General features: G+C 43.4%; 1 protein-coding gene across 1 annotated transcript; it reads right to left on the bottom strand.

Annotated features, from left to right (window-relative positions):
- Positions 1 to 36,072: 36,072 nt before the first annotated feature.
- On the bottom strand, positions 36,073 to 86,371 carry TXLNB (taxilin beta). Its single transcript, XM_083174932.1, has 9 exons — positions 85,957 to 86,371; positions 62,676 to 62,767; positions 61,378 to 61,548; positions 58,158 to 58,352; positions 57,232 to 57,351; positions 46,334 to 46,408; positions 44,028 to 44,120; positions 39,676 to 39,771; positions 36,073 to 36,532 (listed from the first exon to the last, which is right to left on the bottom strand). The coding sequence occupies exons 1-9, from the start codon at positions 86,369 to 86,371 to the stop codon at positions 36,080 to 36,082; spliced, it is 1,710 nt and encodes a 569-aa protein (XP_083031058.1). The 3' UTR covers positions 36,073 to 36,079.
- Positions 86,372 to 120,766: the final 34,395 nt, after the last annotated feature.

Raw genomic sequence — 120,766 nt, 5'->3', positions numbered from 1 at the left:
TCACAGTGCTGAGGTCATGGGTTCGATTCCCACCATGGCTCTAAATGTGCGGAGTTTGTATATTCTCCCTGTGTTTGCGTGGGTTTACTCCGGGTGCTCCGGTTTCCTCCCACATTCCAAAAATATACTGGTAGGTCAATTGGCTCCCAACAAAATTAACCCTAGAATGTCTGTGTGTGTGATAGGGAATATAGATTGTAAGCTCCACTGGCGCAGGGACTGATTTGAATGTTCAACTATACTCTGTAAAGTAATGCGGAATATGTATGCGCTATATAAAAAACTGTTAATAAATAAATAATCCACAGGTGGAGACCTGGAAAACGTTAACTGTTGATAGCTCTCGAAGACTGGAGTTGGCTATCCCTGCCTTAAATCATCATAAGGTTTTGGAATAGAATGGTTTTCTTTTTCTTTTAAAACCATGCATAAATATGTACACCTATTGAACAAAACTACAGTATTTACAGTGCATTGAAAATATCAAAATATCCCTTACAATTGTACTATGTATACATAAATCTGCTAATAAATAAGGTTTACTACTCTGTTTACAGAAAATTAATGCTGAAATATTTATTGATTTATACAAATCTGAAATTAAAATATTGTGGTTTAAAGCTCCAAAAAGGGGAGGGGTTTACACCAACAGTGCCAGTCTATATTACTATAGGAAAGTATGGAGTAGTATCAAGTCCTGCAGAATAATCAAATCTATGACTAGTCTGTTTTTGATTGATAATGTCTTAAAGTCCCCATATACCAGTCCGACTTGTCTGAGGCACAACTAGGACCTGATTTCCCTTCCACTTCACCGGCAGCACCCTGGGAGTGTCGCATGTGATTTGGCGGTAAATAACATGCGATTTATGACATGTAAAGTTCTCCCGCAGAGTTGCTGGTGGGGAGATTTGAAAATTGCCATTCAAAAGAATGTGGACAGCTGACTAGCTGAATTGGCAGCAGCCCACATTCTTTTGAATGTGAGTTTTCAAATCTCCTGCCTGCCCACCGCAGTGTCGCTACCTGCTACCACAGTGGCGAGTGGAGGAAAACTGGGGGTCTCAGAGGGGCAGAGCGATTCCCCGCTCTGCAGTCTATAGGCAGCTGGAACACAACTACTGATCAGAATCGGTACATCGCTGGTGCTAAAAAGCATCAGATCAGACAGGATGTTAAACACATATGATTTGGCCTGTTTTTATCCTATATATTGGTCCAATCTGGTGAAATTGGGTGAGAACAGGTCAAATCAAACCTATGTATGAGGGCCACAGCAACATGGTAGTTTATACTGCTTTGATATCCCCAGTAGCCTGGTGCTGCCTGCCCTTATCTTATAAAGTAAAAGTGGCATAGTGGGCAGCATTTTCCACATCACTTGATCAAAATTAACTGAAATCTATAGAATCAATAGAGCCATAACTGTAAAATGCAGTTTGGTACTCTGTATGAAAACCATTATCTATACATTTTTATGTGGTCATTAAAATATTAGCAAATAATCTCCTCAAACCCAGATGTTTTTTGAAAGCTGCAATCATTTACAAGGCAAAACCATGCCTTGTCCATGCTTACCGCTTACCATCCTAGTTTGGCCCGGAACCTGCATCTCAGGCCAATTCGGGCATCATCTGGTCCATTGTATGCATCATTGCATTCCATAAGACTATTTCTGTCTCAGTAACCATTTTTATGAAAACCATATATATTAAAATGACTCTCTTTAAAGATACTCCTTCAGCTATTTAATATTAGAAGGAAAATAAAAACAACAAAGTGAGTAATGAAGAAACCTTAAGGCTTCTAGATGCATTAACTAGATGTTTTGGATGGGTTTGACCACATAAAAAAAAAATTGCATGTAGCCTGATTGACAAAAAAAACCCACGGTGAACAATAATTAGATGATGTGTTGTTAAAATTGGGATAATTTGGCTTAAATATTTGTCAGTTGCATTTACCTCATGTTCTCATGGTACAGAGGTCATTTGAGTAGGTTTCTCAAGTTATGTAAAACAGATTTCTGTCTATATACTTTAGCCTATAAAGAGTCCACAAATCTGCGCTATAGCGTATAGTTTTGCAAACTGAGGGGGTCCCCAGGGACACGTTCTTCTGCAGCAATTGTGATATCTGGAGATGTATGGCACTGCTTTCTCCTTTCCTGAAACCGGGCATCTCAAAAAGGAGAGGAAGGACGAGGAGGTAGCAGTGCCTGACTGGGTAGAGGAGCAGCAGAGGTGCCCAGCTGGGGATATGGAGGAGCCGTGGCATCTGGACAGCTAGAGCAGAGGGATAGCAGCAGTGGCGCCCAGCAGTGTAAAGAAGCAATAGCGCTCAGTGTGTAGAGGGGGAAGAGCAGCGGCACCCGGCATCTAGAGGGGGGAGATGGAGGCTGATGCAGGTAAAAGGAGATCTCTTGCCCCCAACTTGCCTTGTCACCTACCCCACCCTCTCTCCCCCCCATTACACCTTCACCTCTTGTGCCCCATCACCTTGCCCCCTCTTGTGCCCCATCTCATCATGGTAATTCACCCCTGCTCTATGTCACCATCTCCCCTGCTGTTCCTCCTTTCTCTCCCTTTGTCCCCATCTCCCCACCCCCTCTCTTTATATCTGTCCCTAAACTCTATTTCTTCTGTCTCTCTGCACCTGGTCTCTCTAGCTCTCTTCCTTTCTCCATGCTTCCCCTCTCTCTCTTTCCTCTTTTACCCTCTCTGAGTCTGTCTCCCCCCCCCCCCCCTCTCTTCCTGGAGCTGTGTCTCTCCGACACCCTCTCTCTTTCCATCTCCAACCACTTTCTCTCCCTCACCCACTCTCGTTTCTCATTTTCTCTTTCTCTCTGAGAGTCATTCTCTCTCCCTGACAGTCTTACTCCTGCTCTGACACCCTCTCTCTCTCTCTCTCAACTCCCTCTTCCGAGGAGCAAGAAAGAGAAGTCTTCATGGAAAAAAGAGAGGGAATCTATTTCCATGGAGCCCTTGCTTTCTCACTCCCTTTCCCTGACACCCTCTTTGTGTCTCACTCTTTCTTTTGCCCCCCCCCAACAGGCATTGCAGTGATAGTAGTCGGGATGGGACCCCGCAACAGTAGAGTAGGATACCCATTTTTTTTTTCCACTTTTGGCGATCACTGCTATATAAGGAATCCTTGCTTATTTAAATGCAATAACAAATGTTCCATTGCAATTTTATAAAATTATAGCATATAAAACGTTCTCGGTTTTTATTTTTGAGCCAGGACTTTTACTTCTGTGACCTATTCTTGCTTCCTTGGCTATATATTCTTTGAGTTGCTATGGGGGGTATTTGATCCCTGCCGATGGTCGGAAATATCCTGTTTTTGCCTATAATATATCCAATTAACATTCAAACTGTTAAATGTTGTTCCAGGTTTTCTGACTTTTTAGACAATTTAGCAGCTTTTTCTGACCATGCAGAAAAAAAAGTGAAACTTCATGGGGAAAATATACTAATAAAAAAGCAAAAAAACGCCTGTGATTAAATACTGATCGGCGTATCATTGCCATTTTTTTCCCTGGAGAAGAAAGCAGCAATGATTCAATACAATCCCCCGCCCCCCATAACCTTATACCAATCTTTTTAATGAATGGTTTCTGCCTAGATTATTCAACTTCAGCTTTTCAGTTACCTCTACCTATTATTCTCCTCAAAATGAAATTCTTGCATGAGTTACAACCTATTTCTTATGCAGTCCTTTCGAAGTAATGTTTTCACTTGTTATCTAATCAGTATTCCTTAATATGGAACCTCTGATATTGCATGATTCTAGGGAATGGTGTAATATAAATGCTTACTTTTTACAGTTGGAACTTTTTAGTTGTATTGTTGATTTAACGTGACAATGCCTGCGCCGTTCCCGCACAGAAATGCCTTTGTTTTCTAAAACATCAACTGAACATGTCCGAGTATATGATATAACCAACACTGCTTCCCATTGCTACAGTAACTAGGACCATCATTCTTTAGAAGTCTGCCAGCCCATGTATACCCCTCAGATAATATGACGTGCATTAGGTAAAAAACTCAGTAAAGTGGAAAAGTAAGCATTTGTGGAAGACCTCAGAAAGCATAACATGATCGTTGTCAGTTTTAAAGCAAAGAATGATGACCAAGTTAAGGTAGCCAGGCAAATAGGATATACTGTGTGTATGTATACTAGATAAATCATGTATGTATTTGCACAAATGTTTTCAGATATGTTTATAAGTTGCTACAAGCCTGTACCTACAGTATAACGAAGAACCTTTTTCATTGTAAAAATGAAATGTTATCTTGCACTTTCCACTTACGAAATCAGAGCATGTTGTGCTTTCAGTTTCATTTTAAGCACGTGGGCAGGATTTATTCACTTGTAATAGTATATAAACATTCTAGCCTTCTAGCCATCTATTCTGCTATAATGATTGAGCACGAGGCATTTGACACACAAGCAGTGCTTATGCCTGTATGGTTTATACACTCCAGATGTTCTATTGTTGTTTGTCCTACTAAGCATATTAAATTGGTTAAAGGAGACAAACATTTTTAAAAGAATCATGAATAAAACCACTTAAGGTGCCCATACACAGTGCGATAGCCCGGTGCGATGCGCGCGCCCCCGGGCATTTTGCACAGTACAAAACTTATATGCTGCAAATACTTTTGTTAGTGCTCTCGGATTGCATCGCATCACACATAAAATGCATGAAAAACGCATGCGTTGAATTTGCGATGCAATGTGATCCAGCCCATAATGGATGCGATCATCGCACTGTGTATGGGCACCTTTAGCAATGTTATGACTGAATCTCAAAGTGTTACCATAACTACAGTAAAAGGTATCTGTTTTACTGATATCATGACAAACCTTTTCCCCTTAGTCAAAGACTGTTAATAACTAGTGTCGCTAGGTTATACATTGTTCATGACTTGTAGATTTCAGATGTTGTTATATCTACAACCATGAATACTTTATCATGGATCATCTGCATTTGTCAGTGATAAATAAAATTACATTTTGCACACCTTCATGGAATTTTTTTTCTTATTTTTGAATGTTATACATAAGCATGCATTTAAATTTTCATCTATATTTCTCTTTTGGTTCTGCTATCCGAAACAACTTGAATGTGGCAGTAAGTAACCTTGAACACACAAGTTTTCTGGAGTTGGACAAACGCATAATGTTTTTGCACAAACATCAATGTAGAGTGGTGTGACTACATATATAAACTGACATGGGTGATGTAAAATAATAGCAAATAGTAATATGGTCCACTAATAAATAAATACACTACTCAAAAAAAAAAAAGGGAACACTAATGTAACACATCCTTGATTTGAATTAATGAAATATTTTTATTAAATACTTTGTTCTTTACATAGTTGAATGTGCTGACAACAAAATCACACAAAAATTATCAATGGAAATCAAATTTATTAACCCATGCAGGTCTGGATTTGGAGTCACACTCAAAATTAAAGTGGAAAAACACACTACAGGCTGATTCAACATTAAACAAGTCAAAATGAGACTCAATAGTGTGTGTGGCCTCCAAGTGGCTCTATGACCTCCCTACAATGCCTGGGCATGCTCCTGAGGAGGTGGCAGATGGTCTCCTGAGGGATCTTCTCCGAGACCTGGACTAAAGCATCCGCCAACTCCTGGACAGTCTGTGGTGCAACGTGGCATGGTGGATGGAGTGAGACATGATGTCCCAGATGTGCTCAATTGGATTCAGGTCTGGGGAACGGGCGGGCCAGTCCATAGCATCAATGCCTTTGTCTTGCAGGAACTGCAGACACACTCCAGCCACATGAGGTCTAGCATTGTCTTGCATAAGGAGGAACCCAGGGCCAACGCACCAGCATATGGTCTCACAAGGGGTCTGAGGATCTCATCTCGGTACCTAATGGCAGTCAGGCTACTTCTGGCGAGCACATGGAGGGCTGTGTGGCCCCCCCAAAAAGCCACTATATACCATTACTGCCCCTCTGCCAAACCGGCCATGCTGGAGGATGTTGCAGGCAGCAGAACGTTCTCCTTGTGTCTCCAGACTCTGTCACGTGCTCAGTGTGAACCTGCTTTCAGGGCGCCAGTGGCGAATTTGCCAATCTTGGTGGCAAATGCCAAACGTCCTGCACGCTGTTGGGCTGTAAGCACAACCCCCACCTGTAGAGGTCGGACCCTTATACCACCCTCATGGAGTCTGTTTCTGACCGTTTGAGTAGACACATGCACATTTGTGGCCTGCTGGAAGTAATTTTACAGGGCTCTGGCAGTGCTCCTCCTGTTCCTCCTTGCACAAAGGTGGAGGTAGCGGTCCTGCTGGGTTGTTGCCCTCCTACAGCCTCCTCCACATCTCCTGATGTACTGGCCTGTCTCCTGGTATTGCCACCATGCTCTGGAATCTACACTAACAGATACAGCAAACCTTTTTCCCACAGCTCGCATTGATGTGCCATCCTGGATGAGCTGCACTACCTGTGCCACTTGTGTGGGTTGTAGACTCCGTCTCATGCTACCACTATAGTGAAAGCACCACCAGCTTTCAAAAGTGACCAAAACATCAGCCAGAAAGCATAGGAGCTGAGAAGTGGTCTGTGGTCACCACCTGCAGAACAACTCCTTTATTGGAGTGTCTTGCTAAGTGCCTATAAATTTCCACCTGTTGTCTATTCCATTTGCACAACAGCATGCAAAATTGATTGTCAATCAGTGTTGCTTCCTAAGTGGACAGTTTGATTTCACAGAAGTGTGGTTGACTTGGATTTACATTGTGTTGTTTAAGTGTTCCCTTTATTTTTTTTGAGCAGTGCATTAAAGTATACATCAGCAGATATCAAATATATTTATGTTTACATGTGTGTTTGGAATCTCATGCATTTATACTTAGTGTAATAGTAATGGCATTTCTATTATATGACGACTTGTGTTTTAGATCTAGCGCTCCTTTACTTCTGATGTTTAGGCAATATGTTTGTCCCTTCGTATTACATCTTAATTACTGCAGCTACAGATTACATCTTCTAAATATACTCAGTAGTGGTTTAACTGGTCTAATCGTAGCCTCTCACCTGAACTCACTCCAGCCCCCTCCCTCTGTCTGAGCTGTCAAAGTGAAACCCAAACCTCTTAGACAGTTACTACTACTTTCCTACCTCTTAAAGCATAACATTTCAACCTATTAATGATCTCAAAGCTCCCTATAGCTAGTAATATCTTCCTTAAGCCCTGTACACACTAAATTCATTTTTAAAAAGGTGGGCCATTTGAGCGATATCTTTTTAAAAAGGGCTAGTGTGTATGCTCAGTTTTGGTAACGATGCGTGCTCTCCGTATAGTTAGCGACCCCCATTGTCTCTGCAGCTTAATAGGACCATATGGTCAGCGACTGCATGCATACCTCCCAACATGACCCTCTCCAGGAGGGACGCAATGCTCTGTTTTTGGACTTCCCTCATTATGTATGATTGCCATCACCTGTTTCACACAGGTTACTTGATAAGAAAGGTGCTTCAGCACAGGTAATGGCAATCATTAATTAAGGGAGAAGTCCAGAAAAGAGCAATATGTCCCTCCTGGGGAGGGTCATGTTGGGAGGTATGTGCAGGGCCAGCGCCACCACTAGGCAGCTCTAGGCATTTGCCTAGGGTGCCGGCCATTGGAGGACGGCACTTGGGACGGAGCAGGTCACAGAGTGTACCCCCCTTCCCACCCTGCTGGACCAAGGTGAGGTGAGCTGCAGCAGCACCCGCACCACTACCGCACCCCTACCATACAGCAGGTGAGCGGTGGTGCTGACCAGAAATCCCCGGCGGCTTTGTGCAGGAACTCTCCCGGGTGGTGATTGACAGTGGGGGATCAGTTAGCGCTGCTTTGCTATGATGGTGCCATCGGACACACAGCGCGTGGGGACACTGAACTTGCGCTGTCGCACCATCATAGCAGAGCAGCGCTTCCTGAGCCCCCGCTGTCAATTGCCGCCCAGGAGAATCTCCCCCCTGGAGTGACCCGGCAGCAGCGGTGGACGCATCACCCCCCCGGTGGGTGAGCGGCGGGTGGGGGGCGGGTTAGCGTTGGGGCGTTGTGGTAGCTAGCACCGGCCCTGGGTATGTGCATGTACAGCTGCGGCCCCTGTGATGTCACTGAACGAATTAGGTAACCGATATTGTTCAGTGTGTATGCACACTGTATGATCAGTGGCCCTGCCGATAGTTAACTATCGTGGCGCTGCTGCTATTCGGTGTACGGGGTTATAGGTACACTATTAATGGAACTATGTAACTCTTACTACAAACTGCACAGTTTTGAAGTGGTTGTAGAACTTATGCATGAAAATTTTGCACTTTTGTTGAAATAGTCATTGTAAATTATGGTAATGGTATATTAGAGCTACAATGTCTAGGTCTACACTCATATGGTCGACCACTAATGTTAGACAGTCACAAGGTCGACAGAGTCCAATGGTCGACATTGAAAAGGTTGACTGGGTCCAAAGGTCGACAGTGAAAAGATCCACATGCGTTTTTCATGTTTTTTTTGGTGTCTGCATCAACATGGACACTAAGTGTAACGTGTCCCCTGGCACAGCTTGCTGCACTCGCCATGCTTCACGCTTGGTGCCTTGCTGCGCTCGGCACACTATTATATTCTCCCTCCACACCGTAGTGGATGGTAGGGCATGAAATTCCCCCTGTCGGCACATAATTTGTAAAAAAAATGCATGGCCACCTATTGACCCTGCCGACCCATTTAAACCCTGATGACATTTTCACTGTCAACCTTTGGACCCTGTTGAGCAATAGTGGTCAACCTTATGACTATGTCTACCTAGAGTCAATCTATGATCAGTCCTGATACTGTCAATTATATATCACCCACATATACTATAGGCCTACACACTTACAACAAGAAACCTGCACTAAGTATTATTTAAGTGATCAACCTATTCTCTTCTCAGTGTACTAAAGTATCTACTGGCAAGGAGAAAGGTACCATCCCTGGAGATATTGTAGATGCGTTATGGAGCCTATTACACAGAGAGCTATTAACGGCTATGGTATTTCAGCTGAGGTGTACGGTTATCGATTGCAGGGAGTGATTCTCACATAGACAGGATTATGTTGTTAAATAATAGATGTAGCCCCTTTCCAGCATTCACCGATCTATTTGGGCAGCAGGACCTAACAGAAACTGAGCAACTTCATAGCAGGCTACACAAAGTTGGCCAGTACTGATCAGAGAGCCAGGTTGCCTTTCTCTGGAAACAGGTGCTGGATGGCCTCCCAATAGTGGGGATTCTGACTGTCAGTAGACTAATGTCTGAATCCCAATTGTTAAAAGCCCTACAGTCGGCATCACTACTTACAGGGGCTATTCTCCATCGTGGGGGTCCATGAACAGAATATGTGGTAAGTCACTGACATGGCAGTCAGGATGCAGACCTCTGTCTAATGATGGTTGGAATCCTAATTGTCATCAGCTCATACCACATCTCTGATACACATACAGTATATATATATATATATATGTATTCAGAGAATCCAAAAATATGAGCAAAAGTCCAATTTCAAGCAATATCTGACCATGGAAAGATGAATCCACATGTGGTGCTGATAATCTTCCGGATAAGGGCTCACCAATGCCTCAGACCAAGATACATGCAGAAAAAGACCAGAAAAGAGCACACATGAGCGTAAAATAGACAACACTTTGGTAAGGTAATAATGCTCACATACATGTGGGTTTAAAACAGCAAGTGTACTGGACGTAACAATCACCAGGGTGGCAGCGAATGTAGAGCCAAGCGGCAAAGTGTCAACAGCGGGCAGGCGGCTGGACCAGGAACCGGACAGATCAAAGGACGACTACAGCGTCACAGTCAGCGTCAGCAGGGAAACACCTCAACGTGTTTCGTCATCCAATGACTTCGTCAGGAGGTGTGTTAGATATAAAATATCTTTGTCTTGTCTATTAATCTTGATGAACCCTCTCTGTTTAAACAATAAAAACAGCCTTTACTATGTTTACTATATAAAATACTGACCTCAAGCTGGGTACATACTAGACCAGGGGCCACACGTGGAGCTGTTCTCCATGGTAAACCAACTAGGGCACAAGTTAAGGGGGAAAGGTGGTGGGGACTTAGGTGCTGATGGGGTTTGGGGGAGATATTAATGGCAGGGAAGCTGGAGCTCTCCCAGGTGTGCCCCCCTGCTGCACTGACATGCCTCTGAGCTGTGTCTGCTAATAGCAACTTTCAGCTCTTCCTGCCAGCTATGCCGGCCTCCCTATCTGCATGCAGGCAATTGGGCCATTGCAGATCTGCTGAGACAGGAGGGCTGAGTTTTCTTTTCCCACCTTGGCAAACCCAGCCTACTTGCTTGTCTGAAATTATAATTGGAGACAGTAGGGAGGACCCTTTTAGTGGCCATCTTTACCTCAGCTCTGCAGTGGCGTGTGTATGTTGCTCTCTCCATGCAGCAACGGTACCTCACCTGCTGGACCAGCTTCTTCTTTTCTAGGCTTGTAAGTCATTTTGGTCACTAGTGGTGGGGAATGAGTCTGCCGTAGGCTTAGGCTGCAACTGAGTGCTTCCAGGATAATAATAATAATAATGGTAATATCTCACAGGGCATTTTGTATTGCTTAAATGGGCTGCTAGATTAAGCTTAATGTCTCATACGGTGTTATATATACATTAAATGGGCTGCTAGTTTAAAATAAATATGATAAAAAGCATAAATGTTCTGCTACTAGCAGGTGTTATTAGAATCCTCTAAAATTTAGTCAAATTTAGTACAGATTAGTGGACTTCGGACTTTCAGGGAATTTTTGGGCCCACGTTGTCTTAAAGGTTGAAGACCACTGCATTAGATAATATTTTCAACTACTTTGCAGATTCTGACTGATCGGGACAACAAAATATTAATGTTGGCTAGTGTGTATGGCACCCACTAGGTCGCTGCCACCATCAGCAAAAATGTACGCACTTGCTGTTGCTGTTGCCGTGTCCAGTCCTGGTCCCTCCTGCGATGGTACCCAGCATAACATTATTATAAAATCATTTGTGAAAACAAAGGACAGAGAGAGAGAGCGAGAGAGAGAGAGATGGGTGACTGTTTCAAGTAGATATACATTTACATATCTTCATTGGCAGGGGTACCAATTTGTGTTTTTGCTAGGGGGTGCTCGGAGAGGTGTGGCCTTGTGAGGGGGGCGTGTAATTTGGGGAGGGGCCTGCAGTGTGCTGGCCTGGGCGGTCCTGGGTCACCGTGTGCACGCGGTGAGCGGTGGCTAGTGCTGCACACTGTATACACGGTACATGGCGGTGTGCTTGCCTCTCACTGTGGGCACACATGCTGCACGTGGAGGGCAGTGTGTGTATGAGGAGAGCACACTGCAGTCTGCCCGGCAGTTGTTGCTCGCCGAAGCGGTGGCTTTGTGGTAGTGCATCATCTTGTGTGTGCAGCGTGCTGGTGCACATGCGCCAGTCGTGTGTCCCAGGCAGCAGGTTCATGGTGTGGGTGCAGCAGACGCAGATTGGCAGGTGGATGTGGCCTGGCAGTGGGACTTGGGAGGTAGCGGGCCAGTGGGTGCTCATAGTTTTTGTGGGTGCTCGGGCTCTTGAGCACCCACAGAATCGGCGCCTATGTTCACTGGTGTGTTTAATACGTCTAGAAATGTTTTATATATTTTTTTTCAGCCCAGATATTTTAGTAGGATTTACAATAAATAATCTCTTCTATTCTGTTTAATACTGTATCTGAAACATACAGGGTGAGATTTAATAGGATGAGAGTTTCAGAAAGTGAGAGATTTGGTGAGAAATCTCCAGTTTTTTTAAAGCTGCAATCATTTACACTTCAAAATCAAACTGGTTTTGCAGTGTAAATGATTGCCACTTTAAAAAAACCTGGAGATTTCTTACTAAATCTCTCACTTTCTGAATCTCTCATCCTATTAAATCTCACCCACAATGTAGTATTGTAATACTTACAATCATTTCCAGCAATGTCTAACAAAGGAATAATGGTTACGGTTTTACTACAGTACTTTATTCTCTCCTAGGCCCTTATTCTGATTGACGCGTACTTTACCGCATACTTTCGGATCGCGTCTTTACGGCGTCTGCGCATGCGTGGAGAACGCAACGCGCATGTGCCACGCCTTGACTCCGTACCTGTTCGGCCAAATCCCGTACAAAACTGTTCCCCGCAATCAGTCGGGAAATATGGGCGTATTATGGGCGTCATGCGGAATGACACATGGGCGTAGTTTCAAAGTGGGCAAAACGGGGCGGAAACATGGGCGGACACGGGGGAGTACACTTATGTTGGGGGGCGTACATTCGGATAGCACTCCGAATGCACGCGATCAAAAAGGGAAGAAATGTGCGGTGTCCACAAGTGTACTATTGCTTTGCGGACACCACTCGTTCATGCGGTAGGCGAACGTACGCCTAATGACTACAAGCATTAACACCTGAACCCAATAGAATCGACTCGTTTACTCATTACTCACTAATAGGACGCTTGTCAGTGCTTTAATTGAAACCATTGCACTTCAATTGCTGTAAGGGTTAATGTGTGCAATGCATGTGTTAGGCATGCTTGTAAGGATATATTGGCATCTAATTGATTACAATTCCAAATAAGCAGTTTTTTATGAGGATAGGTAATTGAATAAGTGGGTCATGTGATGTATTGCAGAAGATACATAATAGTGGGTTGTTTGGCGTAAATACTCCGCTTACGTGCGGTAGCACCGCTTGGCTCCCGTTCGGATGCGGTATTCCCGAGCATACTCTGTAATACTCTGTAATACCGTGCAGAATCTGAGTGTTTCTCCCGCACACGCATGGTTTGTATGTCGTCCGTAAACACGCCCTGTTCTTAAAGAGTGAGTCCGTCCGAATGCGGAGGACCCGTGGGCGTTTCTACGGACGATGGCCGCACGCGGCAGAACACCGTGGCGTGCGGACCGCACCGTAAGAATGCGGGAATATCCGCACCGATCAGAATAAGGGCCCTAGCCTGTAGAAGTGATGGTGTAATTAAGCTGTAATGCTGGAAGTCTGTGTGTGTTAGTGTGCTCATACTCCCTCTTGTGACACTTGGTGGGAGTGCAAACATGATCATCTAATTTTTTATTTATTTGTGCCCATGATTCACAAATGTTATAATTTTTGTCTGCATACATTTTAATAACTATCTTAGTTTCACACACTCGATACACAAATAAATATTTATACTATATAATTTATATATTATATTTATTATTTATAGTCAGTATTTAAGAAAAAAACACTATTGCGCTACAATTAAAAAAAAACTTAATGATTGCAAATTTGAAGATTTTAAAATGTAGCATTTCCTAAATATCTGTAAACAAAACACTATCATTGGGCACTTTACAGCTGTACAGTTGACTTAGAATGTAACTCAACACTTGAAATTTATATTAGTTTTAGTTTTCAGTGAAACATTCAGTTGCAATGAATATAAGTGACATACAGTACAAATGCTGTCTAAATTTATCAGCTGACAATAATCTCAAAGACGTTACCTGTTGTAGACCTGAGAGTCACCATGATTACTGAGTTAGACAAATCCGCTCTATGCTGAAATCCTGGATTATGTAGACTATAAAAGAGTTTACCAATCCATCTGACCTTAGAATCTATATCATTCTTACATTCAGAAACTACAAAAACATAAGACCTGTATATTTAGTCAAATATATGAACAGTGGATTGAAAATAATTCTACAGTCAAGAGATTTGTCTGAAAAAGTCACCAGATTTGCCTAGATTCCAAATGGTACTTTACACATCGGGGGAAATATAATAGGATGAGAAATTCAGAAAGTGAGAGATTTGGGAAGAAATCTCCAGGTTTTTTTACAGCAGCAATCATTTACACTGCAAAATCAAACTGGTTTTGCAGTGTAAATGATTGCTGCTTTAAAAAAAAAAAAAAAAAAAAATAGATTTTTTACCAATTCTCTCACTTTCTAAATCTCTCATCCTATTAAATTTCACCCAGAATGTTCCAGATTGCAATTTAATTGTATATATCTGGCTTTTAAAATTATAATTTAAAACTCATAACTAATAATTTGTCTGCAGATTTGGTTATAAATAAAAACTGAAAAATGTTCCTGGCATAAGTATTCAACCAATGTGCTGTGGAAGCTCCAAGTTTACATAGAAAACTTATTGTTACAGCAATATTTTCCATCTATTAGCCTCTGCCTGTGAATAATTGAAAAAATTTAGGCTGTATGCAGTGGCATAGCTAAGTTTTGGGCGCCCCCCGCCGTTAGGGCGCCGCCCATGCAACCCCCCCCCCCCCAATCCCCCGCAGCCTTACCTATCGCGCTGGTCCCGGCGGCTCTGTTCTTCTGCTGAGGACCACCACAAAATGGCTGCCCCCATACAGCAGACAGGTTCAGAGAACTGTGTGCTATATGGAGGAGGCCATTTTGTGGTGGTCCTCAGCAGAAGAATGGAGCCGCCGGGACCAGCGAGATAGGTAAATCTGCGGGGGATTGGGGGGGGGGGGTGTGTAACTATAGCACCCACATGCCCCCACATGCACAGCGCACCCCCCCTGTGGTGGCGGGGGCTGCGGTGCTATAGTTACGCCGCTGGCTGTATGAAAAAACAAAAACCTTAATAACATTGTTCATACTGAAGGGAGCTGTGGGAAAAAAGACCATAGAGCATTTAAAAAATAAATAAAGATACAGTTATATACATGGTCAAATTGTGAAAATGCTACAAAATAAATTAAGTGAAATTACCCGAACATTAGGGAACAATAACAAACATAAATACAAAAAAATGAATGTATTAGTAATATTCTGATCTCAGCAGTTGGAGATGGTTGCAGCAATCAATCACAGGAAAAGCATCCAAATTGCAGGTGACTGACAGCGGGTTCGATGTATCACATACATCAGCGGCAGCCAACCCCCCGCCCTCCTCGCATTACATATGCCACTGCCTACCCCCCAATTACATATGCCTCCGCCAGCACCCCCGCATTACACACCCCACACCTGCCTACCACCCCCAATTACATACGCCACCTACCCATAACAGTAATGGCAGCTGTGCACGCAGGAATGTAGCAGAACTTGAAATGCTTTGTTTGGAGCCATCTAGTGGCTGGCAGTGTGCAAAACACTTTATTTCTCCCCATAGAGCTGAGAAGCAGCGTTAATCTTTATCACATGGGATTGAAAGTCACAGTTAACTTTTTTTAATATGACTTGTATAAAATTGCAAATAAGATCGTATACACTAGACATTTGTTCACACACCCATGAGAAATCAGAATTAACCTCATAAAGTATCAATTATGTAAAAGAGTGTAAGCAGCTTTATAATAGGTGATAGGGATTTTTTATGAATTTAAATAAAGTGCTTGAAAATTGATTATATTTATATATTAAATAAAATAACACGTGTACCATCAGTTTCAGAATGATCAGTTCCCCATCATTCCCCCAAAGAGAACTGTATACATTACCACACATATGGAGGGTTTTTATTTTAACTCTATATAATTTATTTTCTAGAATTGTATTATTATTATTATTATTATTTTTATGGCATGCATGGATTATATATATATATATATATATATATATATATATATATATATATATATATATATATATATAGGTAACTTGGCGAAAAAGGCGTCACTCTGAGGCTTGGTAGAAATTCAAAAGTGCCTTTTTCGCCAAGTTACCTGTATTTGGTCCACACAACTGGGAAGGCACCGGAGCAAGTTGCGGATTTCATATATTGGTGGAGTGCCGGATTCGTCTCTCTGTCTATATATATATATATATATATATATATATATATATATATATATATATATATATATATATATATATATACAGGATAAAGGCGGCACTCTCACAGTCTCCTTTTGCAGAATAAAAGTCCTTTATTTAGCGGTCCTACGCCGTTACGAAGTTACCTCCGTCATCAGGGACACAAAGCATATAACACACACAGGTAATAAATACCTAACGTAGTAACATAAACACGCCCCCCATGTCCCACCCGATTGGCTAGCCTCTCACCCCCCAGGTACAGATCCCGCCACACACCTGTATAACAGACCCACATCAGACGCAGGACGCCCGGAACACAGCGAGCAGGGGCACCAGTCACTCTCACTGACCTGCGCTTTCACCCACGTGACCGGCAGATCCCGCCGTCTGATAGGCCTGACCAGATGCGCGTCATCGTCCTGCACCAGAAAACGACAAAGCCGAGCCAAGCGGTTTCTATGGAAACTAAAAACATAATAAAAACATGATATATACATCCATAAAAGCATTTTGGGAAAACTCCTCCCCCTGTCCAGTCTGTGGAAAAAATCACCCTACCCGAGCAGTTAAAGAAAATTGTACCCCGCTCGAGGTTTGACCCCCCCTCTATAAATCCCTCCATAAGGACATTTACGAGGATGGTGGACCAATTTGGAAAGGATGAGTCCGTTCCTGTTGGCACGAGGTATAATCTTTCCAGTATTCAACAACTTGCTTTAGATAGCCTGTCTAAAAGGAGGGACATAATAATTCGTAATGCGGATAAGGGGGGTGCGGTTATAGTTCAGGACTTAAAGGACTATAGAATTGAATGCTTAAAACAACTGAGTGATGTTAAAACCTACATGTTACTTGATAAGAATCCAACTGTGATGTTTAAACAGGAATTGGATTGCATTCTTAATTCAGCTGTAAGAGACAGATTTATTGATGTTGAGTTGAAACAAGCATTAATGGTAGAGCACCCTGTGGTGCCTTTGTTTTATACCCTACCGAAGGTGCACAAGGACCCGGTGCACCCTCCGGGGTGCCCCATCATATCATCAAGGGGGTCCTTGATGCACCCGGTAGCGGTATATTTGGATACTATTCTAAATCCTTGTATACAGAGATTGAGTACTTACCTGAGGGACACTACATCCTTGTTGTCCATTCTTGCTAACCTCTCGGGACAAGAGGTCCTTGAGGGTGAATGGATTATGTGCACAGCGGACGTCACAAGCCTCTACACCTGTATTCCTCACGATGCAGGTGTGGAGGCTGTGTGTGCACTGATCACTAATGATAAGTGTGAGGTTAGCAGGCTGACCGTAAGACTGTAATTATGATATTTTATTATTTGTAGTGAAAAATGTACACTTTAGTCAGTCTGTACCCTGTAGTCTCTATGTATGTCTATATTCCCCCTATATGTGTGTGTAGTTCCAGATCATATATTATTAGGCTGTATAATCCCACCAGAAATGTAATGTCTGTATTTCCCAGGACTTTATTCATACAGGAAAAGGGTTATCATAAACTGTCCTCCCAAAAGGCAATCTCCACAGGGGGTGATCCAATTACCCTGCTATTGTGCTGCTATTTACAGGAAAGAGATAGCAGAGGAACCATCTCCACAGGGGGGTTTACAATTCTTTGTAAACCTCTGGGCTCTAGCAGACTTTGTGGAACACATCGTTTGCCCGGGAAGGGGGCATCCTACCAAGCTCTGGTGTGGAGCGTCTGTGTTGTGTGGATTTATACAGTTTTCTGCTATCACAGCTGTGTGGATAAGTGATAGTTTGCCCTGTGGAACTGATCTGGGACTGTGACTATACAAGGACTGTCTGTTTGGGCCTGCTACCTGAATATCTTTCTACTCTGCAATTTACCTTTGCCACTGTTTATTGTCTATGTGTGCGTGCTGTGGAAAATAAACCGTTCTTCTGGTTTCATCTGCTCGGTGTCTGAGTGATTGAAGAACTCGTATCCTCACATTTGGCGGCAGCGACAGTGGGATCATTCAGACACCAACCATCGAGCACAGAAAGCACAGAGGACAGAGGATCAGACCATATGTAAGGAAACGGAAAATGCAATAAGGTGAAGTCAGCAAGTGAGCAGGTGTCAGTCCTGTGGAAAGGGAAAATGTTTCCAAGGAAAGAAAATCGATGCCTCAAGACCCCTGGAGTGGAGGAGCTCAGGGATGGAGGTTCTTCAGTGTATCGGCAGGCTGGGAAGCCGGATCTGTTATTTATTGTCAGAAAAATGCAGTATATCTGGGAGTACTGGGAAGAAGCTCAGCAGATGATCAGCGGGTGGAGAGTATCCAGCATACAGGACAAGTTGTGTTACCTGGGGGATGCATTCCTGCACTGTAAAGGTCAGGCCACCTCGTGGAATCTGCTGGGGGAGCCAGAGTTTGTAGAATTTACAGAGGAAGCGATTGCTACAGTTACCCAGATGCTACAAAGAGGACAATATTCTGAGGCTGAAGGACAAGTCCAGAATAAATTGATGCCCCAGATAGAACCAGAGGAAAGGTCTAGAAGGGGGCTACTGCAATCTGGGCAGTCAACCGAGGGGTCTGCCACAGAATTAATTGTTACCGCAAGAGAAGGGTCGTTGTCAGGGGGGCCCCTAACTGCCCTTGAAGAAATGAGTATGGAGGAGCTGATAGCAGAATGTCAGCTGCGAGGTATACCCATCCAATCCTGCACTCGCGGGGAAATCCATCAGCAGATCCTTCACGATCAGGGAGATCCTACAAAAACATTTACCGATTATCGGGCATGTATCCTCCATTTCGGTGCACAGCTGAGTGTGTGGGAACAATTGGAGTGTCTGGAGGAGTGCTTTATTGTGGCAGAGGAAGAGGCGATTGATCGCGGGCTCCTGGATACCCCAGCATGGCAAGATCAGTGTCGCAGGGGGCGTGATGAAAGGCACCGTTTGCAACTGCTTCTCCCCCATCCTAGGGAGGAAGCTGCTCAGTGTTCTCTGCAGGGGGAGGTTATCCCCAACGTGAAGGAAGTGAGGCCTCTGAGCCAGGCACCCCGGGAGGAGCTGCACTACTGCTTCCCTTTTGCGGAGGTGGGAGATGCAGAATTATTAACCTGCTGCCAGGGGATCTATGAGGACTGCGTCCAGGAGGAGATCACCGTGGTTAGAGGAGTATCCGACAACATCCAGGCCACCAGCACACCAGTCACAGATGACGTCGTGTTTCGGGCTGCCCAGCATACTCAGCTGGGGAAGGAGGCTATCGCGGAGAAGGAGGTGTGCGCAGAAGTAGCTGCAGGTGAGCATCTGGCTTTTAAGGGGACAGAGCTGACACAGCCTGTCCTGCAGCCACCAACGGAATTGTTTGTGATGGAGGGTCCCTCCTCAGCCCTGGACATTGAGACCAAATGCTGGACTGAAATTTGCCATGCCCCTAGTTTGGGTTTGGGGGAGGAAGGACATGACGGGGTGGTGGAAGTGCCAGGGCCAGAGCCCCTATATTGGCCTGCTGTTTGGCCCATGTTCCTTGGGCAAGAAGGGGAGGTGGAAAGTGGTCCCCGCCCCATTGTGCCCGAGGCAAAAGTATTAGTAGGTTACAATGTTGCAGAGGGGGGGTACCCAGAATCCGAAGAAGAGGAATCGCTACATCCCTTGTTAGTTCCAATGTATGACGTAGACTGTAATCATGCCCTTGCTGGTTCTGCAAACCAGCCGCCTTTTACAAGATGGGTTTGGTATGATGTCACCCTGTGGGACTCAGGTGGTAGATCCAAACCCCAGATTCTCGGCTCTGCATCCCGCTATTCCAGGTTGTTATTGGTTCCTGAGCAACTGGGCACAGTGACTAAAGATGTAGGGGGAGGAGTGTGAGGTTAGCAGGCTGACCGTAAGACTGTAATTATGATATTTTATTATTTGTAGTGAAAAATGTACACTTTAGTCAGTCTGTACCCTGTAGTCTCTATGTATGTCTATATTCCCCCTATATGTGTGTGTAGTTCCAGATCATATATTATTAGGCTGTATAATCCCACCAGAAATGTAATGTCTGTATTTCCCAGGAATTTATTCATACAGGAAAAGGGTTATCATAAACTGTCCTCCCAAAAGGAAATCTCCACAGGGGGTGATCCAATTACCCTGCTATTGTGCTGCTATTTACAGGAAAGAGATAGCAGAGGAACCATCTCCACAGGGGGGTTTACAATTCTTTGTAAACCTCTGGGCTCTAGCAGACTTTGTGGAACACATCGTTTGCCCGGGAAGGGGGCATCCTACCAAGCTCTGGTGTGGAGCGTCTGTGTTGTGTGGATTTATACAGTTTTCTGCTATCACAGCTGTGTGGATAAGTGATAGTTTGCCCTGTGGAACTGATCTGGGACTGTGACTATACAAGGACTGTCTGTTTGGGCCTGCTACCTGAATATCTTTCTACTCTGCAATTTACCTTTGCCACTGTTTATTGTCTATTTGTGCGTGCTGTGGAAAATAAACCGTTCTTCTGGTTTCATCTGCTCGGTGTCTGAGTGATTGAAGAACTCGTATCCTCACAATAAGGACTACAAGAATTACTTTCTCTTTGAAGGTAAATACTACCTACAAGTGGCAGGCTGTGCCATGGGGTCCGCAGTGGCCCCGGCATATGCCAACGCCTTCATGCACCACATCGAACAGAATCTTTTTTTCAGACATGGCACCCTTAGGTCGGAGGTGTTATTGTATAAACGCTATATTGATGACCTACTGATTTTCTGGGGTAGTGATAAATCTAGCCTCGAACAGGTGTTTGTGGATCACGGCCACAGTGGCAGTGTGGTCGGATTCACTCACACCATGAGTACAGACAAAGTGGAGTTCCTGGACGTCGTAATCGCAAGGAGGGGTGCTGCCATTAGCACATCCCTCTTTGTGAAAGCGACGGACAGGAACACACTCCTAAGAAATTAAAGTTTCCATCCTACACCCCTACGTAAAGGACTCCTTTATTCACAATTGTTGCGGGTGAGGAGAATCACATCTGAATTGGATGAACTACCTGGGGCCCTCCAGACCATGGTAGAGAAATTTGTGTTGAGGGGTTATCCCAGAAATGAACTGGAGGCTTTGAAAATCAAGGTCATGCAAATGCCCCGTGAACAGTTGCTAAACCCTAAGGTAGGACCCATTAATAAGAAACTCGAAAAACGGGTTCCCTGGGTTAATCGTTATGCCATTGGTTCCGAAAATAGAACAAGGAAGGTTAAGGATTTATGGCCTATGTTGTCTTCTGACAGTGATCTACCCCTGTTACAGAACTCCAGGGTACTCCCCAGTTATACTAGGGGACGTAGTATCAAAGACAGGGTTGTTAAATATGACATCACTGGTTGGGAAAAAGCAAACTCTGGCCAAAATTTCCTCTCCAGGAAAAATGGATGTTTCAGATGCTTGGGCTGTACCACGTGCAGGTCCATGGCAGTAGGGAATTTTTTTACCCATCCACATAAGGGGAATAAAATCTTTATAAAATATCCCTTGACATGTACATCAGTGTACATTATTTACACTTTAACCTGCCCCTCTGGACTGACCTATGTTGGGAAGACCCAGCGCTCCTTTTAGGAGCGCATGGCCCAGCATAGGTCAGCCATCCACCAGGCCCTGTCTAGTGGTCATAGTGATCAGCCCGTGGCTCGCCACTGTTCAATCTTCAAACATAATGTGGCTAGTATTCGTACTATGATCATAGATCATGTTCCACCCCTAATCAGAGGGGGCAACAGGAACAAGATCTTACTTCAGAAGGAAAGTCGTTGGATTTTTTCATTGGGAACCATGTCCCCTGGTGGCCTAAATGAAACGCTGGGGCTCCAGTGTTTTGTTTGACTGACGGGGACATGTTACCCGAATATAAATATTTTAATTTTCTGCTTGTTCCCCCATCATGCTTATACTAAGGGTTATGCTTGTGCATTGTATATTGTGTTGAGATTGTATTTTGTATATCAGGCCAACACTCATGCCATATCGTTGTTCAGGGACATCTATATAATTGCACGGCTAAATAGACTAGACTATATTATAAGTTGGTGTCTAAAAATGTTATTTCATGAATCATAACTTAAAATTAATTTTAATTGAGTATGATATGGTAATGAGATGCAGTGCTTCACATTCAATTGATTTTAAATGCTTTTATGGATGTATATATCATGTTTTTATTATGTTTTTCATGTCCATAGAAACCGCTTGGCTCGGCTCTGTCGTTTCCTGGTGCAGGGCGATGACGCGCATCTGGTCAGGCCTATCAGATGGCGGGATCTGCCGGTCACGTGGGCGGAAGCGCAGGTCAGTGAGCGTGACTGGTGCCCCTGCTCGCTGTGTTCCGGGCATCCTGCATCTGATGTGGGTCTGTTATACAGGTGTGTGGCGGGATCTGTACCTGGGGGGTGAGAGGCTAGCCAATCGGGTTGGACATGGGGGGCGTGTTTATGTTACTATGTTAGGTATTTATTACCTGTGTGTGTTATATGCTTTGTGTCCCTGATGACGGAGGTAACTTCGTAACGGCGTAGGACCGCTAAATAAAGGACTTTTATTCTGCAAAAAGAGACTGTGAGAGTGCCGCCTTTATCCTGTTTATTCATATTGGAATTCTGTGGAGTTCTTGGGACGGCACCGCAGCAAGATAAGTCTTTAACAAGCAGAGTGCCTGGTATTCCTGTTTCTCTCTCTCTCGCTCTCTCTCTCTCTCTCTCTCTCTCTATATATATATATATATATATATATATATATATATATATGTGGGTGTACGGCGGCACTCAGCATAAATAAACACACAACGCTCAGCCTCAATTAGCCAACGTTTCAATGGGCATCTCCCATTTTCGTCAGGGCATAAACATACAAAGAAGAAACACTCACCACTTTATGTGCACCCATCACCACAAGTCCCTGTACGGCGTGCGCCTCCCTCGCCGGCAGCGGGGCGCCGCTTGATGACGTCACCACGTGACAAACCCTTCACAATAAAACAGCGTACAAAATATTAAAAACAAGCTAACAGTTACAAAACATATCAATACAACATCCAGCAATCGTTGCTATAAGTGTAAAGATGAAGATAGCAGCAGAAAACATGAAACTACAAACATGGAAAAAATACAGGAATACCTGCGCTGTTACAAGAAGCAATTTAAACCTAAATTTTCATTTAATCCCTTAGGACTAAGTGTGTCCAAGGTAAAGATCCATCTTGCTTCCTTTTGAAGAAGCAATTTGGACCTATTACCACCTCTACTCAATGGGGGGATATGATCTATAATTTTATGCTTGATGGCTGTAGGGGAATGGCCCATGATGGCATAATGTCGGGCTACTGGCTGTTCGCTGGTGCCTTTAAGCACCGCTGTCCTTATGGCCTGTCTGTGTTGGGCCATCCTAACTTTGAACTGGCAGTCCGTTTTTCCTATATAATATTTGTCACACGGACATACCAGAACATAGACAACAAATTGTGAGGAACACGTCAACCTATACTTGATAGGGAAAGACTTGTTGGAGAAGGGATGTTTAATAGAATCCCCGGTCCACATATGGCTACATGTGACGCACCCTGTGCATCTCACGCATCCCAATTTCGGGGTGCCGAGGAATGTGCCCGGTGCTATAGTGCCAAATTTAGTAATGTCACTGTGGACTACATAGTCACGTAAGTTGCGACCTCTTGAATAACTGGTGATGAGTTTCTTGTTAGATAGCCCTGGCAAATCCTTGTCAGTGGCTATAATAGGCCAATAAGTTTTAACTGCAGACCGTGCCACTCTGCTGGCCGTGTTAAACCTATTTGGCCAAAACATATGGTTAGAGTTACTTTTAGTTTGTTTACGTTTCAGTGTTTTGTCACGGGGAATGGCCAGAACTCAGTCACGAGTTTCAATTAATTCCTTGTGGTCGTATCCTCTCTCTAAAAATTTAGTTATCATACCATCAAGTTGAACCATTAAATCATCCATATTGCTACAAATCCTATGCACACGTAGCATCTGTGAATATGGAAGACCCTTGACAACAGAAGGAGGATGAAAGCTTGAAGGAGTTAATAGCATATTTCTGTCCGTAGGTTTAACGAACAATGATGTTTGAAGACACCCATTAGAAAGTGTAATACGGACATCTAGGAAATCGATGTATTCCTGAGAAATAGAGCAGGTCAATTTAATTGGGCTACTACTTTCATTTTGACGGTTAATTAATTCAGTAAGGCTGTCAGAGGTGCCATTCCATAGTAGTAGCATGTCGTCTATATAGCGAGCGTAATAGACGACATTGCACCTGACAGTTGGGTCCAAGAAAAAAATATCCTTTTCTATAGACATCATAAAGGCGTTGGCGTACGATGGGGCCACTGAGGACCCCATCGCACAGCCCGCCACCTGTAAATAAAACTGTCCATCAAAATAGAAGTAGTTCTTGGTCAGGACCATTTCGAGAAAATCACAGAAAAAATTTACATTAGGTCCCTTATAGCTAGGATCACCAGAAATCAATTGTCGTGTGGCAGCTATTCCTTGTTGGTGCGGAATACTCGTATAAAGTGAGCATACATCGATACTACATAGGTAACAATTAGTTGGAATATTCGTGAGGCTCTTAAGGGCCAATAACAAAGCTGTAGTATCCTGCAATGAAAATGGTGAATTCTGCACAACTGGTTGCAAATACACATCTAAGAAAGCTGAGACAGATTGAAAAATTGACCCCCTGGCAGATATGATAGGTCTGCCAGGGGGCTTCTCTAAGCTCTTGTGAATCTTAGGAAGTGTATATAGGAGTGGCCTCCTAGGGAATTAACAAACCAATATCTTTCTGATGCTTGCAGTCACTATGCCCTCATTAATAGCAGCAGAAATATATTGGTCAAGCTCACGTTTAAACACATTAGTGGGATCTGATGGCAAAAGACGGTAGGTAGTCTCATCCGACAATTGGCTATTGATTTCAGCTCTATAATCAGAAACATCTAGAACAACAATCGAGCCGCCTTTATCGGCGGCCCGAATCACAATATCACGCCTCTCACTCAGTGCCTGTAATGCATCATATTGTACTTTATTTAAATTAGAGTGCTGATGTGTGACTGGAATGTCCAAGTTGCTGACAGATGATTCCACCATTCTCACAAAGGATTTGATGGATGAATTGGCCAGTGTAGGCTCAAAGGTGGATTTAGGGGCCAATTTTAGTAACTCAGTTGGTAATGGATCCTCTTTGGACACCGGTTTCTTAGAATGAAAAAACTCCTGTAGTTTAAGCTGTCTATTGAGTTTAAATGTCTCCGTTTTCCATAAAAAAGGATCATGACGTGTCGTCGGGACAAAGTTAAGTCCTTTTTGTAATATTTCATATTCTACCGGAGACAAGGGAGTTGAAGATAGATTAAAAACTACTTCTTGAGACGCGGCGGCCTGCCGCCCCTGGATGCGCCTCCACTGACCACCTCTGCGTCCGGATCTTCTCCTCCGGCCCTTTGGGCACGGGTTCTCACCGCTAAAGGGATAAACTGTTTAAGTTGAGAACGTTTGGAACGTTGATCGTTGTCACTTGCAGAATTAGCGGTATCATTGGAGGTATCTGATTGATATCCCCTCCTAAATCTGCGTCGATTCTGGAACCGGTTGGTGTTTTGAGTTTTGCCGGTTAGCCATCCATATACGTTTTGTGTCTCGTAATCAGTTTTCACCTTTAAGAATTTCTCTTTTTTGTACTTCACAATATCAGTTTTATATTTGTTGATTTGTGTCTGTATTTTTTCCAGCCATTTTTCAGACTGATCATTCTCCAGAGTCTGCTTATGCATACTTTCGAAATGTGCGATCTTCTCTCTCTAGTGATATTCAATTCCTTGGTCGACTCTTCTATCACTAATAGAAGGAGATCGAATGAACATTTGTTCAGTATGGCGCACCACTTCTTTCATTCTAAGAAACCGGTGTCCAAAGAGGATCCATTACCAACTGAGTTACTGAAATTGGCCCCTAAATCCACCTTTGAGCCTACACTGGCCAATTCATCCATCAAATCCTTTGTGAGAATGGTGGAATCATCTGTCAGCAACTCGGACATTCCAGTCACACATCAGCACTCTAATTTAAATAAAGTACAATATGATGCATTACAGGCACTGAGTGAGAGGCGTGATATTGTGATTCGGGCCGCCGATAAAGGCGGCTCGATTGTTGTTCAAGATGTTTCTGATTATAGAGCTGAAATCAATAGGCAATTGTCGGATGAGACTACCTACCGTCTTTTGCCATCAGATCCCACTAATGTGTTTAAACGTGAGCTTGACCAATATATTTCTGCTGCTATTAATGAGGGCATAGTGACTGCAAGCATCAGAAAGATATTGGTTTGTGAATTCCCTAGGAGGCCACTCCTATATACACTTCCTAAGATTCACAAGAGCTTAGAGAAGCCCCCTGGCAGACCTATCATATCTGCCAGGGGGTCAATTTTTCAATCTGTCTCAGCTTTCGTAGATGTGTATTTGCAACCAGTTGTGCAGAATTCACCATTTTCATTGCAGGATACTACAGCTTTGTTATTGGCCCTTAAGAGCCTCACGAATATTCCAACTAATTGTTACCTATGTAGTATCGATGTATGCTCACTTTATACGAGTATTCCGCACCAACAAGGAATAGCTGCCACACGAAAATTGATTTCTGGTGATCCTAGCTATAAGGGACCTAATGTAAATTTTTTCTGTGATTTGCTCGAAATGGTCCTGACCAAGAACTACTTCTATTTTGACGGACAGTTTTATTTACAGGTGGCGGGCTGTGCGATGGGGTCCTCAGTGGCCCCATCGTACGCCAACGCCTTTATGATGTCTATAGAAAAGGATATTTTTTTCTTGGACCCAACTGTCAGGTGCAATGTCGTCTATTACGCTCGCTATATAGACGACATGCTACTACTATGGAATGGCACCTCTGACAGCCTTACTGAATTAATTAACCGTCAAAATGAAAGTAGTAGCCCAATTAAATTGACCTGCTCTATTTCTCAGGAATACATCGATTTCCTAGATGTCCGTATTACACTTTCTAATGGGTGTCTTCAAACATCATTGTTCGTTAAACCTACGGACAGAAATATGCTATTAACTCCTTCAAGCTTTCATCCTCATTCTGTTGTCAAGGGTCTTCCATATTCACAGATGCTACGTGTGCGTAGGATTTGTAGCAATATGGATGATTTAATGGTTCAACTTGATGGTATGATAACTAAATTTTTAGAGAGAGGATACGACCACAAGGAATTAATTGAAACTCGTGACCGAGTTCTGGCCATTCCCCGTGACAAAACACTGAAACGTAAACAAACTAAAAGTAACTCTAACCATATGTTTTGGCCAAATAGGTTTAACACGGCCAGCAGTGTGGCACGGTCTGCAGTTAAAACTTATTGGCCTATTATAGCCACTGACAAGGATTTGCCAGGGCTATCTAACAAGAAACTCATCACCAGTTATTCAAGAGGTCGCAACTTACGTGACTATGTAGTCCACAGTGACATTACTAAATTTGGCACTATAGCACCGGGCACATTCCTCGGCACCCCGAAATTGGGATGCGTGAGATGCACAGGGTGCGTCACATGTAGCCATATGTGGACCGGGGATTCTATTAAACATCCCTTCTCCAACAAGTCTTTCCCTATCAAGTATAGATTGACGTGTTCCTCACAATTTGTTGTCTATGTTCTGGTATGTCCGTGTGACAAATATTATATAGGAAAAACGGACTGCCAGTTCAAAGTTAGGATGGCCCAACACAGACAGGCCATAAGGACAGCGGTGCTTAAAGGCACCAGCGAACAGTCAGTAGCCCGACATTATGCCATCATGGGCCATTCCCCTACAGCCATCAAGCATAAAATTATAGATCATATCCCCCCATTGAGTAGAGGTGGTAATAGGTCCAAATTGCTTCTTCAAAAGGAAGCAAGATGGATCTTTACCTTGGACACACTTAGTCCTAAGGGATTAAATGAAAATTTAGGTTTAAATTGCTTCTTGTAACAGCGCAGGTATTCCTGTATTTTTTCCATGTTTGTAGTTTCATGTTTTCTGCTGCTATCTTCATCTTTACACTTATAGCAACGATTGCTGGATGTTGTATTTATATGTTTTGTAACTGTTAGCTTGTTTTTAATATTTTGTACGCTGTTTTATTGTGAAGGGTTTGTCACGTGGTGACGTCATCAAGCGGCGCCCTGCTGCCGGCGAGGGAGGCGCACGCCGTACACGGACTTGTGGTGATGGGTGTACATAAAGTGGTGAGTGTTTCTTCTTTGTATGTTTATGCCCTGACGAAAATGGGAGATGCCCATTGAAACGTTGGCTAATTGAGGCTGAGCGTTGTGTGTTTATTTATGCTGAATGCCGCCGTACACCCACACATGTGAGGAGGGTCAGACGGATGCCTCTTACCACGGATGGCAACAGCACCAGATATGGAGTATTAGTGAGTGCCTTTCTACAAACATATATATATATATATATATATATATATATATATATATATATATATATATATATATATAGCGGTACAACTTCCAAGTACTTTATTTAATTCATAAACTCATAATGTTTTCAAGTTTTCTCTTTTTGGCTAATTTGTTCACCTAAAATATATAATAACAATGAGTTTTACTGAAATATGTATTTTTCTTATAATATGATCAGTGTAACATAGCAACATTATAGACTAATATTTTTCTACTTTATCCAACAGCATCACATTGGTGTCACATTGTATGTTCTAATACTATGAACACACCAGTAGTAAAGGTAAACCCAGAACGTGTGAATGCAAGGCTCAGGTGCAAAAAATTACTTTGAGCCCGCCTCCTCTGCCTTACCAATGGTTAATGTGGAGAGGCAGAGAGTGACAGCGGGAGGCAGTGGGTGTCAGAGTGCAGGGGAGGAGGTACCTGTGGCATACAGACCAGCAGACCAGGTTGGCTACTTATGCCCCAATACACTTTCTGCATCATGCAGGGGCGGATTGGACCACCGGGAAACCGGGCATTTTCCCGGTGGGCCGGCTCAATTACGGTCATTTGGGGCTGCTCACACTCCCTGCTGGGCCGCGGACCGCCATCTACGCGTTTAGTGGCCGCGGACCGCGGCCGCAGCACTGTGCCCTCTTCAAACATGGCCGCAGCCAGCCCTGGGTCACCCAGACTTAAATTGGCCGCGGGAGCGCTGGTGAGCATGCGCGGCAGCACACAGCTCTCCTGCGGTACTTGCAGGACGGCTGGGACTCGGGTGCCGGGTGCCCCCCTCCCCCCATTGTGTGCAATGGCCGCGTCACCCGCTCCTCCCTGGCTGCTGGCTGCAGGCTCACCTCTCTGTGGAAGTCGCCTGAGTGCACCTGGAACTGTGGCTGCAGGGAGGAGGGCAGGATCCGGCTGGCTGTGGCTGCGAGGAGGAGGTTGGGAGCCGACTTGCTGTGGCTGCAGGGAGGAAGGTCAGAATCCGCTGGCTGTGCCTGCAGGGAGGAAGGTCAGAATCCGCTGGCTGTGCCTGCAGGGAGGAGGATGTGAGTCTATGGCTCTATGGAGAAGGGTAAGTGACCACTGACCATGGGGAGGACTCAGAGGGTGGGAGCCAGCTGGCTGCAGGAACATGTGATTAGGATTTGATTGACAGGTGAAAAAGAAGCATTAACTGAGAGATGCACCAGGTTAGAAAACTAGGTGAGGGGGTGACAAAGGAATGGAGAGTTATAGGGATTATGGATGGAGTGAGAGGTACAGGGTTGAGAGATGGAAGGAGAGGTGTAGCAGTGGCGTGACTAGAATTTACGCTCCCCCTGCCCAAAAAAAATCTGCCCCCCCCCCCCTCCCCCACCCGGACTGCGGAGGATACTTCGCAGGCTCCGCAATATTCGGTGATTATTATTTTTTCAAATGCCAGCAACTAGCTGGCGGAGCAAGCAGCGTTGCACAGGATCAGGGGACGGTGGCTGGCTTGGCACCCCCCCCTCCTTCTTACAGTGTCCTGACCCTGTTTTTCACCTGCCGCGCTGCTCCTGGCCACAGTGATCAGACAGCCTATCTGATCACTGTGGCTAGGAGCGGCGCGGCAGGCAGAAAGACAGTAAATTCTGCACTCCCGCAATCCTGCTAACTGTACGCCCTCCCGTACTGCACCTTACGCTGATGCCAGCGTATAGCAGGCAGCCCCACTCACCCAGCCAGTCACAGCCCGACTGGCTACAGGGAGCCTGGAATTGATAAGCAGCAGCGCGGCATGCAAGCTGTAAGGGCAGCAGGCAGGGTGGAAGGGGGAGCGCTTTGACACTGCGTACTCACACAGACTGCCTTCCACCCTGCCCACTGCCCTTCCAGCTTTCACGCCGCGCTGCTGTCTTATCTATTCCAGGCTCCCTGTAGCCAGATGTAAGGTGCAGTGTAGTGGTCAGAGGAGGAGAGTGTATCCTCACCTCTGGCGTCGTGAACCTGCGCCCCAGGTGCACCTGCTCCCACCCTGCCACCGCTGGGACTGCGGAGCCTTCTTTACGCCACTGAGGTGTAGGGATGATAGAAGGATGAAGTGAGGGGCGTCGGGTTGATAGGAGAGAGTGAGGGGTGTCGAGGAGAGAGAGATAGATAGATTCCAGTGTCCAATAGATAATAAATGCACTAAACCATGGAATAATGGACCTCCAGAGGCGTTAGTAAAAGAGTTTCAAAGGTGGAATTCTATTATTATTCAAGCTTTCAGGTGTAACCCCCTTCATCAGGCTACCTTCCTACAGCAAGATGTTTACAGATACTCACCATCTTTATCCCCCCATGCAGCTCATCCTGGGAAGCCAGTAACTGGAAGTGCACATAGCTGGCTGTTGCAGTGTGGTCTCAATGGCGGCGGGAAGATGAGTAAAATTATTTTACTAGCATCTCTGGGGTACCATTATTCCTTGAATTGTGTGTGTGTGTGTGTGTGTGTGTGTGTATATATATATATATATATATACACGCCACCCTGCATACTCCCACCCACCCTGCTTCCCCCCTCCCTACCTGAATCCTTCGCCACCCCACATCCTATGCCACTCTGCGTCTCCCCTCTGTCACCCTACGCCACCCTGCGTCCCCCCTCCCTGTATCCTCTGCCACCATGCAACCAACGCCACTCTGCGTCTCCCCTCCCTGCATCCTCCACCACTTTGCGACTCCCCTCCCTGCATCCTCTATCACTCTGCGTTCCCCCTCCTACCCTGCATCCTGTGCCACCATGTCCCCCTCACAATCTGCGTCCTATGCCTCCCTCCATTTGTCCTCAGCCACCCTGCATCTCCCCGCCCAGCATTCTACGCCACCCTGCGTCCCCCCTCCCATGCGCCTAATCTGCAGTCTAAGGGTCTGGGGAAATAGCCAACAGCTCAGAGAGCCACTAGTCATTCCCCCACAGCGTAAAAAATGGGGCGTGACATCATTGAAATAGGCCACACCTCAATCTTGGTAGGCCCCACCCCCAGAAAATTCGGGCACTTATGGCTCCGCCCCCCCCTCCCCGGGGCTGCCTCAAGACATTTCCCGGGCTGGTTTTAATTCCCAATCCGCCCCTGGCATCATGGGTAGTTCTACCCTGAGGGAAACATATAAGCCTCTCTTTATAATATGGAACCACCCTTGTTACCTGTCTTTGAGTACATATCTTCGGATTTACATATGTCACAAACATAACTTATAGAGTTAAAAGGTTTTCGTTAACTAGCAAGTAAATTTTTATTAGCTATTCTCCTATAAATCATTATAAGGTATTTATTAGAATAAAGATAAATGCACATGAAACCTACCTTTCTTTATTAAGGTGGGGTATATGGTCCCGACATCGGGATCCCGACTGGCCGGACTCTGACAGAGGGGCAAGCACAACAAAGCCCCCTGCGGGCACGATGGCGAGCTACGCTGGCTGGGACCGCCGAAACATGTTGGAAGATAAGTGAATTATTGTTCTTTGTTTTTATTCTGTATTTGTGGCTTATTTGGCCACACTACAGGCATTTTTTATTAAATTATTTTTAACTGAGACCGGTCCTCCTCTCTGTTTTCCGGTATACCATCTCCAAACGTGGGGTTAAAGTTGAGAGTGGACTTCAAGGGGACTATCTCCACAAAGCTACCATTATATGTGTATCACACCTGCATTTGCAGTGGGTATGGTACGCAGTTATCTTGGCTATTGATATTGATTATGGGCTTGCCGTATATGGATGTAACTGTCTAAAGATACCTTTGTATGCTTTAAATCTCCTGATTAATCAGTGAGTACGGTACGCACTGCAGACCACTTCTAACTCCATTTGGTACTTATTTGATATCAATCACATTTGGTGCACCCATTAAAGATACCTTTACACACTTTAATCACATCACTGCATTGTGAGTTTTGGTCTGATATTTTTTTCTGGGAAACACTCCACCCCATCATATTTATATTTTACTCTGTGTCACTTATACACATTTTTTGTTAGTTTTTTCATGATCCTGAGAAAATCATATAATTGAACACACAAGTCAAGCTCCTTCAATTCCTCTTTGGTTCGGGAGTACTTGCAAGCGAGGATTACCAAGTGGTCCTCCTTTTGGAATTGAGGCTGCAAGAACTTATAGCGCCTTGGGACTTTTCTACATTTTGTTGTTTGGATCCCTCTTCACTGCCCGGAACCACCGTCCATATGGTACTCTAACACCATATGCAATGTATATTATGGTTTAAGTTGCATACCAGGGCATGCATGCTTGTATATACATCAAAGGTTTGGCAAGTGGACTCTAGGGTAAACTAGTGGATAAAGGGTATGTTATAACCCAAACAATAAGACTAACATTATCAACAGCTGACACAAGTTTTGTGGACCAGCCGCCGCTGGGTCTACCACACTGTAGATTTACTGAGGACTGAGGACCACCGAGGACTCGTGTATGTCTGAAAGGGTCTTCCGCAGATTTCAGTTCTGGTCCCTGAGCACCTGCAATTGATCGTACTGGGTTGTAACCCATGGGTAGTATGTCTGAAAAAGGTATAAATTTGACTGCTACATGGGTCACAGCTTTCGTGTGACGACAGAGATGGAGGAGGCCAAATTAAAAACAAAGTGTAGAAGATTGTTACAAAGCCACTCTGCTCACTACATAAGGTCCATACACACTGGGCGACTATGCCCAGCGTGTATGGACAGCGATGATCACATTCATCACTGGGGGCAAAGCCGCTCAGTACATACACACTGCCCGGTGCGACGGATGGGGGGAGGACGGCTTTGCATAGCACAGAGCTATGCAAAGCTGTCCTCAAAGCCGCTCATCTGCTGGTATAACCAGCAGATGAGCGGCTTTCCCGACGATTATGCAGGAGCGCACAGCAGCACCCACCGCTCATCACCGAGGCATACACACTGGGCGGCTTTGAGCTGAAAACTGCTCAAACCTGCTCTTTTGAGCGACTTCCAGCTCAAAGTTGCCCAGTGTATATGGGCCTTTACAAGTGTTTAGCGCTTTTCCTAATAGTTAATACCCCAGGCCAAAATATATTTTATTTACAGTGATTATCCGAACATTTTAGGATGGTGTACTATTAGTAAATTATGTGTTTTGTAAAATTGGCTGTTTTTGTCCCACCTATATGAGATGCTTGCTGTAATGGTAGGGTTAGTATGCAGCATTTGGTTTAAGAAGCTCATTTTGCTTGCTGTTCTGACGTTCATTGTAGAATTAATTAGAGGCTTATTCAGCATTTGGAGCAAAGCAAAAAAATTAGTCTTTTTAACTGGGCAAATCTTATTGCATCGCAAGGGGCACCAGTACATTAATTTATTGCATGTGGGTTAAATATTGGTTGTCAGCCATGATCCTGGACAGATTTATTTGTACACTGCAATTTAGATTTGGGTACTTATGTATTATCTGGACTCCCATGTTAAATGCACCCCATTTTTTCATACCCCTACTATCCAACTACGCATGGAGTTGAATTTATATAGTGTGGCGAGCGCAGCGAGCCACCGTGCCCGAAGCGTGGCGAGGGGACGCGGTCTCATAAGAAAAACGGGAACCCAGATATTACATAAGTACCTAGATTTGAGCTTGGACACATCTCTTACAAATATTCACTCATTTCAGATCTGCCCCCCTGCAGTGCAACATGGATTTGACACACTAGTTTGGTTTGCTCCTAAATGTAGCCCCTTCATAAAGAAAATATACTACTCTGCTATTTTTTGTAATAAGAATTTCAAATGAACAATGTTAATGATAGTGAAATAGCCCAGTAAATATGTGCTATGTAATCTACACATATCACTACTATAATAACTACATGGACACAACTTTTCAAATAAGGGTTTTCTTTAACCGCTATAAGCTGTTATCACCAATCCATCATTACAATCATGAAATGTCATCTGTATTTTCAAAAATCATAAAAAGTCTAGGATTTTAAATAAATCTAGTTAAAACATTGCTTTTGTCCACAAACCACAAAGTATTGTTTTAAATTTAATATACAACTGTTAAAAAACAATCAATGCCAAAATTATAAATGTTATTTTTTTTATATTTTTCCATTTATTTCACATGAAAACCAAACCATATGTTCTGTAATAATATCAGCATGTTATTTTCTTGCCCTTCCCAAGTTTGCTGTCATTAGTGTCACAGTGAACTAAATAAAAAGCCTTATAGCTACAAAAGCCTCTAGGAAAATAAGGCCCAGGAAAATGCTGAGCATCCTCATGCGAACACAGGTGGGCAGCTGCCTGATGGGGGCGGACGGCTGATGCCACAGGACATCAGCCGTCCGCCCCATTCTCGAACCAGACACCGCCAATATAGGTCAGTCAAGACTGACTTATATTTGCGAACAGGGAAAAATCGTTCGATGGGCGGTGATCATCGAATGATTCTTCTCCGTACACTCCCCTGCAATTGGATGCAGCGGGGATGATCGAATGTCATTGGGGGGGGGGTGGGTGGGGGGGGTGGGTGGGGGTGGGGGTATTCGCTCACCTAGTTGGTGGCGCTAGTTGGCTCGCTAAGCAGAGAATTTAGCGAGTCAACCAGAATCACCCCCTTAGTTTCTTTATCTGACCCTATCAAGAGAATTGAGTACAATTTATTTTCCTGGCTCCTCCACTGCTTGGAGAGTGAGTGGGAGGACCAACCGTAGGCCACAATTAAAGACAGCAGCTTATGATTGGATCTTCTGCTTGCACACCCTCCCCCTACCCCTTTTCATGGCCAGAGGTAGACTAGCCTTGAAGGAAGGGGCATGGTCTCATGGGGCATCCCCCATTAAAATCACTATGGGGGCATGGCTTTTCAGGAAATTCTCCAATTACATTACTACAGGAGAGTGCCCACCTTTGCCAGAGATGTTGGGCTGCCACTGGAGACTGTCTGTACTGCTGACTCAGTATCTCATTTATAATAGTTGGGTGCTGCATGATAATTTTACTTTTGACTTCCAGTCATTGCGAAAGGAATCAGTATTTTTATGTCACCATCCGGAAAGCTGTCTGCATCCCCCATGGTTATGACATCGGGAACATTAAATGACTTTGGGCGAATCACAGTGCTCGTATGTAGATAAAACATTGGGTTCTTGTTTAGTTTCACGGCGGCAGCATGGCCGCTCGCTACCTCCGGGTTCGGCGCTCGGCAAACTTTCTAAAATAAAGTCCATGCCAATGTGAATAGTTCATACCCCCACTATCAACATTGGCATGGAGTTGATATTAGATAGCGTGGCGAGCGAAGCGAGCCCCGCAAGGGGACACAGATGCTGCTGCGACTGAGACTGAGACGCTGCCGCCGTGAAACTAAACAAGTACCAAACATTGTTAAATGTAGAAATCACAGCACAGCTACGGTGTAACCCAGTGCAAAAAATATAGACAGGTGGCTTCTGAAAAGTACAGAAAAAAGCCAGAAAGGATGAAGCAACCTACTGTATATAGTATGCGTTGCAGGTGAGCCTATGCAATACAAAATAAATATCAAAGTCATTTGAAGGTGGACAACCCCTGTATTAATGCAAAGGCATTGAGATCATTTGGCCTGGCTATTGCTTACATTTAGTCATGCATTCTTTGGAACTTTGCCTTTGGATGTCTAGCATTGATGAAGAGGATAACTATATGGACTTTGACATAGTATAGTTTGCAATTTAGGCTTAGTCTACATCTTCCATATTATCGTTTATTGGGGTTTGCTGTTTTCCTTCCTCTGAAGGGTTCTGTTTGGTGGGATCTGGGCCGGTTGCACCTTGCAATGGCTGTGCAGGTTTCTCCTCTGTATCCAATTTGCCACCTTCCGGTTGTGGGCACTCCAGGCTGCTTCCTTCCGCTGCCTCCTCCAGGCGGTGGGTCACCATAAAAGCTGTTTCTAGATCTCTGATGATTTTTTCATCAATTACAGACGGCTCTGTGATAGACCTTTCATCACGCGCAGCAGTGTCATGGTTCTCACCAGCTGCATCTTCTTCCTCCTCTTCCTCATTGTGAGTCTTAGCTTCTTTTATTTTTTGGTATAGTTCAAGCCTCTCCTCCTGCAGTGCTCTGCAAAGTTTTTCCAGCCTCTCAATTTTTACCACAAAGCATTCATATTCTTTGGCCCTCATCGTTTTCTGCAACAAGACAACAATAGACATGTAACTTTTACATGATGTTTTATTTAGCCAATCAAAAGTATGAATCTATTAATAATAAAGGGCCAGATGAACGAAGCTTCAAAAGTGATAAAATGGAGAGTGATAAACAGTCAGCCAATCAGCTCCTACATTCCATGTCACACACTGTGTTTGAAAATGTCAGGCAGGAGCTGATTGGTTGGTTGTTTATCACTCTCCATTTGATCACTTTTGAAGCTTAGTACACCTGGCCCTATGTCTGTATATACTATCAACATGTCTCTAATAGACTAATCTCACTATAAATACACCATTATAGATCAATATTTAAATCACAACAATGTAACAATAAAACCATACAATAAAGTACCGGATAAATACATGTTTGATAATAATAATAATAATAATAATAATAATAATAATAATAATTTAAAAAACGTACAGCATTGGAATTGAACATGAATATTCATTATTTACAGCCATTGCACCTGTGCTGAATTGCTTCATATATTTATGTATTACTTGTTAATTATATATAGAACAGATATTACACAACACTTTACAGAGTATATTTGGTCATTCACATCAGTCCCTGCCCCAGTGGAGAGAGTGAGGTGAATGTATCAAACAGTGATAGCAGCTGAGAAGTGAGCCAGTATAGAAGTTGCCCATGGTAACATTTATAACTTGCATACTATACAATTATGCAGAGCAGCTGATTGGTTGCCATGGGCAACTTCTCCACCCGTATCACTGCTTCCTACATTTACCCCTATAGTCTATATTCCCTACTGCATGTACACGCACATACATACACACTTGGGTTTATTTTGTAGGGAGCCAATTAACCTTTCAGTATATTTTTGTGTGGGTTGAAATTGGAGTACCCAGATATACAGGCTGGGAATCAAACCTATGACCTAAGTGATGTGAGGCAGTAATGCTAACCAATATACTGTCCATGGTGTCCAATGTTGCTTGTTCATGGATATATAGGGGGAGATTCTCTAAACAAGAAATGCGGTTAAAACGCCGCTATCGGGGTTTTTATCGCATTTTGGGATGCTGTAAGCATCCCCCGCCGAGTTACCGGCGGGGGGGCATCGCCAGAAAAATCTGGCAATGCCCCATAGAAGCCAATGGGCTTCTACCGCATCCCACTGCCACCCCGCAACGACCCCCCGCCACCCGGCACAGACCCCCGCCGCCCCGCATCGCCCCCTCACCTGTGTCCGGGCAGCACAGAGCTGTGCTGCCCGGACCTGTGACCTCCTCCCTGCACTGATCCTCTTCCGGGTGCAGGTAGGAGGAGAGCCCGGCAAAGCAGCAGCGCCGGGTGTGGGAGGGAGGGGGGAGCCGCCGGGACCTGCTGGGACCCGGCGACTCTCACCGCAAAGGACAGCTCTTAACGCAAGAGCTGTCCTTTGCTATAATTATCGCATATGTTAGAACATATGCGATAATTATAAATGCGATGGGCGGCAAAGGGGGGCGGAGATTCTTAGAGAATCTCCCCCATAGACTGCTGACACTGTATTGACACTGTATTCCATATACCTAGCATCAGTGCAATTCTAACTGTTTATTTAGTATTAAAAATATAAAGCTCATATTTCCCACTTTATGATCATGGCAGCCCATTGTCAATGAGAACAGATGGCAGTCAGTATTATAGTTGTTACACAATAAAAATGGGATGTTAAATCTATTCTGTCTGTAGTTCTCACTCAAACCATTGGAGGGGCAAGTTTAAGACAAACTGAAAAAAATTATTATAATTTTGAATTGAAATGACATAGTAGTGTGTGTGTGTGTGTGTGTGTGTGTGTGTGTGTGTGTGTGCATGAGTGAGTATGTGTTGGGGAATTCTATAATTTGTTCAATCAAAAGTGTAATTAACCGTTTGAGTGCCAACTGTTGTGTGAGTGATATGCAAAATATCAGCTAAAAATGTCAGTGACTCTCACATTTGTTATATGAATTCAAATAAAAAATGTTGTTTCAAAATGTATTTTATTTCCTATAAAAGGTAAAAACGTCCTTATGATACATAAAAATGTTTGCTTGGCAAGTTTAACACCAATTTTGACAAATTCACTTGGCACTCAAAGGGTTCAAATCTATGTTGCTCTCTCAGCATATTGCAGTGTTGGTGACTACATCATTCAAGAGCTTTTATAATTCCACCCTCTTGAACCAACACAATCACCTTACTTGCTAAACTGGGGATACATACGGATGACCAGCGGACGGTATGCCAGTGGCATCCCTAACCCTTCCCCATGCCCCCCCCCCCAACTCAAACCAGCCTAACTCTTTCCCACACAGCCTAACCCTAACCATTCCCACTAGTGCCTACACCTAACCTTTCCACTCTGCAGCATAAACATAACCATCCCTCTCCGCAGCCTAAACCTAACTACCCTGATCGTGCCTAATGCTAGCCCATCCTGCACAATTACATTTGGGATGTCAGCAGTTGGGATTATGGTGTTGGCATCCTTATTGATGTTGAGATTCTTGCGCCAGACTTGTGCATGCAAGTTGGAAGGCCATATATGTATTCTGACACTTCACATTGAACAACCCATTTATACATACTGTACCTCTAAGAGCAGCCACATATTGGACGTGATTGTGAATCAGCTCTTAGTCATTTTCTTTGTCTTTGTCTTAACCCTCTAATTTCACTTTGTGAGTATTCAATCCCCGCCTCTATTTCTGATGGGGGGAATAACGGTGGGCTCCTATTCAGTGATGTCTTTTCCGACAGCAATGACGCGGCATCTCGTCAGAATGGACCCAACTTTAATAGCAGTTGGGCCCATTTTGCCAAAAAACGCCTGTGGATTGTCGACCACGGCTGTTTTTGCAGACTTTTAGCTGATCAGCAGGCGGGACATTGATTCTCACCTACCAATAAACAGGCAAGCAGACAGAAAAGGGGCCAGGCTCCTGACTGTTGGGAGCCAGGATTGAATACAGTATATTATGATATATGATGTGTATGAGTCATATAAAGTTTGTTCTGACCATAGCTGTATAAACAAAGCTGTCACAGTATTTTCAGTATAGATCAAAGAAAAGCCATAAGACCATTGCTGTACTGGTCAGTGATGATATACTGTACAATCTCCTACCTCTTCAATCATGTCCAGCAGCGCCTTATTACAATTCTCAAATCGCGTTTTCCATGTGTTCGTATCCTTTTCAAGTTTCTTCATCTTTTTTGTCATCTAGCAAATTTAGAACACAAATTCCAGTTAGCACATAATCATAAAAGCAAATGACTAGATGGTGCAAAAATAAAATGAACAAGGTGTCAGAGGAAAATAAATGTCTCTGCTGAACTGATCACTGTATTTTGACAAAGGTAATTACGTTTTATGTCTACTGTTCAAAGAGAGAATGTATTGTAACATTAATATTTTACAAGGCTGTCAAGTCTTTGTGAGTTGCCTGATGTATCTTGCAGTAAAAATGCCTTTGTCTTGCCAAATATAAATTGTTACATAAACTTTCACTATTCATTTTATTAGATGTTATTTAATTTATAGGTGTTGCAACATTATATAGTTCCATATAAATATGGAATAATAAATTAAACTTTTGTTATTGTTGTATTTATGTATAACTGTTGCACTTGTTGATTTTGACTTGTTTCAGTGCTATTGTGCTTGTTTCTATTTTCCCTGCACATAATCATATAGCAACAAGCATTTTAGTGTTGTCACTAATAATAATTATAATAGTAATAACAATGGTCAACATGAATTCTGGGTTCTTCATATCTGATTTTTATTTCTTCCACATTACTAATTAAAGAAACAATAGTTTTACCCAAAAAGTTGGCTTTTGTAGCTATCAGAATGAAATTACGGGTTTTAAGAAAACGACCCCATTTTCATACTTTTTTTTGTATATAAAAATAAAACAAACTTTTGTTATGAATTTGAATGACTTTTATTTACAAAAACAAAAAACTAATGTATCAGAATATATACATATATATACTGTATATAGTAGATGACGGCAGCCCCGGCCGGGTGATGGAACAGATCAGAGGGTCATCTAAATGTAAGTTTGTTATTTAAGCACTGCACTTTGTTGATTCACTTTGTATGAGATTTTGGTCCTGACGACGGGGTAACACCCGAAACGGCGTTGACCGCCTCACATTAAAAGTTTACTTCACGTAAGCCCAAGAGTGAAGCCTGATTTCTGCTTTTTCCCCGTCTTCAGGACAAAAAGCAAAGTGAACAAACAGTGGTATAAATACCCCACACAAAACTTACCCCTCCCACCGGCTTTCCCGCGTCTCCAGAGCCGCCTCCCCTCGCCGCCGTCCGTTCGCCGGATGTCTGAATGCCGGAAGTTGCTGCGCTGACTCCGGCAGTTGCCAAGGGATCCGCCAGCACAGGTTCTCTCCCTTTAGTGGTGAACACCCGAGCTCTCGCCACCGGCAGAGGCAGACCCACCGTGGGAGACAAACAAGGCAAAAAAAGTGCAAAAACAAGGCAAAAAAAGTGGGAGACCCCCGCGGAGAGCCCAAGTTTAATATTCAACCTCTCTCCAGTTCCCTTCACGGTGGAAGAAGAACAGGTCCTAAGCAAGGGACTGTCTTTTGTCCCAACCAATAGGGGCAATGCGTTTCAATGGAAACTTGATAATTTCAAGCTACATCGGGCCTTAAAAATAAAAGAACATTTCCCAAAAAATCTTTAACAGCTCAAAGCCCTACCCTACCCCTTAAGATCCAGAAATTGGGACCCAGGTCTCGTTTTGACCCACAGACACATAACGCGTCCATCAAGACTTTTAACCGTCTCTTGGAACAGGCAGAATCTCTACCTATGGATAGACCGACACAGTCCAACCTGACCCGAGAACAAGCCTTCACCCTGAAAGCATTAAGCCAAAGACAGGATATCATCATACGAGGGGCCGATTAAGGTGGGTCCATCATGATACAAAGTCTGGAAAACTACACCAATGCCAAAGACTTTTAGGTGATTCAGAGACGTATGAACTGTTGCCAAGAGACCCCACTTGGCTTTATAAAAAATAACTGAGTGGGATTTTAGATGAGGCCATTACAGAAGGGACAATCTCCAAATCTCTCAGGGACAAATTATTTGTGGAGTTCCCTAAAGTCCCCATTTTTTACAGCATCCCAAAAATACACAAGGACGCACGGTGCCCCCCTGGTTGGCCGATAATATCGGCCAGGGGTCACTGTGTGAAGCCTTAGCAATTTATCTAGATATATTTTTGCAGCCGTGTGTGCAAGGCACGTTCACCTATTTACGTGATTCAGGGATGTTGTTGCAGAGATTGATGGAGCTTGATGTAGTCCCAGATGACCTGGTGTTGGCTACTTTAGACGTGACAAGCCTCTACACATGCATAACGCATGAGGCGGGGCTCACAGCAGTGAGGAGGCTTATCACGGGCAACCCCAGGTACACTGGTCCTGATGTTGATGTGTTTATAGAGCTACTGAGTTTCACCCTCTCCCACAATTATTTCTTGTACGATGAGCAATTTTATCGCCAAACCACAGGGTGTGCGATGGGGTCCCCAGTGGCCCCATCGTTCGCCAACACATATATGTGGGAGACGGAGTGTAACATCTTTTTTTCATCCCCCAGCATCACCCAGTCCATCTTTATATATTTTCGGTACATAGACGACTTGATTGTCTTGTGGACTGGGGAGGAATCCGCACTGGAAGACCTACTAGCCAAACAGAAAGTCCCATAAAACTGACATTGAACAAGAGTAAAAAAGAAATTTGTTTCCTGGACATTTTCTTGAAGGTAGAAAAAGGGAAAATTGAGACATCCCTATATACTAAACCCACTGACCGCAACACATTGTTGCGGTACGAGAGCCTCCATCCTCGAGCTGCAGTCCGTGGCCTTCCCTATTCCCAGTTTATCCGTGTGTGCCGCACCACTAGTGATCAAGATACTCTTGATCAACAACTTACAGTGATGTTTTCCAAATTTAAGGAACGAGGGTACCCTGTCAAGGAATTACAACAAGCCTTGCAGAAAGCTCGCCAAAAAAACAGAATAGAGCTAGTGACCCAAACAAAGAAAAAGAAAACAACACAAGTGTTCCCCTGGGTCAACCAATATATGGTCAAGAGTAGTGAGACATCTAGAAGAGCTAAGGAACTTTGGCCCATTGTGGCCACTGACCCTGAGCTACAATGTTTCAAGCAAACCCGTCTCATGCCCTGCTACACCAAAGGGCGCAATATTAGGGACCTGGTGGTTAAGACCGACATCACACAGTTTAAAAAGAAAAAACCCATGGTGGCAGAAACATTTTTGGGCAGACGTAACGGATGCTATAAATGTTTAGGCTGTCGGACATGCAGTTATATGGCCACAGGTGATACCATTCTACATCCACATTCGGGGAAAAGATACAAGATCAACTGGCCATTGATCTGCACCTCAAATTTTGTGGTATACGCTGTGTTGTGTCCATGCAGACTTTACTACATTGGAAAAACACCGCCAGGCCATCCGACAGGCCCTTAACACTAGGACTAGCGAACAACCAGTAGCCAGGCACTTTGCCAATATGAAGCATGGCATGGCTACTTTAAAGTATAAAATCATTGACCACGTTCCAGAAAGCTTGAGGGGCGGCAACCGTGGCAAAGCATTATTACAACTAGAAGCCTGGTGCAATGTATCATATGCAACTCCTGGGGAGCTGCAAGGTGGAGGGAGCAAGGGGGCAGCAGACATCCAGGTGGCGGGCAGGGGACGCTGCTAGTAGGGCAGAGGCAGCGGGCAGGGGATGCTGCAGGGGACAGTTACACAGAGGCGGCAGAAACGTAGAGCCGGGCAGGGGGAGCCGGGAGCTGTCAGTACTGAAAAAAAAGCCCATACAATAAATGGGCAGCATGTGATTGGCTGAGCGCTCTCTCAGCCAATTGCTGACTAGCTGAGAGAGCGCTCAGACAATCACAGGCTGCCCGTTCATTGTATGGGCTTTTTTTCCAGCACTGACAGCTCCCGGCTCCTCCTGCCTGGCTCTCCATTACTGTTGACTCTGTGTCACTTTCCCCCGCAGCATCCGCTGCCTCTGCCCCACTAGCAGCGTCCCCGCAACCCTGCTCCCTCGGCCTCCACCTGCCCGGAGCACTGCTACCTGCTTCGGCTCGCCAGCCACCTCACAGAGTCCCCTGCCTGGCTGCACATAAGATTTAGTAAATCTTATGTGCAGCCGGTCCGACCTCCCGACTCCGTTACGATGCACATGGGACTAAACACACATGGACTTTGTCAGAGAGCTCTCTGACGAAGTCCGTGTGACAAAACGCATAGGGGCATGGCCAAGCATCGTCAAGACTGTGGAGCCCAAATGAGTGTAACTGCTCTGACAGTAGTAAAGGTGCTTCGCAACCATTTTTCATGCTGTATTCTACTATTCTCTGCGGTATATATATATGTAGTAAAATAAATATTACCTTCTCCATTTCTTTTTTGAAAGTCGCAAAAACTTCATTGCTTTTTGTCAGAGAATTCTGAAATTCATCAAATCGTTCAGAGTAGAGTGTAATCTGCCAACAGGGAAAGAACAATTAATATTTCAAAGTAAGTTGAATTTACACTAAAGTAGTGCCATTTGTCAAAACTCTGTTAATGTAATAATTCAGCAGAGGCGAGTCTACAAGCAAATAGACATAGTCTATAACACTTTTTATGAGTCACACCACTTTCTTGTCAAGCCTCAGTCGCATTTCCTCTATTTAGCATTTCTAATGATCACATAGGCTGTTCAGAAATAATAATTAACAATTCCCTTTAGGACTGTCACTAGAAGTACCAAAGTATCCAGAGTTCATTTATTTTCATCAAACAATTTAAATGGAACAAATGATTATGTTGTAGGGCTGTACTGGGGATTATTAGAACACTAGTACAATGCTTAGAGGGTATACTCTCCAATGTTATGCACATATTTTAAAAAAATGATGTTTTAATGCAGACATTACTGTCTATGCATAATGATGAGTGAAACATTTTGTCATTGTTCATAGTTGTAGACAAAACAATTTTGCTGATAGAAGATTATTTGATTTAATACGTATTATTTAATAAAAATCTTTTAACAAATATAAATAACAAATGGCACACCTTTACATAATGAATAACTTTAGACTTTTAAAATAAAGCAACGGGGGAAATTTCTGAAGATGCACCCATTCATACACATTCAATGTTAAATACGACCAGGTCCGAGGGTCTGGCTAATTTACTATCAGACAAATTAATTTGATTTGCCATATTTTTGTATGGTGAGCTCAGCCAAATTGGGGTGTACGAATGAGTACTCCATTGATAGAAAATTTACTATCATTCGTGCTATGAATTCTGCAGAAAATCCGAAATGAAAAATGTGTGTAAAAATAGAAAAAAATATTAAAGAATTTAATTACCGGTAAACTGCATGAGGCCCTCCCCTGAGTGTAACCAGCCCTGGGCTCTTTGAGCCAATGATGGTTGCAGAAATACAGGGGGCAAAATTATTTTTTTACATAAGTTCCCCCGGCCAGAGCATGAACACCCTGGCAGTTCCCTGGGGGAGTGGTATTAAGGGGTCCCCCCACTCCAGTGCACCTTTGGCCTGGGCTAAAGCCTGGAACTGTCCCCAGCGCCTCTGGGAGATCTGCACTGGGCTAATGGCAATAAAGTGTAAAAAAAAAAAGGATTAACAATAAGGTATTTTGTTTTGTATTAGAACTACAATCCCCAGCAAGCCTTTCCTGCATGCCGGGACTTGGAGAACCACAAGTCCCAGCATCTGGGACAGGTTACACTTGAGGCTCGTTATACTCTTGGGGACCACCATGCAGTTTTTTTAAATAATTATATATTTATTTCTCATCATTATTACACAGAGAAGCATCACACGGATGTGATTGATCTGTGTGATGCTTCAGGGTCATTCGTATTTGTCTGCCGTGAAACTCAGCAGGAAAATACGAATAACATCGGCATCGGGAAATAGGAACCTGGAGAAATTGACAGCTAAGTAAATTAGCTGAGTTCTCTGCTGATATTTCCTGGTCGATCACAGCCGATCCCGTTTGTGCACATTTTTACACAGGATGGGCCATGATACATATAAACAATAATATAATAATAGTAATAATAATAATAACAAGTATTCCCTGTCTCATGAAAGTCTGCCTAGGAGGATGGTTCTTTTTCTCTTGTCTTTCTCTCGAACAAGCCAGAAGTGTCTGCTGTAGGGCATGACCAGCATGGTTACTGCCAGCATGAATGTCAATAACGCCTTGCCAAAATAAAGGATTCAAGATCCTTAAGTAGGGAAATCTATACAGTAACTAGACCTGGTTAATGGGTTGCCAATTCAAATGCCTAACAGAGTACTCTAAAAGTAACCTCATGGTGTGATCCAAGGAGGCGGCAAATACTAAAAAGAGTGGGGTCTCCACATTCTCTCACCGGCTAATGGATATTGTCATTGCCTGGTTAAATTACTGAGCTAAATATAGCCATTTTGTAATAAATATAAAATGATTGAAATGATTACAATATTACATAAGTCCAGCGACAATGGTCATTTCATCTTCAGTACTAGTTATTAAACTTACAGTTTTTAAACATTGATGTTTTAATATATCTTAATAAAATTATATACACAGTGATATTACATGTGAAATATTGGTTATTATTTGCTGTTAACTTGAAGTCCATCTTAAGTTTGAAATAATGTTATTAACATGAGAGTCGATTCTGGTATTACCTGAGTTTTCAGAACAGTTTCCTGATCTTGCAGCATTTTGCTTTGTAGCTTCCACTCAGCAGCCTGGGTGAGCAACTGTAGAGTAATTAAAATAATGTGAGTCACTGGGCAATTAGCAGTTATGGGTCAATTCCATTAGCTGCCATGTGTCATAAACCACTTTCTCTATGGGCACGTCATGGGGACCCGTATCACTGATATTGTCTCACACATCTAGAGATGTACAGTTAGGCCATCAATGTAGTGACTAAAGGCCCCCATACACTATGCGATTTTCGGCCGATTTCACCCGATTTCGGCCCTTTGGGCCGATAAATCGGGTGAAATCGGCAGAAAATCGCATGTGTTTGACATCTAATCTGATCTGATGCGCGGTCCCGTGCGCATCAGATCGGATCAGGGCGTCGGACCTGCTGCACATAAGATGTATCGGAATCTGACCCATCATGGGCACATCGTGGGTGCTTTTTAGCACCCACGATGTTTCAGATCCGATATATCATTATGTACAGCTCCAGGTACCTCCTTCCGTGCGGCTGTCCTCCAACCCGGCGCAGCAGCAGAAACACGTCACTGGGGGCAGGCGCAACGGGAGCCATAGCAGCAGCAGCAGCTGCACTCCTCAGCGTGACAGTTCGTCCCATCGACGCACACAGTACATTGACATTCTCTGGAGCTCAGCCTGAGCTGCTAATTGGCTGGCTGTTTATAACTCTCAATTTTATCACTTTTTTGAAGGTTGATACATCTGGCCCATGGAGAGGTACAGTATGTGAAGTGCAATTAAACTAAATTTTTATCTAGTAATACATATACTGTATATACAAATTGTTTATGTTTTAGAATATGCTAATTTAACAGTATAAAATAAGCACTGTTTAAGAAGTAATGCTTTGCAGGTGAGTGTAAAGCTACATTTGCATAAATTAGTGATTCTCACATTTGGTGAGATTGAACCTGCCTTTTACATATGTACAGTATCTAAAATGAAAATTCTGAATATTTATATAATAGATAGAAATATGTATTCCCTTACACTATTGTATCACTGTGTTTTTGCACCTTTTACATGAACATATCATTTCAAGTTGCTATTTGTAGCCACCAGGTGGCAGCACATGATTTTCCTAAACTATGCTCAGCATCTCATTCCTGTATTGTAACTGTTTCACAGCTTAGCTACACTGTTTCCTAGTCACACATTAACTGATGTGAAGAAATTTGACATGCCCACTGTAAAGAATTTTACTAATCCTTTAAGTCAGTAAAAAAAAAACAAAGCGAAAAAAAACAAAAAAAAAACAATCCACTATGAGATACAGTATGAATATACAGCATTTCTAAGCAAAAACAGGAATGAGGACAGAACTTTATTACCAAGTTGCTTTTTTCAATTTAAATTTATTTTGTATACATGGAGTATTTTTGTAAATATTGTGAAAAATGTTGTGATACAAATTAAATAATAATTACTGACGGGATCAGTATGAAATCCCGACGGACGAAATCCCGACGGACGAAATACTGAGGTCGGAAACCCGATCGCCGCAATGCCGACAAGGGGGGACGACGACGACACCCATAGAGGGACAAAGTGCCGGCATTGCGGAGGTCGGGATTCCGGCGTCGGTATTTCGACCGCCGGGATTTTGACAGCCAAAGAAAGCCTGCTTCTGATCTCTAATCTATTGATACCCTATAAAAAATGTAATGCGGGTTCTGATTGGGCACCTTCCTCTCTGGAGGTGCAATAGACTCTGTAGAGTCTACTGCGCATGTGCAGTGTTCTGGGAACATGGCGCCTGCGGTGCATTCCTGAGGACACCCCTATGGCACATGTGTGAATTACCCAGTGATTTTTGCTGCTGCGCTATCAGTACCGGACCAGTAGAGAAGTGAGTATAATTAAACGAGTAAGTAAGTAAGTAAGTAAGTTTTATTTATATAGCGCACTTTCTCCAACAGGACTCAAGGCGCTTTACAGACAATAAAAATAACAATGCACATACTGCAATACAAAGGGTTATCAGTACAAGGAACAGGCAACAATGGCAGTACAAATGTACATCACACATACAGATATGCACAAGACGCATTCTAATAAGGGACACGGACATGGGGAACATATTTACCGAGCTGTGCAGTACCCAGGCAGCCATTCAGCGGCGCCACATGGTGATTGCACAGCCAGTAACAGTACTGATATATATAAACTAGATGTACTCTAATGAGGAGCACAGACATGGGGACCATATAATTACTGAGCTGTGCAGCACCCAGTCAGCCAATCAGCGGCGCCACATGGTGATTGCACAGCCAGCTAGGTAGCCAGTAACAGTACTGATATATATACTAGATGTACTCTAATGAGGGTCACAGACATGGGGAACATATCATTACTGAGCTGTGCAGCACCCAGGCAGCCAATCAGCGGCGCCACATGGTGATTGCACCAGCCAGTACTGTACATATAGAACACAAAAGAACAGTACAGGGTACACAGAACTAGTCATAACACAATTAAAGCACAATTCTTAGTACACAATACAGCTGAGATATAAGGAAGTGAATGGGAATAGATGCAGGTATAGATTGTAGATGAGTAAGAGAGCTGTAGTTGAAATACAAGAAGAGTGCAGTGAGAACAGGAGGGAGGAGGGCCCTGCTCTAAGGAGCTTACAATCTAGAGGGAGGGGGAGACAGACAGGTGACATGAGGTGCAGGTAAGGAAACCTGAGGCAAGAAGTGAGCATGGCAGGACACGAGGCAGCAGGTAAAGAGAATGGACAAAGTAGTCCTCTCTCTCCTCCTATCCTCCTCTTCCCCCTCCACCTGCACCCTTGACCCCTAATAGCTTTGCACCGTGGGCCATGCCACAGCACACCCTGCTAGGGGCAGAAAGCATGCAGAGTGAATAGGGAATGCACAGGATTGAGGAACCATGGCTCTGGTACATAGAATGGTTCAGTATGAAGTTCATTGTCCTGGCTGTGCAGACTGTAGGTGATGCTGGGTCAGGTAACTCACTGCAGAATGCTGGATTTTCAGTGGATGATGTTGAATTTTATGTCCTTCTGTGTTCCTCCGGTATTTCTTTATGTAGTTGTTCAATGTTTGTTAAACTGTTTCTTTAACTGTTCAGATGCTACCCTTAGTTAAGAACACCCTTTGCTAAAACAGCCAGCTGCAAAACAGCAAGCTGTCTTGCTTCTAACCCTACAGAAATACTATCGAGTATTGCTTCTAACCCTACAGAAATACTAAACGAGTGCAGGGTGTGCGGTGTTTGTACCCAGGGGCTTGTGTACTCCTCACACCTTGCCTCCATAATAGATACGCAAGTGTATGTAAAGATATTAATCCTTAATTATATTTATTAATGCGCATTTACACAGAATTTAGGTGCAAATAACCAAAATCCAAATTAGCTTTTATGTGCTGAATAAATTAGGCATTTATTGGATTTTATGATTTAGTGTCAATAATGCATTTATTTAATTAAACGTTGGGGTAATGTAATATGGGGTTAATATAACATTGTTAATATATTTTATGGGCTAACAATGAAAAGTGTGGTGACTGTTTTAAATGTGTGGCTAGTAACTTAATAAAGTTGGGAAGAAAGGAGTCTATTAATTAAAGCATGGTTGCGCTCAGCTGTGTTGAACAAATTAATTGATGAGAAAAATGTTTCAACTCAGGTGGCGGCAATCATAAATTAAGTAAAAATCCAGAATTTGAGCATAATGTCCTCACCATACAACAGAGGATCAAACAAATAATATACAGTAACAGAAGTTTTGGAGGAAGGGCAAAATGGGAACTTCCCGGATCCGACAATTTAGTATTATTAAACTGTATTTTCTAATCTGGTATACAATTTCTACCAGTAATATAGGGCCTTATTTTGGTTCATTCTTTCTGACAAAATCCTTCTTAGATGGACAAAACCATGTGCACTGCAGGGGGGGCAGATGTAACATGTGCAGAGAGAATTAGATTTGGGTGAGTAATTTTGTTTCTGTGCAGGGAAAATACTGACTGCTTTATTTTTACACTGCAATATAGATCTCACTTTGAAGTAAAACCCCACCCAAATCTAATTCTCTCTGCACATGTTACATCTGCCCCACCTGCAGTGCACATGGTTTTGCCCATCTAAGAAGGATTTTGTCAGAAAGAATGAACCAAAATAAGGCCCATAGTTACTTCAGAATCTTAATGAAGATTACTGTGCCTCGACATTTTCTTCTAAACCAGGCATGGCCAAGCTATGGCTCTCCAGCTGTTGAAAACTACAAGTCCCATCATGCCTTGCCACAATTTTGCTATTTGGGAATGCTAAAACTATGGCATGGCATGCTGGGATGTGTTGTTTCCCCAACATCTGGAGCGCCACAGTTTGGCCATGCCTGTTCTAAAACTATCAATTGTGAAAAATCTCCAGTCTGTTACACTCAGTTTTCTATGACTATTCAGCAATTACCTCTGTGTCTTTCCAACTTATGCCTCCTGTGTCTCTTCAGCCTTTGCCCCATCTTTACCCCCTACATTACGTCTCTCCAGCCATTGCTCCTGTGTCTCTCCAGGTCATGCTCCATGTGTCTCTATAGCCATTGTATCCTATATGTCTCTCCAGCCATTGCCCCCTATGTCTCCAGCCGTTGCTCCTGTGTTCCTTCAGGTAATGCTCCATGTGTCTCTCCTACATATCTCCAGAACATGTCCCTGTGTCTCTCCTACCTTTATTTCTGTTTTGATCTAGCTCATGCTCCCTGTGTCTCTCCAGCCAATGACTCCTATGTCTCTCTAGCTATTACACCCTATTACACCCTCATTCCACCTTTCCAGCTATGACACTCTATGGGAGGAATTCAATTGTTGAGCTACATTGTAGTGTCATGGGAGATTGCAGGGCAATATTACATTTGTGGTGATTGCACTCATTATGGTCAGGTTTAGCTGCGCAAAGCAACTACACCTGACCAAACTAATGATTGTGATGCCAAAAGTCCTATTTCTGTGCTCAAACAGTTCACTTTGTGCCTATTTCAGCTCACCACCCCCAGGGTAGCGAGCTGAAATGCCGCTGTTGGCAGCCAATCACACCCAAATGGAGCTGCAATTGGATGCACACCTAACAATTGAATTCCCCCTATGTATATCCAGCTCTTCCCTGTTCTCTCTACAACCATTGGCCCTTTGTCTGCCATTACCTCTGTGTCTCTCTAGCTCATGCCCCATGTGTCATGAGCTGGGGCAAGTCCTTGCCCCATTTCACTCCAGCTCTTGCCCCCTGTGACCTTCCTGCCACTATGTGTGTGTCTTTCCAGACTTTTGTGTGATTGGACTAACTGGTAAGAATCTTACATTGCATGCTAATGGGCCTATGTTCTAAGCCTTGGAGAGATAATGGGATAGATGTACTAAACCATACAAAGTGCCAGCCAATCAGTTCCTAACAATCATGTTACAGGCTGGGTTTGAAAATGACAGCTCGGAGCTGGTTGGCTGTTACTTTATCACTTCCAAGCTTATTACATCTGGATCATAAAGTGGACAGAGATAAAGTGCCAGCTCCGAACTGTCATTTTTCAAATCCAGTCTGTAAAATGCCAGCTGAATGTCTGACACTTCTCCATCCACTTTATCTCTGTCCACCCCTCAATGACAGGTAGCTGCTACAAGATAATTGATCTGCACATACAATATTTTGTGTTTGGGGAAAAAAATATTAAACTTAAGATACAGGGGCGAAGACTACATAAATGTCATTAAAGCCAATATATAGGTGTGTCACATCAAACATCCACTCCAATGTACCCTCTCTTGACTTATGTAACATCAAACTCAGGTTTCATTTACTGTAGGGGATATGTAGAGAAGTTTTAAATGAAGGTTACCCAAGCATGATGATATGTGTAAGTGAAGCTTTAATTGTACATTTCATTTGGAGAACGCAAATGGTATCTCTGCATGGAAATTATTATAAAAAGCACAGCAGCCAAGTAATATCCTTTGCACAGAAATCATGCCCGGCACATTCACAGTTTCTTCAGTCCATAAATTACTTTCAGTGAATAAAAAAATTGTATACAATGAATAAATTATGAATAAATTATTCATTGTTTAATGTTGTGCCAGAGCATTACTAATCATATAGTTTGAGAAAATATATTTTTTAAAGCACAGTATGTTTTCCCGTGATTTATTGTTATTACGGTCAATAAATACAATACTCGAGCTGAAAGAACATTATGTATTAATAAGCATCTGGGTATGTACTGTTAAACTAAGCAATAATAAATAGGAGTCGCAGCTGCCAAGTAATAGAGAGAGACAGCAAAATGTAACAGCTGCCTCCTTAATCAAATTGTTTAGGAAGAGTATATGGATAGCCGGTATATACAGATGGCAATGCCTGAAGGATGTGTCGAGCGAGATAAAAATATTTATGACCTTAAGCTGCTAGTGTTGCTATCTTCAATTACTACATAGAAAAAAACACAATATTATTATCACAAAACATTCTGCATTGGGATCAGGGTATACATATAAGTGCATAGATCATGCAGTACATTCTCCATATATATTTAGTTAGTTAGAAACACCTATGCAGTGACAAAACTTGTTGGTGGTGAACCCAGATGCAAAAATATAATTTGTGACCCCCTCCTCCACCCCAACCCAAGTTCACAATATACAACATGGCAGTGGGTGACAGGGAGAGGCAGGGGGAGGCAGGGTGTGACAGGGAAAAACAGCAGGTGACAGGATGAGATGATAGGGGCATCAGTGGGCCCCTGAGGGACCCCTGGTGCACTGCCCCTGCTGCAACAATGGTAGTTTGGCCTCTTCATCTATGGGTCAACCATGTAAGGGTTCAGTATCATTTGCCAGCAGCTGGGATCCCGGTGGTCACAATCTTGACAGCATGATCCCAGCCATCGGAATGCTGGCAGGGGGATGGGGGTCCTGACTGTTGGCATATTAGCTACACCCCCATGAATGTTTCTACATTTTAGTAAAAACATATAACTGGCCTAATACCACTGAAATTATATTATTTTAAAGAGTTTCTACCTGTCGCTGTTACTACATTTATTGCTATTCTTTCATGCCTGCCTTTACATGGGTAAGTAGAAGTGTTCACTCCCTTATATGTAATTTCAGTGAGAATTTATTTATCTTGGATTCAGGTGGTCACGTGGATGCTGCCATGGCCAGATTAAGACCCCCCAACATACACATGAGGGGGGAGAGCCACATAGCGTCAGTCTGATCCAGCAATTGGCGCGAACAGGTGCACAGCTGAGAACCTGTTTGTGGATGTGCGCTGTAGTGACACATGACACATGACACATCCGTGTTGCTGAGGAGGGAACTTGGGGGCTAATCTTTGCTATAGACAGTCTGTGCATTCAGAACATAGAGCTGGACACGAGTCACCACTTACAGGGGGTTGCACACAGGGCCGGCACCATCACTAGGCAGCATTAGGCATTTGCCTGTGGAGGCTGGCCGCTGGAGGACGGGGCACCCCCCCCTGTGGAGCTAGTTGAGCAGCGCACACCCCGTGGACTGAGTCAGCGGAGATACCACAACCCCTCCGTGTAGCAGGTGAGTGGCTGAGAGGCATCGTTCCTGGTTGCGCAGCATGCTGCCTTGCATAACAGTTCTCACAGGTCATTGGCCAGATAAAGCTTATAGGTGATTTTTTGGCATTAAAACCTAATTAACAATTTCTTCTTATCCTGCAGACCTCATAAATTTTAACCTTTTGTAGTCCATATATTTTTTTTTTTAATTCAAACAGTCTGGTTTAAATGTTTAAAATAATTTTAAATGAAAAAATGGTCTACATACCTGCAAATTGTGACTGCCTGTGTATATTTATAAAATTGGGTGAGGGCAATAATGTGCATAGAGTCAGCCTGACTCTTAAGGCCCCCATACACTAGGGCGACTTGTCCTTAGGACAAGTCGCCCCCGACTTCCCCCTGAGCTTCCCCGGCTGCTCCCCGGGGGAGCTTGATTAGATTGGCACTTGATGTGCCATTTTTTACATGTGATAAATCGTCTCAATTTATCACATGTAAAAAACCCTGGGAGCAGGGGGGGGGGCTACAGAGCAGGGCTGCTGGTGGGAGCAGGGGGGGCTGGGGGGGCTGCGGGGGACACAGGCGGTATAGAGCTGGGCAGAGGGAGCCGGGAGCTGTCAGTGCTAGAAAAAAAAGCCTATACAATGAATGGGCAGCCTGTGATTGGCTGAGCGCTCTCTCAGCCAATTGCTGACTGGCTGAGAGAGCGCTCAGCCAATCACAGGCCGCCCATTCATTGTATGGGCTTTTTTTTTAATTCAGTACTGACAGCTCCCGGCTCCCCCTGCCCGGCTCTATCTATGCCGCCTGTGTCCCCCGCAGCGTCCCCAGCCCCCCTGCTCCCTCCACCGCCGCACCGCCCCACTAGGTCCCAAGTCCGGTTGTCGGACGTGCAGCAGGTCCGACCACCCGACGCAGATCCGATGCGCATGGGACAGCGCATCGGATCTGAGGGGACATCAAAACTAGCCGATTTTGGTCAGATTTCGGCCAGATCAGACTGATCTGGCCGAAATCTGACCAAAATCGGCTAGTGTATGGGGGCCTTTAAACCCACCACAGCAGAATTAATAGCAGACCTGACTCAATTGTGCCCCAGGGTAACTAAAATAAATGCCAACTCCAGACAGGGCCATGGTTGGAATTGAACCTACAACCCCAGGGCTCTGAGGAAACAATAGTAATTGTTGTGCCAATGTGTTGCCATGTATATTTAAAGACACTATGTAATCATTTAAACAATATAATTTTCACACCAATCTCTTGCATAATATACTGCAGAAGGTTCACAAAAATGAATCTCATATGATTAAGCAGATATTCTCTCTCTCTCTCTCTCTCTCTCTCTCTCTCTCTCTCTCTCTCTCTCCCTCTCTCTCTATATATATATATGTTAGCTTTGAATGAGTGGCGCCACTTGTGCCTATATACAGTAATTTAGTACAATAATATTCCCTTATTTATAGAGGGTGTCAGCCAGTCCTTTTGAAAATGTAATGGTATGTTACTAAGAAATTGTATGGCAATATAAAAGGCAGCGGCGACTTATTATTGGGCATAAAAATATTGGATGATTAAAAAATATATTTAATAGGATGACAGTTAAAAGTGCGTATATAGATGGACATAAAAAATTACATATAAAAATTACATATAGGTACGATCGACGTTTTGGGTCGAGTCTCTGATTGTCTCTCTGCCATCTCATCTTGGATGTCTTGTCGCCAACTCAAACTCAATATTTCCAAAACAAAATTACTTATATTCCTGCCAACTAAGAACAGTTAACATCCTGATATCTCCATCGCTGTTGACAACTCGATAATCTACCCTACCCCACAAGCTCGTTGCTTAGGGGTCATCCTCGACTCTGAACTGTCCTTTCTTCCCCACATTCAATCTGTCTCCAAATCATGTTACAGAAAAGTTGATTTATTGTACAAACATGATTGCACACAATGACAGCTGTACACCTGACAGCTGTTTCAACCGAAATAAACGTTTTTCATCAGAGGTTTATTTCGGTTGAAACAGCTGTCAGGTGTACAGCTGTCGTTGTGTGCAATCATGTTTGTACAATAAATCAACTTTTCTTCACCATCCACCCGTGTGCCGGTTCCTATCCTTCTACAACCAAGGGGGGTAAGTGCTTTTCATGTTCTAAAACTTTATGTTCCTGGCACCGGGATTTTTTCTATTTAGAGTGCCATCCTGCAAACCAAAAGTCAAATCATGTTACATGCATCTAAAAAACATATCCAAAATACGACCCTATCTCACACAAGACACTACCAAATCTCTTATCCATGCACTTATTATATCCCGCATTGATTATTGCAATAGTCTCCTAACTGGTCTTCCCAAGAACAGACTCTCACCACTGCAATCAATTTTAAATGCTGCTGCTAGGCTGATCTTCCTTGCAAGACGCTCATCGTCTGCTGATCCGCTCTGCAGTCCCTTCATTGGTTGCCTGTATATTACCATATTCAATATAAAACACTTCTACTAGCATATAAAGCTATTAACCATACTGCACCAGCATATATCTCTGCACTTATCACAAAATATCTCCATCTCGACCACTACGCTCTACACAAGATCTGCGTCTCTCTTCTGCACGGATCACTAGCTCCCATTCACTATTACAGGACTTTCACTGGGCTGCTCCCATCCTATGGAATGCCCTTCCACGCACATTAAGACTCTCCAAACTTTCAAGCGTTCCCTGAAAACTCACCTCTTCAGGCAAGCCTATCATATTTAAGTTCTACATGCATAACCCTCTGAGGCACTTATGTATTATATAGCTTCCCTTCTGGACTTGTAACTGCTATGCTATTACTGGTGCCTGTCCTTGTGTTCCCCCCCTATATCCTTATAGATTGTAAGCTTGCAGCAGGGCCCTCCTACCTCCAAGTCTGTCTGTTGTTGCCCAGTTTGTCTTATCACTGTCTACTATTGTAAAGCGCAAAGGAATCTGCTGCGCTATATAAAAAAACTGTAAATAGATAATATATGTGTGTATACACACACATTCTAATATTTCTAAAATGTTTTCTGATGAATACATTTGTTTCCTTATGTCATTGCCCTTCATTAAGCGAGGTTTGGCAATTGAATACAATTTGTCCCTCACTATCTGATTTATATTAAAACATTGCTTAAGAATAAAAAGAGGTTAAAGCTCATTATTTGCAACTTCTCTTTAAAACATTGCAGTCCTTCATTGAAGGCATCAGAATGGCTGAACCTTGAAATACAGTCTGGGAATGCAAGAAATTTAACAACACTTACAAATTCTTTCTCCCTTTTATGTTTTTCCTCTGTTTCTTTCATTTGTTCTTGAGCTTGCTCTAGCCTAGCATCCACCAACTTCTGTTGGAGCTCTTTGTGTTTGAACATTTTATCCAGGTGCTGTAAGAGAATAAAACGTTTGTCAATAATCCTAAAACAAGCAAGACCAATTACACAAATTATGATGATGACACAGAAACTATCACCATGAGAACCCAGAAAAACAAACTACACTTGTGAGCTGGAGAGTATGCGCCTCCTGGCCTGACTCCTTATGAATGCTTTGGTCTGGAACCTAGCTGGGTGGTATTAGTTGCACCAATGTTATTTTCAATGGTCCTACAGGAATTATACTATGATAGTATGGTCACAAAGGTGTCTCTTTGTTTTCTATTTTTCAATCATATTATATTGAAGTTTACCGATTATTTTTACCTAAATGACATAATGTTAAATCTTTCATTTCAATAAAACTGCAATAATGGTTGTTCTGCGGCATAGTTTATATAAACATAATGCATACATGATGCTAATCTATTGAAATATAAGACTGGATTTATGACCTGTGCTGGTAATTCAGTTATATACTATAATCACTGCAGCTTTGCTTAATACCGCATGATTAACAAATGCATTGTACACTTCTCAAAGTCATTACAGCAATGTCAAGAAAATGATATCCACAGGGCAATGTCCAATAATAGTTCCAATTATTAGAAAAGTATAATGCTGTAATAAATACATGCAGAGTGGATTGTGTTAGATGTGACATTTACACTAGTTAATATTTTGTGCTTGTTTTTTCATATATTAATATTATACAGTATAAAGCTTTATGTGCACTGTAACATGTCTTATTTCCTCTGGATACGCGTTTTGGTTGCAAACAAGGAAGGGTGGCATTCCAGACAGCTGTCCTACCTTACCTCTTCTCTGACTTCATATTGGCCAACAATGCCCTTGAGTTTCTCGGCCATGTCTGCGTTCTCCTGGCACAGTGCAGTGTTCCGCTCGCTCTGTTGCTCTATCTGACTCTGGATATCTGCCAGCGTTATCTGGAAATGGTTAGTGATTTCTTTCCGTTTCTCTTCATCCTCTCGCACACGCTGAAGGGTCTCTTCCTATATGCAAAGTATAGCAATGACACTAGTTATTATTTAAGTACATATGAGGTGTGATTCTAAGTTGGACTCAAAGTGCTATTTCTGGGGGTAATTTTCTTTGGTACCTTATGCTTATTTGAGTACCCTTATGGCTAGTGTGAGTATCCATAGAGCCACACTGACCACTGATTTTCCATCCACAGCTGCATCCACCATCATTGATATGGCCACTTGCACTTGGCCCCATGCTGGCTGCAAGAAATCCATCTTCCCTTTGCTGTATGTGTCTCCGAATAATGCAGAACTCTAGGTACACGCCCATGACACTACTAGGAGACACCCATGATATGCCCTTACACTTCCAGTCGACAGTACTCTTGCATGCCACTGCCATGTTGCCAACCAGAAGGAGAGATCTGGCCAACATCCACTCACTTCTGCACATGTGAAGTTTGCTATCAGCTCATAATCATGACCTTTATGACTTGGACTTTATTTTCCTCTACGTCTTTTTCTGCATCTTTTACTAAGTACATTGCTCTATTATTTTAGCTTCCTTCTCATATACTTGCTGTGGAATTTCATGTAAATCATATAATACAGAAAAACAGGTTTCTGCTATACGATATTTAAGTTATACTGTTGCTATGCAATGCTTCACATTAGGGGCCAGATGCACTAAGCTTCAAAAGTGATAAAACGGAGAGCGATAAACAGGCAGCCAATCAGCTCCTACCTGCCATGTCACAGACTGTGTTTGAAAAATGTCAGGTAGGAGCTGATTGGTGGGTGGTTCATCACTGTCCATTTTATCACTTTTGAAGCTTAGTGCATCTGGCCCTAGGCCTGATTTAGAGGTTTACGACAGTAGAACAGGGATGTCCAATACAGGAGATGGTTGGCTTCTTACATCTGTGGAGGAACCTTTTAATATGATTGCACTGCTTTATGAGCAACATCTTTGCTATTGAGCCAAGTCATAACCAGTAATGCTGCCTCATTGGACCATTGTAGAAGATGCTGATCTCCTTTGTGCAATAAATAAAGAATAACTATCAAGACCAAATACATAGGGATTTTTCTGCTCAGATCAAATAATCCACAATGGTAACATAATATGTAAGTAGTTCAGTGGGCCTGATACACAAATATCTCTGGCCCTTGGCGGCAACTGCGGCTGGAGGCTGGGAAAGGCTTGTGCAGTGTGATGATGCCTCACACACCAACTGGACAGGACCGGACCAAGTGATATTGGGTCTTATTCTGGTTCACTCTCAGAGGCAAATTCCTTCTCAAATGGACAAAACCATGTGCACTGCAGATGTAACATGTGCATAGAGAATTATATTTGGGTGAGTTATTTTGTTTCTGTGCAAGGAAAATACTGACTGCTTTATTTTTACATTGCAATACAGATCTCAGCCCCACCTACAGTGCACATGGTTTTGTCCATTTGAGAAGGAATTTGCCTCTGGGAGTGAACCAGAATAACAGAATAAGGCCCATTGTAAGGGGTGGGGGGGAGAGGTTGTTACGGCTGGACTCTTAATTAGCTTTTTGTTTTTAGATATTTGGGGGCTTGGGGGACGGCAGTCAATCAAGCTAAAAAATATTTTAGACTTTTTTGTGCCGTTGATCCCCAACTGGTGTTCCCTTTGTTCCCCCTTGTTGCCGGGCCTGATTGTATACTATGCACAGTCACATACATTTGCACCAAGTTTATTGCTGGCAAAAGTGCACACTGATGATGATTATGACTAGTACCTACACAGGAGCAAACAGATAGAGAGCAGGTGTGCCCAGAGAAGCAATCCAATCTGCATATGATTGAATATTTGCATTTATGTCTGTGCACAAAATGCAGATGCATATACCCACCATAGTTGTCCAAATCATCATCGGGGTCATTATAATAAACTTAATACGCAAATAAAATCAGTCAAATAACTTGCTGCCTGTGGTAAGGCAACCTTAAAGCGTTGTCCACATAACACAATGGTACAGTCATGCACATAGAAGTAGGAAACCTTTCCACTGGCACTGTCACTATCAAATCCGTAAGGTCCATAACCGTCCTTCAAACTTTTCTCAAAAAGTATTCCCATGTTCATCCATCCTCATTATTCATAATCCCACCTGTCCCCCACTGCCATATTGGGTCAATGATATAGCTCACAGCCCCATAGTCATGTACAAGCAGTGGTGCAGAGAGTGTGTGTGTGTGTGTGTGTGTGTGTGGGGGGGGGGGGGCACAGCTTCTGAGCAGCCATGTGGCCAGTGAGGTGCTTAAAGTGCTATTATTTTCTGTATTTTATTCAGTGCGTGCATGAGCACGCTTCCCTTGCTTAGATCTTGCCCCCTTAAAAGTACCTGGACACGTCCATGCTCTCTACTGCCCTGGTTACAAGTACCCAAAAATGGATGGGAATAGGGACATTTAATGTAATATATTTTAATAATAAATGTAAATTTGTTATTAAAAGTGACAGGAATAAAAAAAACACACCCTGATTTTGGGGTATCCCCCAGTGGTAGTTAATGAAAACAGTTACCGACTATTAGTGAGAAACTAGCATCAGTCATTTCTTAAGTGTTTTGTGTCTCTGTTACTAAGGAGTCCCTGGGATGTTGCTATCGGCAACCAACAGATAATATCTATTATCTTCTAGAAGGTGCTAAATAAATAAGTAGATACTCATTGGTTGCCTGTAGCAACAACCCATCTTCAATAGAACTCCTATCTTAGTATATAACCCCCCTGACTCCCTCCTCCAAACGTGTGGTGAACACTTATGAACTTAGAAAAAGCGTTCTCAGATATGCAGGTTTGTGACATTATGTGACAGCATCACTAGGATGGTTTCCTATTTCTTTTTGAAAAACTTAAATTGTATTTGTCAGTTTTCTCTATACGACACTCTTTCATTTATCGTGCACTGGTTAAATATGACAATCTTGGAATATCTGAGAATTTCTGAGAGATTGAGGTCATTCAGTTCAGTATGAAGAGCTTCAGAATGTTCTATAAACATATATAAACAACCTTAAGTGTTTTGTTGTGTCTCTGCAGCTCCCGGCACAGGCTCTCCAGCTTGCTGCGAGCCAGTATAGCTTTACTATGTTCACTTTGTAATTGGTCTTTTTCTTTTCTAATTTGCAACTGCCGCTTCTGTAGTTGTTTCATCTGCTTTTGTTCTGTACGATGCTCTTCAAGCTACATGGACGGAAAACAACAAATGTATCATAATCTATATAAACAGAAAAATACATAAATATTCATCCTACAAAACGACACAGTATAAAAGAACATCTTCACTTATGCCCACAATGATGCTTCTAAAGTCCTTATATCTTTTGTATATTTTATAAGATACAACTGCCCGGCCATTCTACTAACTAGATAAACTGTGATTCGCTGAATTTATGAATGAAAGTATTAGTCAGCTGCTTGGAATTTATAGCCCAGTAGAAACTGCAGTTGAAGGACTATAATTAAAAATAAATATAGTATAGCAGCGGTATATAGCTAACCCTGCGGATAGAATTATATGTAGTGTATATCTACATTAAGCATTTAAATCAAGCGAATGTCCTAAGTGTAATTAAATGTAGCACTAAATTAATGTCTTTACAAGTTGAATTTTCACAAAAAAGTTTTTGAAAATGTACATCTCGTCTTAAAACTGTGAAAGGTTTACATAAACGTAAAGATAATTACATAATAATATGATGGTAATAGGCATAAATACATCTTTAAATACAATTATTTGCAAAAGATTTATGGTTAAGGATAGGGGAATGCAGACAGCCAAACACTAAAAAAGCATTTCACAGGTCTCAGGGCATGGTCAATACCCATGGGACATAGTCATTATTTATTAAAACAGTGGTTCTTAAGGTGCCCATACACGTTACAATTATTGTATACAATATTGTATACAATATCGAATCTCATCACATCTCGGTTTTGCGATGAGATGAGATCTAGTAAAAAAGTATGTGCTGCACATACTTTTTGTACTAGATCTCATCTCATTGCAAAACCGAGATGCGATGAGATTCGATATTGTATACAATATTATATACAATAATTGCCAAAGGTGGCAATATCCTGCCCTGCGATCACGCGGTGGCTGGATATTCGTACATTAGAAAATACGGTAAAACCCCCGAAAATGGATTTTACAGCATTTTTAGCTTAGTATATTCCTCCCATAGTCCGTATTACATACTCTTCAGAGTCTTTATTCATGGTTTATTCACGGTGTGGGAAGAAGTGGTTATTGCTTAGTCAAAGTTGTTAAAAATTACAATTGTTCACTCCATGCACATAATACTAACCAGCTCTGCATATTTCTTTGTCAACGCTTCTAGCTTCTCATCTGGTGTGTTCAGATTGCTTAAGCTTTGCAGAAGTTGTGCAGCCTCTTTGCCTAAATTAAAAAAATTAAGATAAAAAATAAATGCAAACCTAAATTAATGCCATGTAAACACAGTGCGATTTACACTATTGATTTTGACTACAGAGTTAAAATCGCTTAGCAAATAGTGCAAATTGCTCTATGCTTTGCATCACCCGATCCTGCTGTGCGTCCCCATGGCCAGGGGCGGATTGGCCCACCGGGAAACCGGGTCGTTTCTCGGTGGGCCGGCACCTTTTAAGTCAGACTGGGCCGCCTATCCTACCTAACTGGGCTGCCGTGGCATCTCCGTGCTGGGCAGAGGCACTGTGCCCTCAATGAAGGTGGCTGCTTGTGCTTCTGTCCGGCTCCCTCCTCCCTGCTGCTGCGGCTGCAATGAGCAGCAGATACAGCCGCTGGCAGCCAGGGGGAGTACCTCTCAGACTGATGAAGTCAGCCTGAGAGGGGAGAGAGACGAGGAGCAGCAGCGCTGTGGCCGGGCTTCTCAGCTTCCAGAATTATGTGAGTCACACTGTGGGCTCTGGGGACACTGGGGGCGGGTTGTGTAAGGGGAGAGCAAAGAAGAAGCAAGTAACTACAGACCAGTGAGCCTTACATCAGTAGTAGGGAAAATAATGGACAGGATCCAAAACAGCATGGTTTTACTGCAGGGAGATCATGCCAAACAAGTCTCATTGACTTTTTTGACTCCGTGACCAAAATACTAGATGAAGGGGGGGCTGTAGATGTGGCATATCTAGACTTTAGTAAGGCATTTGACACTGTCCCAGACATCGATCAGGCTGCTAAATAAACTTGAAAGTGTGGGATTGGATTATAAAACAATTAAATGGATAAGAACCTGGTTGCAGGATAGGAAACAGACAGTTGTCGTAAATGGAGTGCATTCTATGGAGGGACATGTTACCAGTGGAGTACCCCCAGGGATCTGTACTTGGACCAGTGCTCTTTAATATCTTTGTTAGTGACATTGCAAATGGTATTGAAGGGAAAGTATGCCTTTTTGCAGATGATACAAAGATATGCAACAGAGTAGACACACCAGGAGGGGTAAATCAAATGACTGATGATCTAAGTAAACTTGAGAATTGGTCAAGAGAATGGCAACTACAGTTTAATGCTAAAAAATGCAAAATTATGCACTTGGGACTCAAAAACCCAAAGGCTCAATATAGTATCAAGGGTACTATAATGGAAACTACTGAGGAGGAAAGAGATCTAGGAGTCACTATTTCAAGTGACTTAAAGGCAGGGAGGCAATGTAACAAAGCAATGAGGAAGGCTAGTCAGATGCTTGGTTGCATAGGGAGAGGAATCAGTAGCAGAAAAAAAGACGTAATAATGCCACTTTATAGGTCATTGGTACGACCTCATCTGGAATACTGTGTCCAGTTCTGGAGACCATATCTTCAGAAGGATATAAATACATTGGAGAGTGTACAAAGAAGGGCAACTAAAATGGTTCATGGCCTACATCACAAAACTTACCTGGATAGACTAAAAGATCTTAACATGTATAGTTTGGAGCAGAGAAGGGAAAGGGGGGACATGATAGAAATCTTCAAATATATCAAGGGTTTTAACATAGTACAGGTAGGAAATTTTCTTCAAAGGAAAACAAGTAATAAAACACGAGTACGTGCACTGTAACTGGAGGGAGGTAGGTTCAGGGCAAATGTTAGAAAGAATTACTTCACAGAAAGGGTAGTGGATAAGTGGAATAGCCTCCCATCAGAGGTGGTAGAGGCTAAGACAGTAGAACAATTTAAACATGCTTGGGATAGGCATATGAATATCCTTACAAAGAAATAAGGATTAAAAAGGGTTGAGTTTACCTGAAGGGTAAAAAAGGGGCAGACTAGATGGGCCAAATGGTTCTTATCTGCCGTCAAATTCTATGTTTCTATGAGAGAGAGAGAGACTCACTTCTGTCACTGTGTGTGAGGGACATGGGGAATAAATCTCCCTGCATGTGCCAGTTTTACAGTGTAGGCTGTGCTGGAGGGGATTCTGTGTATGTGACATTCCTGCACATGAGGGGAAGGGGGTCTGTGACATTAGGGCAGATAGACTCACTGTGACAACTCAGATCCCCCTCCAGCTCAGCCCCCCCACGGGCAGACATGTGACATTCAGATTCCCCCCCCCCATGTCTGTCTATAGGGGCTGTGCTGGTGGGGTATGTAACATGTCTGCCTATGGGGGGGGGGGGGGGGGGGGAGCTGGGCTGGAGGTCCTGGGGCATGTGAATATGTGACAAGTCTGCCTATTTGTGGGGGAGGGGGGGGCTGGGGGCTGTGCTGGAGGGGGATCTGATTATGTGACATGTCTGCCTATGGGGGTGGCCGATGTACTCAGGCCCGGCGACAGGGAGGGTTAAAGGGTACAGCTGACCCAGGCCCCGGCGTTCTCAGGGCCCCCAAAGCAGGGCTGCGGCGATGATGCACACAGCCGCCTACTTAGCCGACTGCCCACTCAACCCTCTTGCCGCACAAGTTCCTTCACCCACCACCCAGCCACACTGTGGGCGTTACATGTATAGGCGTCATTACTACTGCGGGCATTATTTGTATAAGTATTGTTACTACTGTGGGCATTATGTGTATAAGTGTTGTTACTACTGTGGACGTTATGTGTATAAGTATCGTTACTACTGTGGGCATTATGTGTATAAGTGTTGTTACTACTGTGGGCGTTACATGTATAAACGTCGCTACTACTGTGTATACATGTATAGGTGTCATTACTACTGCGGGCGTTATGTGTATAAGTATCGTTACTACTGTGGGCATTAATAGAAACATAGAAACATAGAATTTAACGGCAGATAAGAACCACTTGGCCCATCTAGTCTGCCCCTTTTTTTAAACATGTTACCTCAAACCATATTTGATCCTTATTTTTTTGTAAGGATATCAATATGCTTATCCCAAGCATGTTTAAATTGTACTACTGTACACCTCTGATGGTAGGCTATTCCACTTATCTACTACTCTTTCTGTGAAAAAATTCTTCCTCACATTTCCCCTGAATCTTCCTCCCTCTAGTTTCAGTGCATGTCCTCGTGTTCTGTTGCTCCTCTTCCTGTGAAGAATGTCTCCCACCTGTACCTTGTTAAAGCCATTGATATATTTGAAAGTTTCTATCATGTCCCCCCTTTCCCTTCTCTGCTCTAAAGTATACATATTAAGATCTTTTAGTCTTTCCTGGTACGTTTTGTGATGTAGGCCATGCACCATTTTAGTTGCTGTTCTTTGTACAGTAGCAATGGTTGGGAGAAAAGAGGACTCTCTTTGTGGGGCACTCTTAGTATATCAAATAGTAGTTTTAAAACGTAACTTTTATTAAATATTCTTTTAAGATAAATTGGACAAATAGGCCTTCCGTATAAAATAAGATTGAATAGGTAGATGGATATGTAGAAAAACTTCCTACGTCCCTTGTGCAGTGAGCCTTTACAATATATGCTGTACACCGGGGGATGTTTCAATTAATAGAAAGGATAATTTCCCCTCTGGGGGTCTTGAATAGGTAATGTACACCCAGTGTGGCCCTCTGTGGTCTGGGGATCGTTATGGAGGCAAAGGTTTGTATTGTTAGAATCCTGTATGAAGTAGTTTTGAGGGGTGTCTTCCCTATTATTGATAAAGGATTCTAAATATTTTTACTGAGGGTAACATTCCCTCCGCGGAGGAGACTGCTTTTAATTATAGTGCCTGGTATTGTAGACTCTAGCTCTGGCTGCAGCAGATCTATTTCTGTGACAGCAGGGTCTGAATGTATCTTTTGGTTGAGAATACTATTGGTAATCTGCAACATTAGAAATGTTTTCATACATGCTGCAACAAAATCTCACTCAATGTTGCCATAGCCTGGTTATCTCTGTTACCTCAGTGTCCTGAGAGTAATTGGTATGTTTTAGACAAATCACAATCAATGAATCACTGTTGCTCAATGATGTGTGTGAGTTGCTTGTGCCCAACACTATATCTGTATTGGCAGATGGTCCTTAGGTCTGTACTATAGAAATTGCACAATACTATAGAAATTGCACAAGCAACAGGCATGTATTCTATGTCACAAACAGAGATCACAGTCAGTTATTATTGCACCAAAACAGACAATCAATTGCGTATTTTCCACAGTGTGTCTGTGCAGTACAACAATCTACCAGGTCTATGGCAGATCACAAAATTATTTTAAACATTTATCACTGTTGGGTGACCAGAGCAGGCCACAATCATAAATGCACAAGCGACAGGCCAGTATTATATGTCACAGACAGAGATCATAGTCAGTTATTATTGCACCAAAAAACAGACAATCAGTTGTATATTTTCCACAGTGTCAGTGTGTCTGTGCAATACAATAGTCTACTTGGTCTATGACAGATCACCAAATTATTTTAAACATTTATCCCTGTTGGGTGACCAAAGCAGGTCACAATCATAAAAACACAAGCAACAGGCGTGTATTCTATGTTGATATCAAGGATCGCAATAAATTTGTTGTTGCACCAAGGCAGACAGTCAATGATTTGTCTTCCACAGTGGGTCTATGCAATATAAAGCATATATTTGGGTCTATGGCAGATCATCAAAATTTAAACATTTTATCACTGTTGGGTGACCACTGTCATAAGCAAGCCAATGATCACTGATGCTGGTTAGTATATTTCTGTTCAATCCAAAAGAATATAAATTTTGACACAACCAATTAACCAATTGCTTAAATTTCACAGTGTGTCTGTGCAGATTGCACAGATAATGGATCTCTTGTATTCAGCAGTGTGTTCTTGTGTAAACAAAAGATTTTTTGGACAGTATTCCGGTGTCGGTCAGGCCGACCTACAATGGTTGTAAAATATCTGTGTGTGTGTGCCTGCTATCATACCCAATGCCAGAAAAAGTAAAATCCAAACAGTGGTTAAATTTTTCAAGCAGTGCTTGTCAGGGCTGTGTCGGCAGATGTTGCGCTACGGAGATTTCTCCTATGGATCAGCCTGGCCCTTTAGTATCAATTGGATTTTCTGCTTTCTACTAGTCATGCAAACGTGCATAGGACTAGAGATGAGAGGGTTTCCGATTTGACTGTAGGGACATAGAAATATAGGCAGAGGTTGACACTCCTTTTATTGCCCGAATATATTTTTAGCTTAGCTCTGTTGCTATGTATAGCAGTGCAGGGTATTATGCTGTATAATTATTAGGCAGTCGGAGGAGTGTCAGAGTGAAAGTTAAAGGGTATAGGTAAATGCAATGTGAATCGCGGTATAGGTGGTAGCAAAAAAGTGCTGTGAGTAACAATGGGGTACTTCCTTCTGCTGTTAGTGAGTCATGCTCCAGCAGCGGACTCAGTAATGAGAGAGGTAGGTCCTGTAACTTGTTCAGCAGAAAGTACAGAGTAAAGAGATCGCTTCTGCTGTTAGAGTTAAATGCCGCAGACTTCCCTGTTGTCCCAAGACAGAGCAGGGATAGTCCGCTTGCAGGTCTCTAATGAGAGAGCGATTAGGTACCTTTTGGTGTGCCTGGATTGGCAGGGGGTGCAGACAGGGGTAAGTCCGGTGTCCGTTTAGGTTTCCTGTCACTATGGTTTGCCCGTGTGGGATGCGGCTGGGTTGCCGGGGTTGCCGTGCAGTCTCCGTCCTCACTGACCCGCCGGCGAGCAGTGTCTAGTACTGATGACGAGCGTTTCGCCTCTCAAAACGGCTTGATCACATCAAGTGACCTGTGCCGGGCTAAGCCCAGTAATATACTTCATGCAGGGATGCTCCCCTGGTTGCGAAGGCGCCCTGATAGGCTGTATCTCCTTGTGTTGCGTGTCACATGCAAAGGGGCAGAGTTACACTCTGTGATTCATACTGTGCTAGTCTATTGCGGGATATCGCTTGTCAGTGGTATGTGAGGGCACTCTGGTTATTGGTGCAGGGTTAGATGTCAGAAATGATCTAGTGTGAGAAGAGGGGATAATTTTTAATGTTGATTTTTAACTCATGATTTTTAAGTATTTATGCGGTAATACCAGTATGTCATATTCTATCGCTATCTGGAGTCAGTCAGGCAATAGATTAGGACTGGGGTGATTTTTCTCCTTTATTTTAGTACTCCACAGGGGGTTTGTAGTATTTATAACTTGATACTTATAGTAGCAAGTCAAAATCAGGGGGGTCATTGGGATGGCCTGATGTGGAAAACGCTGTGTCTATTTAACAACGTGTAGGTCTCTATCATCTTGGGGGAGTGGAGGTTTCTTCATAGTAATGAAAGGGACCAAGAGATAGTAAGGTACTAAGAAGGACATAGTATTGCTCTCTTGTTTTATCATTCTTCCAGTGATTACTATGGATGTTTAAACACTGTTTAGGTTTACCTGATATACAGGGTGGAGAAGAGTGACATGATTGAGTTACAGTGGTAGGTGTGATTCTACATAAGTGCATCTTGCACCTAAGTTGTGGTGATGTGCAGGTCCTTGGTTGAAAATAATAAGTAGTCCACATGTGCAAAAAGTGATTAGGTTTATAAAAGAAGTGAGAGGTGAAAAAAGAGGGGTCCTGTTTATGGCGCTGTTTGTGGGGGCTAGAGAAAAGGGGTAATTTGTTTCCATGGTAGCTGGAAGATGATTTCCTAGTGCTAGTGAATAGGATCGTGTTTAAGTGATGGTGATGAGTGGGGTCTATAGACAAATAGTGTCCTGTGTCCCGTTGCTGCTAGGTGTTGGGGGAGTGTAGGGGGTGAGCATTGCTCTTGATAGGTGATACGTGCAGTATTGGTGGGGTCTTGTATTGGATTACAAGGAGGTGAATATTTCTCCTAAGTCTCGAATGTGTATAACTTTAACTGGATAGATTTAGAGGAAAGCACTGAAATTGATGTTTTCGTTGAGGCCTCCTGGGGCCAGGGCTCCAAGTTCAAAGGTCCAGAAACTTTCCCATCACAGGAGTTCTTGTGTGATGTTCCCTCCTCTTATGCCCAGGTGAATTTTCTCCAAGCCAAAAGCTTTGAAAGTTTTTGTATTCCCCTTGTGTTTGAGATGGAAGTACTTTGCTACAGTTGTAAGTTGTTTTATCTTTCTCCTATCCTGTTCTGCGTTCCTTATATTGCCCAGATGTTCCAGTATTCGTTTTTTCAGCATTCTTGATGTCATTCCAACATATCTCGGTCCACAATCACAGGTTATACAGTATATAACTCCTTCGCTTTTACAGTTTATGTGGTCTTTGATTTTAATAGTATGGTCATCTCTATTCTTAACCTCTGTAGTTTTAGGCATGAATTTGCCTTACATTCTCCACATGCAAATGATCCTGTGATGGAGGGGGTTTTTGGTTTTGTCCTGGTGTAATGACTACTCACAAGATGATCCCTGAGGTTTGGAGATCTCCTCCAGCTCATGGAGACTGTGTCATCCAGGTACTTTGAGAGGTCTGTGTCTGATTTTAAAATATGCCAGTGATTTTGTATTATTTTCTTGATATCCCTCCAATTCTGATTGAAATTGCCCACAAATCTGATTTGTGTATCCTCTGTTTTGTTGGTTGGTTTAGGTTGTTGGAAGACCAGTGTTTCTCTTTTTACCTGTTGCATGAATCTCTGTGCTTTTTTTGTTGAGTTGTGGCTATAACCTCTTTCCCTAAGTCTGGTAGTGAGTTCTTTACTTTTGAGTTTGAATGTTGCATCATCCGAGCAGTTCCGTCTCAGGCGGAGAAATTCGCCCTTCGGTATGTTTTCAATTGTGGGTGGGAAGTGTGAGCTTGTTTGATGTAGTACGCTGTTTGTGGAGGTAGTTTTTCTGAATAATTCCGTCTCGATGGTATCCGTAGGACCCCTGTAGATTCTGAGGTCCAGGAAAGAGATTGATTCTTCACTGATTTCGTGTGTTAATTTCAGGTTAAGCTGATTCTGGTTAAGATTATGTATAAATTCCAGAAGAAGTTCCTTACTGCCATCCCAAATGAGCAGGATGTCATTGATGTATCGATGCCACGAAATGATGTGTTTAGTCCAGTTTTCATTTTCCTCTTGAAAGATGTGTTCCCTTTCCCACCACCCCAGGAATAGATTTGCATAGGTGGGGGCACAAGCCGCCCCCATAGCTGTGCCCCTCACCTGCAGGAAGAACTTATTGTCGAATGTAAAGAGGTTGAATCTCAGGATGTAGTTCAGGAGGTCGATGATAAAGTCATGAAATTCGGTCTGTGTTTCCATGTCCAGGAAGTATCTCACCGCTGCCAGGCCTTGTTCATGACTAATGCTGGTATAAAGGGCCTCTACATCTAGCGTCACCAGTAGTTGGGTTTTCTCTAATCTGACATCATGCAGTTTTTTCAGGATGTCCGAGGTATCCTTTGTGTAGGATGGTAACTGTAGAACAAATTGTCTCAGGTGTAAGTCCACAAAAGTGCTTGCTTTTTCAGTTATCCCCCCTATGCCCGAGACGATGGGTCTTCCTGGTCGTGTAGTCGGGTTCTTGTGGATTTTAGGCAAAAGATGGAATGTTGCCATTTTCGGATGTTCCGTCCACAAATATTGATGTTCTGTTCTGGTTATGATCCCATTCTGTTCCCCTAGGTGGGACGAACCTAGTGCGGAATCCAAAAACCACACCCCAATCCTTCTTTGTACAGTCTCTAATGTATTTATATCCTTCTGGAGATATGGCCTCCAGAACTGAACACAATACTCTAGGTGAGGTCGTACCAATGACCTATACAGTGGCATTATTACTTCTTTCTTGTTACTGCTGATACCTCTCCCTATGCAACCAAGCATCTGACTTGCCTTCTTCATTGCTTTGTTACATTGCCTACCTGCTTTTAAGTCCCCTGAAATAGTGACACCTAGATCCCTCTCTTCCTCAGTAGTTTCCATTATAGTGCCATTTATACTATATTGAGTCTTTGGATTTCTGAGACCCAAGTGCATGATTTTGCATTTTTTGGCATTAAACTGTAGTTGCCATTCTCTTGACCATTTCTCTAATCTACCTAGATCCTCAATCATTTGTTTTACCCCTCCTGGTGTGTCTACCCTGTTGCATACCTTTGTGTCATCTGCAAAAAGGCACATTTTACCCTCAATTCCATTTGCAATATCACCAATAAAGATATTAAAAAGCACCGGTCGAAGTACAGATCCCTGGGGTACTCCACTTGTACAGAAAAGAAAGTAAGGGTAACGTATAGTTATCCTTTCGAGGGGCGCTTGATAAATGAGTTGTATCACACAAGCTGCAGCAGTTTTAAGAGGTTGTCAGCCTCCAATATGATAGAAAGAAAAAAGAGGGGATTTTTGCTGCGCTTTTTTGAAGTAGATAAATTTATTGAACAAAATTATTCTACACAGTTTAAAATATATATTCTACACAATTTATTAAAATATTAACAATAAAAATGAAAAATAAAAAATAAAATATATTAGGTGCGTGATTGATTTTAAAGAAATTTCTCTTGATTAGTTTGCATGCTAAGGTGCAATTATATAGCAGTATAGTCACCCGTAACCGGTTACCAGGTATAGGTCCGTTCTTTTTGGACAATGGAAAGTGGGTTCTTGGACTGGGTTATTAGTTCCCCCTTGGCACTTTGTAGATTTGCTGGAGTCCTTTAAGGATTTGGCGACAGGTTGTGTTCCTGTGAGTTGGCAGTTGACTGTATGGGGTCAGCAAGCTGGATATGCCGCTCTCTCTTATTGCCCAGGTTCCAAAGGTATGGCTCCAAATTTTCAGCAAATAAAGTGCTAGTGCAGGAAAAATTGTAGGTCCAAAGGTAAGTGGTATGGTGACCCAAAAGGTTAGCTGCTGGCACCCTTCCACCGACGCGTTTCGCTGTGGTATATACAGCTTTTTCAAGGTGTGATGCTTCCCATGAAGTTTGGGGTTTATATACCCTCATTGATTAATTAGTGATTAGCACCTGTTCATTAATTGATATACGCATATAACTTTCACAAAATTTAAAAACATCATTCTATTCATAAAGTAGGAGGTAGACCCACTTATATAGATTCTATTTTCATTCAAAACGAGCATTAGAACAACTGTAAAACATAATAAAACTTACATATGGGTTATCCGGGTTCCGTTTCCGGATATCCGGTTATTGGCTATTTCCGATGTCTGGAACGCATCTATGCGTTCCACCTTACGTAATTTAGGCATTTCCTCCCCTGTGATTATGTGGGGAGTATTTTGCCCTGTGTGTCCGTCTTTATATTGGTCCTCTAATTTGGGACACAATATACGGCAATGAAAGTTCCGCTTTTCTCCATATGGAGCCCGAAGCCACCGAGCCCGAAGCGTGGCGAGCGCAGCGAGCCCCGCGAGGGGACGCGGATACCTTCACAGCTATACGCGTCCCCTCGCGGGCTTCACAGGTGTCCATGGCGACGCGGACACCTGTGAAGCCCGCGAAGGGACGCGTTTACCTGTGAAGGTATCCGCGTCCCCTCGCGGGGCTCGCTGCGCTCGCCACGCTTCGGGCTCGGTGGCTCGCTGCGCTCGCCACACTATTCTATTCTCAACTCCACGCCGACGTGGATAGTGGGGGTATGAAAAGGTCGGAGGACGCGTACCGCCGCCCCTCGTGGGCTCGCTGCGCTCGCCACGCTTCGGGTTGACGTTGATCGTGGGGTGGCGTAAACAATTGGGGGGGGCCATTTCAGAGTTCAGGGTAACTATTTGGGCTCTAAGGCCCATTTAACATTGTTTCCTATGGTAAAATCGGGTCCATTCAGCCATTTAACATGAAAATCGTGTCCATCGGGCCTTTTAACATTGATTCCTATGGCAAATCGTGGGCATCGCGTCGCGGCCATCGTGTGCACATTTATGGCCGGCCGCGACGCGACCGACGCAATGTCCATGTTTAACATGGTTTTCAATGGGGAAATCGTGTACATCGTGTCGGTCGCGTCGCGTCCGGGCATCTTTAGCCCGCATACGACGCGACCGACGCGATTTTTTACCTCACGATGCTCACGATCAAGATCGTGGGCGCCGTGCTAGGTAAAGAGTACCAAGTATTGTTACTACTGCTGGCGTTATGTGTATAAGTATCGTTACTACTGCGGGCATTACATGTATAAGCATTGTTACTACTGTGGGCATTATGTGTATAAGTATCGGTACTACTGCGGGCATTACATGTATAAGCATAGTTTGGAGCAGAGAAGGGAAAGGGGGGACATGATAGAAATCTTCAAATATATCAAGGGTTTTAACATAGTACAGGTGGGAAATTTTCTTCAAAGGAAAACAAGTAATAAAACACGAGGACATGCACTGAAACTGGAGGGAGGTAGGTTCAGGGGAAATGTTAGAAAGAATTACTTCACAGAAAGGGTAGTGGATAAGTGGAATAGCCTCCCATCAGAGGTGGTAGAGGCTAAGACAGTAGAACAATTTAAACATGCTTGGGATAGGCATATGAATATCCTTACAAAGAAATAAGGATTAAAAAGGGTTGAGTTTACCTGAAGGGTAAAAAAGGGGCAGACTAGATGGGCCAAATGGTTCTTATCTGCCGTCAAATTCTATGTTTCTATGTTTCTATGTTACTACTATGGGCATTATGTGTATAAGTATCGTTACTACAGCGGGCATTATGTGTATAAGCGTTGTTACTACTGCTGGTGTTATGTGTATAAGCATTGTTACTACTGTGGGCATTACATGTATAAGTATCGTTACTACCGTGGGCGTTATGTGTATAAGTATTGTTACTGCTGCTGGCGGTATGTGTATATCAGGGTTTGCAAATATGCGCTATAGTGCGTATTTTACCATAAAACGGTCACCGGGGACTTAGGTTTTCAAACTGAAGGGGTCCCCGAGGACGTGCTGAGCTGCACCTGTGAGCCGCTGTAAGCCAATCACTGCAGCGGCCGCCGGGACCCAATCATTGCACAGTGGCTGCCCGGCAGCCAATCACTGCAAGTGCGCAAGCCGCGCGCCCTGCCTTTTGTTTTGAGAGCAGGTTCACTGTCACCGTGTCTGTGGCTCTGTGCATCCTTCTGCCGCCCCCCGCCGTGTAAGTCCATTCTGCAGCTGAGGGCGGGGGACAGGATGCTATATGGCTGTAACAACGGACAGCCACTCTCAGCATAAGAGGCGAGCGGGCTGTCAGCGCAGTGGGGGACTGGATGTGGCTGGAAGAGCTGACACGCTGCTCAACTCAAAGCAGCGTTTCAGCTTTTCCAGCCACATCCAGTCCCCCGCCTCGCAGACAGCCCGCTTACCTACTCTGGTGAACGGTGTATCAGCCTTACCAGCCCCCCCCCCCCCCCTGTGGCAACCAGCATAAAATGCCCACCCCCCCTGCGCCAACCAGCATGTAACCCCTGCAAGGAGCATGTAACCCCTGGCAACAAGCATGTAGGTGAGCAGCACTTATGTACTATAATATATACTAGGCATTACGGTGTGTGCTATAATATATACTGGGCATATCGGTGTGTGCTATAATGTGTACTGGGCATAACGGTGTGTGCTGTAATGTGTACTGGGCATGTCGGTGTGTGCTATAATGTGTACTGGGCATTACGGTGTGTGCTATAATATATACTGGGCATATCGGTGTGTGCTATAATGTGTACTGGGTATTACGGTGTGTGCTATAATGTGGTGTGTGCTATAATGTGTACTGGGCATAACGGTGTGTGCTATAATGTGTACTGGGCATAAGGGTGTGTGCTATAATGTGTACTGGGCATTACGGTGTGTGCTATAATGTGTACTGGGCATAACGGTGTGTGGTGTAATGTGTACTGGGTATTACGGTGTGTGCTATAATGTGTACTAGGCATCACGGTGTGTGGCATATGTATAATGGAGCCTCACTGTGTGTGGCATATGTATAATGGACATCACGGTGTGAGGCATATGTATAATGGAGATCACGGTGTGTGGCATATGTATAATGGAGCATCACGGTGTGTGGCATATGTATAATGGGCATCATGTGTGTGGCATATGTATAATGGAGCATCACGGTGTGTGTCATATGTATAATGGGCATCACGGTGTGTGACATGTATAATGGGCATCACGACGTGTGACATATGTATAATGAACATCACAGTGTGTGACATATGTATAATGGGCATCACGGTGTGTGGCATATGTATAATGGGCATCATGTGTGTGGCATATGTATAATGGGCATCACGGTGTGTGACATATGCATAATGGGCATCACGGTGTGCAGCATATGTATAATGGAGCATCATGGTGTGTGGCATATGTATAATGGGCATCATGTGTGTGGCATATGTATAATGGGCATCATGGTGTGTGGCATATGTATAATGGGCATCACAGTGTGTGACATATGTATAATGTGCATCACGGTGTGTACATATATAATGGAGCATCATGGTGTGTGGCATATGTACAATGGGCATCATGGTGTGGCATATGTATAACGGGCATCATGGTGTGTGACATATGTATAACGGGCATCACAGTGTGTAACATATGTATAACGGGCATCATGGTGTGTGGCATTTGTATAAAGGCCTTCATTTTGTGTGGCATATGTGTAATGAGCACCACGGTGTGTGGCATATGTACAGTATAATGGGCATCACGGTGTGTGACCTATGTATAATGGACCCGTTTTACATAGGCCACACACCGGGATGCCCATTATACATTTGCCACACGGTGATGCCCATTATACATTTGCCACACACCGTGATGCTCAATATACATTTGCCACACACCGTGATGCTCGATATACATATGCCGCACACCGTGATGCCCATTATACATTTGCCACACACCGTGATGCCCATTATACATATGTGGCTCTCTCTGTGTCCTGCTGTCACTCTCTGTCTGCTGTCACTCTCTCTGTCCCTTTGTCCTTGCTGTCCTTGAGTTTTGGCTCATACTGTGTGGCACAATGTGTTAAGGGCACTAGTATTAGATAGTGTAAGGGGTCCTACTAGTGTGGTGTATAAGGGGTATGTGGTGTGGTACGCTACATTTAAAGACACGACCCTTTTTCAGTGGCCACACCCCCTTTCCCGGAGCGCGCGCGCCTTCGGCGCTCACATATATAACTCCTTTATTTTTCCATACCCCCACTTTAAAATTTCCACTTCGAGCACTGTATATATATATATATATATATATATATATATATATATACATATACGCCACCCTGCTTCCCCCGCCCTACCTGAATCCTCTGCAAACCCACATCCTATGCCACTCTGTGTCTCCCCTCTGTCACCCTACATCCTACGCCACCCTGCGTCCCCCCTCCCTGTATCCTCCACTACTTTGTGACTCCCCTCCCTGCATCCTCTGTCACTCTGCGTTCCCCCCTCAAAATCTGCGTCCTATGCCACCCTGCATACCTCCTCCCTCCCTTCATCCTCAGTCACCCTGCATCTCCCCTCCCAGCATTCTACGCCACCATGCACCTATTCTGCAGCCTGAGGGGCTGGAGACATAGCCAGCAGCTTGGAGAGCAACTAGCCATGCCCCCACAGTGGTGAAAATGGGGCGTGGCCTTGTTGAAATAGGTCAAACCCCCATAATCCTACCCCCCCCCCCCATTAGGGCTGCTTCAAGATATTTCCCGGGCTGGTTTTAATTCCCAATCTGCCCCTGCCCATGGCAACGGAATCGATAGTAGAGCAGCACAGTCTATTTCTACCATCTCAGAATGAGCTCCATGCTGCTCAATACCCCCCCCCCCCACACACACACACACACACCGTCCCTCCCTTTCTGTCAGCCATTGCCAGCACCCTGATGGCTGCCAATATTGTATAGATGTCATTTTGATGTCTATCTATCTATCACCAATTATTTGTATAGCGCACACATATTCTGCAAAGTATAGTTAGACTGCATGTTTGTCTGTTTAGACTGACATGCACAGATGGGTTGTTTTTAAGTTTTAGGCCTGTTTTCGTTTTGCTTGACTGCAAATCACCAGACGGGATTCAATGTCCCGTCTGCCGATCGGTGAATAGGGGGCGTGTCCGTGTAAAAGGCCGTGGATTGACGAGATTCAGCCATGATCGTGACAATTCACGGCAAACCGGGCCCGACAGCTTTTAAAGTGGGCCCATTTTGTCAATCTGCCTCTTCAATGCTGTTGGGAAAGAAAGCATTGAATAGGCACCCGCCACTATTTCCCCTGTTGGAAATAGCGTCTGGGATTGAAGTCTTGCTTACTGCATACAAAGGTGTTTCTCATATAACTAATATGTGGCCTTGAGAACAGACAAATGGGCAGATGCACTAAGCTTCAAAAGGTGATAAAATGGAGAGTGATAAACAACCAACCAAGTGGTTCAAAAGGGATCGGGCTGCTACTTCTCCCTTGGAGAAGTCACAGTAATGTATGAGGCCTTTAGAGTTGCCTGTAAAACTTGCATAATTTACTATTAAAAACTCTGCAAAAAAACCCAGCAGTAACATATATGACAAGCAGGGGCTGGCTGGCAACTTTTAGCCTAGGGGGCAAGTCCAGAGCACTGGCCCATAATCAGCCAAGTCACCGTCGGAAGGAATGCTTTTGCGCGCCGTAGGCGCGCCGAAAAATTAGGGGCGTGGCCTATCATAAGGGGCGTTGCCTGTACCATGATTGTATTGTGTACCTGCAGATTGCACATTTTAGCGAACCTTGTAATACCCATTACACATAAAGCCAAATGCCGTAATGCCAATTACACATTATGCTGAACACCATGATGCCAGTTACACATTACGCCCAACACTGCGATGCTAATTACTCAATACACCGCACACTGTGATGCTAATTACACATTATGCTGCACACCTTGATGCCCATTACACCCCATACTGTGATGGCAATTACCCAATGCTCCCCACACCGTAATGTCCATTACGCCCCATACCATGATGCCCATTACACCGCACAATGTGATGTCCACAGTGCCAGATATGCCCCCACAGTGCAAGATATTCCGCCACAGTACCAAATACACATATGCCCCCACAGTGCCAGACACAAATGCCGCCACAGTGCCAGATATTCTGCCACAGTGCCAAATACGCATATTCCTCCACAGTGCCAGATATGCCCCCAGAGTGCCAGAGACACATATGCCCCCACAGTGCCAGAGACACATATGCCCCCACAGTGCCAGAGACACATATTCCCCCACAGTGCCAAAGACACATATGCCCCCACAGTGCCAGATATGCCCCCACAGTGCCAGAGACACATATGCCCCCACAGTGCCAGAGACACATATGCCCCCTCAGTGCCAGAGACACATATTCCCCCACAGTGCCAAAGACACATATGCCCCCACAGTGCCAGATATGCCCCCACAGTGCCAGAGACACATATGCCCCCACAGTGCCAGAGACACATATGCCCCCACAGTGCCAAATACACATATGCCCCCACAGTGCCAGACACATATGCCCCCACAGTGCCAGATACACATATGTCCCCACAGTGCCAGATACACATATGCCCCCACAGTGCCAGATACACATATGCCCCCACAGTGCCAGATATGCCCCCACAGTGCCAAATACACATATGCCCCCACAGTGCCAGATACACATATGCCCCCACAGTGCCAAATACACATATGCCCCACTGTGCCAGATACACATATGCCCCCACAGTGCCAAATACATATATGCCCCCACAGTGCCAGATATGCCCCCCACAGTGCCAGATACACATATGCCCCCACACAGTGCCAGATATGCCCCCACACAGTGCCAGATATGCCCCCACACAGTGCCAGATATGCCCCCACACAGTGCCAAATATGCCCCCACAGTGACAGAAACACATATGCTGGGGTGAGGGAGGGGGGGGGGGGAGAGCGCTTACCCACTCGCTAGCTGCGGGCCGTGCTGCGGCTGGATCAGCTTCTCCAGCCCTCCTGCGCTGGCCGCGGCTTCCAGAACACGGCCGTGGCTACAGGAAAATGGCCGCCGGCCTCCTGCACTGAGAACATGTCCTCAGTGCAGGGGGCCGGCGGCCATTTTCCTGTAGCCGCGGCCGTGTTCTGTAAGCCGCGGCCAGTGCAGGAGGGCTGGAGAAGCTGATCCAGCCGCAGCACGGCCCGCAGCCAGTGGGTGGGTAAGCGGCCCGGGGGGCATATGGCACTCTGCCCCCCGGCCCAGCCCGCCCCTGATGACAAGTATAACAGACAGGAACACATCACCAACATTAATGCCCCACTCCTGTTATGTGCAACAAATGTATTGTACTACAGTACTGCTATTTATTATTTCTGCTTTGTATTCAATCCTTATCAGCATTTAGATGTTCTGCATTTACATTAGAAAACTAATTGTTTAAGATCTGTTAAAAAATTAGGGGCGTGGCCTATCATAAGGGGCGTTGCCTGTACCATGATTGTATTGTGTACCTGCAGATTGCACATTTTAGCGAACCTTGTAATACCCATTACACATAAAGCCACATGCCGTAATGCCAATTACACATTATGCTGAACACCATGATGCCAGTTACACATTACGCCCAACACTGCGATGCTAATTACTCAATACACCGCACACTGTGATGCTAATTACACATTATGCTGCACACCTTGATGCCCATTACACCCCATACTGTGATGGCAATTACCCAATGCTCCCCACACCGTAATGTCCATTACGCCCCATACCATGATGCCCATTACACCGCACAATGTGATGTCCACAGTGCCAGATATGCCCCCACAGTGCAAGATATTCCGCCACAGTACCAAATACACATATGCCCCCACAGTGCCAGACACAAATGCCGCCACAGTGCCAGATATTCTGCCACAGTGCCAAATACGCATATTCCTCCACAGTGCCAGATATGCCCCCAGAGTGCCAGAGACACATATGCCCCCACAGTGCCAGAGACACATATGCCCCCACAGTGCCAGAGACACATATTCCCCCACAGTGCCAAAGACACATATGCCCCCACAGTGCCAGATATGCCCCCACAGTGCCAGAGACACATATGCCCCCACAGTGCCAGAGACACATATGCCCCCTCAGTGCCAGAGACACATATTCCCCCACAGTGCCAAAGACACATATGCCCCCACAGTGCCAGATATGCCCCCACAGTGCCAGAGACACATATGCCCCCACAGTGCCAGAGACACATATGCCCCCACAGTGCCAAATACACATATGCCCCCACAGTGCCAGACACATATGCCCCCACAGTGCCAGATACACATATGTCCCCACAGTGCCAGATACACATATGCCCCCACAGTGCCAGATACACATATGCCCCCACAGTGCCAGATATGCCCCCACAGTGCCAAATACACATATGCCCCCACAGTGCCAGATACACATATGCCCCCACAGTGCCAAATACACATATGCCCCACTGTGCCAGATACACATATGCCCCCACAGTGCCAAATACATATATGCCCCCACAGTGCCAGATATGCCCCCCACAGTGCCAGATACACATATGCCCCCACACAGTGCCAGATATGCCCCCACACAGTGCCAGATATGCCCCCACACAGTGCCAGATATGCCCCCACACAGTGCCAAATATGCCCCCACAGTGACAGAAACACATATGCTGGGGTGAGGGAGGGGGGGGGGGAGAGCGCTTACCCACTCGCTAGCTGCGGGCCGTGCTGCGGCTGGATCAGCTTCTCCAGCCCTCCTGCGCTGGCCGCGGCTTCCAGAACACGGCCGTGGCTACAGGAAAATGGCCGCCGGCCTCCTGCACTGAGAACATGTCCTCAGTGCAGGGGGCCGGCGGCCATTTTCCTGTAGCCGCGGCCGTGTTCTGTAAGCCGCGGCCAGTGCAGGAGGGCTGGAGAAGCTGATCCAGCTGCAGCACGGCCCGCAGCCAGTGGGTGGGTAAGCGGCCCGGGGGGCATATGGCACTCTGCCCCCCGGCCCAGCCCGCCCCTGATGACAAGTATAACAGACAGGCACACATCACCAACATTAATGCCCCACTCCTGTTATGTGCAACAAATGTATTGTACTACAGTACTGCTATTTATTATTTCTGCTTTGTATTCAATCCTTATCAGCATTTAGATGTTCTGCATTTACATTAGAAAACTAATTGTTTAAGATCTGTATGAATATTAATATAGTAATTAGTAGATTGAGGATTATGCCTCAAAGTGGAAAATGTAGACTGTCAAATTAAAATTAAAATTTCAGGTGATTTGTGTTATTGTGCTTATAAATGCCTGATTTGTATCTCAACAGTGTACATTTTATGCTTAAGGAAAAATAAGTATTTTAGGCAAACTCCTCAGTCTAGTAATGAGTTATGAGTTTCCTCATTAATATTAATGTAAGGTGTTTTATGATTGCAGGGCTTTCTAAGGTGAATTTGACTAGGAACAAACTGATGTAATTGCAAGTTTCTCTCAAGCTAAGTAAAAAACTTCCATCTCCACAGAGACACACTACACCGTAACAAGATGGTCCCTGCACATGCTCAGTAGAAATCTTGGTGCCATTTTGGGATAGAGTTGAAGCCTACCTGGAGGACAGGAAGACTGGAGTCTGCACAGTAGCACAGGGATGGGGTATGGGGCGGTTACTTTGGTTTCATCCCGCAATCGAAAAATATACTGGTAGGTTAATTGGCAGAAAATAATAATAATAAATCCTCTCTACCTGGCCTCTCCCCTTAATTTATGATTGCCATCACCTGTGGTGAAATTCCTGTATTATAAATTAAATAGTTCAACACAGGTGATGACAATCCTATATTAAAAGGAAAGCTCAGATACAGAGCATTGTGTCCCTCCTGGAATGGGTCATGTTGGTAGGTATGTACAATCTAATATACACCTCTACCTTTATCCGGGCCCAATGTCTTAAATGTCTAATCTGGCCCTTGGAGTATAGATTGTAAGCTTGCAGCAGGGCCCTCTAACCCCCAAGTCTGTCTGTTGTTACCCAGTTTGTTTTATCACTGTCTACCATTGTAAAGCGCAACGGAATCTGCTGCGCTACATAAGAAACTGTAAATAAATAAATATTACAACGGATGTGGATTCATTTGTGTTTAAGAAATCTTACTATATCATTGTGAGGAACAACATGCAGAACTGTTATAATAATTACACAGTTAAATTATAATACAGTTACACAATATGTTAAATCTAAAATTACCCATGTATCTGCACACAACAGATATTGTAAAGTCTTTGGGCCAGATTCTCTAAGCTTCAAAAGTGATAAAATGGAGAGTGATAAACAGCCAGCCAATCAGCTCCTACCTGCCATGTTACAGACTGCGTTTGAAAAATGTCAGGCAGGAGCTGATTGGCTGGCTGTTTATCACTCTCCATTTTATCACTTTTGAAGCTTAGAGAATCTGGCCCTTTGTCTTTGAAACAGGGAAATCGCACAGTACATGAGCAGTGAAACTGACAGCAAATAATGGTAGTGACTACACACATATGTTTTTTAAACTAAAGCAAATTCTTAATTTCCATGAATGTTTTCTTATTTCTGTAGAATGTCTCAATAGTCACCTATAACATGTGTAGCAGTTGGACATGCTTACTTTGGAACACGTGTACACTCATGACACGCTCTAGGTTTACATGAATTAAATCAATTATTCCACTTACTGTGACATATAGAAGAATACAGCGCTCAAACTATTTAGTCTCTCAGAAGAAAAGAAGAAAAAGCCTTATTACCATACCCATGGAAACCTTGAATTCGGGTAATTCATGGATTCATTTGCAAATCTAATGAGCATGCATAGAAAGATTCACATCTGCTGAATGTGTGCTAGAGATGTTGGAGTGTTGATAATAGGCTATGATTAGCAAACATATAAAAGATTTCTAGTACAGGACATGGCAATAGATATTAACTCTAAATTTTGCAAAAACTAAATCAATTTTTAAAATGAAAGTTGGTTCCTTTCTCTAATTTAGCTAAAATACCTCTAAAGGTGAAACAACTGAAAAAAAATGACTCTGATGACATAGAACAGTTGTCTTTGCTTGACTTGCAAGAAATGCAAATGTGTTTTATGAGTGGTGCTTTAATAATCTGGTTTTCAACAAGAACAAAATTGCTTATATTTTAATGGAATATAAATGTAATCCTATCTATTTGTAACGCATAGTAAAATCCTATCAAGTGGTGAGTTTAAGATCTCTCAGGTTATTACTTATGATTATGCACAGCATGTTATGTATATTAGCCCTGATTCAGTTGAGCTATTCTCAGTGGTCTGCATATATGTCTAATGCTGGTTTGCCACTGGGCCATTGGATTGGCCGGTGGGCACCTCTGCTGACCTAGCTGTGCATACACACTTAAGGCCTTATTCTAGTTCACTCTTTCTGACAAAATCCTTCTTAGATGGACAAAACCATGTGCACTGCAGGGGGCAGATGTAAAATGTGCAGAGAGAATTAGATTTGGTTGGGGTTTTTCTTTTTTTTTTGTGGTCCCACAGTTTTACACAGTCGACATAGACGTTGAAATGAAGCACCGCATCCCCTTGCATGGCTCGCTGCGCTCTCCATGCTTCGGGCACATTATTTGGTACTTATGTAATATCTGGGCTCCCGTTTTTCTTATGAGACCACGTCCGCTCGCCACACTATATAAAATAAACTCCATGCGTAGTTGGATAGTAGGTGTATGAAAAAATGGGGTGCATTTAACATGGGAGCCCAGATAATACATAAGTACCCATTATTTTATTCTCCCACCATGTCCAGTGCCATGACATTTTGACTGTCGACCTACCCCATGTCGACCTAATGATTGTGTCGACCTAACGACCCTGTTCACCTAACCCATGTAGACCTTGAGTCATGTCGACCTTAATGCATGTCGACCTACTTGTTGTCTACCCAATGATCCATACCCAAAAATATAGGGGCCTTCATCCCTTTCCTATGACAATATCCGTCTTAGCGGAAAATATACAGATGACCGGTGAATGGAATGCTGGCAGTCACAATAGCGATGCTGGCATCCTGACAGGGGTCCAGTAAGTATACTTACCTTCCCCCAGCCCCAACCCTACCTGCTAGTGCCTAACCCTGACCTACCTGAACCTTCTGGCCTGCATCCTAACCCTAACCCCCTCTTCTAAGTGTCTCCCTGCAGCCTAATCTTTCCTGGAACCTAAAGGTCCATACACAGTCACTGGGCGATTATGCTCAGCCTGTATGAACAGCGATGACCGCTGCCATCGCTGGGGGTAAAGCTGCTCAGTGCAGACACATTGAGCCACTTTCCCCTGCCCAACGCTGTCAGTGGGGGGGCGGACAGCTTTGCATAGTGCAGAGCTATGCAAAGCCATCTTCAATGCCACTCATCTGCTGGTAATACCAGCAGATGAACGGCTTTCCCGGTGATGATTCGGGAGCGCTTATCACCACTCACCGTTCATCGCCGAGCCATAAACACTGGGCGGCTTTGAGCTGAAAGACGCTCAAACTTGGTGTTTTGAGCGGCTTTCAGCTCAAAATCGCAAAGTGTGTATGGGCCTTAACAATAAGTTCCCCATTAGTGCCTAAACCTAGCCTCCCTGCCTAATGCTAGCCAACGTGCGTACTTATGTTTGGGATGCTGGCAGTTGGAACATTATCAATGTTGGGATTTTGGTTCTGTCCATATAATTAGGTGGGTTTCACAAGTTTGTACTGCATGATTTTCAAGTCCTGTGAGTGCTTTGTCTGCCTCCTCATTATTACCCGACTGCTATTGAGGGCCCTGTGTGTGCCAGCAGATGTTCCCACAGTGCAGATGCGAGGTGGACAAGGCACCGCTAGCAAACACCTAGTTACGGCCCTGATCTTGGGCAATAAAATCCTGGCCAGATCACATTCAATATGCGATCCATGATAAATTGGCCCTAAAATGGCTTATCTCTCATTAGACAGAAACTTACTATAACATGCCTAACCATAACTGCTTGTCATCTCTAAAGCGGTACAATGTATCTTCACATTGTGCAGACTACTTTGTATTGTATTATATTATAAAACAGATATAATAAAATATGCTGTAATTCAATACGCAACTAATTACAGTAAATATTTATGAGAAGAGAACGGTATGTGTTAAATTGTTTTTCAAATTGTGCAATACACAATAGCGATGATTTATGTATTAGCTCAGTGTAAATACTGTATAGCCAAACTGCTTGTTGTGTCAAAGGTGTCTCCTCTATCTAGTACAAAACTGAATGAAACTCATACCTAGACCTTTTAGCATCTTCTTCTCTAGCTTTTGTTCTTTATTTGACGCAGATTCTTTGGCCGATGAGACATTTGGTAGAGATAGTGGTTCTTTAGACTCCTCCACAATTGCATCCTCGAATTCTACATCATCATTGGGTTGGTCTTCCTTATGTGACAAATCAGTGCTCTGGATGTCACTAGTGACAGTGTCAGCAGAGGCATATGTCTGAATGATGTCTTCCAGTTGTCTGCTCAGTTCTTCTGCAATGTCATGGTCAGCTGATCCACTTGAATCCTTTTCGCTGGGCTGCAAGCCAATGACTTTTGAAGGCTCTTCATTTGGCATCAGTAGCCCATTCTGATTGGCTGAAACTGGGTCATTATTAAGTGTCTCATCTGGTTTGTCACGAGTGTTATCATTGTTATTTTCCATATTTTACCTAAAAAGACACAATCATTTAGACATTGCACAATTTATAACACAATCTAATCTCATTTTGGGATTTCTTACCAATGCCAGAGTTTTTTTTATGGATTCATGCACCCATGTTGACCTTTTGACTGTCAACAATCCCAATGTTGACCTAATGCTTCTGTTGACCTTTTGACCCTGTTGACCTTAGGCATGTCTACCTTTTTCTTGTGTCGACCTAAGGCCTGTGGACCCAATGTATGTCAACCTTAATAGTGTTGACATAAAGACCATATACCGAAGAGAACAATATAGCTGTACAGATTACAGAAAACCCTTTTGTGTAGCAGTGTAAATTGTCTTTGTTTTTTCCTTATACACAAGAAGTTTTACTATATCACGTGACAATACCATGGTAACTTTGATGAAATAAAATGTTAGCTTATTCACAACGCTTTTGTAATAATTTTAAGTAAAATGTAAAAGGTATTATTATGTTAATTTAGGGTTTAGGCCTTAATATGTATGTGAATTTAATATATAGTTGACAGAGAAGAGCAGTATCCTTGATTTTATTTAAAAACAAAAATGTGAGTGAACCAAAGTAAAAAGAAAAACTTTGTAAAGTTCCAAACATGTTAAAGATAAATAAAAGTTGCACCTTTAAGAGTTAGCTATTTTTCTTGCTCTAAAGCATGGATGGGGAACCTTCGGCCTTCCAGCTGTTGTTGAACTACACATCCCAGCATGCCCTGCAACAGTTTTAGCATGGGCAAATAGCAAAATTGTAGCAGGGCATGCTGGGAGGTGTAGTTCAACAACAGCTGGAGGGCCGAAAGATACATAGTAAAACTAAAGAAGCAGCATACTGTATACTATGGACATACTGATTTTAGAATCACAATATTCCCAATCTGCCTTAGCCTCTTTACCCTCTTCAAACTACAGCATTCAATATGTGGCCCTTTAATGTTATTATTTCACCAACATGTTAAACAGTGCTTTACACAGAACTGTTTAGTGGTTATGTGTTAAAGGGGCAAGTTTATAAAAAGGTATGCAGTCATCATATAGACAATTTCTAGGTCGACAGTCGCTAATTAGACCACTAATGGTCGACAGTGTCGACAGTAACTAGGTGGACACCTAAAAAGGGTTGACATACATTATGTCAATACTGACAAAGCTTATTGTCGTCATCGGCAAGGTCAACAGTCAAAAGGTCAACATAAATCTGCATTCACATGTGGACGCCCAGCGTTTTCCTGGGTGTACCCAGCGTTTTCGTGGATACGCCCCAAGAAACATTGGGCATCCCCATAAGGCTGCCCCCTGCCTGCCTCTATTATGCGCCCTCCTGTGCGAAAACCTTGGTGACTGCGCAAGTCGCCAAAGGCGTCCGCACAGCAGCCCTGCACATGCACCAGGGACCGAATGAACCAGAATCACCCCCATTGTTTTGTCCATTAATGAAGGAGTTTGCTTTTCAAACCAACTGGAATCACCCCCTAAATACATGGACATCAGTACTCCCTAATTAGTTTTATGTGAGTACTTGCTTAATTTAATTTAATTTAATCTGTTATGTAGGCGCAACGGGAATCCAAGTATATGCATTACTTTATTTTATACAGTCACATTCTCTACAACATTGGCACTTCAATCTGGTACTTCCACCAATTTCCCAAACTATATCCTAAAGTAACCATTGTTGTGTTAGCATCCTCCCTGCATTCTTAAACAAGATCTTGTGACCTTTCACAATGGGTTGAGCTCCATGATTTTCTATTGTGGCTGATTGGCTATAACCATGGCACAATATTCTCTGATGTAACTGTTACCGTCAATGACTGTTTGGTCTTTTAAATTGGCCACTATAATTAACACTATTCCTTAAATATTTTAATTCCATTCATCACTTTTGTATCACTTTTTGTACATAGCTCTGGCTTCTTAACACTAACACCTATTTACAATTTAGTTTTTTCACTGGTGTCTGCGCTGGGCTTTTGGGCTTATGTTGATTTTTGAGGTACCGCACCCTGTACCAAGATATAGCAATAGAAACCCCCATTCCTCAGAGAAGCCTTGACAGATGGTTTGGGGGCTTATCCATGTATTTGCAAATATATGTAACCAAGATCTCTGAATCCTACTACTATGTGGTTTTTATATCTGGTTACTGATATCATTCAGTGTGCTGAGGGAAACAATTTGTTTTTTTCTTATTGTTAAATTGAGTTGTCAGCTCCTCATACCAAATGTACATGAACCTCACAGCATTATGCAGCTTCCTTCAAACCAATTACCTATAAGCAATTTGCCTTTCCTCACATTTGGATGAAGTTAACATCCCAGCCTTCAGGATGCCTTGAGTCAGAATATTGTTGCCATAATCCCGAAATCCATAGATATGCCGAAACCGGGGTCCTGACTGCCGGCATCATGATGGAGGCAGAACTGGCCCATGGGGGAGGGTGGTGGTGGCAGGGCCATCTTAACAGCAGTGTGGGCCCCTGGGCAAAGCAACGCACTGGGGCCCTTACCCATTCTCCCCTCCTAGGGGTGGGGGGTGCTATCGGCAGCAGCTTTAATGTCCCACAGGTGGCAGGGGGTGCTCTATCTTACCTGGAGCAGTAACTTCTGCTAATTACTCCTTTACTGCACAGGTGGTGGTGGGGAGAACACTAACGTGTGGAAGGGGGCACTGAGCTGAATGAAGGGTCCCTTGTAAATGACTTCCAGGGAGGTAGGGGGTGCTTTATATGCAGTGGAGGGTTGAATAAGGGAGTAGGCCTAATATTTGTCATTTTCCGGTGGAAGGGCAGCTTGTTTGACTGCAAATATCGCCATTATCTGGAAATAGATTTTTTAGCCTTCAATAGTATAAGTATAAGTCCCAACTTTCAGGAGGCGCTGGGAACTTGGGGATCAGAGATCAGGAGCCAGATCAATCCAATGACAAAAATATAAAACTGTACACCAGACATTTGGAGCTGGAGTAGGGACTGGCTGCTGAAAGGCTGATATCTCTGGTTCTGGGCAAGATAGAGACAAGCTGCTAGTGTTGACAGAAAGGGGAGAGTTTCAGATTTTGGAATATACTCTCAGAAAAACTCTAAGTCAGAGAGAACCTAAGAAATTTGACTGGGAATTGCAATTAACAGGTCGGATGTGGACTGCTGTTTTGAAGTTGGATATCTCCAGTTCCCCAGGGCCGATTTTCAAAATTTTGGTATCCCTGGAAAAAGGGGATCCTCAGCTATCAGTAAAGAGCCCTTATATACCTGGGGCTCCTGGGCAAGTGCCCATTAAGCCCATACGAATAGACGGCCCTGGGTGGTGGTGGTGTTAGGTTTAGGCACTAGGAAGGAATTAGTGCTAGGATGTGAGATAGGAGGGGGGGGTCATGGTTAGGCTGCGAGGAGGGGGTTAGGTTGTGGGGTGGGAGGGTAAGCATGTGTGATAGGAAGGTTAGGGTTAGTCACTAACAGGGAGGGCTAGAAATAAGATGTGTGGTGCAGGAAAGGGGGTTAGGTTTTGGGGGGGGAGGGTAAGTATATTTACCCAACCCCCCAAGTTTCCCTCCTCCTGGATGCTGGTGCCTGAATTCTAACTGCCAGCATCCCATCTGCCAGTCCATCCGTATGTATTCCTTTATATTAAATGTACAGGAAAGCTTAGTACCAAAATACATCTACAACAAAAGTTGTGTAAGGCCCTGGGCAGGCACCTAGTTTGCCTTGTGGTAAATCTGTGATGGTCATAACTGCTCTATTCACCAGGCAGAAAGTTAATCTGAGGTGGAACAGGGCTCCATGGGTTGCATTGGGGGCGACCTAGGCTCCATGTCCAGTTGCTAAGGAATAAAAAATAACCATTTGGAGTTCCTAAGAAAACAATTATTGATGTTCAGATGGAGCCGGGCTCCCTCTTGCTGGCGAATCGCCAGATTGTCTCCACTGGCGATCCGCCAGCGGCGAGGCGCTCCGTCTGACTGAGACGCGCGTGCGTCTCACACGCACGCACATCTCAGTTTCCGGGCGGCAGGGCGACGGGAACCCTGTCCATCTCCGCTTCAGGGAGACGGACAGGGTTAGGGGAGGCGGTGAGGGGGAGTGGGGAGGCGGTGGGGACCCCGGGTGACCGCCAGCAAGCCGGCGGGGACCCGGGGGAAGTGCCGTCGGAAGGGGACGTGCACGCGCGTCCCCTTTCGCAGATCAGATGGCGGCTGGCGGGGGATGGTGTCTGGTGATTCTGCCGCCATCCCCTGCAAAGACCAGGCCGGCTCCATCTGTATCATCTCTTCATCATAACTATCACCTGGGCCAGATGTAATTGCACCCAGGTTGGCCAAAGTTGCGGGTTACTAACCAAACTCATACATTTTATTAAAGCAGCAATTTTTTTAAAGGCAAAACCATGATTGCTGCTTTAAAAAATGTATGAGTTTGGCTGGGAAGTCACACTTCTAGCAAACTTGGGTGTCATTTCATCTGGCTCATTGTCTCCAAAGTACTTCAATGGATTCTTTAAAACCACCAATCTCACTTTATTATCGCTCCTCAGTCCAAGTATCTTCTTTCCTTGCCCTGGCCAAATAGATAATTATATTACTCACAGGCATAAACTTTGTATTTTGTTTCCCTGTGTGTCCCTGTTTTATGTGTGCTGTGTGTTTTCGACTGTCCAGGGCAGCAGAGCACTGTGGCACATTACAAATCAATGCAATTGTGCTGATCACCACTAAAAGTGCATTAAGTGAGTCATAGCTTAGTTTTTCTACAATGTACATGATGTACAGTGTGTCATGGATTACTTCTAAATAATTAAGTGTCACAAATAACTTGTGTTGTTCCCTTGTGGCACATATCAAAAATGAGGGATAGGAGCAATTAAAACTAGGAAGTTGCAATTTATCTATGAAAAAAATATAATACTAAGAAAACAGCAAACTTGACTGAATCAGGAATTTCATTTTGTTTACAGATTGTAACTTTCAAATAAAATACTTTATACTTACGCAGCCGTTATCTATAATATTATTATTATTATTATTATAATATATATACATATATGTTACTTTTTTGTTTTACTATATGTTTACTAATGACTGTATGTTTACCTATGACTGTGTAAGAAGTTAGATGATAAACTGTGTGGAATATATAATCCCTTGCTTACTGCTGTCAATAAATAAGGGGTAGGCTGTAATTTTCCATGGTAGAAATTGATGCTTGAGAAAAACAGGATACTTATAGCTATGTCCACAGAGACTAGCCAGCCAGTGAGCTAAATCCTGCTATGATAACTGCAAGTTTTAGATACTGCCATGCATTGATAACAGCAGCTGAAGAGAAAAAACCCAAATCAATAAAATATATCTTAAAATCAGTTATTTGACTGATTCAACAGATGAATTAAGTTTAATTATTAGCCAGGGACCAAATGTAATTAGGTGTGATTTTTGTGAACTGTGCGATAAAAACTGTCAAAATCGCATGTTTTCCGAAAATGTAGTAGTGTACAAATTGCAGTAAAATTCCTAAGTTTTGCCATTACGTAGGAATTCGTACATTACAAATCAAATCCAGATGTTTTTTCATTAAAAATCACTGTGGCGATCACCCTGATCCTTGTGTTAGCAACCCCTTGGTCTGGACCGAGAAATGCTGCCCTAATTCCATCAGGGATACACTGGACTGCTGCTTTGCCTTGGAGATCAGTTTATTGCTTTTTAACCTGTCTACGTTTTTAAGTGCACATCATTATTAAACGTTATATGTTTGAAACATATTGCGCTATTTTGCTCTTTTTTATATGTTTATATAGAGCATATGGAGTCGACATTGAGCTATTGATTGGATAACTGACACCTGCCAACCGTTTAAGGGAACCAATCCCTATTGTGGTGACTGTGTCATTCATTTACATCCACATTGGGTGCACTATTTATTTGCAAACACCAGTGGCGCTTGTGGCCATATTATTCTGTCTATCTGTGAAAGTGGGATTTCACTTTATATGTTGCACTGAGCTGCATCTGGTTTTGTTTTGCGCATCTACCCTGAGAAACCTTTTTGTATCCATTAAAAAGTATACAACTCGTGATGGAATAAGGTACGATTTTTCAAATAGCACCCTAATAATTACCAAAAATCACAAAAAAAAAATTAGACAAGGTGCACACTGGCACTTTTTTATATTTTAACCCCCTAAAGCCCTACTGGACAGACCTTCAGGGGAGCGTGGGACAAGGTGAATATATGTCTGTTTGCGCGTATTAATGCGTGTATGCATGTATGTAATAAAGCTGTACTGTACTGGGTGTCTGTGTGATTTTATTGTCACATTGGTCATGCTGTGGGACTACAAATCAAAGCAGGCCCTTTAATGCCCCGCATACTGGGATTTGTGGTTCTCCAAGTCCCTGCATCCAGAGGAGGCTCGCTGGAACTTGCTGTTCCACAAGATAATCCAATGTTGAATGTTTAAACAAAATTTAACAACAAAATTATCAGCCAGTGTCCACCGCCCAGGGATCCCAGGCTTTTAGCCCTGGAAGGGTTAAGCCTGGGGGGACCCCTTTATTGGGGGGTCCCCATTCCCCCGGGTACCCAGTCAAGGAGCCTGATGCTGGTTATGCCCGGGGAAGGGTCCCCAAGCCGTTTTTTTTATTTTACACAAAACGGACACTCCTGTTACTAAAATTTGCCAGAAACCGCAAGTGATTTCTGACTTTGTCTAAAAATTCACACCTACATTAATTACATTTCGCATGTGCTATTTGCTAAGATTTTGTAGCTGACTAAAAAATATGTAAAAAAATCACACCGAATTACATTTGGCCCCTAATGAGAATAACTAAATACTGATTAGGCTAAAACTATAAATAATTAATGTTAACAGTTCTTCAAAAGTGGCTTCTTGAAATGGATGAATTATTGAAAACAGAGACCTTCACATAACATTTTCTCAATGCTACAATCAGTCTGAAACGTCCACTTTATTCATGTCTGGATGTTTGGTTTGATTCTGCCATTCATATCATGTAATCACCTGGATACTGGATCTTCTTTTTGATCAAACATAGGGGCAGCTGTATTAAGCCTGGCGAAAAGATAAAATGGACATAAATTGGATGGAGATCACACATCAGCCAATCAGCTGTGTTTGAAATATGGGAGTTGATTGGCTGGTGTGTTATCTCCTTCCACTCTATCTCCACTTTTTCTCCAGTTTATCTCCTATTCGATCCCTAGATCTATTCAATCTAGATTGACTCACACGGCAAGCCAAACGCACGCATTAAATTTTGACTATATAGTACAGATCTGTACTATATAGTTTTGACTTCCATTCTGTTTGGCTATTCGAATTCAGTTAAACAGGAGTGCACATCGGCATTGAAACGGGATCGAAAGCTTAAAACCATGTTCGATCGACTGTATAGTCAAATTGACTGGTAAATCTCACTGTGTCTACAGGGCCGGATTTGTGCCTAGGCCCATGAGGCACGGGCCTCAGGGCGGCACCAATCAAGGGCGGCACAGCAGGCTGACGATCTTTTAAATAGCAACATGGCAGAGTGGGTGGGCAGCGGCAAGTGACAAGCGGCGGCGGCGGCGCCGCCGACATCATTCATCATATGTTGGCGGCACTGACGCTCATCACCCGCCGCTGCCCACCCGCTCTGCCATGCAGAGTGCATCACTGGCTATCTCCAACGGTACCCTTGCACGTCTGGCTCCGCCGCTGAGTGAGCTGAGCTGAATTGCTCTGGCTCACTGCCGGCGGCGGGGAAATCAGCTAGGCTGAGCAGCGCTAACCTCCCTGCAGTCAGTCAGTGTGAGAGAGACTGACTGACTGAGACTGCACATAAAGTTAATTTACCCTCCCTCCGTCCGGGTCCTCCATACAGTTAGCAGTCCAGACTGCTTTACATTTTTTTGAGGTGGGCTACAGTACAATATGTATGTAGTCTATAGACTTATACCTTAATAATGATTACATTAAAATAGGGGGGGGGGGGGGGGTGGCCATGACCCCTAAAATTTTGTGCCTAGGGGCGGCCTGACCCCTAAATTCACCCCATTAGACTGATATCGGGTTTTGTCAAGCTCTCACCATTCTTGGGCTGATATCTGGCTATGGCCCCACCCAGCTTTAACTATTTTTGTTAAGATAACAAAGAAAGAAAAGAACTAGCAGGGCTTATACAGTATAAAATAATTATTGAATTTAATAAAGTGCATTAACGTAATGGGGCATACATAGGAATGGACTCTCCAGGTAATTTTATTCAGTGGGTGTCTCCCCAAAAATATTTTTATGTGATACCATGGTGTGTTTTATATATTTTAAATTCTTTAAAGCAATTTATAAAATTCAATAATCATTTTATATTGTAACGATAATCCAATCGTTTACTTTCTGTTTCTATATACGTGCTGATAGTTATTTTCTTTCTAGGTTTTCTAGACTGCTGGATTAAAACAATTTGAAGTGCTGCCAGTTCCATCTTACCTATGTGGGCTGGTTTGCATCTTCTGTTATTCTTTTTAAGATAGTTGGCTCTGCCCCTACCCCCCTCCTCTCATCATTCTTGGACTGATATCTGGCTCTGACACCCCTCCCCAGCTTTCACCCTTCTTGGACTGATATATGTCTCTGGCTCAGATTGCTCTCACTTTTCTTGGACTGATATATGGCTCTTGTCCTGCAGGCTATTCCCATTGTTGGACTGATATCTGGCTCTGTCCTTGCCTCCTCTCACCTGTCTTGAAATGACATCTGGCTCTGTCCCTGCCTCCTCTCACCATTCTTGGACTGATATCTGGCTCTGACCCCCTTCCCCAGCTTCCACCCTTCTTGGACTAATATCTGTCTCTAGCCCTGCATGCTCTCACCTGTCTTGGACTGATATCTGGCTCTGGCCCTGCCTGCTCACACTTTTCTTGGACTGATATCCAGCTCTGGCCCCACCTGCTCTCCCCATTGTTGGACTGATATCTGGCTCTGACCCCCTTCTCCAGCTTCCATCCTTCTTGGATTAATATCTATCTCTGGCCCTGCATGCTCTTACCTGTCTTGGACTGATATCTGGTCCTGCCTGCTCACACTTTTCTGGAACTGATATCCAGCTCTGGACCCACCTACTCTCCCATTGTTGGACTGATATCTGGCTCTGGCCCTGCTTGCTCTCACTTTTCTTGGACTTAAATTTGTTTCTGGCCCCACCTGTTCTCACCATTCTTGGACATCCCACCTTCCCACCCAGCTATCACCTTTCTTGCACTGGTATCTGGCTCAGGGCTCATCTGTTCTAATCTGTCTTGGACTAATATCTGTCCATGACTCCAGATTTCTATCACTAGTCTCATAGTGTATTATTGACTTCTACCCAGGCTCACTCTTATCATTTATGTACAATAAAAAGGGTGTTCTGTATAGCAGTTGATAAAGGGATATACAGGGAAAATGATACGTAGCATTTGCATTGCTTATCAAGGTATCTTCGCTATAGTCAAAGGTATAACAGTCGCTTATCAGAAATGATGCTTAGACTTTTTATAAAGATATTTTGATTGCAAGTCAATGACATCTGGATTTCATTGCCCGCATTCCTTCAATGCCTGCTATTCTCATGATGATTATTTGTCCACATACTTGGCTTATATGTCACCCACCAAACTATTGATGTCACCACATCTAGATATCTCATTGGTGTTCAGTGATACACAAAGTAATGCTGGCAGCTGCATTCTGTGTACAGAGCCTAATACGCTATCAGGTGCCAAGTGAGTTGCTCAGCCTTATAGAACTATAATTAGACCATTAGTATACGCACACACCATGCAACAAACTGATATGTGATAAGCAATGCAAGATAGGCAGTTGTAGCAGGGACGCTATACTGTCATGTGTGATTAAGATTTAGTTTTGAGGAAAATAAACCTACTGAACATTTTGATGAGATGCCACATCTACACGGTGAAGTCATTAATTAGCTATACAGTGTATATAATTACTATACGGTATTCAGGATTTGGCACTGAAGGATGCTGCACACAATATACAGTATCTATCTATCTATCTATCTATCTATCTATCTATCTATCTATCTATCTATCTATAGATAGATAGATAGATAGATAGATATACAAGCATGACATCCCAGACTTTGATCAAAAACACCATCAGCTGTCTCTCTTTTAGCAAATCCTTCTTACTATTATGGGGGGAGGGGGTCTAGTGTATACAGTCTGGCGCTAGTTCTCAAAATGCGTTTGGCACAATGTATTTTATCACTGCTCTGCTAGCTTAGGACCATAATGTATGTTTATTTTATTTGTGTCTTAAAAGTTGATGAGTATTGATTATTAATCACTGGGATGAGTATTGAGCATCAGAAGGTTAAGAAACGCTGCTATAAATAATTATATTTCAACTTTACACATATGGTTTGAGCTTTGCACAGAATTGCAGTACATTATTACGAATGAAACTATTTGAAGACATTCATGTCTATTAGATTGAAACCACTGTTTATTAGTTGACCATCTGCTTCAATTGTTCTGGGTTTTCATTTTTAACTCTGAACTATGTTGGATAAAAAAGAAGTAGAAGGATAAGTAATAACCACTACTGTGCTAGGGGTAATTATATATTCATTTTTTAATAGTTAATTTTCCATTAATAGTGAAGTGGGCACAGTACAGTATATGAAATTATAATGGGTAGTAATTAATTAAAACTATGGGGGGTATATATATATAATAAAAAGTAATAATTATAATAATACTAGAGAACAGATCCTACCAATAAAAATAAACGGGTCACTTTGTTTTTTTTAAACAGAATCGTTCTCTGGTAGCCGTAGTTATGGTGGGTTTGCTTGCATCAGTAATGATGCACATTAATATACTATTTATTGACATTTTACAAGAATTAACCCTCCCGTAACAATGGCTATTGGGAGTTCAACTTTTAATTGCATGAGTCTGGTTTTGCTGGTATAAAGGACCGAAGTCCTGTAAGGGATGTCTCTTGCTTAACAAATTGGAGCTTTCCCTATTAAAGTGTGACTAGCCCAACCTGGCATAGACACATGCTAGTTGTGGCTTCTGTGTGAGGATATAGGATACCTATTACTCCCCAAATTAGTAGTAACAAGTCAGCCTATGGGCCGGATTCCGAATCTCTATTTGGCAATTTCCACACTTTTGCACAATTTTTTGTGGGCATATCACGAGGAGGGCATTTGTATTTTTTTCTAATATCACGAGGAGGGACTCGGCGCTGGACCCCTTTCCCCTGCAGCCTACCACTGCAAAATTTCACAATACAGTAACTAGTTGTTAATCAGTGAGCACTAACCTTTGGTTCAATTTGAGAGTGATCACATTTCAGAAACATATTTTTTTTTAAAGGTGAAAAAACCTATGCTGATCATGATCAGCCAGGGTCTCTGCTCTTGCAATGTGTGTCATTCACCAACAAGACATAAACCTGGAGATGTGGCCTTCTCAGCATAGACTGCACACAGTATATGGAGATGTGGCCTTCTCAGCATAGACTGCACACAGTATCTGGAGATGTGGTGTACTCAGCATAGACTGCACACAGTGTCTGGAGATGTGGACTACTCAACATAGACTGCACACAGTATCTGGAGATGTGGACTACTCAGAATAGACTGCACAAAGGATCTGGAGATGTGGCCTACTCAGAATAGACTGCACACAGTATCTGGAGATGTGGCATTCTCAGCATAGACTGCACACAGTATCTGGAGATGTGACCTACTCAGAATAGACTGCCCAAAGGATCTGGAGATGTGGCCTACTCAGAATAGACTGCACACAGTATCTGGAGATGTGGCATTCTCAGCATAGACTGCACACAGTATCTGGAGATGTGGCCTACTTAGTATAGACTGGCCAAAGGAGGAGAAATCCTTTGATGGTAAGTAACCATCAAAGGATTTCTCCTCTGTGTGGGTACTAGAGAACGGATGTGTACCAGCCTTGCACATGGTATATATAGATATTTTACCAAAAGGAGCAAAGTAATGCAAAACACCAGTTCCCATTAATAATGACTGTGGTGCTCTTATGTTTAAAAAGAAAAATCTAAAAAAAACAAGCTTTTTGCATCTTGATGAAATAACACTGTCTTCAATGGTGTTAGCAATGGTTGGCCTATTAACATACAACTTAGCATTTTTTCCAGAGAGGGATTTTTGGATCCTTCTCCAGTACCTTATGCTCACATAACCGTGTTATGCTCACATAACAGTACCATGTGGCTCAATAACCAAGCATTGGCCCATCACTGAAACATCTCTACGTTTAGATATACTTTATGTATATGTCAAATGCTGTGTAATCAGCAGCTTAATATATTGTAAGTGTTTAACAGTTTACAAAGACCAGTATGTTGAGGCTGTGCAAAATCTAACCATGAGTGACATATTTGCATCTTATCGTTATATAAAATACTGATAAATACCATAATGCAGTATAATTAAAACCCACAATGCAATGCCATTTAAATTGTTTGTACCATGTCACCACCATATCAGATATTTTAGGCATTCTTAGATTTGCTGTATGTAAAGACGGGGAAAGATATACTGTACTTTACTTCTGCTAAAGTTGCAATAAATGGCAAGATAATATATTTTATAATTAGATTTCTTATATGGAAATATCTGGAGAAATATGAATGATATGCATTCATATTTGACTTTAATCTGACCTATACATGAAAGTCTTACTATCAATGAAGTATAATTTCCAATAAACTGTGACAAGAGCGTTTAATAAATTAGCAGGAGTATATTTTTAGTTATACAAAAACCTGAAGCTTTAATATAAACAGCGATCATAGTATACTGTGCTAAAGTTAGCATCTACTTTTCAAACCAACCCCCATGTTCTTTTCTCTGCAGCCTTTGAGACACATGACACCTGTTGTGCAGTCAGAAGTTATTTTAGGCACCACTGAAATCTTTTCTCGGTTTGTTAAAACTATACCTGAAAAAACATTGCACATGGAAGCTCAAAATTGACAAAAAATTTCAAAAAGACAAGTACAGTACATCTAATGAAACATAAAATGAAATACAAAAAATATATAACCAATAATAAATTGCAACATGGGAATATTCAATATAGGCAATAAAAAGAATCTAACAAATGGAAATAAATGTGTTTTAACATTAATATTATTAAGTACTATTAAATTATATTCGATTGAAAGCAAAATGTAAATGATAAATTTGACTTTGATGTAACTAATGCATAAATTGTATAGAAAAAGTACTGTCATATTGGTTTCACAACAACAATAAAAAATATTAGCAACAAAATAACATAAAAGTATTCAGATAATGTATATAAGAATGATAAAATACCTTTCTTTGCTAGCATGAATTATATTATAACATACTATTGACATGAACGTTCACTTCATTATCACTATAATATAATCTAGTAAGGAAATGTCTATGTCATGTACATATACTGTATATGTAGAAGTTTAGGGAAAATTATAGACTTACCAAAAGTGCTGGAAAGGAGATTGAAGATGCAAGGTAACAGCGAAAATAGATAGCGTCCAAGAGACAACTGGAGACTGAGACAGGACATGGAGCAAAAGTTACAGAGGAGAGGGAGGAGCAGAACAGATGACAGTTGTGGAAGAAAGAGTAAGATGCCAAATTTAGACTATTCAGCAGCTGATAGCTGGGGGACTGCATTTCGTGGGAGATCCCACAAAGAGACTGTAGGGTTGAACAAATGATGGAGTAATACATCCAAAGTGGGTTATGTTTTCCTGCAAGTGGACAGGAAATGTTAATACAGTATAATGTAAATAAATGGTAATTGTGAAGGCTTAAATAGCAATAGTTCTATGAGGCAGCTTTCCAAAGCAGAAGAGGCTACAAATACTGTCATTTTACAATATCTCTGTATTTACATAATATATTCATACCTTTGTGCAGGGTCTGATGTCCCGGATGCCCCTAGGCACAACTGTAATGGCTGCCCCCTCGGCCTAATTTGGCAATATAATAATAATAATAATAATAATAATAATAATACTGATAATACAAAAAATCATAAATTATGTCATTTGGCTTTATTTTTAATTATGTATACATATTTTCTAAGTGGAAGCACTTACAGTGCTAGTTTCTGCAAGTCCTTGTTGATTCTACTGCACTCAAGTGACACCCCTAAGCAGTTGCATCTCCAAGTGGGTGTGCATCCCACACAGCTGTAACCCTAAACAAGTAAGGTGCTTACCTGGAGCCACAGCTCCAAGAGATAAAGAACGCATGCTAAGAATTGTAAAGGCAGCAAGAAAAGATGGGGAGGTGGATTTCATCGTCCACCTAGGCACAAATGACCTGGTTAATGCTGAAGTCATGGCCGTAAAAGATGAATTTAGAAAGTTAGGAACTGCTCTAAAACAGGTGGCAACCACTGTATTGCCAGTACAACAAGGGGAAGATAGAACTCTGAGAATTAGAAACTTCAATGTTTGGCTAAGGAATTGGTGCAATGAGGAGAGATTTGGATATTTAGGTCAAAGTCAAGCTACCTGGCAAGACAGAGCCTTATATAAAAGTGATGGCCTGCACCCATCTTCAAGGGGAACAAGAATATTAAGTGAGAAGTTTGGAAGCTTCATAAGCAACTTTTTTAACTAGCAGAGGGGGGCAGTGAACCAAATAAGAATGAAGAAATCTGCTCCCCCAACCTAGAGGTATTGTCTCTGCAGGCAAATGGAACAGGAAGCCTATCCACTGCAACAGAAGATAATGCCGATCAAAACCGAATAGATATAGGCAGAAAGATGAACATAGCTAGCAGCAGGAGAAGCACAAACACAACTTTAAGAGCTATGTGTGCAAATGCTAGGAGCTTAGGAAATAAAATCCCAGAACTAATTGCAATAATGACAAGGGATGAACTGGATATTGTGGCTATTACAGAGACATGGTGCAATGAAAATCATGACTGGGACATAGCTATACCAGGATATACTTTATTTAGGAAGGACAGAATGGGAAAAATTGGAGGAGGGGTTGCAATATATGTGAAAAAAAATATATAAAGACTACCTTAATAAAAAGTATAAACGGAGGCCCTTTGGGTGACCATAGAAACAGGGGAGAAGGCGATTCTTCGTATAGGGGTGATCTACAGACCACCAGGTCAGGAAGAAGAACTAGACAAGAGCCTATTGCAGGACATCAATAAAATGGCATTAAAAGGAGAGGTGATAATCATGGGAGACTTTAATCTACCTGATGTAAACTGGGAGCTGCCTGTTGCAAGTTCCACCAGAAGTAGGGACATGCTGAATTCCTTGCAAGGAGCATCCCTCCAGCAATTGGTGAGGGAGCCCACTCGTAAGGACGCAATATTAGACTTAATACTTACAAATGGTGACAGAATATCTGACATAAATGTGGGTAAAAATCTGGGATCCAGTGACCATCAAGCAGTATGGTTCAAAATAAAGACAGAGACTGACCCATCGCACACAAAAACAAAGGTGTTAGATTTTAGGTAGGCTGATTTTGTAGAGATGGGAAACTCTGTAAGGGATTCTTTGGCAGAGTGGAAGAACTTGGAAGGAGTGCAGGATAAGTGGGAAAAATTAAAAAGTGCAATTCTAAAAGCAACAGAACTTTGTGTCAAAAGAGTTAGGAAAAACACAAGAAAAAGAAAGCCATTGTGGTTTGCAAAAGAAGTAGCAAGTATTGTGAAAGCAAAAAAGTTGGCCTTTAAGAAATTTAAGCAGACGCAGAAGAATGAGGACAAAGAGGTGTATCTTGTTAGACAGAAGGAGGCTAAGAAGGTAATCAGATATGCAAAAGCACAGGCTGAAGAGAAAATGGCCCAGTCAGTGGGTAAAGGGGGGAAAACTTTTTTTAAGTATATAAGTGAAAGGAGAAAAACAAAAAGTGGAATAATTAGACTGAGAGTGGAAGTTTTCTTGAGGGGGACAATGTAATAGCAGATAATATTAATAATTATTTCTGCTCAGTATTCACTGCTGAAAGAGAGGGGAAGGGGCCACAGTTAAGTTGCAAGTATAGTCAGAAAACTGAGGGAGAGACAAGTACATTTACAGAGGAGAAAGTCCTCACAGAACTCTCAAAACTGAAAGTGGATAAATCAATGGGGCCAGATGGCATACATCCAAGGATACAAAAAGAGCTTAAAGGGGAGCTGGTAAAACCAATAACAGAATTATTCAACCAGTCACTAGCTACTGGAGTAATTCCAGAGGACTGGAAAATAGCGAATGTAGTCCCACTGCACAAAAGTGGAAGCAAGGAAGAGGTAAGCAACTATCGACCAGTGAGCCTTACATCAGTAGTAGGGAAATTGATGGAAACACTCTTAAAACAAAGAGTTGTAGAATATCTCAAAACCAGCAATTTACAGGATCCAAAACAGCATGGGTTTACTGGGGGAAGATCATGTCAAACAAATCTTATTGACTTTTTTGACTGGGTGACTAAAGTAATAGATCAAGGTGGGGCTGTAGATGTAGCTTATCTAGACTTTAGTAAAGCTTTTGACACTGTCCCACATCGCAGACTGTTAAATAAACTTGAAAGCTTGGGATTGGATTCTAAGATAGTTGAATGGATAAGAGCATGGTTGCAGGACAGAAAACAGAGAGTTGTAGTAAACGGAGTACAGTCAAAGGAGGGAAAGGTTACAAGTGGAGTACCCCAGGGATCTGTACTTGGACTTGTGCTTTTTAATATCTTTATTGGTGATATTGCAAACGGAATTGAGGGTAAAATGTGCCTTTTTGTAGATGACACAAAGGTATGCAACAGGGTAGACACACCAGGAGGGGAAAAAAAATGATTGAGGATCTAGGTAGATTAGAGAAATGGTCAAGAGAATGGCAACTACAGTTTAATGCCAAAAAATGCAAAATCATGCACTTGGGTCTCAGAAATCCAAAGACTCAATATAGGCATATATTAAATGCCTCGGGCGAGCGGTGACTGCGAGCAGGACTTTTTGCTCGCAGTCACCGCTCACCCTGTCAGTATTCAACTGACCCCCCTCATACGCAAATTCCCCCTTGCTCCGTTTTTTGAGCGAGGGAGAATTGGCGAATGTGCCTCCAAAAGCTGCGAGAATCGAGGCTAATTACAGCGAGTTTGCTGCAATAGCCTCGGCTCTCGCAGTTTAGGGGAATCCTCGCAGTTCTGTGGTTTTCTGCGATCCTCGCAGTTTAACCCCCTCGCCGGCCGCTCGCACCGGCATTGAATACATGCCAATATAGTATAAATGGCACTATAATGGAAACTACTGAGGAAGAGAGGGATCTAGGTGTCACTATTTCAGGGGACTTAAAAGCAGGTAGGCAATGTAACAAAGCAATGAAGAAGGCAAGTCAGATGCTTGGTTGCATAGGGAGAGGTATCAGCAGTAGAAAGAAAGAAGTAATAATGCCACTGTATAGGTCATTGGTACGACCTTACCTAGAGTATTGTGTTCAGTTCTGGAGGCCATATATCCAGAAGGATATAAATACATTAGAGACTGTACAAAGAAGAGCAACTAAAATGGTGCATGGCCTACATCACAAAACGTACCAGGAAAGACTAAAAGATCTTAATATGTATACTTTAGAGCAGAGAAGGGAAAGGGGGGACATGATAGAAACTTTCAAATATATCAAGGGTTTTAACAAGGTACAGGTGGGAGACATTCTTCATTTCAGGGGAAATGTGAGGAAGAATTACTTCACAGAAAGAGTAGTAGATAAGTGGAATAGCCTCCCATCAGAGGTGGTAGACACAAATACAGTAGTACAATTTAAACATGCTTGGGATAAGCATATTGATATCCTTACAAAAAAATAAGGATCAAATATAGTTTGAGGTAACATGTTTAAAAAAAGGGGCAGACTAGATGGGCCAAGTGGTTCTTATCTGCCGTCAAATTCTATGTTTCTATGTTTTAAAATAGCATATGGCACAGGGGAGCTGAATTATTTTGTAGATAGTGTTAAATTTCAGGTGACTATTAAAATAAGCATCTAAGGCTGCTCCCAACAAGTGACACCCCTAAGCAGTTGCATCTCCAAGTGGGTGTGCATCCCACACAGCTGTCACCCTACCTCCTCCACGGACAGTGGTGGAGGGGGTGGGGCCTATAGATGCGTTTTTAGCCTTTTAAAATGGGTAGAGCTGCAGTGGGAAAGCTCCAGGGTGCTTTAACCGTTTAACAAATTCTGGTATTTGTTAAACAGTTAAAAAGCAGTGTCCTACCCATTTCAGAGCCATTGTTTTTGGCAGTGTGAACGGCTCTATTTCTATGGCTTGAAATGTGTTCCTTGGTGGTTAAATGGGTTGAATGTGTGAATGGCATTACATGCTATTTAAAACGTTTTTCACCTGTAATGTGAAAGGGGTTTAGTGGCTCAGACTCGTTTTAAATACCGTTTCGAAATACTAACGTTTAGGCAACGTGAAAGCAGCATAAGATATTACAGGTTGAGTATCCCTTATCCAAAATGCTCGGGACCAGAAGAATTTTGGATAACGGATTATTCTGTATTCCAGAATATTTTTATATTTCAATGATGTATCTTGCAGTATCTTGCATTTATGTTGTACAAACACATCAAACACAAAATACACACAAAAATTCAAAATATGAAACAAAGTTTGTGTACTATCTCAGATACTGAATTTAAGTGCCAAGCAATCATTTTCTTGCACATATTTAGTGCCAGTTACATATCATGTCCTTAGTAGTGCTGGTACAGATGTCCTTAGTAGTGCTGGTACAGATGTCCCCAGTAGTGCTTTTAGCAAAAGAAAAAAATGTTTTTCACTTTCTGGAATGTATGGTTTTCGGAATAAGTTGGATAACGGATATTTGGATAAGGGATACTCAACCTGTACTTAGATTTGTAATGTTTGCTATATCATTTTTGTATAAGATAAAAGTTCATTACAATAAAAGTCTAAAATAAACTTAAAAAAAAAAAAAAGGAAGTAAATATAGCTGGTATTTGATGAATCCTTCATCAGTAAAGGTATGAAATGGTACAGCAAAAATGGTACAGTATTTCCATAAAAGGAAGAATCAGACAAGGAAAAACAGGCTTTTATGAATTCAGTTTATGGAAAGACCTGCATCCCTGTCTTTTCATGTAATCCCAGACAGACTCAGGGAGATCAGGGATTTGTGGGGGCTAAATCATCACTTCCAGGACTCCTTTTTCTTCTTTACACTGAATATAGTTCTTAATGACATTAGCTGTATGTCTGGGGTTGTTGACCTGTTGCAGAATAAATTTGGAGCCAATCAGATGCCTCCCTGATGGTACTGACTGTACTTCTTAACATTGAAGACACCATTAATCCTGATATGCAGCCCAGACCTTGCAAGCAAACTCCACCATGCTTCACTGTTGCCTGTAGGATACTTATTATTGTACTGCTTTCCAGTCCTTTGGTGAACAAAGGGCTGTTTTCGTGCATAGCTGAGTCACTTGACCTTGTTTCCAACATCAAAGGTATGGCTTTTTGGCTGCAATTCTTTCATAAAAACCACTTCTGGACAGACTTTGCCAAACAGTAGATGATTGTACCTGGGCCCCACTGGTTTCTGCCTGATGCTATCTTCCAACTTCGAAGGAAAGTAAACATAATGAAGCTTTCGTCTGATGCCCTAAGTTTCCTTGGTTGACCACTGCACCTATGGTGCTCCACATAACCGTATTTCTTTGTGCTAATTCAAAAGAGCTGGAACAGCACATCTTGAAACCCCAGCCTGCTCTGAAATCTTTGCCTGGGAAAGACCTTGCTAATGTAGTGTAACTAAGCTGTGTCTTGTTGCTGTGTACAGTCTTGCCTTTGTGTATGACCTGTGACATGCAGTGGTCTTCCATAATCTCACCTTTGTAACAGAGTTTGTATGTTCGGTATTTCAACCGCCGGGATTCCGACCGCCGGGATTTTGACTCCATCCGCTTGAAATACGGGGGACTCCTACTCATTTTGTCACCAATATTTTGGGAACCAGGCAGGCCCTTGAGCATGGTGCTGGTTTTATAAAACCAAGGGGACCCCTATTTGTGTTGACCTGTGATGTTATGAAACCAGGACTGACTCTTTGAGCCCGGGGCTGGTTATGCTCAGGAGGGGGGGACCACACCCTGTTTTTTGAATTTTTTTTACCTTAAATACAATTTTTAATACAGACCCATGCACAGATCTCAATGATCTGTGCATGGTTCTGTCAAATTCACCTGTCACAACCTGGTCAATTTGTTTGGTGATGTTTTGTAACGTTTACCAAAAATCGCATCCCATTAAATTTGCAAGTTGTATAATTTATAATGGGAAAACATCTGGATGCGAATTGAAGTGTTACTAAAAATCGCCAGGTCAGAAATGTGCGAATTTGCGGCAAAAAGTGCGATATTTCCCACAAATCGCATCCTATATAATATGCTATATTCAGAAAAAGTGCGAAAACACCAGTTTTCTGCAAAAAAAAAAAATCACAAAAAAAAATAAATAAATCAATTCCTATTAAATGTCACCCAGGGAATCTTTATATTCTAATGATTTCTATTTGTCAACTCTTTTAGAAAACTTAATTTATGTTATTGTGCATATTCTTTTATTTTGCAGCAATTATTCTTCATCTTATTAATATAATTACTTTCTATTTGTAAAACACTTGCCAACTTACACTACAGTGCTTACACTACATTCTTGCTAGCATTCACAAACATCCACATTAGAATGAAGTGGTTTCTGGTTAAATATATCAGATGCTGTCAACTTGTATCAGTAAATTACTCATAATACCCTAATAACTAATTGTTTAATTATTATATGTTGTTAACAGAACTGTTGTAAAAGTTTGGTTGTTTATTGCCATCTAGTGGTCATACTGTATGTGTTTTTTTCTAATCGTGCTTATACCTACAGTAAATTTTTATTTTTCCTTACATGCATTAAAAAAGTAGAACACAGGCTGTGTTCTAAAATACCACCAACACATTTTTAATTAAAAAATGCAGCTGTCCCTATCTCCATGCATTTGTCAGTAAATCCTGCAGCTAATAATGATAAAATACAGAAAGATTATAGATAATCATTGTTCACCCTAGAACCAGGGGGCGGATTTAGACTTTTATTCTAGGGGGGAGGGGGAGGGGATTTGGTACTTCTGTAGTTTCCCACCGCCACCGCGCGCACAGTCTGTAACAGAAACTATGTAGCCTGCCAGAGGCTGTTTCACTGTGCGCGTGCCGCTCTAGCTCTGTCTGACTGAGCTTGTGCCGCTCTAGCTGTACGTAAACAGCGTAGCGGCCGGCCAGCAGCAGCGGCGCTGCCCAGGCGCTGACGGGTCAATGTCACTGTGGCACTTGTAGTTCCACAGTGAAATAGGCAGCGCCTGGGCACCGCTGACAACGGGGGTATGTTAAAATGGACACCCCGGCACAGCGATGCCAGGGCTTCTAAACTGTACGCGAGATTCAGACGCAACTGCGTCTGAATCTCAAGTCACATAGATAGCCGCTAAGAAGTTTAGGTGGCCCTAGGGGAACACTATTGAAACCCACCCTCAGTGCCACTAGAAGGTATCCGCGTCCGCTCGCCACGCTTCGGGCTCGGTGGCTCGCTGCGCTCGCCACACTAATCTATTCTCAACTCCACGCCGACGTGGATAGTGGGGGTATGAAAAGGTCGTAGGACGCCTACCGCCACCGCTCGCCACGCTTCGGGTGGGCGTGGATAGTGGGATTTACACGGTCCACAGCTGTGGCGCCCACTAGTGGCACTGAGGGTGGGTTTCAATAGTGTTCCCCTAGGGCCACCTAAACTTCTTAGCGGCTATCTATGTGACTCGAGATTCAGACGCAGTTGCGTCTGAATCTCGTGTACAGTTTAGAAGCCCCGGCATCGCTGTGCCGGGGTGTCCACTTTAACATACCCCCGTTGTCAGCGGTGCCCAGGCGCTGCCTATTTCACTGTTGAACTACAAGTGCCACAGTGACATTGACCTGTCAGCGCCTGGGCAGCACTGCTGCTGCTGCTGCTGCTGGCCGGCCGCTACGCTGTTTACGTACACAAGCTCAGTCAGACAGAGCTAGAGCGGCATGCGCACAGTGAAACAGAGCCTCTGGCAGGCTGCCAAGTTTCTGTTACAGACTGTGCGCGCGGTGGCGCGGTGAAACTACAGAAGTACCGGGGATTTATTGACCCTCCCCTCTCCAGGCCAGGCTCCTCCCCTTTCTAATGCTGACCACTCCCCTTACCCAATCCTTACTCCTTCAGAAGCACCAGGTGAGCGGTTCCCTTATTAAGGTGACATACTGACACTGTACTATGTATATGCGATGCACAGTGCCCCACACCCCCGCCTGCTGTGCACACAACATATAGGCCGGGCACCGACACCCACACCCGGCAACATGCACACCCCCGCTGCCGCGCGGCCTCACCTCGAGCTCACACTTCCGCACACTCCTATAGTAACCGTCTCACAGCTGCAGCTCCGGTCTCACGCCGCCACCTAGCTATAATAATATCTCCGCTCTCTCACTCTGCGGCTGCTGCTGCCAGTGCCCACTGCACACACAGCCACTTCCAGGTTCCTAGTACAGCATGTAGTGGGACTGCTGTACACCCCGCTGCTGTCTGGGACAGCGTCCAGCATGAGGCACAAGGACCCTAGGGGGGGGGGGGCGACCGCCCCATTCGCCCCCCCCCCCTCTAATCCGCGCCTGCCTAGAACACATAGAGGGTTAATAAAATACCCCCCAAAAAACTTGAAATTACTGTCTGCAAAAATAATGTGTTCTAGGGTTAAGCCGTGTATACACAGTGTGATTTGGCCTGCCGCGCCTAGAAGGTTAGCCAGAATTGCCCCATGTGTACACTGTTGCTGATAGTCATGCGCGACCCCATGGTGTCACTATCGCCCTGCCAAATAGCCTGTGCAGGCAAGCCAATCTTGACTAGCCACCTCACACAGTGTATTTGGCTGTACACATGGGCTAAGTGGCTGGGGATGGCAGCTGTCAATCTCTGACGGCTTAACTACATCTTAATTTTGACTAAGCCAAATCGCTTAGTCAAAATTGCTCAGCCCCAGCCTGTGTGTACACCAGGGCTGGATTATGGGGGAGCTCAGGGGAGTCAGTACCCCTTGGCCTTCCTCTATGTAGGGCCCCCTGTGGCTGGCATTGGCATTGGCTTTCAGATTATCAACCTGTTGTACATTGTAGATTAGACAAGACATGATTTTCCCCTATTCTTTCTGACCAGCTTCAGTTGTAGACCACATATATTATGGGTACAACTCTCTGATAATTCAGATATCCCTGACTAGCACACTTATCTGTGGGGTTTACATGTACTCTCCCAACAACTTTGGAGTTTACATGTACTCAGCGCAATGTTCCTACCTTTGCTTTATAACATGTCTTTACATTTGATCTTGCCTCCTAGTTTATTTGAACTAGTTAGCGACATTATACTGTATGTATGATCTACATGCAAGGCTGTGCTGCTAATATTGTCACTTGTTTGTATCTGCTATTTGTCTTTAAGTTTATACTGCCATTACTCTGTGTTTGACAGTGTAATATTCTCCCGTGCAGTTTGTGGCCAGAAATGACAAGAGGGAAGGGCCCCTTGTCTAAAGTGACCCGGGCACCCCGAAGGCTTAATCCGGCCCTGGTACACCCATTTACTGTTATATTTATAAATGGGTTCTGACTGGACTACAGAAGTACAGGGGACCCCACCGGTGTGCTCCAGTGCCCCTACCTCTAGGGATCATGTTCCAAACTGTGCACTTGAATTATACATGTGACCTTATATTGCACAGGACTATGGTGTATTTTTTATAGTGCATCGCAGTTATTAATCTGGTACATAATCATATGGGAACAAGCAGAATTTCCACAGTCCAACACTGTTTATATTAGTCATGTGTGTGTTTTGCTGCAAATTCAGTCAGTGTAATTAAGTTTTATTTGGTGTGTATGCATATTTTTAAGACCCATTAAAAAATGCTGCATCCAGGTAGGGTAATCCTCTTGGCAGCAGTTAATACAATAAAATAAAATATGTATGAACTATTGATAGAAGTTAGATATCATTGTGAGCATTAACCGTTTGAGTGCCAACATCTCTGTGAGAGATGTTCAAAATATCCACTGAAAATTCCAGCGTCGCTCACATTTCTTATATAAATTCAAATAAAAAATATTGTGTAAAAAAAGATTCTATTTCCTATATAAGGTAAATGTTACGGTACTCTTTACCTAGCACGGCGCCCACGATCTTGATCGTGGGCATCGTGAGGTAAAAAATCGCGTCGGTCGCGTCGTATGCGGGCTAAAGATGCCCGGACGCGACGGGACCGACGCGATGTCCACGATTTCCCCATTGAAAACCATGTTAAACATGGACATCGCGTCGGTGCCCACGATTTGCCATAGGAATCAATGTTAAAAGGCCCGATGGACACGATTTTCATGTTAAATGGCTGAATGGACCCGATTTTACCATAGGAAACAATGTTAAATGGGCCTTAGAGCCCAAATAGTTACCCTGAACTCTGAAATGGCCCCCCCAATTGTTTACGCCACCCCACGATCAACGTCAACCCGAAGCGTGGCGAGCATAGCGAGCCCGCGAGGGGCGGCGGTACGCGTCCTCCGACCTTTTCATACCCCCACTATCCACGTCGGCGTGGAGTTGAGAATAGAATAGTGTGGCGAGCGCAGCCAGCCACCGAGCCCGAAGCGTGGCGAGCGCAGCGAGCCCCGCGAGGGGACGCGGATACCTTCACAGGTAAACGCGTCCCTTCGCGGGCTTCACAGGTGTCCGCGTCGCCATGGACACCTGTGAAGCCCGCGAGGGGACGCGTATAGCTGTGAAGGTATCCGCGGCCCCTCGCGGGGCTCGCTGCGCTCGCCACGCTTCGGGCTCGGGGGCTCGCTGCGCTCGCCACACTATTCTATTCTCAACTCCACGCCGACGTGGATAGTGGGGGTATGAAAAGGTCGGAAATGAATCTAAATGAGAAACAACATGTTTTCTGGTTACAACAATGTCAATGTATAAACAGTGTGATGAGCCAAGATTGGCTTTCCTCCTAGATTAAAAGTATGCAAATAATGTAGATAGATATTCAGGTATAAATGTATCTATTATATACAATATATTGAAAGTATTGGAAAAAAAATATGATTGATTTGAGTATTTTTGATATGGGATACAAACACAAATACACTAGAACTTTGCCTACAGAACAATTATATTTTTCTGCACACTGGTTAAAATCAAGGCTATTTAACAGCTTAGAAAAATCCATAGATGTATGTAAAGAGCAGCGTCCTTATTTTTTTTCTGTTACAGGAGAGAAAAGTACAAAGTCGTTTCTACCCATCAGCAGAAATCATTACCTATCATTACCATCAAGAATCATATGAAGCGTTGCAAGCTAATTGACATTGGTATGACAGAATTTACTGAACCTAAAATGAACAATCATTAGACAATTGTAAGTCACATTTTTAAGCTTTTATAAAGTTAGATATTTTTTATTTATATAATAATATTTTCAGTTCAACCTTGTTTCAGGTCATGACACAAGTGAGTACATCAAGGGTTAACATTTGGTTACTTTCATGTTCAGTAAGGAGCACCAAAGGATCATTCAATAAAACAATAAAAATAGTGTGAAAGCTGCCCAATAAACCGATAACTGAATAATATAGAAAATATTGCCAAATACTCCTACTCTCTCTCAGCCCGAGTCTAGCTCCCCACTAACCTGTTGCAAAGCCGGGCAGAGGGGAGAGAGATGGCAGCCCAGCTCAGCACATGCTGCGCAGTCTGTCCTCTCTATCCCTCTGTGTGTGCAATGATGTCCACCACCCTGCACAAATTACACTTTGTTTTTTGTGGCCATGCCCTCACCCGGAGGCCACACCCCCACCTGGAGGCCATGTCCCCTCCATTTACCGGGACTTGACCTGTCGGCGCCCCTGCACATACACACAAAGATGCACACCCACCTCGTGCGTGTATTTTTGAAATATGGTGATGCAGCAGGAGGTATCGGTCCTCGTGCATGCCTTACTGACCTGAGATGCATCTAGGACGCAGAACTGGATCATCATATCATCATCAGCACTTTCACTATAACTGACCTTCTGGTGCAGGGGAGGCTTGGGGGGGGGGGGGGGGGGGTATCTGTAGTTCAAAATTCAAATAGGGGAGCCATAGCAACTACCACCAAGTGCCATTCCAAGCTGGCTCATTGGCAGTTGGTGTTGCTCCCCTATTTGAACTGTGGAGCCACCACTGGTCCAATGCCATCCTGCGTCCTCCACTGCATGGCCAACCTGTACTGGACATGCGTGTACAGAACATAATTATTTAGCTGTATGTGTCACAGATCCAACCAACCCAGAATCAGGCCCAACATTCCATTTATACATACATTATGTGGTTTCTTTTATTATATATAAGGTACTTGTGTATTTTGGCGGCGCCCACGATGAGGTTTGCGTCCATCGTGTGTGAAAAATCGGGTCCATCGCGTCCATCGCGTCGCGTCGTGTGCATTAACATGGCACACGACGCGACCGACGCGATGGACCCGATTTCTCCATAGGCTTCAATGTTAAAATATTTTAACATTGAAATCGTGTCGGTCGCGTCGGTCTTGTGCCATTATAATGGCACAAGATAAGATGGACTTGATAAAGTCCATTTTACATGGAATAAAATGGGAAATGGGCCAATATGGCCCATTTATCATTGTATATGTCCCCGTCATGTCCAAATATAACTGCCCCCCCATTGTGAGCGGCACCCCAGTATTGACGTCAACCCGAAGCGTGGCGAGGGGCGGCGGTGCGCGTCCTCCGACCTTTTCATACCCCTACTATCCACGTCGGCGTGGAGTTGAGAATAGAATAGTGTGGCGAGCGCAGCGAGCCACCGAGCCCGAAGCGTGGCGAGCGCAGCGAGCCCCGCGAGGGGACGCGGATACCTTCACAGGTAAACGCGTCCCTTCGCGGACTTCACAGGTGTCCGCGTGGCCACGGACACCTGTGAAGCCCGCGTGGGGACGCGGATACCTGTGAAGGTATCCGCGTCCCCTCGCGGGGCTCGCTGCGCTCGCCACGCTTCGGGCTCGGTGGCTCGCTGCGCTCGCCACACTATTCTATTCTCAACTCCACGCCGACGTGGATAGTAGGGGTATGAAAAGGTCGTAGGACGCGTACCGCCGCCCCTCGCGGGCTCGCTACGCTCGCCACGCTTCGGGTTGGCGTCAATACTGGGGTGCCGCTGACAATGGGGGGCATTTATATTTGGACATGACGGGGCCATATACAATGAGAAATGGGCCATATTGGCCCATTTCCCATTGTTTTCTATGTTAGATGGATTTTAACAACTACATTTGATCTTGTGCCATTATAATGGCACAAGTCCGACGCGACCGACAGTATTTCAATGTTAAAAATATTTTAACATTGAAGCCTATGGAGAAATCGTGTCGGTCGCGTCGGTCGCGTCGTGTGCCTTAACTTTAAGGCACAGGACGCGACGCGATGGACCCGATTTCTCCATCGGGTTCAATGTTAAAAATATTTTAACATTGAAGCCTATGGAGAAATCGGGTCCATCGCGTCGCGTCCTGTGCCTTAAAGTTAAGGCACACGATGCCCACGACGGGCGCCGCCAAAATACACAAGTACCATATATAATATGTGATTCTGTGAGAACACATGACAAAGTATCAGTGGTTGAATTTGCTGGCAGCAATGATTTATTAGGTACTTCATAGTTAGATACACAGCATAATGGAGAATTCTGGAAAACTAGTGCAGCTGTCAATAGGATACTGTCAGTTTTCCCATTTGAGAAAACTCCAAAAACGTAACAGTGCATTGGTTGATCTTGGTAACTCCACATATTGGAAAAGGGATCTATCCCAGCTGATCCTTGTCATTGTTACATTTGGTCTGAAAACAGAGCACGTGTTGGATTTAGTAAATATAAACCATATGCAAAGAAAATTTGGTTGACTTTTATATGACCTCTGCTTGCCTTCTTAATATCTTACAGTTGCTTAAGACAGTGTTTCTGAAACTTTCTTTAATCACCGCACCTTAGAATATCGGAATTATTTTTCACAACATCACTAGGCCAAAGGTTTCTTATTGAGAAATTCAGCAAAAATGATTAAATGAAGTAAATCTGTCATCTGTCATCTCAGTTTTAGTTGGTTATGGACATAGTTGCACTTCTGTTTGCCCATATATTTTATGATTAGTAGCTAAAAACTCAGCTTTTTCCTACCACATTAACCCTAAACAAATGCATTCAATAGAGTTACCAATTCCAGGATCGGCGGGATATAGCTGTGATTAGATTCTGATTCTGGGATTAGTAATGCATGTGCAATTTAATGGTTTGTTTATTTTAATGACGGGCTGCGCCGAGCACCTTTAGTATGCTCAGAAACTGCCCGGCTTCTCTTGGACCCCCTTCCCCCACTGGCAGTGTGTCTGTGTGCCTGTGCGTGGTGTGATGTAATTTCAGAGTTCAATCTTTGCAGTACACCAGCCGTACTGCACCCGTGCAACCACCTGACCCTAGGGGAAGGGAATCATGGGGAATGTAGTTTGTAACGACGATGTTCACAACTGTGAATGGTTACACTAATGTAATGGGTTTAAAAAGGAATAGGATTGTGAGAGGGATAACTACCCTTACTGGTGACCTTGAAAAAGACCCGATTTCAGGTCGAAACGAGTTGGTCAGAGAGGCGGACCCCTAGACAAGGGCCCGGAGTATTGCCTGAGTGTGGAAAACTGGCAGGTGACATTTGACCCGGGACCAAATGCACATGCGGATTTTAACTGCTCTGTCAGTTCCAACCTCTCCGGTAGTATTAGGAGTTCGATCGTTTGGAATAATTCCGCCACCACATCATTGTCACATCAATATATTTATGTATGAATTATATTGTGTAATACGACTTGTAGAATTTTATCTATGCTTAATTTTAATCATTAAAAAACTATACTTCACTATGTACATCTTCTGCTTTACCCACATATGATTATTCATATCCATCTGGAGGAGAAAAATAATCCATTATTGAACTAGAAGTGTCTGTGCAAGATATGTACTAATCTTTTTTTCTCACCCGTGCATCTGTCTGCGGTACCCTGCCCGTCCGCCTGCCTGCCTTACCACTGTACCATTTCTGGCCTCTGTACCATCCAAAAAGCCAGGTCCTGCTGCTGTCTGCTACCACCGCCCTGGCCTGTGTAAGTGACAGTGCAGGGCAAGCAGGGCCGGTGCAAGGCACCGGAGCGCCCCAGGCAAGTCGGGGTGGGGGCGCCCCGGTGTCTGCCGCCCGGGTACCTGTCCTGCGGCGCTGTGCGTATATAAAGCTGGCGGCGGCAGCGGGGGGTCCCTGCAGTCAATAAGAAATAACGAGAGCTATCCACCGGGCTATGCGGAAGCGCTTCTGTTTTGGAAACACTGGCCGCACGGCGCACGCTGATTGGCTGAATCTCAGCCAATCAGCGTGCGGCCAGTGTTTCCAAAACAGAAGCGCTTCCGCATAGCCCGGCGGATAGCGCTCGTTATTTCTTATTGACTGCAGGGACCCCCCGCTGCCGCCGCCGCCAGCTTTATATACGCACAGCGCCGCAGGACAGGTACCCGGGTGGCAAGGGGGGCGAAATACCGCCCTCCAGTGGCCGGCGCCTTAGGCAAATGCCTAGATTTGCCTAGTGGTGGCGCCGGCCCTGAGGGCAGGGGGTTAGGGGTTGAGTTCATTTTTACATTGACAAACTCACTCCCGGGTATCCAGAGAATTCATTTTTCAATTCCGAATCCCAGGATTTCAAAAATGCCCCGGGATTGGCATACTGCGCATTTTCAGTATAGGTCCCCCTTCCTTGAATGCAGTATGGCTGCAGACATCAGGTGTTACCCTGATGTGTGCTAGTGCCAAGACCAGGGTCTCCATCTTCAAGTGGAGATTTCCTGGTTTCAGCGATGGAGCTGGGGTGGCTGGTCTGCATAACCTCAGGGTTAATAAAATGCCTGATGATGCTCTCTTGTTTGCCATTCCACATCTAGTCCACATTTTATGCTTCTCCTGACCCATTCCCCCTGGCCCAGTAGCTACTTGAAATACTAAAAAGGTGACCCCAGGCCATCACTCTTTCCAGCTTGCGGTCTTCTGTCTCAAGCATCACCACAATTCTGCAAGGAGCCAGAATGGACCCTGTGTGTGGAAGGGGTTTGGGTGGCTGCAAATGGTAGAGAAAAGATGTGAGCAGGAGAAGGTAACCTGTGTGTGGAGCGAGGTGGGTTCAGGGGTAGCTAGAAGCCAGCGCAGGGTCTGAAGAGTAGAGTGAGTGATGAGTTACGGGGGGCAGGGCAACGTGCTGTGCTCCTTGCCACAGTAATTCCAGACTTGCTCATGAAGCGGAAGCAAGAATAGAGAATACATGGAAATCCAGGATTGCACTCCAGTTTGCAGGGCAGCGGGTTGTGAGATTGTGCACCTGTGCATAGCATGACATAATATCAGAGGTCATGCTGTGCAGCACATGACCCATACCATGCTCGTCTGCCCATCCGATGCACTGGATCTGACACGGCGCCTCTCTGTGTGACACGCACAGCTGCACATCAGCTATAGTGTTCAATATTTTCTAAGGAGGGGATGTGGCTACCTATTGGCCACAGCCCATACCTTTAACGGAGCCTGGCAGAGCTGCGGCACCCCTGCACCCAAAGACGCAGCAGCAATGCATATAGCATCTACATAAACACATGGAGACTGCACTGGCTCACTGTGACTGGCAAGAAACTGATGGTCAACATTATCATTAATAAATGTGGTTTGAATTGTACAAACTATGTAGTTAGTACAGGGGTTCCCAATCTTTTTCAAATCATGGCACCCTAGGCTCCCCCAAAAATATATGAAATAAAGTAGATTATGTGTATATGTGCTTCTTAGGTTCAGTTATGTGTTCAGGGCAGCATTTGCTTCTGATTGTACATATTTTATGACTGGCAGCCACCAGCACTGGTTTTGTCCATAAATAAATGATCATTAATAATTTGAATTGGTCCTGGAACACCAACCCGTGGCACCCCTGCAAGAGTCCTGAGGCACCCCAGGGAGCCACGGCACACAGTTTGGGAACCAGTTCTTCATGTGATTGTGTGGATTTCCTTTTTGTGTACTGGTTTTCACCTTAACCCCAAAAATATACTGGTAGGATTATTGGCCGTACTGTTTGTTTAAGAAATATAGAATGTGACAGGTGCGTGTAGTGTAATATATAAATAATAATATAAATTAATAATATAATTCAGGTGCAACCCCGATTTGCCGGCAACCGTTGGACCGGAACCTTCTTTAATCCGGACACATCGGGTGCAGGGCGGAAGTAAAATATTTATTGGTTTTTAGCCATAGTGGGGACTGTGGGAGGGCTTAGAAGTAGTTGTGAGGGCAGTGGGAGGGTTTAGAGAGGAAGTGGGAGGCTATTGGGATGCAGGGGAGGGATCAAGTTGCGGGTGGGGGGGTCGTACTGCAGGGACCGATACACACTGCAGTATGTGGAATGCCCTGTGGGCCGGAGACAAGCTGCATGTGGTGCGATGGAGGTGAGAGCCGGACTGCGGGGATTGTGCTGCGGAGTCACTGTGCTTTAAAACTGTGTCACTGATAATCCGGCAAATTTGGTAATCCGGCTCAGTGCTGGAACCGACGATGCTGGATAATCGGTGTTCAACCTGTATTATAAATTCTATAAATAAATGACAATAATAATAATAATAATTTTAGCTCAGCCCCATGATTTGTATCAACATCTAAACGTAATGTATTACCTTTTTACTTATCAGCAATTTGCCTCAATACACACAACGTAACATAAAAGGTAACAGAGAAACAAGTACCAATTATTCTGAAATCCTTTTTCTCTCTCCTTGTGTATGTCAGCTCCATTCTGTTATTTGCCTGTACTTCCTGATGACCTTTACAAGACCTCTTCCCCCTATAACAAGACCTTTAATATGTCAACACTAAATTGTGTGGTACACTCTGTCTGGTATTGTGACAGACTAATGGTGATTTCAGAGACAAGAAATGGGAATCACTGGCCTAAAACATGCAGTGATCACAATTGAGATAATGGAGGTAATACACGGTAACTACAACACACAGCAATATATAAATAACTAGGCATATACCAGAGTAATCTGGCTATAGGACAACCCCCATTTTCTTATTTTCAGGGAACTGCTCCTATTTTTTTTTTGTAAATTTCTTTAATCCCTTTTTTTTTGCATTTAGTTTTGAGTGTATTGCATGGTCCATTCCAAAAGTTAATGGTCACTCATTAATTGCTGTATAATAATAATGATAATAATAATAGCGATAAATTCTGAAGAAATTAACATACACTTCTAAATGCCTTGTTTTTACTTATTATAATTAATATTGTATTAAGTCTTATTTATTTTAAAAAATATTAACGTATGAATATTTTCCTAATTAGTAGAGTAGGCTTATGTGAATATCACAACTCTAGACTATACGTATATACAGTAGTAATGGACTGTAAGCACTCATCTTCTAATTTATTAAATGTTCTATAACCCTTACAGTTCAGTGTGATTATCATAGTATTCTGAAATGTTGTGAGTTATGATGTGCCTGTATTGTTATCCAAATGTCATGACCACTGGACCAGTGTCTGATATGTCCATCTATTTAGCTGGCCAATACTGTGCTTGAACTAGCTTGTTCAGGGCACTGCCCAAGACCTCTTTTTTTTTTTTTACTGGGGTCTACTAATATTAGTTACAAATCAAAAACGTAGCACACTAAACATGTAGTGCCTAGTGAATAAGCTGTAAAGAGCATTTTGTATTTAAGAAAATTATTACCGTATTCCAGAATGATTTCATTATTCCACAGGCCCAAAAATTATGCATACATGAACTATAACATTTCGGACAGTTACCAGATTGCTTCAGAACCATGTCTACATTGTGACTGTGAAATGTATACACTGTTAATACCCTCCTGCAATGTTAAATTGTTAAATATTTTATACCATCTGCTAAGGTTGGGACATCACTGAGCTAAGCACTGAAAGTGTGAAAGAAGAGAAGTGGTTAAACTGCACTACATCTAAAACCATGCAACAGGTGTATTATAATATAACAATTTATTAAAAATAAACACAAATGTCTAAAATTAAAAACGATGTGTATAAGGCTGGTACCATAATCCCAGATATTTGGAAGCCAATTTTATTAAACTGATGGACTTTAAGGAGAGACAGCGCTCTCCTGCCAAGAGATTGCCTGGTAATTGATGAGTCCCACTTGGTAAATGCTGGCTTGTTTGGTCCTCTTGTGTAAACGGCTGACAGCGAATAGGGAAAGCTGGTCCAGTCACAAATATTGGAGGCAGGTGAATAGTCCAAATTGTAGATGTCCGTGTTGGGAGGCACCAACGCGTTTTGCTTTTTACCTTTTCCAGGTGATACCTATAGTACAGTGTACCAGTTTTTATACCTGCTGTCCCCAGCCTGGCTTCCACCTGGATATCGCTTCGTGCTCCTGTGTATTTCACATTACATCCAATGTTTACCCAGTTGGAGCGGGAGGGGAGCTGGTAGGCTAATGGAACAGGAAAAAGAATTTCCTGTCTACAGTAAAACACAGTAGATCTTCCCATGGGCCTATTCTCATGGTTGGCCTGGAGCTGTAGCTCCATCCACCCAATTGTTAATTCGGTCCTGCTGATAACTGTTTAAAGAGGGGTGGGAGTGGGGGGGGGGGTCTAAATGGAGAAAAAATGTAATAGATAGACACTAAGCAGGGGGCGCATGCCCCAAATTAATGGCTCCCCAGGACTGAAATATTTGTGGCACCCCACTGGACTGTATCAAACATCACAATTAATGTATTAGTGTAGACTTAACTGCAGCCACATTAAATACACAAGTAAACTCAATGTGGCACATACCAGACATACTGGCATAAAATGGCAGAATCAATTTCTGTCAGGAAATGTAAAAAAAAGCATGTTTTGTAGGGTTTATCCCTCAGCCCTCATCCCTCTTGCACCTCTAGAGCAAGTCTGATTTAAAAAAAAATCTGTATTTTTAAGGAAAAAATACTGTTACTTGCAGCCGTGGTGCGTATGCAAGTGTGAGTGTGTGAGTAGTCTCCTCTTCATCCGGCTGCTCGGGAGGGGGCTGCTGGGAGTCCCATAATTCTATATCACCAGTCTGTCCCCC

Source organism: Crinia signifera, chromosome 3 (genome assembly GCF_055691185.1).
Source record: "Crinia signifera chromosome 3, ASM5569118v1, whole genome shotgun sequence".
In the NCBI taxonomy this organism is placed as follows: Eukaryota; Metazoa; Chordata; class Amphibia; order Anura; family Myobatrachidae; genus Crinia; species Crinia signifera.
The sequence above is the reverse complement of the archived record's forward strand: the minus strand, read 5'-3'. Positions and strand labels throughout refer to the sequence as shown.

Excerpts from the sequence above, each read along its gene's own strand:
- TXLNB (XM_083174932.1), bottom strand. The coding sequence starts at position 86,371 with ATGGAAAATAACAATGATAACACTCGTGACAAACCAGATGAGACACTT. Across the intron at positions 62,768-85,956 it reads GAAGATGCTAAAAGGTCTAG|GCAAAGAGGCTGCACAACTT; the intron begins GTATGAGTTTCA and ends TTTTTAATTTAG. Across the intron at positions 57,352-58,157 it reads AATATGAAGTCAGAGAAGAG|CACCTGGATAAAATGTTCAA; the intron begins GTAAGGTAGGAC and ends ATTCTCTTACAG.